At 41.1% G+C, this 142186-nt stretch overlaps 10 protein-coding genes and 2 long non-coding RNA genes across 26 annotated transcripts in view; 5 read left to right on the top strand and 7 right to left on the bottom strand.

Moving 5' to 3' along the window:
- Positions 1-2154, bottom strand: part of LOC109625716 (uncharacterized) — a 2826-nt gene extending 672 nt beyond the window's left edge. The window contains exons 1-2 of the long non-coding RNA XR_002202480.2: positions 735-2154; positions 1-20 (exon numbers count right to left, since the gene is read on the bottom strand). The exon at positions 1-20 is cut by the window's left edge and continues 76 nt beyond it. This is a non-coding gene — a long non-coding RNA (uncharacterized lncRNA). The remainder of the gene's footprint in view (positions 21-734) is intronic.
- LOC109625715 (guanine nucleotide-binding protein subunit alpha-14-like) overlaps positions 1-14060 on the top strand; it is a 14693-nt gene extending 633 nt beyond the window's left edge. The window contains exons 2-7 of the mRNA XM_020081108.2: positions 2170-2354; positions 2975-3129; positions 5164-5292; positions 6215-6344; positions 7162-7315; positions 10981-14060. Coding sequence (XP_019936667.1) covers positions 2170-2354; positions 2975-3129; positions 5164-5292; positions 6215-6344; positions 7162-7315; positions 10981-11186 — 959 coding nt within the window. The 3' untranslated portion in view covers positions 11187-14060. The remainder of the gene's footprint in view (positions 1-2169; positions 2355-2974; positions 3130-5163; positions 5293-6214; positions 6345-7161; positions 7316-10980) is intronic.
- A 37130-nt stretch (positions 14061-51190) lies between these two features.
- On the bottom strand, positions 51191-53772 carry LOC109625333 (C2 calcium-dependent domain-containing protein 4C). The gene is made up of 2 exons (XM_020080545.2): positions 53632-53772; positions 51191-52792 (listed from the first exon to the last, which is right to left on the bottom strand). Exon 2 carries the CDS (start codon positions 52739-52741, stop codon positions 51482-51484), a length of 1260 nt encoding a protein of 419 aa, XP_019936104.1. The 5' UTR covers positions 52742-52792; positions 53632-53772; the 3' UTR covers positions 51191-51481.
- A 4672-nt stretch (positions 53773-58444) lies between these two features.
- LOC138407201 (uncharacterized) lies at positions 58445-59937 on the bottom strand. The gene is made up of 3 exons (XR_011240616.1): positions 59798-59937; positions 59141-59192; positions 58445-58583 (listed from the first exon to the last, which is right to left on the bottom strand). It is a non-coding gene; the product is annotated as an uncharacterized lncRNA (long non-coding RNA).
- Positions 59938-60206: 269 nt separating this feature from the next.
- cdc34a (cell division cycle 34 homolog (S. cerevisiae) a) lies at positions 60207-73352 on the bottom strand. The gene is made up of 5 exons (XM_020080861.2): positions 72858-73352; positions 65079-65165; positions 64766-64863; positions 63188-63322; positions 60207-63079 (listed from the first exon to the last, which is right to left on the bottom strand). The coding sequence occupies exons 1-5, from the start codon at positions 73038-73040 to the stop codon at positions 62851-62853; spliced, it is 732 nt and encodes a 243-aa protein (XP_019936420.1). The 5' UTR covers positions 73041-73352; the 3' UTR covers positions 60207-62850.
- A 764-nt stretch (positions 73353-74116) lies between these two features.
- ap3d1 (adaptor related protein complex 3 subunit delta 1) lies at positions 74117-98427 on the bottom strand. Of its 15 annotated transcripts, none has more exons than XM_069522104.1 (35): positions 98059-98427; positions 95101-95196; positions 94242-94322; positions 93828-93908; positions 93610-93717; positions 93357-93486; positions 92547-92686; positions 92066-92139; positions 91916-91965; positions 91479-91528; positions 91140-91188; positions 89293-89438; positions 88640-88788; positions 88305-88535; positions 87513-87744; positions 87245-87390; positions 86954-87095; positions 86473-86544; positions 86222-86297; positions 85880-86079; positions 85568-85641; positions 85200-85223; positions 83405-83576; positions 83075-83221; positions 82594-82647; positions 81514-81630; positions 81078-81233; positions 80291-80338; positions 79754-79774; positions 79221-79410; positions 78906-78994; positions 78586-78671; positions 78142-78263; positions 77778-77857; positions 74117-77010 (listed from the first exon to the last, which is right to left on the bottom strand). In XM_069522104.1, the coding sequence occupies exons 1-35, from the start codon at positions 98152-98154 to the stop codon at positions 76915-76917; spliced, it is 3825 nt and encodes a 1274-aa protein (XP_069378205.1). In that variant the 5' UTR covers positions 98155-98427; the 3' UTR covers positions 74117-76914. The 15 variants fall into 15 exon arrangements, with proteins under 15 accessions (XP_069378205.1, XP_069378207.1, XP_069378208.1 ...); XM_069522106.1 differs by having other exon boundaries at positions 81078-81230; XM_069522107.1 differs by lacking the exon at positions 79754-79774.
- Positions 98428-99073: 646 nt separating this feature from the next.
- Positions 99074-106092, bottom strand: hdgfl2 (HDGF like 2). Its single transcript, XM_020081375.2, has 16 exons — positions 105821-106092; positions 105259-105335; positions 104273-104414; positions 103565-103771; positions 103180-103299; positions 103020-103088; positions 102729-102909; positions 102510-102594; positions 102114-102411; positions 101891-102009; positions 101718-101785; positions 101492-101562; positions 101293-101394; positions 100801-100957; positions 100556-100667; positions 99074-100286 (listed from the first exon to the last, which is right to left on the bottom strand). Exons 1-16 carry the CDS (start codon positions 105890-105892, stop codon positions 100187-100189), a joined length of 1980 nt encoding a protein of 659 aa, XP_019936934.1. The 5' UTR covers positions 105893-106092; the 3' UTR covers positions 99074-100186.
- A 1114-nt stretch (positions 106093-107206) lies between these two features.
- fh (fumarate hydratase) lies at positions 107207-109617 on the top strand. Its single transcript, XM_020081017.2, has one exon. It carries the CDS (start codon positions 107506-107508, stop codon positions 108991-108993), a length of 1488 nt encoding a protein of 495 aa, XP_019936576.1. The 5' UTR covers positions 107207-107505; the 3' UTR covers positions 108994-109617.
- A 51-nt stretch (positions 109618-109668) lies between these two features.
- On the bottom strand, positions 109669-111975 carry fam32a (family with sequence similarity 32 member A). The gene is made up of 4 exons (XM_020081019.2): positions 111845-111975; positions 110549-110693; positions 110204-110257; positions 109669-109980 (listed from the first exon to the last, which is right to left on the bottom strand). Exons 1-4 carry the CDS (start codon positions 111916-111918, stop codon positions 109912-109914), a joined length of 342 nt encoding a protein of 113 aa, XP_019936578.2. The 5' UTR covers positions 111919-111975; the 3' UTR covers positions 109669-109911.
- Positions 111976-112076: 101 nt separating this feature from the next.
- mrpl54 (mitochondrial ribosomal protein L54) lies at positions 112077-114610 on the top strand. Its single transcript, XM_020081018.2, has 3 exons — positions 112077-112320; positions 113075-113231; positions 113806-114610. The coding sequence occupies exons 1-3, from the start codon at positions 112089-112091 to the stop codon at positions 113936-113938; spliced, it is 522 nt and encodes a 173-aa protein (XP_019936577.1). The 5' UTR covers positions 112077-112088; the 3' UTR covers positions 113939-114610.
- Positions 114611-116073: 1463 nt separating this feature from the next.
- On the top strand, positions 116074-122892 carry malt2 (MALT paracaspase 2). The gene is made up of 16 exons (XM_020080747.2): positions 116074-116210; positions 116750-116916; positions 117327-117457; positions 117630-117786; positions 117880-118067; positions 118426-118522; positions 118650-118700; positions 119066-119158; positions 119284-119487; positions 119666-119843; positions 119948-120022; positions 120128-120255; positions 120946-121095; positions 121236-121393; positions 121584-121721; positions 122010-122892. The coding sequence occupies exons 1-16, from the start codon at positions 116074-116076 to the stop codon at positions 122451-122453; spliced, it is 2496 nt and encodes an 831-aa protein (XP_019936306.2). The 3' UTR covers positions 122454-122892.
- Positions 122893-123194: 302 nt separating this feature from the next.
- On the top strand, positions 123195-132219 carry safb (scaffold attachment factor B). Its single transcript, XM_069522121.1, has 21 exons — positions 123195-123525; positions 123813-123909; positions 124459-124523; positions 124629-124838; positions 124926-124985; positions 125076-125109; positions 125894-126323; positions 126677-126720; positions 126807-126916; positions 127064-127213; positions 127683-127762; positions 128148-128197; positions 128295-128374; positions 128527-128669; positions 129010-129115; positions 129362-129558; positions 129694-129871; positions 129994-130076; positions 130187-130245; positions 130455-130509; positions 131198-132219. Exons 1-21 carry the CDS (start codon positions 123373-123375, stop codon positions 131313-131315), a joined length of 2502 nt encoding a protein of 833 aa, XP_069378222.1. The 5' UTR covers positions 123195-123372; the 3' UTR covers positions 131316-132219.
- The last annotated feature ends 9967 nt before the right edge of the window (positions 132220-142186 follow it).

The following is a 142186-nucleotide window of genomic DNA, read 5'->3' as shown; positions in this document are numbered from 1 at the left end:
CACACAGACCTGTGGTTGAACTGAGAAAAAATGTTTGAAACTACTTTACCACTTAACCAAGTAATTACTGAAAACTTTGGGACATTTTACTTTTTACATGAAACATTATACTTATTTTCTTCTTTTTTTAATAGTTATTTACAATATAATTTATGGTTAAATTGTAAATCATTAAGCCTCAATCACATTTCTTTTTCATGAGGGTTCAGAATGTATATATATATATATATAAATTGGCAATGATCACACCTTGTTCCTATTTTGTTGTTTTGGTTTTAGTGTTCAGTACCATTTAACTGCATAAATAGAAAGATTGCCTTGTTGAAATTCAACTGTTGGTGTCATTAGATGTATTTTCAGAAGAAATCACTGCTACATCTAACCCTATAGACAAGTTGAATTATAATCTCGGAGTTTATCTATCGATTTAAATTTGGCCAAACCTTTTTCACAGTTGGCAGGTGACATGTTGACTTTTGTAGCAGGACATTTACAGAACCAAAAACAATGGTGGTGACTCATTAGTCTCATCAACTATTATTGTATTTTAATGCTGTGATATCTCAAAATGGGCTCTCTTCATTATATTAAAATGAGAAAATGTTTGCTTCTACTGAAAAGCAGCTGTAAACAAGCTGTAAACTTAAAAGGTCCAGTGTATTAAATTATAATATTTAAAATTATGTTTTCAGTAGTGTATAATCACCTTAAACTAAAAGTCGTGTTTTCTTTACCTTAGAATGAGCCATTTATATCTACATCAGGAGCAGCTCCTCTTCCTTTGAGTCTTCCATGTTGCCCCACCATGTTCTACAGCAGCCCAGAAAGGACAAACCACACTCTGGCTCTAGAGAGGGCCTGTCACATGTTAAATATAATTTCTCATACACACTTTGAAGGGGAGGGTCATGCAAGTGATATTTTGTTGGTTGCCATATGCAATTAAATCATACACACTGAAGATTAAACATATTATCACTAACTGTGAGCAGGTTAAGAACTGATTTAGGGACATGTCTCTGGCCACCAGACTTAAAGGGATAGTTCACGCAGAAATGAAAATTCACTCGTCATCTACTCATCACTTTGCAGATGGAGGGGTGGGTGAAGTGTTTGAGTCCACAAAACATTGCTGGAGTCTCAGGGGTAAACAGTGGTAGAGTAAATGGTGACCAAATCTTCAGACATAATAAAACAACAGAAAAAACACAACATGCCTTGTCATATTCATCACACTGGATTCTGCTCTAACACTGTTGGGAACTATCCATTTAGATTCAATATTCAGTCTCCTTTTAGCTCTGTTTTGGTCTTTTCTGGCTACTTATCTGTTAAATGCTTTGCTATGCTCACAAGGTAACACTAATATTGTTTGTCTGCTGTTTAGTGCTGGACAGTTCACATACAAACTGTTCAAACTGCTGAAAACAGGGTTGATGAGAGCATGGAGACAAAATGTTATTGTTGCAGAACATAAAACCAAAATAGTGAGCTGGAAGAGGCTAAAATGTTTTGTAGAGAGTTGAGTAAAAGTTGGTAGTTATCTGTAGGATAGTCACTCTCAGCTACACCTTAGTTTTTTGATCCAATGTTAGCTGAGCAATATTGTTTAGAGCAGATTTTAAGTTAATTACTCAATCTACCAAGCAGGCTCCAGATCAGGGGGCAGACCCAGGGATTTGTTTCACTTTCGTTAACATTGTGCAATAACCAGGCATGTTTAGGGGACTGGTATCTGTGAGTGTGTGAAATTTGGTGCAGCTCGATTTAATTTATTTGATTGTTGGGCATCAGAGGAAGTGCTCAATTTTTTTCAGATCAATTTTTAGAGGCCAGTTAAATCTGGAATATGATATTATTTAGACTCAAAAAAGTAGAATCCAGACGTGAGGTTCCTCTATAGAAAAAACTTAGACTGAGTTTCAGTGATTGTTTTTAAATCCACTGTTATCTGTCCATTTTATAAATCACCTATCCACACAAGGTCCAAGGCAGCAAGACACACACACACACACGTGCACCAAAAGGCACATTGAGTTTTCAGTTCACCTACTCATGTCTTCTTCAGTCAATGTGGACACAAACTGTTTTAGCTGTGCTGCTAACATCTGTTAATAGAATCATAACAATAATATGTGATTTCGGTAATTTCATCTTTTGTTGGTGCAGGAACCGGGGAGAGTGGAAAGACCACCTTCATCCGACAAATGAGGATCATCCACGGACGCGGCTTCTCAGAAGAGGAGAGGAAAACCTTTGCTAAATGTATCTTTCAGAACATCTTCACGGCCATGAAGGCCATGACCAGCGCCATGACCACACTCAGAATCCCCTACTCGAACCCAGAGAACGAGGTGAACACCAGCAGCGTTACCGGCATCACCATGTGTCAAAGAAGCAGACGTAGCAGATGACAAATTTTGTTTAGTGCCTGCATTAAACAAGACACACCAAACACACACACACACTCACTCTCTCTCTCTCTCACACACACACACACACACTTACCATGTTGTTGTTCTTAAGTAGAAATATAACCATTAACACACAAACTGAACTGGTGAGCAAGCAAATAAAGAGGGGCTAATTACACACAAAATTGCTGTTGCCCCAAGGTGCAAATCACATCGACAAATGGGAAAACACAAAACACAGCATATCACATACAGTAAAATCATACTGTATGGCTTATTATCTTTATGTTAAAAAGACGGACAGTGCATTCGTCCAATTAGTGTTGATCCTTGTCAACAGGTAGCAGGAACCTACATTTTTAATGTCATTGTTTTCTTATTTGCCATTGTGATTTTGTGTGGTTGTTGTTTTCTTATTTGGTTATGTGTTTTTGCATCTATCACTGTGATAACTCAGGGCCATCATCGAAATGTAACAGGTGCACTCAGGAGTTCAAAGAGTTGAGAGTCTCTCACACACACATCAGTATGTGATGACATCTTCTCTTGCTGTCTTTCAGATGTTTGCGAAGTGGCTGCAGGATGTAAACACAGTGCAAATCACCCAGCTGGAGCGGGGCTACGTCGAGGCGATTCGCCGCCTCTGGGCAGACCCGGGCATTCGTGTCTGTTACAGCCGCCGCTGCGAGTACCAACTCCTGGACTCCACAGAGTAGTGAGTACAGCTGCTCACGACACCGCACCACACCCTGAGTCAGGGCTGGGAATTTGAGAGTGTCACATGTTGAAACATTGTCATAGCAAGTTGCCAGAGATGATATCACTATACAAGAATCTATGATGGGCAGGAGACAATATCGGCGAGACACCACATAACAATGCCTGTGAAAAAAGAAGAAAACACACCTGTAACACACCTGGCTTAATATACTTGATCAAAAAGCAGAAGTCATATTATTCTGTAGTGCAAAAGAGAATATGGTATACATACTGTATTTTAGTTTGATCTAATTGTTCACAAAATCAACTGGACACTTCACCATGATGATGGTATAGGTCAGGGAAGAGGCCGTCACATTTTGTTGTAGATCCAGGAATTTTATTTAGGGTGTTTATATAAATATGTTAACTGGATCTAACACAAACAGAGATGATCAAAAGAGCAATTAAATAAAATTAATTAACGTGTGCACGGATGCATAATCAGAGAGTAGGTTTTGTTTTGTGTCAGCCAGCGTAGAACCTATTTATTAAATGATTAAACACAAAAGTATCTGTATGGCTAAACAGCACAAGGCATAACAACATGTTTTCATTTTACCGGAATAGAAAACAGGTATAAAACAATAACGACCCAGCACAACACATAAGTAGCTGTGGTAAAGAAACAACACCACTTTGGAAACAATCTGTCCGTTTGATAAAACCTATATATGTGTATTAATAAAAACGTTTTTTTTCTTGCCATTGAATCACAATAGAACATGTGGCAACATATTGCTGCATCGTTACCACATGTGACCTTTGTACCATAACTCAAAAAGTGGAAGTGCAACAAAGAGACTTCGTTGAATTAGCTGTTTTAAGCTCTTGCTCCTCTCACTGCTGCATGTTTACAGTAAGAAAAACTGACCTATTAAGGGATAAATCAGTTTAGAGATTGATTAATCAATCAAGCGACGGACAGAAAACCATTGGTCAACAAGATTTGAAAATCAAATGATCACAAGACAATTATGAACATCATTGGATTCTTGATGGGATTAAACAAGGGCTCTAAGAAATGATGGTTATTTCCACTGTTTTTAGACATTTTATTGACCAAATAACTGTTGAAATAAAGAAGAAAAAAAACCCAGATTAATTGATGATAGAATGATAATAAACGGTAGATAGAAAGATAGATAGATAAATCTCTTTGTTATAGCAGCAACATGTCCTGCTGTAAAATACATAAAATATAAGAACAAAACTGTACAGAATATAAAGAACTAAAAATAAAAAGAATATACATAATATATATTTATAGAATGCAATATACTTTTAATGAATTATTCAAAATAAATTGTGTTTACTATTTTCTTTTTTTACCTGTTTCAATATTTTCTGATACACATAATAAATGTTGTCTTTGTTCAAATCCTTGCTTTGTTACTGTAACACTTATATTCTGTAATCAGACCACAAGAGGGGGCTAACTCTTCACAGACATCACAATAATTATTCATTTCTCTGCCGTGTTGAAACCTGCAGTTGACATATAAGAGTCTTTTGAAGGGGAAATATTAAAAAAATGAGCCAAGAGACAATAATAGTGTCAGTGAGCACCACAGCGTCAGCGGCATGAAAAGATTAAACACAGCGAGGGTCTGAGGTATCAGAGAACAAAGCCTGGGCTCAGCCTTCCTCCTCTGTGTTCTCTCTTTTCCACTGCTGCTCTGTGTTTACCCAGCAGCTCAATCATTGTGGAGTGAGCATGATAAGAGACGTCCAGTCAACATGAACTAATGACAGCTTGTATCAACACGAGCCGTAAGGCTGTCATCTGTCCACAGGTTGATATGGACTCCCCCCACTCCCTCCTTGTATTTTTAATCACTGTTTTTCTTCAGCATCACTAATTCATCGTACTTCATCTCACTTCAGTTTGTTTCACATGGGCCGCGCTGGATGGGACATAATCACAGTTTGTTTTACTCATCTAGGGTCAGTAAAAATATTTTTTCTATCCCACCTCCCTCTCTTTCAGCTACATGAGTAATCTGGACCGCATCGCCGTCCAAGAGTACATCCCCACAGAACAGGATGTGCTGCGAGTTCGATTCCCCACCACGGGCATCCACGACTATTCCTTCACCATCAAGCCCGTCACGCTAAGGTGGCTAATCCTCAGGTCACCAGTCTCTCACAGGGACAAATCTAAAACGATACTATTCATTGCTCTGTGAAAAAAAAAAACTCTATTGACTCTGACAGAGGCCTTGTCTGCTCGCGCCTGTTTGTAGGATCACATTTCTCATCACCTCTGTAAAGAGCTCCTGCCGGGAAGTGAGGTGGCGCTCTGCGTGTTTTACTGGCAGAGCGAAACCAAACTTACTGGAACAATTAGAACTCAAATATACAATAATCTGATACAAACTACCTAAAATGATTTGATGTCTACTTTGACTTTTTACTTTGGTCCATGTCTCATGTGCTAACATGAAGGAAGCAGAGTTTATGACCTATACTACAGCCAGCCACAAGGTGGCTATTGAGACAGTTTGGCATAACTTTTGGGCCTATGTGTTTAAATATTGAATAAGGACATATTGGTTAGGCATACCTCCTCCTAATGTTCATGATATTTCCCCTTGAAAAAAATTAAATCTTAAATTAAGTTTCAATTCAAAAACATTTCCTGGTTTCATAAGTAGTTTTTTATTTGCTTTCACTCAAATTTAAAGAAGAACCTCCATTGCAGTTTTTTATGTTCTTACTTAAGAATATTTCAAGGTTTTTCTGAGACATCAAACAGTGACTGGAATTTCAAAAGGTCTGACATTCAGTTTTAATTTGAATGTGTTTGTATCCATGAAAACTGTGTAATGATCATAGAGTCAAGGCTTCTTGTCAAATCTGAGATACTTCACTAAACCAGTAGAAAATATGTGTCAGTCTAAATAATTAGCTGCTGCTCCGTACAGCTGCTCGGTGTGCTAATTGAAACAGTATCAGTGTAAATATGAAGACTTCTATTGTTTTCACAAACTGCTACTTGCCCTGACACCTACTTATTCCTCTGCTGTGGTCCCTGACAGGATTGTGGACGTGGGCGGTCAGAAGTCAGAGCGTCGGAAGTGGATACACTGCTTTGAAAATGTCATCTCGCTCATCTTCCTGGCCTCCCTAAGCGAGTACGACCAGGTCCTGGAGGAGAGAGATGACATAGTAAGATCCTGTTTGTGTGTGTGGGCTTTTTGTCTGTGTCCCTCTGTCAGTCCACCACTGCAGAATGTGAGCAGATACCTACCCACTTACATACCCTCTACCCACCTACCCACTTACCCGTCTCCCTCTCTACCTACACCTACCTACCTGTCTCCCTACCTACCTACCTACCTACCCATCTCCCTACCTACCTACCTACGTACCCACCTACCTACAAACCTGCATACCACCTACATACCCTCTACCTACCTAGCTACCTACCTACCTACTACCTACTTACCTACATACCCTCTACCTACCTAGCTACCTAGCTACCTACCTACCTACCTACCCGCCTCTCTGTCTCATTCACCAATACTGTAATATACAAATACTAAATTAACATCATTCAAAATTTTGATTTGCAAATGCATTGTCTATCCATCCATCCAACTGCAGTCATTTCATCTGTCCACCAGTAGGTCTCACCCTTGTACAAGTAAACCTCTCTCTCCCTATCTCTCTACTCCCTGTCGTCTCCTGTCCACTTCCTCCCTCCCATCCTGTCGCTTAGCCTTTTATCTCTCCCAGCCACTTTTCAGTCTCACCTCACCTCCCCCAATAAACTCCCCCTTTTCTTACAAAGGACTGCTTCCTCTCTGTGCATCAACCGTGCCATCTGAATCTACCCAGCCACCCTGGGGGCCAAGTTAAACTCAATGTCTCAAACACTTTAAAAACAATAAAATCCCCCCCCAACAATGAGCACAATGCCAAAGTTTAATGACGCATTGATGCTGCCTCCAGTATGATAACTGTCTCCCTCTCTGTCCCTCAGAACCGAATGGAAGAGAGTCTGGCTCTGTTCTACACCACCATCCATTCCCCCTGGTTCCTCAAAACCTCCATTATCCTCTTCCTCAACAAGACTGACATCCTGGCTGACAAAATCCAGACCTCCGACCTGCAGAAATACTTCCCCAACTTCACAGGTAAACTTGTTTCCTATATAGTGAGGTTAAGTAATAAGACTTGTTGAATAAACCAGTTAAGTGGTGAACTAATTAGTCGATTGTTCAGAAGTCTGACTAATGGCTTAGATGTGAAAAATAATGATTTTTTTTGTTCCAGCTTCTTAAATGTGAAGATTTGTTGTTTTCATTGTGAACAGTTGGATTTTCAATTTCAGACTTAACAAACAATTAAGCAACTCATGGGTTGCCATGAAATCTGGTACACGCTCATAACCTTCACAGGATGAATTCCAGTATCTTTCGTGGTTTGTTAGCTTTTCTTCCAGCACAATTTCAGACACTTTACTTTGGTTGGGATATAAAGAACTGTAGCAGAATACGGGTCTGAACACTGACAATAGGGTTTATCACCATTGACTGTATGAACACATGGCAGTTACCCAACAGTAAAGCCAAAGAATCGCGATTGCCCCCTTGTGGTTGGCTGCAGTATTGTTTAATAAACCCTACCTCCTCCTTTTAGATAATGAAACATGTCAAAGTAAAATGCTGGTGTTTGTTCAAAATGTTTGTTGTTGTCTGATAAAACAACGGTTGTGATGTTGCTTTCTCCAGCCAGTTTGGTTTGAGCATGCAGCTTTCTGATCACATCCTATTGCATCCGATGCAAAATAATGCATCATTTCAAAAAGTTTATTTGCGTGATTTCTGTCCTGGAAAACGTTTTCCTCAAATTGGTGTCCTGGTGTCAGGAAATTGATCAATTATTGTTTTTTTATTATTGTTTGTTTGAGTCTTTTCTTTTCTCCCTCTTTCTTGTGAATCTACACACATAAATTGCACAAATGTACACACACACACACACACACACACACACACACAAATGAGTCACTTCCAGGTACTCGGTGTGCTTAATGATGTGGCTGCAGCCTGTAGCCTCTGTGGTGTGAAAGGCTGTTCAGCGGCACCCTAACAGTCCCCACCCCCCAGACCCTCTACCTCCATCCTCTCTTCTTCTGTTACCCATGGCAACTACAGACAGATAACGTGCTTCCTCCAAGCCCTGCAGCCCCTTACCCTCCCACACCTCCCAAACCCCCAGGTGCACGTGTGAATATGTGTGTGCAAGGTGGGACTGCAAGTGATTATTAGTGTGTGTGTGTGTATCTGTAGTGTGCCCACCATGTTTTACCATTATCTTTAGCAGGGTAAAAATAATGACTCATACAGGGTCAAGCTCCTTGATGTCAATTTAACCTTAACACTAGCTCTGAGCCACTCCAACCACTGGCTGCTATTTGTCGCTAGTCTCACCATGTTCCTGTGTGGAGACAGTGTGGCCCTTCTCACTGCTGCTGTAGCTTCACTTGAATGCTCCTGATGTTAATTAGTGAGAAATGTGGTGATTTGGACTGCAGCACAAAACTGATTTGTCAATTCAATGATTGTGTTGACAAAAAGTTGTTTGAGTCGTTTAAGGAAAAAATCCAAATCATAATTTCCAGCTTTTCATATGATGGATTTTCAACTCAGTTAAATTAGTTCCACCATGGAGGCTTTGTTATCTGCATTTGTTTTACTGATAAGGATGCAACTAACAATCAGATCAGATTATGTTAAACTCACCAATGCCCATATAATCTATTCTGATATCTTATTTTATTTACTCACAGTCCAATACATAGAAACATTCTGTTTATGATCATATGTGATGCAAACAATATGACTGCTGAATTGATAATCAAGAATTGATAATCAAGAATTGATAATCAAAATAGTTAACTTTTTTTTCCCCATTCAGTTGAATTTTTCTCTTTGGGTTTGTTGAACTAACATTTATGTGTTTTGGCATCAGATAGATTAATCAATTCATTTAAAGAGTGATAACTTATTAATGCTACATAATTATTTGTTGCAACCATAGACTGTCTTTAATGACGGACGGCTTGACAACTGCAAAAAGTTAAGCCAAAGTGTCTTGGTCTCCACCTAGTGGCTGACTGCAGTATAACTCATAAACCCTTTTTTTTCTCAAAGATGGTTTCTGTCACTTTAGATGGTTCTTATCACGATGTTTCATGAAATACATTCATGTGGCTCGTAAGTTGTGTGAAAAGTCAAGATTGACAGCTGAGACTGACTCACGATTGGTCAGTTTAGTTTATCAGATCCATCCGCCAATAGCTACTACATAGATTCTAGCTCTGAAATGCACAGTGTTTATAGCCGTATATTGAAGCTACATTTCTGGAAAGTGTAAGGGACGTGGAGACACGTCGCTCATCTTTATATACAGTCTATTGTTGCAACACTTACAAATTGGACCCCTACTCTGGCCTCAGTTGCCTTTTCATGATGATGTTTTTATCATCCAAATCAAGTGGACTGTTGTTTTAGTGCCTTGCAGCTTTGGCTTTAACATCGTCACAAGACCCTGATATCATCACAGAGAGGGAGTTGCCTCTCTTGTGATTTGATAAGACTGTTTGTCCAGGATGTATGTTTGTTTCATGTGAAATGCATTATAGTACGAGATGCACACAAAGTGTTGAAAGGATTTTACAATAATTATGACTTTGTGTTGTTGTGGCAATTCTGCAATCCCACTCTGACAGAGAGGAATGAGACAAAATATCTCTTACAGTATTGTCACACTTTAATGCTCAGATATCAGGTCAAGATTCAATCAGTTGCACAGGATTCAGCATGATCAAGTTCACATTGTAAAGATTCAATCATGATCAATCATAGAGGAAATGAACATGAGTACATTCTGCATGATCAACATGTAACATTTCCCTTACAGTGTCTACAGACAGTTTCACCTTATTGAAAATACAGCCATTTAATTTAGGCTGCATCCATACTACTACACGTTAGTTGAAAAGCAGATTTTCAAACTAAAATGATCTATGTCCACATGAGCATGTTGGCTCTGTATCACTTTTAATCCCTGTCCACAATAACATTCCTGAAAATGCATATAACATGACCAATCACGTATACTGGGAATTGCTTGAATAACATCTTGTGTCCTACGCTTGTAAGCAGGTGTATCATTTTAAAATACAGATTTTAAATGAACAACAGCTGTCAGCAAAGACAACAGAGTCAGCAACGCTAAGGCTACTGCCAGAAGGGGGTCATGTGAAAAGAGCCAGACAAATCAGCGAAGGCTACACGGTGACCAAAAACACCTCAAACATCTCAGCTTTTAAACGAAAATTGGACTAGCAGCTTTTCCAAACCTCTCTGTTTTACCAGTTTCAGCATGACACAAGGCGTATCCACAGTAGAGGGGATGGCTTTTCAAATGAAGATGTAGTAGTAGTGATGTAGCCTTAATCTAATCCACATAATTACATAAAAATTCAAAAAAATTCGGATGTCCTCCTCTTAATCTTCATCTGTTGCTGCCAATTTATTCAGGCTGATTTATGGCTGAAACTAACAATTATTTTTACCATAAATGTATCTGTTGATTATTGTGTCATTTCATTGATTTGGTCCGATCATGTCCAAAAATTTGGCCTATTAAAGCTTTTGGGTGATTTACTATCACATAAGACATTGAAAAACTGGATCATGGGGTCATCTCAAACAATAGTAACTGACCCAAATGCATATTTTGCCTTTTTTGTTCTGCACTTTCATCATTCATCTCTTTCTCACCTCTGTAACAGGTAAGAGACAAGACCCTGAGGACGCCAAGAAGTACATCCGCAAAATGTACGAGCAGCAGGCAAGGAAACTTGACCAGACGTTGGAGTGGAAGACTCTTTACCCGCACTTCACCTGCGCCACCGACACCAACAATATCCGCAGGGTCTTCAACGATGTCAAGGACACGGTGCTGCTCAAATCCCTTGAGGAATACGGAATCATGTGAACTTTTACTTTATTTAAATTGTTGGCTTATATGAGCGGAGACTCTGATGGACACCAACGATTCTTTCTAAAGTCCAGACAATCATATCTCCTCCTCCTCTTCACCATTATCACACCTTGATGATGAAGTAGGTGCAGAAAGGGAAGAGATTGTACTCAACGCTGCCACACTCTCTCCTCTCCCTCTCAAGTAGAAAACATGGGAATGTTTTGGAAGGATTTGGCTGGGAGACGCAACAAGTCTGGGTGACTTTTCATCAGGGAGCGAGGATCCAGTCCTTCCTCTCAGCCAACAGCTTTTCTGCCAATTTTGATTTTGTCCTTTTTTGTTTGATTGTTTTGGTTCTTAGTTTTTTTAAGAGTTTAGAATTTGGGTCATGCAGTGACTGAACGAACCCATAATTGAAGCAGGAGCAGAAATGCAATGAAGTGCTGTGCTGCCATTAACAGAGTAATACGTTCTACAAGAGAAGATGATGCCATGCATGGGAACACCACATTTGAAATGCTTTGTTACCATCAAGCACGTGCTTGCACACATACTGCAAAAACACAAATTCTTCCATCATGCCCTGTGTATGGCAATACTGTACATAAGGTCTGTACTACTCCACTCTTTATCCCCACATAGTCCAATGTTTTAGGCCCGGAGTTTGTACACACTGAACACAGTCATCAGGCGCATATACGGCATGGAATGATGGCACTTGGGCGGTCTGCTTCTGTTTGGCGGATCTGGGCCACAAATAATTCATAGCAATACTGTGGGTCAACCAAAGGTGCTAAAATTAGTTTTGTGCTATTAGGGTGATATTCACCATTTACCACATGGGCCCCTGTAGGTTCACATCTAGACTACACCTTTCCGAGGGCATCGCATTTTCGCCAAAAATGCACGTACACATTTGTTTTGGGATGTTTGGGAGAAGGCCAGAGGTCATTGCCTAATGTGACCCACATCCGTATGCTATCTAGCAGGTACCTGTAGATTGCGCAACTGCCACCAATTGAGTCCACTGTCTATCTCCTAACATTCACCTCCAGTCTTTGTAAAAGTTCACACATTCTTTCTGTGTTAAATGGTTTACTCCGTTAAGTGGATGGATAGTATTGTATTGTATAGGTATTGATTGTATGCATAACCTCCAGTTTTGGGGGTTAAGAGATCTACTTGTTCATGGCTCACACCTGCTCTGGTGCTCAAGACACTGATCTGCAGCCTGCAGTTATTTAAATGATGACAGAGGAATGTCCTGAACATCTAATCCATCAACAGTGTTTCATCATTATTGTCTTACTGGTAGGACGGGAAAGATAAGAATTACAAAAGGGTCTAAAAAACGCCAGAAGTTTAAAAAAATTGATTTGAATTTTAATAATTTTAATAAATTTGTATTGCCTATTACTTTTTTAAAGAATGGATTGCATCATGAATTAAGTTGCTCATTGTGACAAACTATGAGAGAAGTATCACCCTGAATCTATCTTCCTTGCAGCTCTATGTTGCATTAAAGCTCCTATTTTTTTTTTTGCTATTTTCTGGCCAGCAACCAATGTTTTGGTACAAGCAGCAGTTCAAAGAGTTCTTTCACCCACTTTACATTGTCTATAACCAAATGTGAGACATACTCCGTTAAAGATAAGCCTGTAAACAGGCTGAGACCAAAATGAGCTAAAAAGAGTTTCCAGAGCTTCAGAACACTCAAGTCACCAAAATAAAACTGTTAAAGTGCTGTAATGTCTATTTTCAGTGTGACAGTGGGTCATTGCCTCTGTAAAAAGCCTGTTCAGTACTTTTCAACACTTTCCCTACAGCAATGAAGCCAAAAGCAGCTTTTTAACAATATGATTGTAATGCTACATCAACTACTGCATTTTCATTTGAAATTGATTGCAGAGCTGCAACAGCTCTGCAACCTAAAACTTCCTGTGTATAGTGGGGCGCATTAAACACCAGCATGCGCATGCACGTGAGGGGTCACTTCGTATGTTACGTTTTCAAGCATGTTATTAAAACTGCAGAGATTGTCTAGTCGACCCTCTGAGCTGAGTCTGAGAGGATTCTGCAACAGTTCCTTTATCTGTCTTTGGCCAATTTTTTCTGCTAGTCCAGAAGACAATTAATACACTTTATTGAAATCAATATCATAAATTCAAGCTCTAATCACACTTGGTGGCTGACAGGTTTTAAAAGGTCACAAATGAAAAAAAGAGACACTGAGAAAACAGCAAGATTCATGCTGCGAGTTCAATCAACAATGGTGGGCCAAAAAAATCTGCTCTGCTGGCTAAAGGGTAAAGAATATTAATATGAGGTGGCAGTGTGATCTCCTTTTGTGTCCTATTTATATCAGCGTGTGGAGAGGGGAATTTTATATTTGTCCAGAGCGTGAGTTCTACCCTTGTGTGCGTCACTGAGGGTTGAGTGTGTGTTGAGTGGAAAATGACATTGAAATTTAGTAAATTAACTGACCTTGATGGGAAGCTAATATTAGTTCACTGTGTCTGTGACGAGGTTCCGCCTGCTGTTTTGTTGATTGTACATAACATGTTTTGATCTCTACATGGCTGCTTCATGTATGAAGATGAATTAGCTATTGTTAAATCTTTATGTTGCCTTCAAACACAAATGTTTGATTTTACTGTACATTAACTAATGACTACTATACTTTTGATTGTTGTTTGCTGTATTTTAAAAATATTGTTAACCAACATCACATAAACTGTGACTAGAGAAGGCGTTTGCTAGTGAACTTTTGCAATGGGAGACCGCTTCTCATACGGTGACAGCAAATATTTGGCTGTAGATTCGGGTGAAGGACGTGGGCAAATATGTATTTTTCTAGCTAATATTAAAAACAAGCATCTGAACATGCATCATCTGCTTGCTTTTGTCTCTTCCTTGGTAGATGTGGCCAGGGAGTCTATCCATCTGTCTGCGTGATGTGTTTTCTCTTTCTCATACGGACAAGTATGATCTCAAAGGCTGTAATCACACGCTCGCTGTGACCCACAGTTTGCAAATAATACACTGACTGACATGTAGGATATTATAACACAAAGCACATGGTGCGGACCGCGAGAGTCCCTCTATAAACAAAGTCATGAAGGAAAAAGCGTCTCACCAGGTGAGGGGAGTCCAAGCTTGACAGGATCACATGAGTGTTGTTTATCTTGTGATATTCCTTCATCAACTACTGGCAAAAGCAAAACAAACTTTCCAGTCATAGTTTTCACAGAGCTCGACTGTGATGATCCACTGACAACAGCCCGACTGTACCGCTGTACACGCCACATATTTACATATTGTATTATACAGAAACATGCCACAGAGGAATTCCACTGTAATACACACAAATGATCATGCACACACACACACAAGCACGCTATGGCTGATAGTGGCTGTCAGAGCACTGCACCCCAGGAGTGTGAGAGTGTGATCCTTTGGCCCTGTTGATTTTCAGACTCATCCAGAAGGCTTAATATAATTAAGTGTGCGTGTGTGTGTGTGTGTGTGTGTGTGTGTGTGCGTGTGTGTGTGTGTGTGCGAGTGTGTGTGTGTATATATGTGCCTGTGCATCTATTCATCTGTGAGTATTGTGAGTACAGTGTATGAGTCAGTATTTTGCAGCTGCATGTACATCTGTGTCAGTCTGTATGAGCATATTTCTCTCTCTCTCTGTGTGTGTGTAAGCCTCAATTTCTTTTGGTCTCTTTGTCTCGTTATTCTTTGTCCGTCTTGCATAGTTTAAAGAATAAAGAAGATAACTTTTGTTTCTACTAAGAGGAAACCACGACGGCTGGTTTGAATCCTCTGCATAAACTGTCAGAATGAGCTCCAGTGTAGGCCAGACTCCCACATTTGATTCCCGCAAAACACGGAGCACCTGTGCTCGGCTCTGATGGGAGCTGAGTGACAGATTACAGGTCTAGCAGCTTGTGTGATCTCTGCAGCCGAGGCAGAGCTGAGATGTGTAACGCAGGTTAGCCGGTGGGCTCTTTAAAAACCCATCTCGGTGCCTGGTGTGTTGCTATGGACTGCCTGTTGCTGATAAGAGCCAGTCAAAGCTTTTCCATTTCACCAATGTTCCTAAAACCAGATACACACCTGCAGGGCACTTATCAAACATAAACCTTGTATACACAGATACACACACAGATTGTCGCGCAACCACAATCACAACAATTACCTGTCAAGATTAGTATATAAAAATAGAACACAATGAAGCCCAACACAAAGCGCTTGCACCGCAAAGCTTATAATATTCACAAAGGTGGCGACGTAAATGTTGTAGTTTGTGATGTTTGGATTGAATCACTACGGATTGTAAGATGCTGCTGTTATTGTGAACCCATCCTTTCCCTTTCACTGTGGAGCTGCACTGTGTTTTACGAAACAGGGCTTTTCAAAGCTCCTGCAGTATTTGGTCACAGAGGGAAAAAAAAGTGCTTATCAGCACATGAAAAGAATCAGTTTGCCAGCATGAATCACCGCTCGCTTTTCCAAAACAACTGCATTTGTCGCAGCGGGTGACCCGTTGTGGGCTGTCTCTGCCTCGCTGTGTGCTGCTCCAAACACATGGCTCAACTTAGCACCTGAACACTGTGCACCGACTATAAAATTATCTATATTCTTGTTATAAAACCAGATGTCATTGGTCCAACTAAAAGTTTGGATGTGTGTGTGTGTGTGTGTGTGTGTGTGTGTGTGTGTGTGTGTGTGTGTGTGTGTGTCCAATTTTCTCAGAGAGCTTTGGCGACAGAATGAGCAGCAACGACACTGAATAATCATGATCAAAACAAACAGTGGTTGGTAAAACAGTCAACAGGCGAAGTGGCTAGCAGCGTATTTTTTTCCTCATCATGGGCAAAGCCACAATAAAGCAGATGAGACCCAATTAAAATGCGACCAAGGTGAAATCTTCCATTAAGCTGAAAATTTCTGCAGTGGATTTCTCTGGGTTGATTATTGTTGGAAACATTTTGGACGATGTGAGAACAGAAGTCAACAAAATAATAGCTGTTTTCATATACTGGAATGAAGAATTGTGACATATTATATCTTTAAAACAAATATGCAAACAAAACCTGCCTATTCTTTCCTCGACAAATCATCCTCCTTCGCGTGTTTTTGTGGAGTCAGTTTTTTAATCCATACAAATAATAAACACTACCAAATGAAGTTATCACACAAATATTATAATCTCATCTAACATCATGGCTCTGATGACAATAATAGTAAAAGTATGAGGATGAATCGGCGTTAAGTAAGAAGATGAAGAGGAGGGAAAGTATCTCCTCTGTTCCTCTGAGTCCTCTGCTCAACAACACTTAGCTTGGACCGCCTTAATGAGTTTTTGAGAATCTGCTGTAGGGCTTTGGTTTATTAATGCGAGCAACACAAAATGTTCCCAGTTAAAATGAAGATGGATTGTAGCACCAGGTTCCTTCACTGTGGCTCTACTTTTGTCTAAGTCTCTGCCATGAAGACATGAAGGTCATTAAGCACAAGAGAGGTTGCTTTAGTCCCCAGGAGGAGGAGCAGGAGGAGGAGCAGGAGGAGCAGAAAGATAGGAGAACGAGGAAGAAGAGAATAAGGGTAAGGAGGGAATGCTGGAGAAGGATCAGGAGAATGAGGAGGAAGAGCAGAGGGAGAAAAAGCAGAAGGAGTAGGTGGAAGAAGACAAGATAGGGGAGGAGGAGAACAAGCAGGAGGAGCTGAGGGAGGAGGAGGAGGCAGTGGAATAAGAGGAGCAGGAGATGGAAGAAGAGGATTTGCAGGAGGAGGAGGAAAAAGAATAGGTGGAGTAGTAGGAGGAAGAGAAGAAAGAGGATAATCAGGAGATGGAGGAACAGAAGGAAAAAGAAAAGCAGGAGGAAGAGGAGGAGAAAGAGTGGGAGATGAAGAGGAAGCAGGAGATAAAAGTCCTCAGGAGGATCTGATGCTCTAGATTAATCAAATTCAAATTAATTAAGTCATGTTGTGTCTTTAAATTCTGCTTCACTGTGAAAGAGCAGCTGCTCTCTTTTCAATCTGTTTCTCAATAAACCAAAGGAGAAGGATTTTCTTAACTTACTAATAAATTAGCCTGAAAGTGAAAGAACTCTAAATCCCCAAAGATCACATTTCTGAAGTTACCGCTGCATCATTTCCTAATGATCTCCAGGACTTCTCCTGAAAGTCTAATTTCATATGAAGGAAAATAGAGGCTTTGTTCAACATAAATCACAAAAGATGCTAAGGTAACTTATATTAGACTATTATATTCAACCTGCTTTTCAACATATATACTGTGTTTATAGATATATTCCAAAAATATATGAGTAATTCATATGAATTCACTTGGATTTTTATTTCACTCTTCTCCCCCCAAAATTTTATTTCTCTATATTTAGTGTAAAATAACATGGTGGGAGGATTCCACAACAACAACAATGTTGTTTTCATTTACAGAGAATAAATAAATAAAGTACATTTTATTCAGAGCCTGAGTGCATCACAATAAAGACAAACAAAAACACAAAACAGACATTGAATCAGCACGACATCCGAAAGGTCTTGTAAAGCTTCACAAAGTGGCAACATAATACCAACAATTATTTATATATAATTATTAATACAAAGAAAAAGCACCTTGATTCACAAAACGCAGACTAATCAAATGAGTCAGGCACAAAAACACAATCTAACACAAAGGCAAAAAAACATTTTTGTGACGTGAATTTTAACAAGCTGATTCAGAGTTGTGGGTGTTTTTTTGCATCATCCCAGTTTGAGTGAACACAACTAGTTCTGAAGGTAGACCATAGCATGATTACTTATAAAACTTTGAAATCTATTCTGAAACCACTGCCACGTCCGTCAACTGAGCAGTTAGCGTTAGAAAGAGTTCATTTCCACTTTCTCCTGAGGGTACTATGTTTGAAAGGTAACCTCCGGACAAAGTCTGGACTCCATTGAGCGGACATTCTTCGGAATTGAGGTCTGATAACGGCCATGCTGATCATGACCATAAACTGTAAATAATGAAGGGCGACAAGTATCCACTCGCCCCCCACTATCCAGACGAACGCTGCCATCTTGCGCCGAAGATGTTGATCTTGATCGAAGATTTGGAGCAAGAGGGATTGTTTTTATAGCTAACTACTAAAACTGAGAACTACCAATGACAAAAAGCATCTTTGACTTAAATTTATTTGAAGTGTATTTAGATTTTTTTGATTCTCCTATCCACTACCATAAAGGAGGTATACTGCAGCCAGCCACCAGGTGGCGATCAAGATGCTCTGGCTTTAATTTTGAGGAGCCTTCATGTTGTCCGTCTAGTCTATGGTCAAGACCAAAAGAGGGGGTTTATTTCTACTGTTTTACCTGAAAGGATTAAAGAAATACAGTCAGTGAGTGTTCTTTACTGCTGCTGTTTTGTCTTTGTGCGTCCCTTTGCGCTTTTTGTTTCACTGTTTTTTTTTCTTTATCTGTTTTTTGTCACTGATCAATTCATCTAATGGAACACAAATCAAAGGGATTAGAGACTCTGCTGATCATCTGCTCTTAGTTCCTTCAGGGCTTAATTTTATCTCATCTCTCACACACACACACGTTTGTGCAGCTATCCTAATGAGGATTTGCATTGACTTCTATTCATTGTGGACAGCCTAACCAAAAACGTACCCAAACCTTAACCAATCATGCCTAAACTTAACCTTACCCTAACCACTATCCTCATCTGACCTCTAACCTTAACCAGGAGCTAAGAAATTACGTTATGCCTCATTAGTACCAGGCTTTGTTCCCCATGAGATCTACTAGTCCTGACAAGGTCAGTGTTTATGCTTGAAAAGGTTGTACAGAGGTAACAAAAACAAGCACACACACACACACACACACACCTTCTCCTCCAATGTGAACATATATCAGCAAAGTTTCCCCAAAACTTTTTTCTCTCTCCAGTGGGCCTCACACTGACTGAGCTACACGTTGTTTACCCCATTATCGTCCCTGACCGCTGACACCAAATCAAATGGAAAAGTACACACTCATACAGTATAGCCTGAGGGAGAGACACTGGCGAGATATGAGATCCTGGAGAGGTTTTGTCTCTGTGGCTCATCCTTCTCCCTGAGGGAATTCATCGTCTGATCTGGTTCAGAGCTGTGTTCAGTCAGTAAAATGCTTTTAAAAGCTCATAATTGTTGAAATCTGAGGGGAGCTACCGGCTTTGTCTGAAAAGATGGTGAAGGAGACAGTGTGAGAGGTGCAAAATATAGGCTTATTGCAAATGAATGTACCAGCACCTGTTTCTTTCATGAGAAGTGTGTAAAGTGCTCTGACATATGGTCTTAACACATACATGATATTATGCTGTAAGTTTCTTTTATGTAAAACTTGAATGGCACTCAGTAGAGTGAATACCGCCGCCAAGGTCCAACAATCCCCTGACAAACCACATTTAAATTCGCAGCATCCAGATTTTTATTTGGATCATCCAATAATAATAATCGTCTGTGTGTGGAAAAAAAATCTCACAAACCATTAGTTGAATCGATGAATTAATTGAGAAGTAAGGCTGGGCTAATATTCAGGTGCAGCTCACTCTAAAACAGATTAACACTGATAATAATCCATTCTTTTTGCACCAATTGGACATGAGGAGAAATCCAAAGTGTGACTTGCTGCACCTCACTGCAGTTGCTAAGCTACAATTTGACAATCGCTGTTGGACAGGACAGGTTTGGCCAAAAGTCAAATAACTTGGCCTGCGTTCCTCTGCAGCAAGCTCAGATTTCAGCTGCAGAAGGATAATTGTGTTACCAGTTTCAAGCTGCTAACAAATCATCACACCTTATACTGCCATGAAGTGAAACCAGCGGCCACTTCGCCAGCGCTAACACTTTGGAACAGGATCAGCAGCATATTGACTAATGTCTATTGTGAGAGAAGATGCAATGGCTCAGTCTGGGATGAATAGTTAGGGAACAAATAATCGACAGTGGACTGCTGTTTCTCGTGCAGAATAAAAACATGCATGCATGTCTTCTTCTAAAGCACATGTGCAATTGTCTTGTGAGGTGTGTGTGTGTGTGTGTGTGTGTGTGTGTGTGTGTGTGTGTGTGTGTGTGTGTGTGTGTGTGTGTGTGTGTGTGATTGAATGGCAAAGCAGTTGGGATGCGAAAGCTCTTCATGTGAGTGCTCCACAGGCTCCTGAAATGTGATAGAAGTAATTATGGCGTTCAGCGGTGCATGTAGAAAACGCAGATAATGCCAGCTCTCAGAGAGAAATACTCAAAAATGGCTTTGCCTGTCTGTCCTGGACAATTACGGGCTGAGGAGGTGAATGCGACATTTCTTGAGTCAACCACTTAGATATAAATAACTACTCCTGGTTCTCCACAGACGCATGTTGTACCTTCATGCTCATCATTTATCAAAAAGGTACAGATAAATATTCCTATGGGGAAATGTGCAAGACATCTAGACACATCTAGACATTTTTGCTTTCAATGATACACTTTTATTTTCAATATTATCAAAACCTAATTTATTCTTCACACCTCTATAAGTCTGTAATTACTGATTTTCTTGCAGTCAGACAGTTTGCATGAAAATTTGTTGTAATTAGATCAATGAGGCCACTGCCATCAGGCTTTTAGATGTTCTTTTCCAGCAACTGATGAAGGTTACATTTTCTTATTACCTCCCAAAATGCTCCCAGACCTTAGATTTTTTTTAATGCTTTTTCGAGTTTGGCTCCAGCTCCCCTGTGCTCCTAAACGGATAAGCGTATAGATGATGAATGGATGGAATAGAGTTTGGTCCACTGGTCACATAATAGCTATTTGGAAATGTGAAAACAGCCAACCATATACAGAGTCCTCTGCAGCGGCCACAGGTTCCACTGCGACTTCATGAATTCTCAACTCAGAAATCAATAATCGTCTAGAATGTCACTCAATGAAGCCACATTAAAATTCATTAGATTTTATATGGAACTGTATCAAATTGCACACACTCATAAATATCACATCTTATATTCTCATAAATCAACAAAAATGTTTTTGCATGATCCTTCCCGAGGCCCCCAAAGTCCCTTCAAACACTCTTGGATAGGACGTTATGACGCTAAAACATGAGCTAAATTTCAATTCGTTTCCTGCAAGATTAACCAGAACAATTTTGATATAAATCCCTCAGGTGTCTCAGGCTGGAAACCAGAACAATCAGCGAGCCAAGATGGCTACCGCTGACTTGAGTTGCTTTCAGACATGCAGTGAACTCCTTACGCAAACAGACCCAAAGGGAGCATCTGGTGATAAGGACAGACAGTGGAGTCAATGTGCTGTGAAGAGACACACTTGATCTGAGGAGATTTTTGTTGTTGGGGGTAATTCTGAACAGAAAATCTCCTGCTGCTTTTTTCATGTGTGATGAGCAAACTTCGAGGAAAGTCTGGATGGAAAAAGATGTCTTTTATACAGCGTAGACAACACAAAAATGTCAACAAAGAGACAGTTGGAACAAGGCAAAGACAGCCAATTACAAACTGGGTTTATTAGTCAGTAGGTCACTTACTCATCCACTGTGTTATTTCTATGAGCCTGACTGCGTATTTAGCCTTGAAGCTGCTGGGTGTTTTGCAGGAGTTCTGCGTTTGCCACCAGAGGGGGTGTACTGAGAATTACAGAGACGAGACAGATGGTGTGTATGTGGTGGCCAATATCTCTAACAGTGTATTTTACACCTGGGAGACAGTCGGAGCCTGAGCGCCACAAACTTGGATCCCCGGGTAACAATCTTCTTGAGCATCACATTATTGCACTGTGCCGTGGCGCAATACTGGGCTCTTCATGCAGCACAAATGAAAGGAGATCATTCAAGGCTTCTCGATTTAAACTGCAGGGATAATGCATGCAGAGCAGAAACTTCATTTAATGAATATTTCATGTGTAAGAGTGTGAGCTGTTTAACATCTTGATTTACTTTTCATTTTGGCTCATTTCTGCTTTTGCTGTCTCTGTTGTCATTTCAAACATTAGAAATACAGCTGAGACACAGTTTCTCACTTCAATGGTAATTTACGTGAGGATGTGGGGGGTGGGGGTGGGGGGATTTATGAAGGGCTTGTAGGAAAAAACGGGCAAATTGTAAAGAATTTTCGATAATGAATTCTAATTTAAACCTTTACATATTAATGGAGACTAATCAACACTATATAAGACTATCTTGGAAATAAGGGATACTTAAAATTGACTTAACATGAATAAAAACATTTAACTTTAAGTGTTTTTCTTGTGATACAGACAAAAGTGAAGGAGGACATTAAAAAGATTTCTCATTTAAAAATAATTTCCTCGCTAATGAAGATGCACATTTACTGTGTTTGTCATAATCGTGGACTAAATGTAACGATGGATGACATGATCACGTCAGTTCTCAGAATTTCAAGTTTCACCCACACACCTGTTTTGTTTTTGTCCTTCTCCACAGCCGCAGGAGCAAGAGGGAACAGGCATTATGGAATAATGGAGCTGGGCCGGTGCAGGAGTACAGCACGCTAAATGATGCATCATTATGGAGATTCAATAATGGCTTTGTAATTGGCCCAGGCAGCACGGCAGCAGCATTTTATGTCAATCATTTCTCTTTCTGGTCCTCTCTCGCTGTCCTTTTTTACTTTACACTCTTTCAGCACCTGTTTATCTCTCTCTGAGTTTTCATTTTTCCCTCTCTCCATCTCTTTTCTCTGCTTTTCTGCCAAATGATGAAGAGATGGGAGAGATACAACAAAACAAGTGACGTGTTTCTCAGATGAACCATTGTGCTTGTAATGGCAGAATCTGAATTGGTACAGTGCCCTGGCAGTGTGGGGAAAGACTCATTCATACTGGCACCTACCAGATGTGATGCAGAGACAAACTTTGCAGCATAGATATAGAAAGATACAGAAAACTATCTGGGTGAGTTGCAGTGAATAAAAAGTTATAAAAATATCATTTTCAACAGACAGAGGCTCATCTGCATCAGTCTGCAGCACCATTGAAACTCTGAGCGCACTGTGAAAACCCAACAGATGTTCAGTGTAATTTCGACAGACATGGTGGCTTTGCTCCTTAATGTGCCTGCTCCTCCTCGGGGGAATTAAACTGGATTTTCTATTAATTTAGTTTTGTTTATACGACCCCCTTCTTTGTCCTCTCAGGGACGGTGGGATCATAATGTTAACTACCATGTTCTTCTGTTTTTTACTCCTTGATATACCGGCTGAAAAGACATTGAAGAGGCTCACAGTGAATGAGAATGTAACAGATCACAGCTTTAACAAAGGTCTGTATATTCTACCATCATCAGTGTCATTAAAGTTCAATCACGAAGACAAAACAATAAGCTAAAAGAAGAGTCTGTGACTGACACCCTCGACGCTGAATTAATGGCTTCATTTCAACCTGCGCTGACACATGCTGAGGCAGGATGTGACAGGGATGTCACGTTGGTTCGAGGAGCTCACACTGACTGAGAGTCAGACACATGTAAGAACAATTAGAGCTGTAGCAGCAGCAACCAGGCAGCACAGTAGGAATAGAGTCACAATGAGGAGAAACATGATCCAAATGTTAAGGCCTTTCTTTTTTAGGATTAATTAATCTAAGGCGATGTTAAGTCAAATCCAAATTCAAAACAACTTTATCTATTTGCCTGTTTGGCCTGTGGTTAAAGCTGATTGTAACCTACAATGGTAACACTTTATATTAGGGAACACATATCAACATTATTTACTTAAATTATTTACTGAACTGCTGTTATGTTTTCATACATTGCATGTGGGCTATTTCAGAGGACTGTCAATCAAAGTTTGCAACTTTTCAAAATAAAAGCTAGTTAATTTTTGTAATTCCATGTCTTTTTAAACAATGCAATGAAAAGGACTTTCATAAGATTTTGCAAACTGGAGATACGTAAAGTTTGCTCTGTCGTGAAGTTTAAACCTTTTTATGCAATTTTAACAAGAACCAGCAGCATTTTTGTTTTGATGCAAGAGAAGAAATGCATCATGAGGGAACTGAAAACATTTCATTCACTGATTCAGTGGCCCTCTGCTCAGTGGTAAAGTGCAGGGGTATCATTTTAGATAGACTTGAATACAAGGGTGCAATTACCTCAAGTGAAAGTTTACAGTGACTGAGCCCTAAAGTGTGCGAGATGTGGATGAATGAAAGGGTTGTGACCTGTGTGCATCAGTAGGTGCAGAGCTGGGTGGCCTATTTACATGTTGTACACTGATTGTGCAATGATTAGATGAGGTTGAGGAGTCTGAGCTTTCCTTTGCGCACGACAGCTGTGAAGAGCCACAGCCATAATGTTTAAAGGCTGAGGCACAGATACACTCAGACATACATATAGAAAGTGATGCAAACACACATTAACAGCGAACGTGACATGCATACAGTTCCTCACAGTATTCAAACCTCTGCTAAATCACACATTTTACAATTATACAGTGGATATAAGTGGATCATCATTGTGGCTAATCATGGACTTTGATTATAACAAGACTACTTGATATACAATATGCCTACTCACATATTCTACCATTACTGGCAATAACTCCTCCATTTGTCATTGCTGTTCCCTTCATCTCTATCAGACAGTTTTATTATGGATAAATACTTTAAACATTGACACACCTTTCCATTATGTTTAAAACTGTTTCTAATGAATGGTGTAAATATTGTAATTTTGTTGATGTGTTGAGCCACACATGGCTTCTCTTGCACTTCTGTCCATCCTTGGAGAGAGATCCCTCTCATGTGACTCTCTCTGAGGTTTCTATGTTTTTCCCCCTGTTAATAGGGTTTTTTTGGAACTTTTGGAATTTCGCACCTTGTTAAGTCTTATGAGACAAATTGTGATTTGTGAATATGGGCAATACAAATAAAATTTGATTGATTGATTGATCCTGGGATCTCTGCAGCAGAGTTAATACGCTACTTTCTGCCTGCGCCCGCTGCACCGCCCTCACCTGAATCCCACAGAGGATTTGTTGTTGAGAACATTTCTAAGCAGAGAATCTCCCACTGAGCGTTGACCATGTGTGAAAGGAAAACTGCAGAGAAAGTCCAGACCCAATACTCTAGAGTTCTTCTGCAGGTCATGTTTGAAAACCTCTTCTTTTGCTTGTGCGTTCACTGTCTTACCTGGTTCTTCCTGATCATTTCCATGCTCTCTGCTGAAAAGCCTCAGCACTTCTTTTCTTGATGGAAAGAACATGGTTATAAAAAATAGACAGAGACGGAGAAACGGAAGACTGGTGTGGGGCGGAACACTGAGATGTTAGATGAGTGTGGAGTAGAGGGGGGTTTTAAATGCAGTGTCGACCTTTCAAAACATTATGGAGCACTTACCTGTGCCAAACAACTCCCTAATAACATTTTCCAGGCAGCTCTGGGTAAATTGCAGGGATGTGCCTGTTGCTTTATTGTGTATTTGTGTTATTGAACTTGAGCACAAGGTTTAACCAACATTCATACATTTTACATTATTGTGGAGGGCCAGTTCAAAATGTGTTTGTCGGTAGGGGATTAAACAACCGTGCATGAAGCTCATACTCGGTGGTTTGAGAGAGAAATCCACAGTACATGCAACATTACACAATGAAAGTACAAAGGGTATAACATGCACAACATAATGTTGCATGCAAATATACCCTTAAATTTTGTGTTGAATTCCTTGAATTTATGAGTGAAACACACTGTATACAATAATATTAATAATAATAATAATACAGTTTATTTATAGGAGCCTTTCACAGCACTCAAAGTCACAAAACAGCAAATCAACAAAACAGAACAAAAAAAAAAACAGTGACAAAAATATGTTGTCATATTGTTTGGCCAAATGGGAAACAATCAGACTGAACATGTCAGTTTTAGAAGACGGGTTTTGAGATTAGGTTTTAAAAATGGAGAGAGAGTCAATGTTACTGAGCTCTGGTGGGAGGGAGTACCAGAGGAGGGGAGCAGAGCGGCTGAAGGCTCTTGATCCCATGGTGGTCAAGCGGACAGGTGGTACAGTGAGGTGGATGGAAGGAGAAGACCTGAGGTGGCACGTGTTGATGTGCAGCTGCCAGGAAATTGTTTGGTTCTTACTCTGCCCTTGTTGCGTAGTTCTGCTACATTCACACCACAAGACTTTGGTCTGAAACTCTGCTGTAGAAATGGCATCCACGGCGGTCCAGATTTTAAGAACTGTTAAAACTGAGAAGTTTGGATATGCTGCTGGCCCCTTTTGGGAGTGTAGTATATGTAGATAATATATATAGATAAATATAGATGTACCTATATTCCCTCTTACCTCAGGGGCTGATGTTTCTCTCCAGAAGTCAGATGATACTGGGGAGTTTGCAATTTCGGCCGAGCGGCTGATTCCATCACTTGATGAGATTTTCGCCATCGAAACATTGCAATTACTGCATCTGTCGAAGCGTGTGAAGATGTGAATCAATGAAAACAGCAGAAAGAGACAACAAGGCTTTCACCGTTTCATACATGAGTCGTCTTCCTCACACATGAAAATCATTCAGACCAAGAGTCACATCTCACTACCAAAGTAAACTTTGTTTTTTCAATAGCTGCATAGCTAATTTTTATCTTGAAAAGTGATGTATGGGAGCTTAATTTACAATAAGACACATTTTTTATATACATGGTGTGAAATCCCTTTTATATCTTCATGAGCACATAATGGCAGTGGAAAATAATTAAGTCCTAGATGTGATCTACTTGGGCTTTGATTAAAATTGATTGAAATAGAAAATATTTGGCCACACAGTTGCTTAAACCTTCAATAATTTCTTCTCAAAGTTGAAAAGGACGGCCCTTTACTGTTATAGCTCAGGTTACTATGGTGATTGAGCTGTCTCACAAAAGGGCATTAACGGAAAACTGCAAAAGCCACAACTCTAAAACAGAAGCCGTGACACGAATGTAAAAGCCACACAACAGAATCACATCCCAACAGAGGTGAGCAACACAGGATGTTGACGATGAGGCGAGCAGAGCTACTCTCTGTGGTCAAGTCATGGATGTATGAGTCAAGTGAGCCATCATTTGTGAAAACCTGGTCAAACCAGTTGCGATTTCGAATGTAATGCTTGTCCCTTGGTGTTATGGAAGTGCTTTTAGTGCCAAAAGATGGAAAACAAACCTGAACCATAACATTTCAATGGAAACTGGTCCTTTTCACAGCTCAATTGACAGCAGATAAATAACTCTACTTGTTCCACTGTCAACATCCATAGATGCTCACTTCTGTTGTGGTTGTGTTGTTTAGCTTCTGCATTCGTGTTTTCTGTTAACATGCCCGTGTGAGACGTCTCGGCCACCGTACTTTACTGTTGTAGTTAAGGTTAGTGGATAATACTTCAGCCTGAATTGTTACTGCTTCGTCAGTATTCTTTTTTTTCATGATCTCTCTAAAAAACGGACACTTTCCTGGTCTAATTCTCACAGTCTTCGGCTGCTGCTCCAAACCAGAATGACATTAGGCTTTTAGAGCTAACATGGTTTCCCCTGCTCTCCTTCATCACCCGAAGTGTAATTAGACAGGCAATGGAGAGATGAGCAGCTCCAGGCCCATTCCTCTTAATCACAAGAGCCATAATGCAAATACTGACCCTTTGTTGACTCGGCTGCCCAAAATACTGATATCATTTTTAATTTTTAAAGCAGGGAAGAGACACCGCTGCCCAGAGCCGGTAAATTCAGGCGATGATATGCACTTCTTAATTCACAGGGGGAGGAAAGTTATGAGTCACCTCGGATGAATAAAATGAAATGGGTAATAAAATTTGGAATGAGGGAGAGAGGGTGCTTATGGCCTCCCTCCCCTCCACCTCCCACCCGCTGCTGCCCACCTCTGTCAAAGCCCATCCGCCCACTCCCTCTTTCACGAAATGGCACAGACTGTCTGCCCTCGTCCGTCTACTCCGTTGTCTTAACTTCTCTCTGTCTTCCTCTTTCATTTTCTTTCACCTGCCCCCCCCCCCCCACCTGTCTCTGTCAGTCTCCCCCTCTCTCCCCCTCATCAGACAGCCAGTGAAGCATGGGGGAGCTGTCTGCGCTGAAAACAACAGCAGGGGAGGGCACGGCCGTGAAATGCAAGGAACTGAGACTTCGGAGACTGAGCTGAGGCTGAGAGACTGAATTATGGGCTTTGGACTGCAATAAAAAAGAATATTTAGACTTAAAGGTGTTAGGGTGTAAATGACTGCTACATTTCTAAGAGGACGCCGTGTGTCTGGAGGTGAAAGATCTGTCTAAGCTGTGTCATAATAGGCTTTTTTTATGTCATGTTTTAAGCTTAAACTTAAAAAGTGCATTGTAAATGTTACAATGTTACAATGTTACTGCAAACAATAGGTCCAGTTGTTTGAAAATGGCCTTAGACACCTTACTGACTGAGACGTGAACTCGGGAAAATGTCCAAACAATTGGAAGGAACTCAGGAGGAGAATTTTTTGGCATTGTATGTATGTTATATATATATATACAGTATATATATATATATTCTAATTGTGATAATGATAATAACAATAACCATGGCAATGGTTGTAGCTTTGACACATTTGGGTCAACCCCATAAAAACTACTCTTTACAACACACCCACTACTTATCAACACTATTTTCCTACAAAGCAGAGAAAGAATTGTTCTCCTATAAATAGATGCTGCAAAGTAGTAGTTTGATGACACCATTTTGAATAATTATAGAGCACGATACTAGAACAAAAAATCAAATGAGAGGTGAGATTGTGTGTGTGTGTCTGTCTCTGTGTGTGTGTGTGTGTGTGTGTGTGTGTGTGTGTGTGTGTGTGTCTGTCTGTCTGTGTGTGTGTGTGTGTGTGTGTCTGTCTGTGTGTGTGTGTGTGTGTGCGTGAACGTGGGAGGTGAAATTAAAGAGGGGATTGGGAGAAGAGATGGAGCGATATAGAGAAAAAAAATATGGTTTACAAAGAATTGAGATAATGCTTCCTCTTGGGGGAAGAGACGGTGAGAGGATGGCAGTGAAAATCTGTGCGATGACTTGGAGAGAGACAAGTATTAGATACTAATGAAAAATCTGCCTGCAGGTATCCGTTATATCTACAGGCTTATCATTGCACAAGCGACAGGGGCGCACTGATGTATTCAACACATTTGTTTCTACCACATTAGCCACCTGTTGTTACTTTAAAGCTACTGAGAACTTGGCCTAAGCATTTATCAGAAAAACAAAAGTACTTGTGGTACTGCTGTTGGGAATAAGATTCTTGGGAAGTGCGGATGAGCCAACTTGTTGTCACATACATATTTTTTTGACTGGTCTAATGCACAGTGGTCAATGATAACGGTTTCTGTTGATTTGCTGTAAAAGTGCTTTACAGACTGTGTAGCCGTCTTATTGCTGACATTGAGTCCTTTTTGGTACAGCTCCATAACCGCAAAGCTGCTATGCGACTTAATGAGTAACTTGGCAGTATTACTTACAAACGTCTCATTACCAACACTCCTTGTGTGTATTTTATCTCCCTGTGCCCACCCTCTCTTGAGACTTGTACTACAATGCAGGATTTGGTACAAGGTATCTTGGGGCCTCCTTTAAATGCTGAAATCCTTTGTGAATCAATCATGGAGAGAGAAAGGAACATGGAGGAAATGACAGGAAATGTCAGAGCATGCAGACATAGCCAATGGCAAAAATCAAGACTGTACAGTTGTCATGACACTTTAATATTAGAACAGACAATATGTCTAACTGATCTTTTGGAAATGTCAAGCAACTGAGAACCAGAGATAAGTTTTTGTTCCTGAGGAAAATGCACAAGTGTACAATGTGCACACTTAGATAGAGATGACATCATATGAATATTTCATACCATTACCCTCTCAGGCCAACGCATCCCAGGATTTATTGTGGACAGGCGCCACCATTAACGAGGGACAAATGGTGATGGTGATGCAGATCGGAAATCGTCCTTTGACTGTCTCATGGTCTACACGGTCAACTTAGTCCACAGAGGCCACACCATAGACTGACTAAGAGCGAAGGATGTGGTCCCTGGATTGGGTCACATTACAAACAAGCTAACACGTGCGGTTATGGCAGTTGACTTGTGGCTTTTTGTAATCGAGCTGTCACTTGTATTCTTGGTTTTCTTTAATGCGCTTGTGTGAGACATCTCAGCCACTGTAGCCATTTCCTCTTTGCTTAGTCTGCAGACAAAGTGACCGTGTTCAATCAAGTTTCCCTCAATACCCAAATAAAACTAAATGTAACCACAATTCAGACTTCTGGCTCATTCAGGCAAAATAACAAAATATAGATGCCTGCAGTTTTTTATTTTACCAACTCCTACAGTCTCTCCTCAAAAGGTTTTGCCACTGTTGAAATTTCTTCCTCACGTCTTATGGTTGTCTCACTTGCATACAGAAGGCTTACGTATCCAGCACTGAGCATAAATGTGCCCTACAAAGATTCCTATGAGGACCCAATGCAAGAGCGAACATCAGATTGGTTTTGTTGTTTTAACTTGAAGAATTCCAAAACCTGCCTCATGCATCAGTTCAACAGGCTGAGTGACGAGACGCCAGCTTTATTTCCGTGAAAGCTTAATTGCTCCACCTTAAACTATTTTTGTTCATTTAAGTCAGAGAATGTAAACACGACTAGTAGCTTGGTTGTAGCTAGATTGTGAGATCGTTCTGACAGTAACTGACACTTAATCGATACCACTCTCACTCTCAATATCACGCTTATCAAGAGAGAACAATGGAGGAACAACATGATTTGAAAAAATCGATTAAAGCTTCATTAGAATTAAGTCAGCAGTACAAAGTGGAGGCTTGTTGATACGGGGGGGGGGGGGGGGGGGGTTATCTGATGTCCTGAGACACTATACACTCACATCCAATTTTTTAGACTTTAATTAGCTGTGTGATTTTGCCACAAAGTGTGATCTTTGAAGATCGGTTTTCACTCACCATGAAAAGACATTTATTTTAAACTTAAAACTTAAAATCCAAAGTGCAGTGCAGCTCCTTACTATGAAGCTCTATATGTCAAATGAAGCAAGTAAAAAGGTCCTGAACATTACATATGTTTGTACATTGTGAATCACCTTAAAACATTAGAATCAGCTCCTGCAGTGAGGTTTGTCTGTGCCAAAGCAGAATAGAAGCGACAGATTCATTACGCCTGCTTGCAAAAGAAATCTACACTCCCTTTTCTGTTTGCGTTTTAGGTGCACTTAGCCCTCAGCTCTGCAGAGAAAAAACAAACCAAATCTTAAGGTTAATCCTCTCATCGCTCTCCTAAATCTTCAGCCACAGACCATGTGACCAGATGAGGCTGAAGCAGACGAGGACAGAGAGAGAAGTCAAAGGAAGAGGTGACTTCATAAAGAAGAGGAGACAAAGCAGAGAAGCAACAGCTGAAGCTATAAAATCATGTATAAAATCTATACATCTCAAAGGTCTTAATTAAAATAGTTGTGGATGAGAAGATAAATACACAATCACTCTGTCTAAATAAATATTTTTCAAGCCAGCAGGTAAAAGCTTCGACATCGAACCTGGCTCTGTCCAACACCCAGCTTCTCGAAGAGACATTATCACATTTTAGTGTAAAACCAACAATATGACATTTTATGGTCAGACTTTAAAACACTGTTTCTGTGCTCAAGACTTTATGAGGCTTTCATAAACAAACACGGAGACAGTGGAGGAGAATGTGATTGTTTAGCACAATAGAGGCAAAGCCAATATAGGACCTTTTTTGCTTGTAATATCACATGTTCTTTTTTGGAGTATTACCACTTTTTTACCTTGTAATATTATAACTTTTTTTAATCCTAATCGTATTACTTTATTCTCAAAGTATCCGATTTTTGTAGAAGAGTTGCCGTAATTCTCAATTTAATATAATTAATATTTTAATATAATATTGAAACTTTTGTTCTCATGAAATTACAACTACTCTCGTAAAAAAATGATGACTCTCTTCTAATATTACAACTCTATTCTTGTTATAAAGTTATTTTCTTTAAACTTAAAACATGCATACTTGTAAAATGACTTTATTCTTTAAATGTCATAGTTAAAAAAATAAGTAACTCAATAAATATATGCAAACATAAATATATATATAAAATCAGGACTGCAGCTTGAGCTAAGCTTTGAGTGAGATTCGTGTCCTCATGGTGTTGTGGGAGTTCCACACATTGCTGTGCTCTCTTTTCTCCTCCAGGTTAATTTCATGCTGCCTGGTGTGCAGAGAGGTCACGGCTGGCTAACTGTAACTGGCTATTAGACCATCTCAGAATATACACTGAATAAATATGCAAACCCAAAACATACACACTGATGAAATCATGCATTAATCCACAGGGTTAAAGAACAGGGAGCCGGTCCATCACAGAAACTGAGGCAGCACTTGAACTATGAAATGCAGTGTTGGGCTCTTGTAATCAAAAAAGAGAATTTAAACACAGCGAGCTGAGACCATCTTCATGAGTACCATCACGCCCAATCTTCCAATACAGCTAGAGGTCTGATTCCTCTCAGAGCCTCTCACAGCTCTGTGACCAATCAATACGTTTAAGCCTCTGTGCCTGCAGCCTGGTGTGAATGAATGAATATTCTCAAACAACGAAGGCTGCTCCTTTACCTCCTGAAAGTCATGAAATAGACCCAGCTGGAAGTAGACCGTGTGTGTGTGTGTGTGTGTGTGTGTGTGTGTGGGTGGGTGGGTATCAGCACCCAGGCTGTTTCATAACTTATTCATAAGTCAATCAACGGAATATACAGAGAAGACATGCAGTTGAAGAGGGATGGGTTTTATTAAGATTTTAACGATACTAATACTCTAACTGACACTGCTTGCTCAATCCAGCACTCCACCAGTGTGTGTGTGTGTGTGATACAAATCTCCATAAAACCTACACTGAGCCTAGTGTCTACAATGGGTCACATGATGCTTTAACCATTTCATATTGAAGTTATCTACACACCTGTAACAGCTGGTTGATGGTTCTCACATACATCCCCTCCAGATAATTTCAGGAGAATGTCAGCAGTTCAGTGAATGTCTGACAGCTCCTCCACAACCCACCTGGGAGAAAGTATCCCTGCACATCATTTTGTGGAGCGACAGCAGTGTTTCCTCTGCCCATAAAGATGGCAGAAAAATCCTCAACGTCACAACTGTCATGTCAACTAATGTTTCTTTGAAGGGCTATTTTAAAGCCTGAGACCCTTTCAACGTGCACAATAGTTACCTGTCAAGAAGCTGCAAAGAAACGCTGTTGGTAGGGGTCATTTCTGATCGCTGCGTCTGTGTGGGTGTTCCTTAAGTGGATAACTACACAGGAAGTGGAGGAAGTTTCTCTTTCTTTCTGCAGTGCATTGCAGGTTGAGCCTTTTATAGCTGATAATAATCACAGAGGGAACAGAGATGAGGGTCGACTGCACTTTATTGATCCACTTTTCATCAAGGCTTGTATCTTGTGATGTTTCCTCTGAGCTTTGTGTATCACAGTGAAGTCAGTCCAGTCTGTTCTCAGGCCAGTGATGTGTTGAAGAAAATAAACAACATTTGATCCACCAAGGAAAATGAGTGAAATTGGCTCCATTGATTGCAGTTTGGTGGTGTCTCCTGAAGTACTGGTGTTAAAACTGTTTTATTGGTATGCTGTATGTGTGGAATCTATTCACAGTGCTGCTTTGTCTCAGTCAGGCAGTTTGATTACGATGGTCCTCATTGGCTGAGGCTGAAAACACTTTATCACTTAATTTGTCGATTACGACGGCAGCTTAAAGGGAAAATAAATCTGAGATTTTCAAATTAAGTCATTTTACAACTCATAACATTACAAGAATGAAGAGATAATTTGGGGTTATATGTCAAATTATCATATTAGAGGGGGCATATCAGAAGATCAGCATGTCAATGTTAAAATGAGGAGCACCTTGTAAGTTATGCCTTAGTATAGGTTTCACATATAATGAAATGCTTCATCTTTTGTCACATCAGCACCACATCATCAGAAGTATCAGGACTCTTGGGAAGATTGTGAAAGAAACTGTGTCTATACTCTGAGGAAAGAATCACACAGACTTGGAGTAAAAGGCCTCTTTTGTGGAGGAGAAGATGTTTGTTTGCTGTCGACTGTGAGGTCATTGTTGGTTACATCTGCATGATATTCAAAAAAAGGTTCTGTGGTTTTTTAAGAAACAATGAGATTGCTTCATGATTTTGGATCCAGAGTGAAAGGAGTGAGCACGGGCTCCTTGCTGCTTATTTCCTTAAAACATATGTTTTTCTTTATTCTGATCATATTATGACTTTATTTGTCAAATGTTACATTTTTCTGGAAATCTCTGCATTATTTTTATTAATATGGCCATAACAAATTCATTTTATTAACAACTTGATCAAATCTAGCTCACAAATTATTTGGAAGCTTAATTGTCAGGCTTCTTTATGTCCTGAAACGCACGTCCTGAAATAAAGACTGGTCTGTACCAGTGGTTAAAATCATCAGTGTGAACAAAGCAACTGCTTTAAATGACTGTTTCAGGAGCTTTGTCTGGATCATATCAAGCTGAGCTTGAGGGTTTCACACCTGCGATTATGTGTCCAAGCAAAAGTAAAGAAAGTGGGCAGAAATGATCAAAAATAGGAGAGTCCTCAGTGGTCCCACTGAGAGCTCTTTGATGGACTGTAAAACATCTGACATAATACTGTGAATACGATTCAGAAAGAAATCTTTAAACTGCTCACAGCTGGCTGGAGAGAAAGTCGTGTTGGAGCAAGCAGAGAGGTTAACTACGCACTTTATGGAGCCAACAGGATCTTGGAATCATTTTTTGAGCTGACTCTTGGTGATGATCTAAGAGGTATTTTGCTTTGCATAATCAACAGAGATTGGTACGTGATAAGAGACATGCACTCTGTCTGTTATCCACTCGTGCTCTGCTTTAAGGCTGTCCTTTCTAATAGAGCATGTGGATTCATTTAGCCAGAGGTCTGCTTTTATCTTTCCAGCTCCAGCCTGAAGAGGAGCAGCGGAGTCTTGGACAGACGAGACTTGTGGAAGAGGTCTATTAATTCATCAGTGTTATAGTGGGAGGAGGATCCAGGAAATGTAAGCTGGGAACTAAAGTCACAATAAAACAGGCTCGGTGTTATGGAGCCACCAAGAAGTCAACGTGTTGGTAGGACAGCAGACACACCCGTCTACACTAACACACCTGAAATCACATATCACATGACCACACGTGTACACCGGTCACTTGCGTGCTGGTGTGAACATTGATTGATTGAATAATAACTTGTCTCCTATGCATGTAAACAGCTTTATCATTGTGAAATGCAGAATTTAACTGTAACACAGCTGTTAGCAAAGACAACAGGCTCAGCAATGCTCAGCAGAGGCCTGACAAATCAGGGAAGACTAACTCGTGATCGAAAAGACCAGACGAAAAGATCAGCAAGTGGTTGTGAGCGTCTACGTCATCGTTTCCAAACATCTCCGTTTCTGCCAGTCCAGAATAAAACGCTGTTCAAGTGTTAATCCTACCTGGTTTATTGACAATGAAAAATATATAGTCATTGTTTTTAATGAAATGAAACTGAAGAATACACATGTGAAGCCAGTAAGATGAACAGTTTACGAGATATGTCTTCACAGACAGACAGAGGTTTGCAGAATTAGTAGGTAGACAAAAGACCTTGCAAACTAAATGTACATAACTCTCTTCCTGTCACACCTTTGTCCTTGTCCCTATCCTCATGTGAGCTCTGCAAACATCACTAGTCTGCACAGCCACTCCCAACCAAACACAACACACTGAGAGCACACACAGCAAGTCAACAGTTAATAACATGTTTCCCAGAACTGTTTGTGGACAGCGGAGACAACTGTTGAATGAGATAACAGGTTGTGTTTGGCTCCGACATAAGAATGGATGAATGTCTTTGTACAACTAACAACCATGAGGATGCATTCTCACTGTGTGGCTGAGGGTTAAAAAGATGTTGCAATGCATTCACTGTGAGATTAGATTTTTTTTTTCTTTGCATAAAATGGCTGATTCCTTCATCGGTTAATAAAAAAAAACCGTTGTTGTCTGAGAACAAACCGCACGCTGAAAATTCAAGCACAGCAAATGCACACTGCATTTGTCTATTTTTATGAGATGAAGGTCTTTTGTTCCGACTGCTTGCTTTGAATCTACTACATCAAACAAAGGTTCAAATCTACAATATAAAGTGAGCTTTCATCTCACTCATTAACCCCAGTGCACTTAGTATGAATACTTTTTGGGGTGAAAATAATCAGACTTAAGTCTTAAAAAACCCTAATTTATATAAATTTGCATCCCCATCTCTCAAAAGATAAAGGTTGCTGTGTATCTCCATGAAAGAAGAGAGAGAAAGAAGAAACCGCTCTATTTACCATAAACTGTCTCATTTAGCATCCTGCACTGTTTCCATGAAAACCTTCTCTGCAGGAGTTTTCTGTCACTTTAAAAACCCTCCTTTATTTGCTCATTAAAATTGTTGATAGGAAGAGGAGGGTGCACCAATCTGACATTTCCTGTAACACTGCACAAGTAATTAATAAGGAAGAGACAATTAGTCTTCTGCTTATCTATAAATCCAGCAGCTCACTTTCATATTTCCACTGACTTTAATCTGTTCCTGTTTGTCTGCAGAAGGTGAAGGACGTCAGACGCAACTGAAAACAACCCCTCACATGTTGACACGGTCAGGATGACACACTGAGGATTTGAGGTCATGTTCCGACACATAAACCTGTAGGCCAGATCAGGAAGATGATTAAATGCTAATAATATGAATGATTAATCATTTCTCATTATTGTGAGATGACACAACAGACATGTATTATGTTTTATTGCTGATAACGCAGTGTGCACAGGTGACAGTCACAGCGCGCTCTCTGAGCAGTCTGGAGCTTTTATGAAAGTGTTGAGAGGAAAGTGTAAAGCCCAGGGATCAGTGGAACAATCAGCAAAGAAGATGAATAAATCAGAAATCCACAAGATGAGCCATTGTAAGTGAAAAGGATAAAGTATGGAAGAAATCCCATTTCACTGTGTGAAAACTAATCAGCAGAGATGAAACTGTTTCACCTGAATGAGATGAATTTGAATGAAACATTTTACCCAGGCTGTTACCTTTCAGCTTGAGTTACTCAAGTCAAGGAAATGAGGCCTTATCAAAGCAAACCGTCTTGATCTGAAACAAGTAGAGACCAGGTTCAGGTGAGACGGAGAGAAGAGAGAGGACAAACATCTCTTTAATAAGATTTCACCAACTGTCAAACAGCCACCTGCCATGTCCAATAATAATGGTAGCTCAGCCAGCATTTGTTTATTTAGGCATAAATAGTAGAACATTGTGTATTTTATGATTAATCTAACAAAAAACATATAATTGCTGGTTCATCACTAGATCATTAAATGGCAATTCTGGTATTTGTTCAACCAGTGCATTATGTATACAAACGTGTGTGAGTAAATGAAAGGTTTTAACAACAAATTCAGGAATTGGTCCAGGAGATTGCCTTTGCCAGCAGTCGTGACATGGAGGCAGAGGCTACAATAAAATCTTATTGGGCAACTGCGACAGGCAACAAAATGTTTACACTTATTTTTCACTAATAAAAGGCTCAAATTGTTATTTTGCCCCTGCACCAAATGCACAAAGTCCGGAAACTCGTGTCTATTGCGTCATTCCATTGACTCTGAATGTACTCTCGACATGTAAAAGGTTTGCGTCACATTCAGTGTGAACGCACCATCACTACAACTAAATTGCAAATCATAATGTATTTAAACAACTGCCTCAACTTACAGCCATAATCTCTGAAAGGCTGATGTTGCCACTGGCATCATCTTTATTCACCAGAAACATGAATAACACAGAAATTAGCAGATATTTAAAAATAATAACAAAAATCTTGTTTGGGAAGCAGCCAGGAGCCTCCATTTTACAGACTTCACCTTTTCAGTCTGCATAAAATACCCTGAGGACCAGGTTACATTTGAACAAACCCGAGTTAAATGTGATAAAAAATGATAAAAAAGCTTACTGACTCGTCACTCCCCTCACACAGTGTCTCTGTCTGACACCTGTTCATTTGAAAGATAATTCTCTTTGAATTTATGGAAGCAGTGTGTTGATAAAGGGCCCGGATAACGCATCGAATCATGCGGCCGTCCTGCTCCTTCCCTACGTTTCTAATTACGATCCCGGTGCTGCAGCGCTGATGTTAATTCACAGGTGTCTGCCGCCTGCCAGTCACCATGGTAACCTCAAGGTATGCCGCCTCATCCGTACCACACACACATTTTCCTCCTTCCTCTTATCGGGACTGATTAATCTGAACAACAAACAATACTTGCTGTGGCGTGGGCAACCTGCCGCTGATTTCAACCTGAGCAGGAAATTGAGGCTGTCTGGTAAAAGTCAGATCTTAAAGTGCATAAAGGCTTGTTCATGAAAGAGCACTGAAGCCCCTTAGCTGCCCAACTGCGCTGGATGTTTATTCAGGCTGTGGAGAACAGATCGCTGTAAATATGAGCATTGATGCAGAGTCTTAGGACAGGCCGCTTTATTGCTCACAAACCTGTTTGCAAGATCGATGAACTGGCCATCATGGGAATTTGAGGTTGATTCATTACACGTCCACATCGCAATGCACCTTTCCTCTCTAAGACGGCTGTAGTCTTTACTAATCATTTTACTTCCAGCTGATATTATTCGTATTGAACTTTGCTAAATTAAAAATGATACACCCTTGGATTTTGGAGAAGTGGAAAGTGCCTCCATTTGTCCATGTATTGAACATCCTGTAATGACTTGAGTGTCTGTCTGCTATTAAAGTCTAAGTCCAACTCTTCTTGTGTGTAGATCAAACATGCTGTATATAGACTGATGACAACTCCCCAAAAGTGAAGCCCAAAAATCTTGATCGCCACCTGAAGATTGGTTGCAGTAGAGGTCAAAAACCATGCCTCCTCGATGTTAGGGGATGGGACATGGACTAAAAAAACATGTTATAGGTATAAACAAATTTACCCAAGATATCTTATGTAAATTAGGTCACACTGATGCATGTTCAGGTGTTGGTAAGTTTGATTTTGACTGTTATTCAACGATATAGAGATGCATATGAAACATCATGATAGACAGTTGAGACTGACTCACGATTGGTCGAGTACATGAATCGGGCGACCTTCATACCTTGACTCCTAGCACGATTACCTGCCAGACTGTAAACACAGGTTTCATCCTGTGAAGTTACCAAACAACCATTAGAGAGTTCAGGATATAGTCCAGGGATGTATTAAAAGAGCTGGATTTAGCTCAATCTCTCAGTCTTGCAGCCAGTTGGTCTCAATGGCCACTTTCAGGACTGGAATAAACAAATTGAAAAAATAATTTTACAGAAATGTAACAAAATATTTTAAAAATAAATATCTGCAATCCTGGGCATCTTTAGAGCTGGGAAACATCTTCCCAAAATGATATCTCAATCTTATTAACACACAATCACAAGGCGAAATGTAATCCAACCTATGGACATTACACGACTTAACTACAATATGGCATTAAAGATACTGTCAGATGTCAGATGTAACCATGGATTCCAGTTGTCCACAGCTCTGAAAGGCACCATATCATTAGCTTGATAGAATCATGCCTCAGTCACCTCTTTGAAATCGGTTTATTGTATTTTTCCAACTGCTCTATTGGGTCATCAAGGATAACTGAGAAACCACAGCCACTCTACTGATGACCATCTCCTCTGTAGTTCATATTGAATTGGTTTTCAAATATGTCACACGTGAAAGGAATGATATAATTTGTCCAAACAGCATAGACATCTAGTGGTGCAGCTTCCTCCCACAGTCCAGATTATAGTTAGGTTGACTCATACCCAAAGAGCTGAAGTCTCTAGTTGACCTTGTTGCACAAATTCTTAAAATTATCCTCTTTGTTGATTCCACAATTTTTTTTTACGGTAACATTTGTCTTTAAAACTTTTTGTGCAATCAAATGAAAACAAGGAGCCTTTTTTACCTCAGCCCGTGGTGATTGCACACAGCTCTTGTTTGAGGTGTCAATCAAAAAGTCTCATGGGATGTTGTCTCTACCTGTGAAGCCGTGAAGAGAGAGAGAAGTGGGTTTAAAAACAGACATGATCCAGTAATGCAGTGATAATACAGTGTGAGAGTGGAGAACATGGGCTTTGGAGTTGAAACGGCGTCATGTACATTTGTTGACATTTGTTCTGCTGGAGGAGATTAAATAATTTGTTGCTCTGTGAGGGAACATCTCAACAAACAGAACAGTACTTCCCCAAAAATATTGTCCTGATATGACAAGAGATTGGGGAGAAAAATAGCCCTCGCCTTGTCAACAGGGTGTTGATGAGTAGTTAATGAAAAACCCTTTCATTTCCTTTATTGCTTTTCGTTGGAAAACGGAAGTTGTGGCAAATTTACCTCCATAATAAAAATCAATACAGGAGTCACTGAGGTGGGTATTTTCCTGTCAGTGACAAATAGGGGAAGATGAACGCTCACAGTTGTTATTCTATGCACCTCCTCCATCAACGCAGTGATGTCTGGTAAATAAGAAAGTGGGTAAATCAAAATGAATATAGATTGTTCTGTCTCAGAAAGCTGTAGCCTAATTCTTAATATATATCAGTAAACATTTCCAGGATGCAATAGATTGTCTTAAACAGTGATTTAGTTTTATGAGAAAAACATGTAAAATTATGTCAATAGTTTTCTCTTGTGAGCTTTATTACTTTCGCCAAGGAGGTGATGTTCTGTTGGTATTTTGGTTTGTTCGTGGTCGGCAGGATATCGCAAAACAAAAAAAATTTTTTTACACAAAACGAAAGAACCTATTCAATTTTTTTGTGGTAAATGGGCAGATTTAGGATGTTTCTTTTCAATTGCAAGATGGAGCGTTAGCCTTGGTCGTTTTATGCATCCTGAGTGCTTCTAGTTCCATCAGTGGTTTTGGTTGAGTAGATGCCATAAACCTTTAATCGTTGAACTGCTGCAAACGATGATTAAACGATTAATCAATCAAGAGAAAAATCATCAGGAAAAACGTTGAAAACTGAAGAGTAGGTTGATTTGTTTTTTAACAAATAATTTTCTGATATGGTTCCCGGTGCGAATCCCAGCAGGTGTCTTTATATGGTGGTTGCATGTTCTACTTCATGGGTTTTATCTGGGTTTCGTCGTGGGGTGTATCGCAGGGCACCTCTCGCTTGATGTCATCTGGGATTAGTACCAGCTCCCCCCGCTACCCTCAAAGGATAAGTGGTATGGATGGATGGATGGATGGATGGTCTGGTATTCCTACTCTTTTGTAAGCTGTAAAAAAGCTGTGATAAAGATAGGCTTTCAAAACTCACCATGGAATCATTTGTTTTTGTGTCCTAATTTATTTAGATGTATATAAACGACACAATGGTCAAGATTAGGAATAAAATGATGAGTTCTTTTTTCCGCTCTGTTAAACACCCTGCCTCTGTTTATACATGAACTGGCCTCTCGCAGTTAATTGCACATTGCCTGCTTCACCAGACTTCAAACGCCTCGAAAATGTCTTTTCTGCAACACTGACCACCTGATGTTCCTCAGAAACCTGTGGCAAATGTCCCCTGTGTTGCTATGGGAACACAGACAGTGGATTTGGTCCACAGTAAGGGCGGTTGATGGTCAGCTATCTTACTGGTTGGGGCCACTGGGAGCAGACCGTCACAAGGTCACTGAAGACCACAAGGCCCACAAAGCAGAAGCCAGCTCATTGTTAATGCAGCTGCTGCGGGCCGCCAGGTGATTGATGCAGTAACTGACTATGACAGGGTTCCATACAGCCATGTGCACAAAGACTGTTTATCTACAGAGTCACTCGCACGTCTGACAAAGGAATAAAATGTGATTGGAACTGACTCTTGGCCAAACCTCATCTCTGTCACTGCTGTTGGTTGTTATGCTTTGAATCTGAGCTCTGGCACAACGATTACAATTATTTGAGGAAAACAACTGATCTTTGGTTTCATTTCTCGCCAGCTGCCTCTGAAAATGACAGTTGCAGATTATTTTACTGGTTAGTAAATTAACACCAATTCCAGGAGTTTATCAACTGGAATTTTTGAAAAAAAGTTGGTAAAGAACTGTGTTAACTTTTAACATTTGGTTGCACACGATATATCACATGATCTCAGCACCACTGTGTGGTTCACAAACTCTGCAACAGGTTTTATGATTCTTTAAAAAATGTATGTGCAGCACTGGTCTGGTTTTCATAGAGTTATAGCACTTTTAATTAGTGTACATGGAAAACACTGAAAATTAGACTGGTCTGATGTATAATAATCTCAAATCAAATTCTTTTGAACCCAGACAAATAGAAAAATCTAGATTTATATGCATTAAATTTTACAAAAATACATTTAACAGAGAACTAAGCTATGACTTTGCAAACACACCTCAACTTTCCCAAAATACTATTTTGCCACTGCAGTAAAATAGTGTTTTTACAGAGCTGAAAAACAAACGTATTTTTAATCTTGACCCTGGCCTCACAGCTATAAATCTAAATGGGTGTTAGGGTTAGAAAATTATTCTTAAGTACTGATTAATGTCTCTTCTTCTACGTCTTATGATAAACTACAGCATTGGTCAGCAACTGGTGGCACACTGGCTAATTCTGACCCGCCAGCAATAAAGTCTGTCCTGCCAGGTCATTTTGATAATTTCATTATTTTTATTTCACTATATATCGGACAGACCGACATTCACAGGAGATTTGGGTGCTGATCTCTGTATTTCCAGCAATATTGTTAAAACGACATCCACTTTAGCAAATTTTCTATGAAGTAAAAGCACAATTTTCGTTTTGTTGCAGTAATGCCTTATATCGTGCCACATTACAGAGCTTTTATTTTGAAATGGTGTGAACTTGTGTGTGAAAATTATATAAATTGCTTGCAAGAATGAATTTACTCTGTATGTGTTCTTTTTCCTCTCTCAACATGAACTAATCAAAATTGGTAATAGAACCTGTTCTTTAAAAAGTAATTTTGTTGTTTTTTATGTTTGATATTTCACACAACAAAATTACACTGCAATTCACAGGCTGATGTTATAAAGCACTACTCAACAAATAGATAATAAGACAAATGTCAATGAGCGAACCAGCAGAAGCCATTCTTTTGGACGTTTATGACCTTAATGCAACTGCATCTATAGTCGGTGTCAGATTGAATCAATCAAATCTGCAACACGTTGCAAACAACGTGAGGGCCACTAATGTCACAAAATGTTGCCTTTTGTTTGAGGATAAATGCTTCAAGAAAAACCACCGCGTGCTACAATTACACTGGATGGTAATTTAAACAGCAATACTCAACCCCCCACTACACGCAAACACACGTGCACACACGTACACATTCATCTCATTCCTTCACTTGGAGAGCACTCTGCTCTGCGGTTGCCATAGTAATCCCAAAGCCTATAACAGCCCTAAACCTTTCCTCCCTGAAGCCACGGAAGCCAGGGCTGGAAATTGCCCCAATCAAATTTGCTCTCCAGAATACAGGTTGTCATTGCTACACCTCTACGTCGCACCCAGACTCTGCACCCAATCCCAGACCCCCCCCCCCCAACATCCCTCCAACCACCACCGCCACCTCAGGAGAGGACAGCATTATAAATCAATTTACAAGCTGTGAGAAACATCTGCCAAGGGATGGAAATGAACAATGGCAGATGAAGGATATTGGAAAATGTTTTCTTGCCGCTACGCCGAGTGGAATGTCGAGGCAGTGGCAGCGTCTCATGTGCAGCTGCTGCAGGAAACCTAATAGTATTTTTGCATGCGTGTGTGGGTGATGAATTAGAGGCGGCAGGGACGAGCAGAGAGAAACAGAATCAGTTTGGGATTGTGCAGGATCCTGAATAATAAATGGTGGAAATGTTCAGTCACAGCGAAGGCGAAGTTGTTTGAGGTAACTCGACTGTTGAATGACGTGGTCTGAGGAGAAGGACAGAAAGTGTCTCTGATGAACCATTGGTCAAATATCCCTCCACTGTCATGAGTGAATTTGTGACGTAGATTGGATTTGTTGAGCTGATTGATTTCAAGATTATCGCCTCTTTCAACCATTCCAAATTCAAAAGCTGAATAAATTCATCTGTCAGGTCAGTGTAGAGTTTCAGTCGTGCGTCTGTCTCACAGGATCAGACCATGAGCACCAGGACAAGCTGCTGACTTTCCAACCTGTGAGAGAGTTTCAGCTGCTTTGTCTCTGTTATTAGCACAATAAAATTATATTATTCTGGTTTTTCATCCGTCCCATTGTTGTGAACACAATATCTCAAGAACGTCTTGAGGGAGTTTGTTTACATTTGGTGCAAACATTCACTTGGACTCAAGGATGAACTCATTAGATTTTGGTGGTCAAACATCAAAAGTCAATGTCATGGTGGCCTCACAAAATGTGTTTTTGGCCTCTTGAATGCGATATCTGAAGGCCACCTTGGGGAATTTCATCTACATTGGATCAGTTGATCACTTGGACTCAAAGATTAGATTTAGTGTTCAAAGTTCAAAGGTGACCTTAGATGAGTCACAGACAGAAAACTACACTGGCTGACAAACCTTTAGTCTAAAGTTGTATTATGAACCATCTGCTGTACATCTCCTTTTTATTTCTTCATTTATCAGGATTCATAGTGTGTATTTGCATCTGAGTGAATCTGAGGGTTATTGTAGTTAATTTGCTTTGTCTTTAGTAAGTGTACTAGTGAGTAAGAGTCACACTGACATGCACTTCTGACTTAAAGCTCACCAACCAGACCCTATACACTATACCACTGTTGCAAGAGCAGGCGATTTTCCTTCCAATTGTATATAATTATATAATTTTTAAAACTGTAAATTGTTCTGGGTAGATTGTGATTATTTGGCTACATTTTGTTTTTTCTGAAGTTTCCTTCAATAAAAAGTTAGTGAGGAGCCACTCACTGGCCAAATGAGTGTTACATTAGTAGAGTCAAATGATGAACTTAATGAACTAAATCTTTCAAATATGAGGTCCTGTAAAAACAAAATGAGCTGAAAGACACTAAAACAGCTCACACAGTTTACAAACATAACTGGTTAAAACTGTCAAATTATGTGCAGTAGAATAAAAAAGTGACAGTGGCAGCAGTTAATATCAGTGTTTCCCTGGCTCGTATTGGTTCCTGTCTCCTCCTACGCACGGCCCTTCCAAACTGATTGACTCCTCTCTGAGGCTAATGGCGATGGTGTGGTATTTTTTTCGTTATGCTTAATGTGTGTGCTGTGAGTGTTAATTTGGGGGAGACAGGGAACGAGGAGGACCACAGGCATGAAAACTCTGCTGGATATGGGATTTTAAGTGGGAGCACGACGTTAACAAGGCCAGGGATTAGTCCGAAGAAGTGTGTGTCACATTACTGTGGTGAATCAGATCATTATGAAGATGGACAGGACTGAGGCTGAGCCGCCATGGGATCAGAAGAGGAGGGAGGAAGTGGCGGTGGTGATGCTCTCCTGACCAAAAATGTCAGACAAGCCTGGGCGGCCACATTGATGTCTTTGTCCTGTCAGTCACATGCATACTTTTCTCTGTGGGTGTATCTCACTCAAACTCAAATCTCACTCAAACGCTATGATGAAGCTGTAAACCACTGTCCTAGAATATTCTATCTTGTTGCTGATAAGATTAGAAATCTACACTTCTAGACATTTTAGTTGAACATTAAAAAATCTAAATTATCCCAAATTGTCAGTCATAACTACCACTAGTTAAATAATGAGTTTGAACTGAGTCCCAGGGTACAGATATTAAATCCCTGGGTGAAATCGTTCATATCACGAGTAAACTATCAGCAAAACTGCCACTATCTGTGTTTTTCTTCTGTTTATGGGTGTTTTGCCTGTTTCAGTTGTGCTGAAATCCAGATTTAAGAGGGAATTAAAAGAAATCCTTATTGGCTTCAATATCACTGTTTCATGTCAAATTCAACAGTTTTTTAAATTAAAACTTGAAATGTACCCAAATAATTCAAATTATCAGAAAGGTTTTTTGTATTTATGGTGAGAGACTTGTCGACATTATTAGTTCCATAGATAAAGCTCTCACAGTAACACCATCATTTCCAGTGGGAGTGTAACATTATGGCTACTAATCCAACTTGATGGGAACAAAAACAACTGCACTTATCAATTGTGAATCAATGACGACATGAGCAGAGATGCTGTGGAACGTTTTCTTTTAATTATTTAATTAATGTATGTCACACCCAATAACACAGCAACCACAGAGCAGCTATCATTGGCTGAATAGCGTCACAGAATAAAAGGAGCCAGAAACACAAGAACAGCAGCAGCACATGTAAATCAGCCTCCACTGTTTATATACTACTGAGGAGAGATTAGAGATTTCAATGTCAAGTAACGGACCGGCACTTTGCAGCTTCATTTTTTAGAAAGAACCTGTCAAGACAGGAAGACTTCAGAGACACTTCAGTTTATATACAGTAGATATATAAAATAAACACAACATCAAACTTATCAGTACTCTCTCTCTCTCTCTCACAGACATTAATGCTTTACTCGATACTCATTTGAAATGTCTTCGTCCAAGCTTCTCCTCGCAGAATCTAATCAAACAGCTATTGAGTGCAGGGATAGAAGAGCTGAATTTCAGGCCGGATAAAAATTAATTCCGGTAATAGCTCTGTCGATTTAAATAAAGGTTAGAATTTGTCACATCTGGTGCATATTCATGGTCTTCAGAGGATGAATCCTTATACTGAAAAACGCATATTTTATCCAGAAGTCAAAAATGTCTACTACAAACACAAAGGTAATTGACTGCACTGGTCCCTAATTATCACATTTTAATTTGAGTTAGTGCAGATTAAACAAACACAACGAAGAGTGTTAATCATTCAGCTTGATTATTTTAGTCTGTTTCCTGCCACTTTTGGCCTGATTGCTGAGCTAATGCTAAAGTAGCTCAGTAGTAACATGCAAACACGACAGAAGTATCAATCTTCTCGTCTAACTCTCAGTAAGAAAACAAAGAAATAACCCCAAAGAGAAAGCCGTATCCTATAACACTGCAGCATTCTAACATGCTAAAGATAGCAGGAAAGTGAACAATACTTTTCTCTCAAAACCACAGGTCGTCTATGTCGGCTGTTTGAGTTACGATAAAGTTAGGCTGCTTGTAGAGGCCGTAGTAATTATTATTAGTATGAGAAGAAAGGAGGAAGTCAATGTATTTTAATGGTCGATCAGTTGGACTGTTGGACTGAGGCAAGTAGAACAAAGTCTGAAATGTTGATTGTACATTGTAAAGTCTGTAAAACCCAATGTTCAATATGTCTCATTTTAAATTCATCCCAATTATCTGACAGTTCCTCACAAACAAACATTATATAATATTTAACAAATCAATTGAGTAAGTCCTCTGTTTATAGCAGCAAAAATAAGACGCATCTTTGTGCTGATATATTTATCACAAGTAAAATGTCAAGTCCACATTTTTGTTTTAAGTGTCTGCCTTTTTATGTCAGAGTAGTCAAGGAACATTATGACAAAATGATGTCGAAAGGATTTTTAAAAACAATGGAAGCTTTTACTAAAGAAAAAAAGACCAAAAAAAGTTCAGTTGTTTCAACTCCTGTCAAGTTTAAGTATTATATTTTGACAATTTCTTTAAGCTACGTTAAACATTCTTCAGATATGTATATTGATAAGGTTGTTCTGCTCAGATGTGGCCTTTCTGTTTTTACCATTTGCAGAATGTGAAACTGTTCAGTGGACTCAGCCAGACTGGGGAGAGCACCCCCCCCCCCCCCCCCCCCCCAAAGCAATTAGTTGTCAAAACAGAACATGTTACCCATATTCTCAGTGTATCATTATTTTATCCCAATATCCCCACCTAGAGTCAGAGAACAAGGCAACCCACCACAGCACAATAAGAATCCACTGAAATTCAGCATTGACACTACTGAGGTCATGCAAGAAGAACCCACCCCCCTCAACAAGAGGTTTGATAACAAGACGGGTGAATATAGTTCAGGTTCACGTTAAAGTACAAAATACAATAACTGCTACCGAGCAGGCACTGTATGTTTGCAACAGGGATTCCAACAGGTTTCACACTAAGCCGAGCAGCAGCGTCGCTGTACAGAAATGATATGATATGAGCGTATCGAAAGCAGTGCTACAAGTGTGCTACAAACACCAGGTGAGAGTCAATCCTCCCAGGATTTAAACTGCAGCTTTAGGGGCAGTGTGTGGGATTCATCAGTCTGATGTCTCCGATTCCTTTTCTCTCCTCTGCCGAGCACTTGAGGCTGCAATCCTGCAAAAAAATCCTGAAATCTATTTCTTTCTGTCAGCCTGTCCTTTTGATTTCTCGACAACCGCTCCCGCCATCGACTTCAAACTCTGCAGGCATCTCTCTGAGGAACCCTGGCAAGTGTACCAACAGGCTGATTTTGAAAGGCCCTATAAATTCTTCTGACTGCTGCAGGAGGATTACTGTTCACTTGTTTTTCTGTTTTTCTTGACATGCTCGGTCCAGTGGGCTTCATTAGAGTTGAAACACACATAATTCAAATGCCTCTCATCAGCATTTCTCAATCACTATAGTGCATGATTGGCACTTCACTGACAATAGTAGAAACCAGGACGTACGTAGTTATATTCAGTACAAATCCAGAACACGTGTTTACAGTCTTTTCAAATCATTTTTACAAAATACTACATAGAAAATTAACAACTTTGGACAAAATGTCATGCTAAACAAACACTATACCTGTTTATCACTCACTCACACACACAGACACACACGCACATACGATAAGGCTTTAGGGTTTCGTTTAACTTCGAGCACGTCGTGCAGACACCAGTGTGTTATTGACATGTCCATGTGCCATGCAACTGGTACTTTGCACTTTGACTACAGTGCTCTATTATTCTCTTATGAGACATTTACTACATGTACATGCACACAAGTACTGTACCTGTCCACTGCCAACACTGTAACTAAGGCAACAACCTGTTTGCATAAAATGTTACATGAATGATTATTTATTTAATTTAATTACACAGTTAAAAGTGTGACTAATTGTTTGTGTCCGATTGCAATTAGTATTAACTAAAAAGCAGTAAAGCACTAAGTCACAGCCACAGAGTTGAGACGAGTCAAATAAAATGATGCAAAGAAGAATTTTAGGTGATGAATTGAAGCATAGTGACTTTTTAAGATATCGTTAAAGATTATTGTGATCATGAGGGAATTTTAAACATGCGGCTGTGTGACCGTCTGCTCTTGTACTCCTGGTGTTAAGAATCTGCAACAGCACTGACGTGATGTCAACCAGTCAGAATGCAGAGTGGAGATGTTGGTGCACACATTTGGTAAAAGTCTGTTGTGAAGCAAGATGCACAGCGGTCCTTTATAAAGTCAAGAAAGTTCACCAATGAGAAATATACATTGTAAAATACATGAAGGAACTTGATATACTGTGTGAACGCCTTTGCTCCTTTCCCCACATTCATTGACTCAGTGGATACATGTAGTTACTACATGTATTTAAGACATAACTGGTGGCTGTTTAAGATGAGACAGTCCTTGCATCCCATTGACACATCGTAAGTCGATATTTCTCCCCATTTCCAAAATTAAAGGAAAAAACATGTCTGACCCCTATAAGCTTTAGATTCTCTCTATAGCCCTGTTATAGAGCTGTTCCGATAGTGATAGCATCAGAAGGGTTGAAAATGCCGGTTGGGTATCGGTGAGCAGTACAAGAATTTATGCATCAATTTGATACCATGTCTTTGAAGTATTTTCCCCCAGATAAAATGTTCTTCACCTGGAAATCCCTTCTTTTTCACAACTCCCAAAACAGCAGTTGCCCTGTACTACCACTGACAAGTATCGTTTTTAGAGCAGTGAAGAAGAAGTGTTTTTCAATAGTGTAGCGTTGGCCAGAGTTAGCTGTCAGCAATTTGGCAAATATTTAATAAGTAAAATGGCAACGCGTACCATCTGCAAGACTTTCAACCAACACACTGATGCAATCATCACTTCCATAAAAAGTCAGGAGCATACAGCTCTTAAGTATTTTTTTTAAATGCACTCGTATTGGGTCGGTACTCAGTATGAGCTGATAGACAAAGTCCAGGTATTTAGAATGGGGAAGGAAAAAATTGAATTGCAGCATTTGTAATTTCAAACCATATTTTGACTGATCTTTGACCAATTAGCTCCAAAAGTTAATCGATTGAGATACCTTCCCAAGTAATATTCCCAACTAGAATAATGAAAATCCATCCATGCATTAAGTTATTTTGTCCACACGCACACACAGAGGGATGAAAACAATACTCGCTGGGCAATGCTGGCGTGCAGGGAAGTAATCACATTATGGCAATCTTCAGCTTGCATTATCAATTGGATTCTAATTATATTTTTCATGTGTGCGTGAATGTGATTATCGTGACTGCTCTGTTTGTCCTCGCCCTCCCCCCCTGCAGGAGGTGGACCATGGTAACTGGTATCAAAGGATCATTTGCACATGGGGATGTAGTACCACTTCAAAGCTCACGCTGATTCACAAAGGCATCTTTGTGCTGTACACATGGTGCAGCTAATGTAGAATCCCTGTGTCCTGTGCTGTTGTGGATTTATGCCACATTACAATATTAAAAACCATGCAACACAAGACCACGGTGCACGCAAGGACATCGACACAGGCTGATGCACAGGTGTTCTCACACCTTTGAACCAGACCTGGCCGAGGAAGAAGGCTGGGAGACATGTCTGGAAAAAACTACTTTCATCTGTCAAATTCATCTGTCGCTGTCGAGCCCAGCTGGTTTAATGAGCTTTCATGTTTGGAAGAAGGAGCCAGGCAAAAATCAGACTTGATAAATCCTTCATGTGGACGACGGTTATCAAGAGACTCATTTTTTTTAGATCTCTCTTCTAAGAATCTCTGACCTCTTCATTTTCCTCTCCCTTTGTGTCCAGTGATTTAATCTATCTGAATAAAAAGAGCAGATTGTATAGAAACCAGTGCAAACATCTAATTTAAGTTTCAGTCAACATCCTTGGTTTGTGCCTCCTCTGACCTCCAGCTCCTGCAGCTTTAAAGTCCTGACAGCAGCTTCGTTAGCTGCACCTCTCGCTCCCCCAGCAGCGTGTCCCTCTTGAGGCTAGTACCTTTGTTCACCACCTTGAATTTCACCGACAGATTCTTCACCTGAACCGAGCTGATGGAGTCAAAGAAGAAGTCCTCGTTGAAGACCGGGTTGCGGCTGTTCTTGATGATGTTGCTCCTCTGCTTCTGCAGCTTGCCTGGGTTCAGGTAGACGGAGACGCAGCAGTTGATGCTCTTGATGTCAACGTGCTTGTCGTAAAGACTCCCCGTCCCCAGGATGCGAATCAGCAGGCGCGATGTGCTGGAATCATAGTTGGCACTGATCCTCATCGTGCCGCCCTTGTGCAGGTTGATGGTGTGCTCTTGTTGGAGGCCGTGGTCGGACGCTCCGGCACCGCCATGGAGGGAAGGGACGTGGAGCCGCCGCTGGATATTGGGGCTAGGCTCAGCCGAGCTGCACTCATCGGTGGAGAGGGAGCTGTGGCGAGCGAAGGTCCGCTTGGCTTTCACGACCTTGGCCTGAGTCTCGTGGGTGAAGATCTTGAGCAGAGACGCAGAGCGGGACAGCAGAGGAGAGCTGAAGGGTGAGGACTCGGCCGAGGAGCAGGTGTCACTTTCCCCACCGCTGAAGTAACGGTAAGGATTCATGTGACAGGTGTTGAGGTCAGCTGGATTCAGGTGGTTCCCTGATTCACTGCTTTTCCCAGGGGTCTTCCTCTGGGTGTTCGGGGAGGTGATGGGACTGGTGAGCTCACAGTGAAACAGGGACTCCTTTCGGCGGGTGTGGGGGCTTTCCTTCAAGGTGGCAAAGCCATAAGATGTCTGAGTCTTGGGAACATAAGGCAGGGACATAGCTGTCTGTGACCCGGGGTCTGCATTGGTGTCTCCAGCCACAACGTCATCAGCGCTCTCTATCTGTATGATGTGGCGGTTTGCTGCTCTCAGCAAGTTCTTGGTGTCTCCTGCGATCTTGGCCACCAGACGAGGACTCCTCGGGCTGCTGATCTTCTTCCCACTGCCGATAGTGTGCTCTGATGTAGACGGCTGCAGACTCTCCTTTGGCTTCACGTGAGGGAACTCGGGCTCTGGGGGGCAGCTGATCAGCTTTGGGGGAATGAAGAAGTCTGGGATCTTGTCTGGAGTGAGGACGTTGCTGTAAGCCGGGACTATGCCTTTCTTGTCCCCGTTCTCTCCCTGTCGCAATACGCCTGTCTCCACCGACCCGCGGATCTTATCCAGAACCCACATGGTCCCACCAGACAGTGGGATGTGGCGGTGTGTGAGGGCAGTCAAGTGCGTCTGCAATTAGTAACACACAAGGGGGAGATGTAAATGATCAGAGCAGAGGGATAAAAATAACAGCCAGGTGTCATAGCTCTGATATGTGAAAACAGTCTGAGTATTTCAGCTTAAGACTGAATAAACAAGGAAATAATACAAACCCAGGATATTGAACTTGAGCTTAAAGAACGGAGATATTAACTACAGAGTAAAATCAGATAGAGAGTAAAATCTCAGGTTATATGCTGCAGCGTCTTCTGCAGGGAGTGAAGTTAATTTAATAGCCTCATTACATTTTAGGAGCCAAAGTCGTTAAACTGACAAATGATTTAAAATATTGACCTGAACTCAACAACATTACAACAAATGAAACGGAGTCTGCAGATTGATTTGCAGATAGAGTCAATAGGAATAGATGAACAAATACAAAGAGGCTCCTTCACTATTGTCTTCTTGATATTGATTGAGAGTCTTCATTTCACTATTCCACACTGTATTACACTGAAAAATTGACTCTTTATGTGCATTTTATTCTTTAAACTTCACATTTATATAAAAAATAATAAAGTAGAAAATATCTTCCCCACGTTTTAGTCAAATTATACAATAGCCCAGTAAAATTCCTAATGGTAATAATCCAACATCTTCATGCTTCTTGAGAACATATTAACTTTTGAGTTTTAACTTAATATTCTGTGTAAAAGTTGGAAACTAAAATGCAGCAGCTACGGGAAGGTTTCCTCTCTTTACGCGACACTCCGTTTTCCAACATCTCCAAAACTTTACATCGCCTTGAAATCTGGGACAAGTAAACAAACAGATGTGAGCAACATAAACCTGAAGATAAAAATACTCACAGAAGCAAAGAAAACACTTCTCCTCCTGCTCCGTCTCTAACAGGTGGCTCCTCTCCCCGGATGAACTGTGCGCTGCGCGGCGCGGCTCTGCGCCCTCAGACCGTCTCTACTCCGGAGGCTCCGCGCTGCGCTTTATACGCGACACGCGGCGGCGGCTGACCAATAAGATCCAACTGTTGCGTTTCGTGTATCACAGCAGATGCAGGAACAAACACAGTGAGAGGGAGCAGGGATCTTACAGGTCTATCGTGCACAGCCAATGGCATCATCCAACACTCAGTACTGCGCAAAACTGAACACACATTTTGGTGTTGTTTTCATTCCAGCTGCAAACAAAGCTTCATTTAGACAGCACGTCACAGCTAACTTGTGTGGCTGCAGGTGATTTAAGTGTGAACAGCACATTGGAGTGGTCCACTTCAGTGATTCTCAACCTGGGGTCACAAGAACATTTCTGGAGGTCACGAGATGGTTGTGGAGGGAAACAAAATTGAATATAATTAAATAAATGCACACTTAGACTGGTAATTGCTTTTACATTAAATTGTCTGTACCAGTGATAAGATCCGCTTTAGAATATAATGTGTTTGTGAGAGTTAAAGTCAGGTTTTCATCGTCTTCCTGGGATAAAATATCAGTGTCTTAGCAATATTTCTCATATAATAACAAATAGTTGTAGCTATTCGCTGCTAATGTGGCTGTGAGGAGAGAGGTCAGCATCCAGGTATTGTTTTTCATATATATCTGGGCGTAAAAATGTCACACATGCTCTGTTGTATCTCAAACATTCAGAGTTAAAATCAAACTTGAACGTGATCATGAAAAACACAGAGAGACCTGACTCTTTGTTCATCACCATGCTCCATTCAGATTTGTCCACCACACACGGCACGGCGCTTGTGTCAGTAACCCATTATATCTAATAAGGCTGTGTCTCGGAAAAGCACATGCAGCTGAGCAGACAATGCAATGTGGAGAAGATGCACCTGTGTGCTCTAATTCAATTTACATTTTAAAAAAAAATGGTCTCTCCTTCTTCGGGTTTAAAGTGACCCTGGAAACTTTGCTATGGCAACAAGTACATCTGTGTGTCTGAAATAGAAAGGGCCCTACTGACTTCATTGATCTGCTGCACAAAAAGCACTTTGTTTCTCCGTCACACAGCATCAACCTGCCCAGTTCATTTCCAATCTATAACCTCTCTCCATCACTTAATGTCCCCTCTGTTTGCATATCCTCAGGCAGCCTGCTCCTGAGAGATTGATACACTAAACCTGTATTATTGAGACGGATTGGTTTTACGTCAAGTGTCACTGCTTTATCACAGATCAGCTGCATATGGAGCCGATGGCAGCGCTGCATTGACTTGACAGGAAGGAACTTAGAAACGTAGGTTTCAGCGAGTGTGAGGGTCGATGCCTGGTGACAGTGAGAGACTGAGGCTCCACAAACAGCAGATTAACAAACATTTAATGTGAGCAGCCCTGCAGGAGGTGTCAGCTCCGTCTGCCTCGGCCTCCAGAAGGAACATGAGATGAGCTTTATTGCTCTGGATGCAGCTGCCCTTCGTGCCAACAGCTAATTGGGAGCAAAACAAGCAGAGCTTTACAGTAAATGAGCCGATTCGACCTTCATTTGAATTTCAGCCTCCAATAAAAGCCTGTAAAATCCCTGTGCGTCAAATCCTAAACATTAGGTGTTTATATGAGCAACAATCAAAGATAAGATTAGAAAAAGAAAACAAGATTAAGAGTCTGCAGTCATGCTCGAATTATTACATGGTCACAGAGGACAAATTTGAGAATCAACAAAATCCGTGTGCTGTCCTCTGGAAACCATGGATGTCTGTAACCAATCACATGGATCCATCTGATAGTTGTTGACGCTGCTATCTCTGGAGTCATTGATGCTTCAGATCCTTACAGAAGTTTACCAAACCTGCTGCTGCACGAAATGTGACTGACTGACCTGGAAGAAGAATCCAACAGCCCCCAAACTATACTTATACTACTACTACTACTACTACTACTACTACTACTATATACTATCCTGATCGATGCACAGAAGTATGTGACAGTCCAGTTTAGTACCACTTCAACCCGGTGAAAAAACCAAGAACAAACCAAGAGAAACATCGAAATGAAATAGTATTTATATAAGTATAATTCATTTTCTTTCAGTGTGCTTTGTAAAAAGTGGCTATACAGGTGATAAATGTGCTTATACAGCTAAATCTGGCTCATTTACAGTTTTCGAATAATGAGCACTGTCCATATAAAATAAATAAACCAAAATAATGCGAGATAGACATAAAGAACTTTCATATTCAATTACAATATTCTTAGCAATGTATAAAAATTTGATATCATTGAAAAGATGTTCTGAAGAAAAGTCACAGAAAGATCAACCAACAACCAAGAGCATCGGATATGTTCTTTCAGACATAAATCATATGACTTAACCATATCCATTTGATTTGACACAATAATCTTTTGACCCTGAATGACCTTCTTGGTGCAACCTGGGTTCAGCCAACAGACCTGAGAACAGCAGCCACCACCTGAGCCACAGTTCCCTTTCACACATGAAGCCAAATTGGTTGTTGGGTTTTATAATCTGACATTGATCCTGACTGTCAACACGGGCACGAGTTTATGACATTTACCAACCCACACGCAGGCCCATGTCTGTTTGCACATGACCAAATACACAGACTCATAAACCACAGTCTTCACCAGAACCCAACATTACATGGTTCATCCTGTAGTGACACAGACACGAGAACGTGGCATTAAAACCACATCATCTGTTTTTAAAACTCAGATTGGAGATAATGACACACGTTTCTTGAAGAGGTCCACACAGAGGACACCGTGGGATGTAATCAACACATGAAAGGAGCCACTTGCCTTATTGACTGCAGACGAACATGTGAACTCTCACTTACTCACTCATCCTGCGGAAACTCGACCTGTTACACTCGTCAAGAAAAACAAATCAGTTGAATCTAAATAGTTTACTAGAGGTGCAAAGCAATGATATTTTAAGAGATATGTTATCATATCTTTTATTTACTGCACCATAAGATAAGCTGTATTTTTACATCTTCTTTGGCTTCTTCAAATATACTGTATTATAATGCACATATTTTTGTCTTGTTCTGTATATATTTCCAACCATCATAAGAAAGATGAAGAGAAATTTGAACCAGTGAATGTTTGAGGATCCATTAATTCTGTGTTCTCTCCATTTTATTACAGGAGAAAGAGCAAGGAAAGATAAATTATTGAAATCCAATGAAAGTGAAAGTTTATTAAAATGGAAATAATATCTCCTGGGGAAAATATTTGAATGTCACAGTGATCTGTGAACAGCTGCAGGTTCACACTGTTATCAACTTCCTCTGCAAAATAATGACATCGATTCACGAGCGTCTGAGAGGCTTCAGTGGCGAAGAGACAAGTGCAGACTACAGCCTGTGAAAGGTTAATGTGTCTGTTCTGCTCTCATTAAGAGGAAGGACCTTGGATCTCTGTCCGTCCCAAAATGTGTGAGGAACACGAGAAAATACAGAAGTGAAGCTGGTAATTGAATAACACAGATCTGACTCAGTGTGGCTGTGCTTGGCTTGTTCTCTGCTGTCATCCGGATAGACAGATGTACCGAGTGATGGGGGGGATTACATATCAATAAAGGAGCTGAAGGAGTCAATCCAGTGTGTGTTTCATCACTGTGGTGTAGCATCTTCCCCTACTGACATCCGACCGGCTTCCTGGAAGGACGGGAGGGAGGAGACGGGGCCGGTACGTGGAAACGAGGACGTCAGACTGAACTGGAGCTGCACAAAAGCTCTGCAGGAGGTCCACTGCCCCTCCAGGTTCGTTCTCTTGTTCCTGCGACTGTGTGTCTGCATTGACTTGCAGCACTGTATGGTCACTCAATAGGCCTGACACGTCATGAGGTTCCATTTTTACCCCACTGCCTCCTGACAACCTGCTTCCACTTTCCACTTAAATTCTGTTGCCTTGGAGACATGTATTCTGACATATGGATCAATCCACCACCCCATCTCACATTTTTCCGCCACTCGGGCCTGTTACAGTTCACCCGGTTCCTGCAGCTATCCACAGGTCAGCGACGGTCTCTCCTGGAGGAGATCAATGACAAACTTTCAGCCGGAGTAAGGGGGCTACGCAGTGACACGTGACCCTCGCTCACAGCGTCAGAGGGCCGCAGGTTGTAACATCTGGCCCCTCTGATCTGGCAGTCGCTTTCCTTTCCCAGACAATAACACACGGTGTGAAGAATGAAAGAAGCCGCAGAGGGAGAGGAGCAAATCCGCAAATGCCAGGGACCATTTCAGCATCCTGCTTGTTCTGCTCCGCTGAAATGGCATTTGGATTGGACACACGCAGGGCAAAAGGTCAGACCTGTTGTGGGAAACAAATTTGATGGACTCGGCTGCAGGGATGGTAAATATTTGTGGGGGAAACGAATATGATGACTGTGGAGTTAAAGGGAGTGTGGGTAAAATGATGCAAGTGAAAAAAGATAATTGTCAGACGTGGCCTGAAACACATCAAGCCTCTTGTAGTGTTAAACTTTCACGATGTCACGCAGATTGATGATTTTCATTTTTCAAGCACCACATTACAATCATTCCTCAGCTTTAAAGGGAAGAAATGAGACAATGGAAATAATAAACCATACAAGTATAAATCATGGAGTGCATAGAGCATGTGAGTGGTACTGACAGTCTACTCACAGAGTCACAGTGGGCGATGAGAATAGGTGGAAATGGCCCTTAGACACTTTGATTGGAGACAATGACAACACATAACCATGATGACTCTATGTGAGTGGATGGCAGCGCCCCCGACTGGAGGATGAAGGCAGGGAAACACTGCAGGCCTCTGGTTGTGCAGCAGTTTGCAGAATCACAGAAGTTTGAACTGAGAAAGGAAAGAAACACACAAACTTTAATAAGCTAAAACTATAAAATACAAAATAACTAAATCATAGTAATGCCAGAAATGGAATGTTATTACTATGAATATGTTATATCTTTCAGACAGGCTGGTACAAACACCTGACAAGGTAACTAGAATAATGCTGTTGCTGCCCTCTAGAGGTATAAAGCAGTCATTGAACAAATACTTATGCATGTAGTGTGATGGAGAGCATCAGGGAATCCTTCCAACCTCCACCACTCTGATCATCATGTGACTGCGTCCACTCTCCTCACACACTGACTTTACCAACACATAAGAGAAAACTAATACATGCTTTAAGTTCAAATGTCCCTAAAGCAGTCGTCAATGTGGGCCCCTATAGGAATTGACGATAAACTGTAAAGTTGTTGAAATGATGACAGATCAGAAAAAGCGCTGTAATTCACCAGTTCTCTGATCAAAGTTTGAGGATTTGAGAGGTAATAACATAGAAACAAACTCCAGTGAAAGCTGTTACTGTATGAGCCTGTGTCTCAATCAAGAACAAACACACTCACCTATTGTCTCTCCTCATTCTTCTTCCAGGATCACATGCGTTCTTTAAAACATCTGTACAAAAAGACACAGTGACAGGATCCTTGGTAATTAGTTTCCTATTAGTAGAACCTACTAAAATATACTCATTTCCAGTTGAGGTTTACAGACACAGAAAATGTTTCATTTAGAAAAGAGATTTCTGTCACTGCAGAGCACTTTGCATTTATAAAGCACTGATTTGTAAGTGTGGTCACTTCCATTCTTTTTATTTGAAACTCATCCATCAATCATTTTGTTTATTAGAACGTTAATTTAGTTTAAACAAGCTAGTCTCAAGTCTGAAGTCCAAAACTCAGATACATTCAGTTAAATCACTGACAAATATCGATGGAATGATTTCTTGTTTCAGTTGGATTTTCATATCTCAGTCCCTTGATTAGCCCGGCTGCATGTACTGTACATTAAAGGGATAGTGCCACTATGCCAATGGAGGGGTGAACTACACTAATACAATGTTATTTATAATATTATGAGTGAATTTTCCTTTTTGGGTGAACTATCCATTTAATGCATTGCAGCACACATGCTGAAAAGGAAACAGCACAGACAAATGATCTAGATTTATTTCATGCAAAGCGAGTGAAAGTAACAACCTCACAAAACATAGTGAATCTTACCGCCGTTTCCTCCCAGACTTCAGTTTACCAAGGGTGAAGAAAAGAGCAGGAGACAAAAGAGAAGAAAACATTGTCATGAGGAGGTTTCTTTCAGTTCTCACTTTTAACATAAAACATGGGAGGCATCAGGAAATCCTTTAAAGTCTCCACCACCCTCTGAGCTTAGCAGGGTGACTCCTGAGTACACGTCTCATCATGCACTTTCCTCTGTCCAGTGAAAGGTTTATAAAACCATCAAGCGCAAGGGAAGAATACGAATCTTACCTTTCGGAGCTAGACTCAAGAGTTTCACTCAAATCGCATTCACTTGCATTTCTGCATCTATAAGAGAACACAGAGAAATGTATAAATCCCTCAAATAAAGCAAATGAAACCCACCTTCCAGAAAAAATGTAATCAGAAGTCAATATCTAATAAAGATCTTTATTTCAGAGTTTAAATAGATTTACAAACCATAAGAAAAAAAGAAATAAACAAGAAAAAAAAATACATCAAGTGATCGTCAAAATATCCACATGTGCATATCAAGGGATTGTAAACAGTCCTGTGAAGCCAAAAAGTGAGACTCCCCAGGGTCAGGTTCACTCAGCGGAGAAAAGGATTTGTTTGTTTTGTTGGTTGTTTTGTTTTTTCCTGAGGTTCTTGTTGTTTTCTGTAATTAACTGCTGGGGTTTTTTTTCCCTCAGTGATGCTGCCACCAATCAGAGCTCAGAGAACTGGGGAGGAGGTGATAAAAACAACAGTGGTTTGACAAAAAGGAAGCAAAAAGAAAAAATGAAATCCCATTCACCCTAAAAACATCGTAACTGAGGGGGAGAATCATTCATAGGCTGTGTATCGGACATCAGTCAGTTATGGAATATTGATCACTCATTGCTGAGCGTTCAGAGCTGAGCCGGGCTGGAGAGAGTTAATGTTAAATGTGCTGTGGCAATTTGGTTCTGTGTAACTTTTCAGATTTTCGTGAAATCAAATCGGCCGGTACATTTTATTTTGCTCTCCTGCAAACAATCCTGTTTTTTTTTTTCTTCAAACAATCAGGTCAATATTCTTAGCACTTAATACTTATAAGACAGAAAACATTGCAGCTCGCACCACAATTTGAAATTAAAAAGATTACATCAAAAAAACTGAAAAAGAAGCCCCCCAAAAATAAACGGACAACCCTCAGGCCATTCACAATGCAACAGTTTTAGATTAATAATTGAGAACCTTAGTCCCTGGACACAATCCCGACCCTTATAGCAGATCTAAAACCACAAACACATCATTAACAGCATGCTAGTGAAGAACCACATTCTCCTGTTCATGCTCAGAGATCAACCCTATCCCCCCCATGCCTTCCCCCTTTCTGTGCTTCTTCTTCACAACATCTCAGCATCTCATTAACGTTCTGCGAAATATTCACTCACTCATTCACTCACTCGCTCAAACATAACGGATACATTGTTACAGCAATGTTGATCAGAAATACTGCTGGATGGTGGTACTGTGTCTTGTGCAACAGAGGACTCCTGACAGAGAGGCTCTCTAACGGTAGACAGAAAACAAAAACCCTCCCTCAGACCAATTTTGAAATCACTTGCACTGTGACCTGATCTCTCAGGCAGCAGGGGTCATTGATTCAGGTGAGTCAAGATGGCTGTGGCCCAGTGGAACACGTCAGAGTAGAAAAAAAAACACACTGCCTGTGCACAGAGCCACCACTAGGGGGATGTGCTCTGTGACGTCTTGTGTAGAACCTCACTCTTGTTTCTTCTTCCTCTTGAGACATGTACTCCTCTGGTTTAGAATACCAAACCACTGACAAACATAAAACAGGTATGTAGGCTGGCTTGTAAAACTCAAGCTGGAGTCTGCCACGCTTTAAAGCACTGCATAAAAAGTGAGTTCAAGCACTGACTGCATAGGTTTCTTTTAAATACAGTACATTGGATTTCATGAGCAGCAGCAGGCTCAGATAGCTGTTTGTTAATGCATCCAGGCCACAAGTAGCACGTGCTTGAGGGATGAAGGCTGCGTGGCAGTCGGTTGAGGACGATCCTGATCTACATTCCATACTTCAGTTCAGCTGTTGGATCTCACCTTTCTTACTCACAACCCTGGACAAAATCCGACAGGAGCAGTTATTAATAACTTGTTCCGTTGGTTTTTCAACACCTGAGACCTTGCGAGCCTGAATCTCTCCCCCTGCCACCTTTGTTTGTCTGGCCGCTAGGTTTTTTTTTTTTTTTTTTGCTGTGACCCGTCTGCCCCATGAGTCGTTCAGACCTGCGGTATCAGGGAGCGAGGGAAGGCACAAGGCAGAGTGAGTGGCTTCCCTTTTTTGGAGCAGCACGAGCCCAGGGGCTCTAAAAATGTCAGAGGTGAGGCATGACAGGCCTTCAAACAGCCTGGTAACTGGAGGTCACACACATGGCTCAGAGACGGACACGACTCAGCTTTTCAAGACGCACGCACGCACGCACGCACACAAACACACAGTATAATTTTTCTAACTTAGGTTACTTTGCAAATGCTCTACGCTCTGATCTGACCTGTGATATTACATTCCTCTCTGCTGCTGCTGATCATGATGATGACAGTGACCACATAAAAACACAGCACACAACTTATTGTTGTTCCCCTCAAAACCAGAGGAAGAAATATGTTGTGTAGCTCAAAACACTTCTGTGGGAATTTGCACAAAGTTACCGGAGCAGAAGAGCCGAAGCAGACGAGGAAGTACTGTTGCCATAGGTTTTCTTGCTGTGTGTAACCTCTACTCAGACAAAAAATCTGAAAGAATAAAAGAAAACATGTAGGAAACCAAAAAAAACAACTCTGTAGCCTTCTTTTCTTCGATGCATCAGGTTTTAGTGTGCAACTGTGACAGGAGGGGACAGTGGGGCCTGTGCTAAGTGAGGATGATGATGAGGGGTTGAGGAGAGAAGAAGAAGGGCAGGGGGGACGGGGAGTTAAAGTTCAGTCCATGGTAGAGGAGGGAGGTGTGGGTGGGGGTAGGAGGCAGGGACTGGTCAGGGGTGAGGGGCTGGCGTCACAGGGAGGCAAGGTCAGGAGTCCTCGGTGCCCGAGTCGTCCTCATCATAGCAACAGTCCTCGTTGTCATCCTCATCGTCGTCATCGTCCTCCAGCTCCTCGTCATCGTAGTAGTCGTCGTATAGAAGGTTTGAGCCGTCGTCTGTGGGCGGGACTTGAGTGCGGACGCAGTACTCGTCTAATGTGATGGGAACCTTGACGCCGTCCCGCTCTGCCTCAGCTTTGGTAGCCAACACCTGCTTCCTGTGAAAGGGAAAGAAAATGGAAAATGAGGACACATTTTTAAATAAATCGCTTGTACTGTCATTACCTTCTACAGACAAACTCGCTAGTGTATGAGGAGTACTGCACCTGATGATCTCGATGTATTCTCTGTCCTTGCCCTTGCTATCCCTCCACTTGCGGTACATGACGGAAGCGTCCACATTGGCCGGGGAGAAGGTGTTGGGCTCGTTCAGAAGGGAGATTACGCTGAGCAGGATGGTCCTGCAGAAGAGACATCAACAGATAGAGGTATGTGAAGAGGGAGATTTAAATAGGAGAAAGAAATACAGAGAGGGGAAAGGTAAACAGAGCAAGAAGGGGGAGTAAAGATGGAGGTAAGACGAGACAAGAGACATTGAGAGCACAAGACAAAGATGTGCACAGGGATGGAAAGAAAGATGGACGTGTGGACAAAGAGAGGGGGAGGGGCAGGGGGAGACGAGAAGGTTACATTCAGACAAGCAGCCTGCAACACATCCATTTGTCTCTTTTAGTACTCAGCTCTTATAGAGATACTAATAGACAATACTACCATTTATTATTTATACTTGAATCAACTAGTTGGACTGAACAAGTGATGGATCACCATACAGGGGGAGTGAAACGATTGACTGTTAGAAGTAAACCTCGTCCCTTGAACTGTTTTCACACCTGTGATCTCCCACCTGCTTCCTCAACTCATTTTCTTCCATTTTTGTTGTTGTTCAGCTTGGGGCCTACAAAGGAGCCATTATTGTGGTACACGGCTTTATTCAACTGTGAGAGTTTATGCATAAACATAATGCTTAAGGGAAAAGTTAGGGAGAGGGAGACAGAATGGGGAAGCTGCACGGGTTGAATAAATGTGTGTCATGTACATATCTGAAATAAAGGGTTATGAATTATACATCATGTTTGGATGTTTGCTGCATTTACACTGCAGCAAGTCGGCTGGGAGTCGAGGGACGATCTCAAGTAACTGTCTAGTGTTGTGTTAGACTCTTGGCTTATTAGCACGGTTGCTCCTACATCCTGTGTGATGCAAGACTGTAACAAAACTGAGTTGGGAATTAGTCAGTCCAAAACAACATTAGTGGTAGTTCTAGTGCTAGTTTTACTGGCATATTGACATTTGTCTCTGTCCAGTTGCTTTAATTTTACTGGTTAACTCTAGAATATACCAGCCACTGTGCAGACCCACAATAGAAGCATCTGTGAACAGCTGCTGCTAACAGCAGCATTAGCATAAAAAAGATATTTGACACACCTAAAGAAAGGAAACTGTGGAGCATTTTAAGACTATGACTGTCAAATCACAACAAAGTGAGGTGCAGCTGCACAAAGTCAAGAAAAATGCATCAACAAAAATCTTGTTAGGAATGTAGGAAAATCAGTCAAAAGACCCAGAAATGGTAAAGAAAGCTTTAAGTCCAGACCAGACTACATTAAAAGGGCAATTTCTCCCACACTGTTCTTCTATATTAATGTAAACGTGAAGCACAGATGTGTAACTGTATGCACTAATGTTTACTTCCAGCTTTGTACCTCATAATAATAATAATTCAAATCATTTTATGACACAAAGAGTTACAAAGAGTAACTCTGCTGATCTGGTTTTGTGTGTTGCCCTTTAACAACAGAATCTAGATGTGGAGAAACCTAGAGGATTGTTGGAGTGTTGTGTACCTGACGTTCTGTGTTGGGTTCCACCTCTCTGATGGCAGCTCTCCGCTCTGTGGGTCATCCACTGGTGGGTGCAGGATAGAGATACACACATCCCCATTCTAGGAACGCATGAGAAAATATTAGGCATTGGACCTAACATTTCTAATCTGGAAGCACATGACAAGCATATATTGTTCAATCATATACAGTATTTTTACCCTACGCATACAAGCAGTGGATTGCAGGTTTAAGAACAAATGCAGAGAAGCGATGACTAATTTCAACCAGCATTCAGTGTACAGTTTTAACCTGGATTTACACTGGTCAGAGTTACCTCATAAATGTTGGGATGCCACATTTTAGTGAGGAAGCGGAACGCAGGTGGAGAGTACGGGTAGTCAACGGGGAACTTGATCCTTGCCTGAGTGTGAAAGAAGAGAAATAACAGCAATATGAATGGCAGGCGGTTTATACACTTCTCCCTCGCTAACAAAAGTCCTGTTATGTCACATCATGGTTACTTCCCTCTAAACTGTGACTGATAGGTGAGAATGATTTCCACCGATCAGAACAACAAAGACTTACTGGCTCAGACTATATTAGGAAAGTAACCATGATGCTTTTAACCATGCTGCTGAAACATTTAGTCCACTGGTGTTGCGGATCCACTATCCTGCTGGTGGACATAGTCTCTCTGAGTTCACTCACACACAATTTTATACATTGTACATACATTTTATGGCTTTGATGTCAACAAACCGCAGCTCAATCGTCTATACAATCAGACTTATCAGCTTTAATAGTGACTCATAGAAACCTATAAATAGTAGCATTAGAGTTGTGGCAAACCCTAGTGAGGGGGAGCTGATGTGGAGGAGCTAATGACAGTGTAATGTAATATGGTGTGGAGGGAGGGAGCGATGCATTCAGCTGCTGAGTGTGTGTGGAGCTTAGAGAAACGCCAGGAGGGTGGGTCGTTGGGTGGAGTCGGGTGGGGGATAGGGACATCATGGTGGGGGTTTGTCCTCTCCAGCTGTCACTGCAAACCCAAAACAATCCACTACTCATACCCCATGTTCTGCTATTATATAGACCCCTGACACTGAAGCTACACACACACATCCCACTATCTGCACAGGCCACCAACTACACTGACTACACACACACCCGCACACACACACACACACACAGACGCTCACATTTGCTGATTCGGCATGGTCAGCTGGTCCTCGCCACAGAGAACCATCAAGCGGAGGGGGGTGAAGGGGGGCTTGACGGCTACATGGGAGCAGGGAGGTTGGTGGTGGAGTGGTAGTGGGAGGAGGAGGGGGGATTCCAGTTGGAATAATGGAGGTTTTGCTCTGTACAATACTTTAAGCCTTTAGTGCTCTTTGCACTGTAGCATTTTACCCAGGCTGTGTGAAGCAGAAACACAGTGTTTATCAAAGGTTCAGTGCAAAATGCTACAAATGTGATGTGTTAATGTTCCCTCACTGTGCTGCTGCCGGTTGTGTCACTGTGTCAGTATGTCCTGACCTCCAGTGCAAGATCAACATTTGTTGGTACTGGATGTATTCCCTGATACCGATTCCTGATTTGACAGAATAAACCTGTTCTCAGACCACAGAAGAAACTGACTCAGCCCTGAGAGAATGCTGCCTGTGTGAGAGAAAAGAACAAAATCCCAGGGTCTGACTGACTTGGCCAAAAACTGGCAGCCTTTCAGAGTGCAGGGTTCAAGCCAACATTGTACAGATTACAGGCTGGCAACAGTACAAGACATAGCAGCCAGCCAAGCGGGACAGGGACGTGGAGAAGAGACCAAGGCCACAACACAGAGAGCTCGGTTTGTCTTCTCAAACAATATCAGCATCCAGCTCATCTCTGTCCACAGCCTGACAACTGGGAGAGAAAACCTTTGCTTGTGCTTTTGGGAAGACTCCCTCTCCATCATGTCATGTGCGACTGACTGTTCAAATGAGTGTTGACCTCAATAAGAAGAGCTGAGAACTGCAACATCTGCCAGTGAGGATGTTTTAAATAAGATACAGTTGCTCTCATCAGCATTAATTTGTAAAACCATTTAATCCAATTCAAAAAGAGATGGAAATGGTGCAAAAAAGAACTAGAGGGCATTCAGCAGAGCACAAACTTATGCCAGCACTTCAACAGCAAAGCAGTTTGTTTGTCTTCCATATATGATTTTTCTAACAATACACATCGTGAATGAAAATCTCTTCAGCAGCTTGAAATCTGAAAAACCCAGATCACTTCAGATGGATTAAAAAAATCCCAAAAGACCACCAAAATTAAATTCACTCATCTTCTGGCAAAGATTTTTCTTTGAGCCATCTTGGAAACAAAAGGAGGGTGAGGCATGGAAGACAACCAACACTCCATCCAACAGTGGAAAGTAAAAACAGAACCAACCACCTCTTTGGTCAGACACAGAAAAATTATACCTCTCATAATATAAAACATTTAACTTAAGTGTCTGTTTGTATGAATAAAAATAAAACCATGTCTCACTGTGGCCTGTTGTTTAGGGATTTACGCATCAACATTTGCCATAAAATAGCTCTATTTAATGTGAATACAATCACCAAGTAAAGCAGCAAGGTGGGAATATGCATTAAGGAAAGCATGCACACTAATCCCAGTAAGAAAACGTCACAATGCATCTGACCAGGAGTAATTATCCAAGCAACACAATATCACAAACTGAAGGCAAACAAACAGCAATGCATGCAGTTACCATTAAAAGCGTTGGATACAAAATACACTGACAAAGTGAGGAGACCCCTTGTGGTTTGATTGATTTAAAAACAATTGGGAATAGGTGCAGAGCAATTTGTCCCCAATGTTATAAAACTTACATGAGACAATAAATAAGGACAATGTGGTGTAAAACTTCACTAGAGTGAAGATGAGTGCTGTAACTCTTGACCTGCCCACCCGACAATGAGCTGACACCAAACCCTTGGTGGATAGAGGGAGGAAGGGATGGAGGGAGGAGAAGATGGATGCATTGGTTTTAGAGAAGAGTGGCAGAGCAGAGCTGTACTTGACAAAGACAGGCTTGTTGGTTGGCTCATTTGCTCTGTAGCAGCAAGCAGCTCGTCTCCTGTCTCATCAGCACCGAGAAGACAGAAGCAAAGATAACGCGAGGAGGAGGAGGAGGAAGGGAATAACAGACTAGGGTTTATGAGTCCAGCATCAGATCAAAAGATTTGAGATTTTCCAGAAATCACCCACTTTATACGAGTCATATTTTACCGTGATCATTGTAACACTCACTTTCTCCTCACTCTGCATCCACAACCCTTTTGGACCAAGGAGTAGTTGGTGATGGAAATAAGGTTCTGCTTCACAAGCTCAAACAAGATCTCTGCCCATCACAAAGAGTTAACCTCTGTACATTTGTTGCAACATGCCACCACCAGATTTCCTGTCATGCTTCATAATCCGATTGCGTACTAAATTAATACCGCCCATGGTCAGAAGGTAGTTTACTCTGAAAAGCTCAATTAAATAGTGTACATTAAGTGCACACAATTTCCTGACCAGAGACCCTGGAAGGGCTTTTTAACAAGGATATAAGAATAAAAGATCAATCTGCTTGGTCTAAGAAATTCTTTCTTGGATTGCAACATATAAAAGCTGAGATGCTAATGACAATAGGAGTGAACGTGCCCACCCTGTGGAAAAAGACAGGAAGGTGAAGTAAACCAGGTCAAAAACCCTGAACAGGAAAAAAAATATTATGTTCTCCCTACACCTCTTTCTCTCTCTCTCTCTGCTCCACTTACACACATATACATAAAGGTCCCAGAGATTATCATTAAGGCCACTTAGAAGGAGGAAGTAAAAGAAAGGAAAGCATCAAACGGTGGTGTTATGTTACACAGCGATTCTTTGGTGACCGTGTCACGTGGAAAATTAAAAACCACCAGCCAACATTTGCTTCATGTTTCAAGGGTGGGATTACCACACTCGAGGCCCATATAGTATGAGACAAGGAGTACATGGCCAGGTCTTTAGGAGACGGACATAGTGGACTTCTGGGGCCTCACCCTTACCTCCGCTCGCAGCAGGCTCTCCTTTCAAGGAGGCACCACAGCGAGGAAGGGCTCCGTCTGCTCCTGATCTGACTGTTTCTGTGTTCCTTCTTTTTTCCGTCTGCCCTGCTCTTGTTTCTCTGTGACACCGCCAGAGGGGGGGAAACATGACTCCAACGGCTCAGCCAGGCCCGGCCCAGACACGTCCTGTGCAGCCTGGTTGGGTCCTCTTGCCCGTAACCTCCCCCTACACTAGCAAGGCTAACACAGAGCTCACACAAATTATGCAGCACACACGTGAGGAGGAAAGAAAGCAGGCACAAACACAGAGTCAGCTGCTCGACACAACCCCCGGTCTGTCAGAGGCTAAAAAAGATACAGAGAGGCCCTGGCCAAAACTGAAGGGCAACACCTCCTGTCCTCTGAAGAGGTGGTCAGTCGGGTAAAGCACCTCACTGAGATATGCAAGAGACCCTATTTAGATAATTACACGCAACCAAAATTCAAATGAACGCTGCTTAGTGCTGAGGCAGCAGAGTTTCATAGAGCACTTTCACAGCTATACAGTTCAGTTCCATGTCACTACGCACACAGCATAGTTTCACCTGTACGTCTTTGTGAAACACAGATATGAGGTCACAGATGACCTTGTGTTAAGGATGACAGGCATCAATCTCTGCTGTTGTGTTGCATGATACAGAACAGAGCAGGAAAAGGTTGTATCTGTGAACCATCAGAAAAGGCGATGTCACAGTACCACAGTTGATTATATGGGTTTGGTGTTTATGTTAATAAACCACATAGATGGTAACAGCAATAAAGGGAATAATAGCAAGTAAGTAAGTTATGTGTGGTAGAGTGTGATTGTGTTATTCAATGAATTATCGCATCTTAAAATGTTCCTTGTTATGAAAATGTGCTAAAAGGTGAAGTGGGAGAGTGTCAAAAAATTAGACTAGAGATCAACGAAAAAAACATGGATGCAAGTCATAATGTCATATAATTGATCATGATTATGCGATGTGTACAGCTCACATTTCATACAGATCATAAAACTACTATAAAACTACAAAGCCTCCCCATTAACTTTAATTGTAGAGCTGTATAAAAACTCTAAAATCTTATCCCTATTTCAAGGTTTTTATTTTAAAGGCTAAGATGTGTTAAATAAATTAAAGTTTAAACCTCATAGTCACTGTATCATCAGAACAATCAAACTAAATGCATACATAAACACAAAACACAGTAACGGGGGTGTCACTGTCTCAGCCTCCTTTGAAATTGTTGTGTTACACGTCACGCTGGCATGTAATCTATTAAACATGAAAAAAACACAACATATTAGCTTGTGAAGTATAGTGTAAACATGGAAAGGTGGCAGAATGAAGAGTCTTTTTAATGGGAATTTCGTAGGGTTACTGACTCATGCCCTAAAACCCCTTCAAGTGTGTACTTCTCAGATCATACACGACCCAGGAGCACGGCTGAGTGAGGGACTGACGAGCGCTCGACGTACTTTACTACGTAGCAGGAATTGCGGTTATCGTGGCAGAGTCAAGGTTAAGTCTGGTTTTTCTGTCCCATGAAGCTGGTTCACTTCTTCTTTAGCACTCCCAATGTTAGGCTGAGTGAAGCCAGACAATGAGTATGTTAAACTTGAACTTTGTAGTAAAGGCCGGGACTCTGAAGGATAACTTCACATGACAAAGTAGAAAGTGTACAAACACACACACACACACATCCAGAGGATCTAAAGCTTGAAAGTATCTCAGAACCAGCAATTAATATCAGCACAGGGCCTATTGTGAGACCCTCAGGTCAATGGTCAGTTGGTTATGATAAGGTAGTGTTTACTAATGTGTTGTGGATCCATGACAGTTATCTAACACTGTCTGAATGACATTTCAGTATGTCTCAGCACAGTGTGTCTGCAGTCATGATATATTAATCATGGTGTGACTCTTTCTGGGAGCAACACCCATGTAAAATAAATACCTGACTCAGCCAGGTTTCATGTGACGTCACGACCCTCCCCGTTTCTGATGAACAGGCAGCTGTGGAGTGTCATAACTGCTGGTTTGTTTGGGTAACCTGGTCATAACATTGTGCCACTTTTGTTTTTCTTTCTTCTTAGAATACGCATGGCAAACAGGTTGGATGGAAACCCAGCACAGAACAATGAGTCACAACCATGCGGTGGATTTCACAGCTAGCCTGTGCATTCCTGGCCCGACAAAGGAATCCTGTACACAGCACCCACAGAGAACAGAGAACGCTGTCTACGGTAGCCCGGCCGGGGCGGCCCACTGCCTGCGTTTACAGGCTTGAAAAAAGACCAGAGGCTAAATGAACAGGCTTCTCAAGAACCAGAATCACAAAGCACTGTATGGCTTAACTGATGCAATAGGCTGTACACAGTGGGAGCCATTACTGAAACTTCAACTGTAGTTGTTATATGAAAACCACTGTGAATAATGTCGGGCGTAGCAATATGAGCCTATGACAAAAATCCCTTGTAAAGAGACCATGTAAAATTTGAGTATTGTGTTATATTCATTAGAAACATTTTTAACCTTTCATGGTCGTTAAATGTATTAACCTTATGTTTTTCTCAAAAAGACAGGATGGTTGAGGGACAATAATAAAAGCTCATGATGTCTGAGAAAGTAATAAATCAAAGTGGATTAAAGGGTGAATACCCACATTAGTATAGGACTGAACATGTGGGTGAACAACAATCTGTTCTTTGTTTTGCAACATCTGAAGTTGATTTTCACACACACTCATTTAGGTTTGAGACAAATCAACTCTGGGCTCCCTGCTGTGCCAACAAATGCAAAGCTATCCTATATTTACAATGTAGGTGGGACTCCAAGTGAGGCTGTTTGTGTGTCTTCAGATATTTTGCCTAAAACATGATAAACAACCAGTAGTTAACAGTAGGTCAGAGGTCAGAGTCATGGCTGTAATGAAGAGAAGAGCTGATAAGCCTGAATCTTTGAATAAGATAACAAATAGAAAGTAAGAGCCAGAGAAGAACAAATTAGACATTCAGGCCTTTAAAACTGCAGGGGCAGATCCAGGAGGAACTGGCCTCAGTTGAAATCGGTGTAGTCAGTAGTACTAATACTACCAATAAGCATGACTATTTGTTAGAAATTTGAAGAGTTTTTTTTTATAACAGGTACAACAGGTACAATTTTCAAAATATATTCAATGGTGTGTGGCTCGAAGCTATAGAGCTTTAAACAAGGAATGTGCCTTATGTGCACCTTACTGAATTAGAAATAATGCATGGATGTTGAATATGAACAGGCCCCTCTGTGTAAATTGTGGCCCGTTTATGGCCCCCAATATAGAAAAATACTAGATCCGCCACTGTCTAAACTGCCACTAGCACAAACACTCGCCAACAAAAACAAGACATGTGTGAAAGCCACACATCTTCAATCACAAGGGAGGAAGTTTGCCAGAAAACAGATTAAATGGCTCATGAGTCTCCCTGTGTTAGACACGCTGAGTGTCCACAGCTCAACCAGCAACACGTTTGAGTACACAGGGCTGGAAAAGGGGCCTTTAACCTGGGGCTGTTGGTTTGAAATAACAAAACACAAAGTTGGATAATGAGCTTGTCTGATTAGATGAACCTTGAGGCGGCCAACGCTAACAACCCTTTTGTTTCAACACACATATGACAGTCAAACGCCAACCGTCGCTATGACGGATCTCAGCTAGCTTGTTTAAAAAAAATGGGCTTGGGGCAGAAAGTTTCAGCGTCTTTTAGCTTGTACTAACACAATCTAATAGTCCGGACTGAGTGGAGTTGATTGAAAGTTGAACAAAGAAGGGGAGACTGGTTTATCGCTGTAAACAGGAAACAACTGTCAATTAGCCGAGTTAACGTGATCAACGATTACCTGCTGTTAATAAAGACGTTGACTGAGAAGCTAATGTTAGCCGCTGGACTGTCCTCTGTGAGTGAACTACTTTAATACAAGCTAAATCAAGCAGCTACAGAACAATAGATCGCCTGCTAGCTAACATTAGCTACTCACCTTAAAATAACCACCCTCGTAGTGTGTGTTCGGGGGTCCGAATATCGCTACTTCCCAGTTGTACATGTCCGACTCGTCCACCAAAGTTATCTTGAAGCCTTCCACCGGCTCGTCTTGGAGACTCTTCATCTCCAGCATCAGTGCTTTCTGGGAACTGGCTACATGGTGCCCATGCTGAGCCATGTTCCACAACGACTCGTATCAGATGTATCAGCCGACACCACCACCACCGCTGTGCCTGCGGAGGAGGAGGAGGACAAGGCGAGCTCGGAGCAAACAATAACCGCCAAGTCAAACACAAGCGGAGCCCTGTCGCACGAGTGACGCTGGTTTCCGTTGGTTTTTGTTCCGAAGCAGTTTTTTATTTTTAAAAATCGCGACCGTGCTTCCTTCGGTCAGAAGTGGAGCGTCTTCTTCTTCTGTTGTTGTGAACAGTCCAGTGAAGCTCCAGTTAGTCACAACTGCCGTCAATTCACAGTGGGACACACAGATTGCACTTCCGGTTGCAGCTTTTCGAAATTAAGCTCCCGTTGATGTTTGAGCCACATGGTTCCACAGTAAACAACTCACAACTTCACAATGGAGTTAACCTTCTTCACAAGACAGAGTCGAATCGAAAACATCTTTTTATTTAAGTGATTTTAGCTTATAATGCATTTGTCTTAGTTTTGATCTGCTAGCTCGATATCAATGCTACCTCAACTTAGATTGACTTAACAATATGGATGTTTTTTAATACATATGATGGGCTTTGAATTTTGCATTTTAAATTAGTAGCGTAGCGGGTGTTCGTCGTGTCTTTTTCACGTAGGTTTTCAAGTACATACTATAAGTTTAGTTTGAATGCTTTTATACTGAAAATACACACAGGTCATTTTACTCGTTAGCTTTGTGTTGATGCTAACGAAAGCTAGCCTGTCTGCTCCTTTCTATCAAAATAAAAGTGACATTTGCTTTCAAAAAATTAGTTTTGCTTGATATAAAGAAATCCACGATCAGCGGATAAGTCAGTTGAACTTTACTCAACTCAGCTACTCGCTGTCTGTTAATAATAATTTCACTTACTTCCGCTGTCATGCAATGCTTTCTGGGAATTGAAGTTCAAAGCGATACATCTACAGTACATCTAATAATTCAAATGTGGAAAATAGAAATGAACACACACACTTCTGTTAAACACTTGCAGTCTTTCAGTCACATACACAGACAGGCGTGTGTGTTTGTATATTTATTCACTGTAACACAAAAAGACTACAGCAGCTTCTTACAGCCTTTATTTTTAATTTGGGTTGGACTTTCTTTAAAGGGAATGTGGATCATTGATGTTGCCCCCTTTAACACATTTTACATTACACAGCTGGAGAATCAATGGAGAAATGAAAAGACAGGACCTTCAGAAGTCAGTCATATAGGAATATATTTCAATCTCACAAGCCAACGTTGGTCAAATAACTCACTACAACTGAACCAATAGAGATTTAAGACAAGAGTGGGTTGTCTCTCAGTACACCGCTTCACATCGTGAGCCCCAAGTCCTGTGTCTCCTGACAGCAAACAGAGCCCCCTTCCTTCCCCTGTGTATAATAATTTAAAACATTCAACAATATCTTTTTTTTTGTTGTCTTCAAATGAATGATTTTAGAATAGATAAAAACAAAATACCATCAAAAACAGAGAATGGGCAAGTAAACTTTATAAAAAAAAAAGACTATGAAGAAAGGACAAGATGGAATGACAATGTTTTTGTTAGTGTAAGCATGTCCGATGAACAGGAAATAAAAAGTGTACATTCCTAATCATGCATTATACAAATTTTAATCAAACATTATGCACAAGAAAATACTCAGAATTAGGACAATGTATGATTAGGGTAGTTGTATTTTTTTCCACTTCCACTGATATCGGTCATTTTCAGGAACATACAGGGAATACATAAATACTTGTTTCCTATTGACATTCCTGATGTACAGCTGATCACCTCTGTATTCAGACACTATAACTGGACAGAAGATCTTGTGGAATGGCTGATCTGACCCTCAGGTCACAGACATCATTATCATATAGTTGTTATCTACAAAAGCAGACAGATGTGAAGGGGCCTTATCAGGCTATATGAACAGAGACGCTACCAAGTTGAATTTTATCTTGCTACTACTAGGATTAAGTCGTGCTGCACTAGGTAGTGACATGAATGACGCAAACAAAAACATCCAAGTACCTCTGTGAGACTTCTGAAAGGAGGCAGTTTCTTTTAAAGATCAGCCTTTCACGTTCATCATAACATGTCGATGCAAAAAACAGTGGCAAGGCAGTTTCTAACAAGGGAGTAGAGACATCAGGGAGTTATCTGGATGCACACCAGCGACCAGAGTGTCAGGCAGCCTGAGTGCAGCTACCGTGATGTGAAAGTGGCACAGACACATATGTTTCACATGATTTCGCATGGAGACAGACAAAACTCTGTTCTGCTGTTGACAGAGCGTGGAAGCCACGTTGCCTTGCTAATTTAGGAGAACCTAAAACCACAGACCACTTCACAGTCTCTGCTTACAGAGAGAACAACTACAGCAACCCGATATGCAGTTTTAAAAAATGCAGAGAGGTTGACAGTGTAACAACGTCATCCTTCAGCAAGTCATAGTTTGACTTTTTCAGTGAGAGGCAGGACAGTGATGTAACATCAGCAGCTCTCTTCATTTTCAGATTATTCTGTCAGTAATGTATGAGGGCCGTCAGCACCACGGTAGCTTCTTCAAAAATAAGACAATGCTTCTGTATAATTACAATATAATATCTTCTTTATAACTAACAACTCCAGCCTGAAGTTGAAGCGGAGGCTGAGGAAGGCGCCATTGGCCTGACAGTGAACTGAAACAGAAATCTCACATCACACGTCTGATAGGTTGACAGTTTCTTTCCATTCATTTTACATTCTTCCAAATTCTTCATTGATTTGTGACAGGAATGATATGTCGGACGTTCTTGTGGTGCTGGGAAAGGAGGAGGGTGGGGGCAAACTGCAGCGTGGCACAGTTGGATGAGGGAGCGAATATGCAGGAGAGAGGTTGGGCTCTATGAGACTCCTGAAGCGCTGGAGAAGGTCAGACAGGATGACTAAAGGCACAGAGCAAAACCACTGATCTGCTGCACAAGTCATCCCTAGTACCAAGCATTCAATTACACTGGCCGATCTGTGCCGAGCCTCGCCAAAAAGACAAAACAAGGGGAACAGCTGTGATACTAGATCAAGACCCAGGCCTTGTATGTAGCTTTGGATTCATCTCTGCACTATCCTCACCGCAGTCACCCAGTGTCTGGTCTCCTCTAGGCACCTTATCAGAGGCGGGTGAGCAGGTTACACTGCCCCTTTTTTTCCAGCTAGGACCAATCAGAGAAGGATTCGGTCACATAGTTGTTCCAGGCCTACATAGATGGTTTAGTGAGCAGACAGACGGGGCTGAGACAAAGGCGCAGGAAGGCTTTAGACAAATAAAATGAACAGAAATAAACAAACAAAGAAACAAACAAAAACTTCAAAACGGTAAAAACACAATTCAACCATCAACAGCAAAAGTCCAGTTTTCAACATTACATTACATGACTGTCATAGACTGAATTGCCGACAGAGTAGAGGGCGCATAGGTATACAGGAAAGAGCAGAGTACGCGGGGCGTCCAGAAACAGGAGCAAGAGTACAGAGTAGAGGGGGTAGAAACAGGGCAGCTGTTAGGAGCTGATAAAACCAGGAGGGAAGATGAAAGTGCATTGCTGAGAAGATGGAACGTGGACACAGCGAGTCTGTAAAACAACATCGAGAGTTGGGAGAGCGACCACAGAGCTCAGAGTGCAGAGGAAAAAACAGACTGTAAGATGCTTAGAGGAAGGTAAGGAGGAAAGAAATGTGAAAAATCTCAGGACCAGTGGGACGGTGATGGAAGTGCCAGCCTCAGTTTCATAACATGATTATGCTGTGTTTCAGCAAGGGAGAGGTGGGGGGGGGGGGGGGGCGCAGGTTGATGTGGCTGGGTTGGGGGCACCCCGGGGCTGTCAGACACAATCAGCACTGAGAGAAGGTCTGCTTGATCTCATCCAGCACATTCCCAAGCAGCGTCGGCTCGTCACATTTAGCGTCGATGGAAACTGTCTGAGCAGACTGTGGGAAAAGAGAGAGCGAGAAAATCAAGGTCACTATTCGAAAATTTTAAAACAAATTTTATTTGAAGCTGGTGCAACGAAAACTACTGAATAGCTCAAAATGGGCGGTGTTACAATTCTAAAACATACAAAGTCACAATACAATACACATCTTGCACAATTACAATCATTACTGAAGTTTAAGAAAGCTCCATATTTTGTAAAATTATAAATTATTTTTACCACATTTGATTTCATGAGATTGTTTATTAAGTCAGTATATTTCATTGATACATTAAATTATCACTTTTCAATTTTTTTTAAACTTTGACATTTTTCTTCAATTGTTATTCTTCACCCGTATTAAAACACAGAGAAAAGGGGAAAAAAAACATAAGACTTCCCAACTTTATTTCCTACAACCTTTACATTCTTAATCATTTCTTATTCATTACTCACCTTTTCCACCTCATGCATGTCTCTTCCCGCTATTTGCCTTTGGGAGGTTCTAATTTTTTCCAACCTCTTGTTATTTACTCGATTGCTGTAATTCATGCGCGATTGTTTTGGTCCAAACATGGTTTAGTGATCGCGCGCGTGTTAAAAGTAAGTCTAATTTAATTAGTTAAAGATTAATAATAACACTGAGACTGCTGATGCCCCAGACACATTCAAGTCAGGAGTGTGGGAACATTTTGTCAAATAAAGAGAAAGAAATCAAACAAACTAGAGACTGGAATCATTGGTAAACAGAGGTTATGGAAGGAATATGACTGGTCCACTTACAGTTTTGACCAGCAGACAGACGTGGTGACCCTGGATAGTCCTGCTGTACATGGAGGCACAGGAGTCGATCCTCTCCACAACTGATCAAAGAAGACACAAACTGTCAGCAATGTCCAACTGCATGAAGTTATGGTCATTTTATAACACATTAACAATAACACCAACACGCCATCCAAGTTAAGTTTAACCGAATAGAAAAGTATTTTAGTCACCTGTAAAATCATCCCTGTGTTTTAACTGGTTTTAACTTCCTGAAATGCAGCGTATTGTTATATTTATGTGGAACACCTGACCAACTGATACCTTCATGTTTGGGGACAAAAATCTGACACAAATGAATAGTACGTCCTGGTGAGCTATGTACCTGAGAAGTGGTGGTGGAAGCAGATCCTGGCTAGTAGGTGGTGGAAGGGCATAATGACCCCCTCCAGTCTGACAGAGCTGCCCTTCAGGTCCCCTGACTCCAGCAGCTTTGCAAACGCATCACTGGAAAAAACAACAACTCTTATTTGTAGTTGTAGCCTTTAATTCATGTGATAAATTAGGTATCTGATCACTCTGACCACCTTTGATCAACAAGATCATTGTCCATCTGCACAAACCTAGCAGGTTTTAGTATTTTAAGCATAATCAATTCGTAAAAAATTAGATAAAACACAGTAAACAATGTTTACCATAAGAGTGTACAATATTATTGTTATTTTTCACACTTTCAATAGATATCGTGATTACATAATTATCATAAATTATCTTGGACCCTGTAACCAGTCAGAAATCCTTCTCATCTTCTGACTGGCCTATCACCAACCTGTAGCAAGGAGTAGAGATTAGGTAGGAGGTGCAGGTAAAGTGCAGTTTAAAGTCCAGTTTCTCATGAGTGGAGGAGTCATCATTCTGTGGGAACACACCACAATAACAAACAGTTGAGGAAAAAAAAATCTTACTTTCACAATATCCAACCTCTCTGATTTATATTTGACATACTGGGATGGGTAACAGCAAATTGTGTGGCAACGATGTTGTGGAAACTATAATTAGTTTTAAAGGCCAAAATCAAGTGTTGGTGTGGAGAGTGGATTTTGAAATGCGTTTCCTGTGTGGATGTACACTACAGGGGTTTCTCCTAACCTTGACAATGAAGGTGAGTGTTCCCTTCAGTTTCTGTGGCATCACGATGCTCTGCATGGTGAAGACAAATCGCGCCTCATTGGACACCCCTGGAACACAAGAGAGATTCAAAGATTCAAAGATTTTTATTGTCAAATACACAGAGAACACACGTTTCCCTATGAACTGAAATTCTTGTGCTGTCCTTTCTGGAATACTGACCAAATCTTACATAAGATGCTAAGAGTTAGGTAATCAGACTTAACCAAACTGCCCAAAATGAGGATTTAAATCCCATTACTTATATTAAAGTGTATTCTGCAGATAACCTCTGACCTGGTGGAAGCTGGAAGGGGACGGTGAGGCCATCATGTGGACCCGAGCCCTCTGGCCTCTGCAGCTTGGAGTTGAGAGAGTCCAGGACGTTGAACTCCATGGATTTGAGGAAGCTGTCACACTTGTTTTCAAATATAACAGACACCACGACCTGACTGCCATCCTGAAGGTTCCCCTGGATGTCATAAACCTTAGAGGGTGAGGGGAAAAGGAAAATTATTCTTATTAGATCAATTGTTTAAAGCTGGAATTACTGATCAAACTTTCTCTAATCCTTCATTGTATTTTTAACAAGTGAAAGATTACTTAGAGAAGAAACATAATAAACACAGGAAGTCCAACACCAAAGCACACGTCACTTTTTTCAAGAAACCAGTCTGAGCACAAGGAGGAGCACACCACAGAAACATTTTCAGAAAGTTGAGCAATTCTGCTTTGTTTTAGTCTCAGAGGCCAGGTTGTAAAGAGCACAAGAAAACAGAGAAACGTCTAAAAGAAGATTTTTCTGTCACTGACAGAACTTTAACCAGTACCTGATCAGCATCTTCCATCATCTTTAAAGAGAAGGAGAGAAATTAGAAATCTACACGTTTAACTACTTATGTTGCCTTAGATAACTGTTACATTTAAATCACCAACCTAAACAGGAACATTTGCATTTTGCCTATGGTCAGTGTTGAGGGTATTTCCACAATCTTGATCTTATAATTGGTTACAACATTTTACTTATTAATTTTATTGCAAAAATGGGGAAATGAAGAGACACAGCGATGCAAGATAAGAACTGGGTCAACTGAGTGCAAACGTCACATGAGGCCGATCAGATGTTTCTCCTTTTTAGTGACTACACAAAAGTGTGTGTTGTCATCTAACGAGAAAATCCATTTCTAGTGCAAGAATCTTCTTCCCTTTATATTTTAAAGTGAATGACAGGATATAAATATATTAAATCCAGCAGATACGGAATGCATTACAATCTGACATCAACATCAGTGATTCTGATGATATTATGATTAAATGTTATGATCAAAAATGAGGCAAAAAAATGATATTATAATGCTATCACTCACCATCTTGATGTAGGAGTTCTCTGCCAGCAGGCAGTAATTGGACATGGACTGAAATGAGATAAGAGCTCAGGTCAGATCCGGCATTCTCTGTCACACAGTATGCTAACTAGGCAACAGGAGCTGCTTCTACCTGGCCGATGTATAACAAGCAGAGTGTGTGTGTGTGTGTGTGTGTGTGTGTGTGTATACTCAAACTTATATATTTGTGAGGACTATTTTGAGCACAGACCTTACAGAGAGGACAATTTGGCCAGCACTCACTTTTTCAAAGGGCTGTTTAAGGGATAACACTTGGTTTTAGGGTTAGAATTAGGTTCAGGTTAGGGTTAGGCATTTAGGGTGAGGGGCTGGCAAAATTCATTATTCCTATGAGTGTCCTCAATAAGACAGAAGTACAAAAATGTGTGTGTGTGTGTGTGCCAGTCAGCAGGTTTGAACTGTGGGAGCTACAAGATCAGATATGGGCGATGACAAATTCTCCGGCCTACATGCAGCATCAAGTTATTTGTGGCTTTTCGGTCAGTAACTTGTTTTTCCACCACAACAGAAATATTAAATCAAGATGAAAATACAGAATGACGCAAAGATGTTGCTTAACTTATTTAAAAAGAATTATTTCTTTATCAAAACAATTAATTGGGTTATAGACATCTTGATGTTTATCACACTGACCCAAGTGGACCAACATGACATTAAGACAATGACAAAAAAGCTTGTTTTTACTTTATGAGCGCAGAAAATAAAAATGTGAGTATGAGTGCTGAAGTTTAAGATAATAAATACAGACCGGCAGAGGCTCTTCATCCTCCACAGTGCCATTCTGCACAGATTCCTCTCCACCTGCATCACTGTGGCGATGATGGTGATGATGCTTCTTCTTCTTTTTCTTCTCCTTCTCTTCCTTCTCCTTCTTCTGCTTCTTCTTCTTGTGTTTGGAGGACTTCTTATCATTGAAAACCCAGACAGAAAAAAGACGGAGACAATTTATTAGAAATTCCACACACTGAAAACTGAATTGGTAATCATACCTGGCAGCTGGGAGAAATATTCCTCTAGAGACCATTAGAAGTGTCAGGTCTCTGGTACATCATTTACACAGACTTGTGAGAAAAAGAGGAGCTGCCAGTGTGCTGTGTGCTGTCAGGTCACAGTGAACTGGGATCTCCAGCACCACGGCCAAACTTTCTACTTTGTAATTATCGTCATCATCGGCAGTGACTCACAGTCTCCTCCATCTCGGCATCTTTGGGCTCATCAGGCTCAGAGTCTGGCGCTGTGCCTGAGACCGCCTCGGGCACAGAGGCTGCTTCTGCTGCTGCTTCTGCTACTGTTGCTGCTTCCTGTTCACACACACATATACACATTAGCATTAGCGAGAGCAACCACAGCATAAACACCCACAGATTTGTGCCATTTCTGTATTGATAGGGGTAAGTGAAGTTAGTGAGTTCTCTCATTCATAGAAAGTCATTCAAAACCACCTGCAACCTACTCAGATCTGTGACACCACAAACACAAACTGGATTTGCTGAATCAAAAGTGTTGCATGCAGCAACATCATCTGGGCAAATGGACTAAACCAAAAACGAGCCTGTCTGAGAAACCAACAAGTATATTACAAAAATAATACAAATATTGCATGATCACATTTAAGAACAGACAGGTTTATATACTCTGATGTTATTCTGTAATATCACAGGACTGGCTATTGTGTCATCTGTGAGTACTTTCTTTCTTTAAGTGTGATTTCTGTTTCTATGTGTCAGTTGTGACGCTAAAAAGGGAAAACAAAGACAAGTACGACTCCATGTGACCACAGTGGAAGCAGTCCGAGAACACGCCACGCACACACGTGACGCAGTAGTGACAGGAACTGAAGGAAATGACTCCAGGTCAGTTTCCAGGGAAGCTCAGGCAACCTGCACTCACTGATCACCACCGACATAACAACAACCACTTTCACTTCAAGACCGACACGACATCCAGCGAGCAAAACAACAGCTGAGGAAGAGAACCACTGACATTGTGAGACCAACACGCACATGCTAGAAAACAGAGGGAGGCTGGAGGATGAAAGAGGAAAGTGTTATGTGATCATCAAAAGAGAGAAAGCTGTGTGAAAAAGTGGAAGATGAGCAAAAAAAAATATCATCAATATCAAGAAAAAAGAGAGGGAGATCGGGTGGCAAAGACCAACGTATGAGATAGATCAATAAAACATGGAGTGGTGAAGGATGGAATTTGGTGACTGAGGAGATGAGGGGATGGGAAGAGGGGGGAGGGGGGAGGGGGGGCGACTCCACCTGGGTGTTAGAGGGCACTGGAGCGTTTGAGAGCCAGAAATCCAGATCCGAAACCTAGAAGAGGAAGGGAAGGAGAGGAATGCAAGGAGGTGAGAGGGGTGAGGGCCAAAAAGGTTCTGTATTTTACTTCTTATGCCAATGGAGAATACTCAGGCCTATATCATGAATACTTCAAGTATTTGGTAAAAGATGAGGAAACAGATACTTGATCACTTAAGCTGATTGAAAGAGACGCTGGGAAGAAGTGTTGAGTCAATAAAAATGATTAGACATATCTGTTTGAACGTAACCTTTCAGCAGAGAATGTTAATTCAATATAATGTTTTTTTTATTTTAAATATATAATGGTATTTTTATTTGTCAAAGTTTTTGATCCGAATATTCGATGGAATCATGTTTCAGCGTTAATTCAAATTTTCGTCACACAAACTCTGTTGCTAGGTAGGAAGCAGCTTTACTCCACCCTTCTACAGGAGCATACCTCAGCGCTGGTCGATGTGGGCGGCGCCGCCGCCACCTGACTGCTTTCTTCTGATTGGACCACAGACTCTTCTGCTTGACCGCTGAGGAGATCCTCCTCCTTTTCTTCGTGTTTGTGTTTTTTCTTCTTCTTCTCTTCTTTGCTCTTCTGCAAATAACAGGAGGATAAATTCAGCTCCATGTCACAGTGAGGTGCAGCAAGTCATCATGTTATGATCACGGCTCCAAATCACCCCATAAATCTGGTTTACTGGTTCGAAGAGGCAGTCTCATCAGCTTGAGAGAATGAGGCTTCCTAGTAACAAAAGAGGACGAAACATTTTAAGCTCACCTTCCTATCTCCATCTTTATCCTTCTTCTTCTCCTCCCTCTTATCTTTGCTTCTCTTCTTCCTGGGCTCCTGTGTGGCGGCACTCTCTGCGTCTCCATCCTCTCCGGGGCTTTTTGGAGCCTCTGCTGCACGGTGCGACCTGACAGGTAGTTTCTCACTGTCTGCAAGAGGCCTGGACAAACAAAACTGCACAGTTATACGTCTGCGCTTTGCTTAGATGAGGATTTGTGAGGTGACTGGGGTCCATCTGGAGTTGAAGCCATCATCTGGAAAACATCTTCAATCTTTCTTCACTCTTTTTAGTAAGCATTCGGTTGTTAGAAAAGGGGAAAAAGGCTTGCAGGGTGCAGCAACCCACTGAATTCAGGCACATATTCTGTCACATTCAAGGTGTTGAGTTAAGCCATTCCTGTGGCAGAGCAGGAAGCAGCGAGAAACTACACGAATAAATTCCTCCATATCCAACTGAAACAAGTTGTCAAGTTTATTTGACCCGAGCCTGGACCTTGTAAGCAGAGAGCACATTCACTACAGCCCCCTACTGGCTCTTCTCTGTAAAGACATACTATTCAGCCCTGACTGTATAACATACATTATGTAAATTTTCAATTGTAGCGTTTATCAGTTTTAAAGATGAGAATATTCAAAGTGTGTTTTCTTAGAAAGATTTTTGACAAATGATTTATGTAATTAATGCATTTCTGCACACACAGTGACTTGTAACTGACTGAAGACAACAGGAACTCAGAATGTGTGCGTTTGTCTGTAATTATCATGAGTTCTAATAGAAAGAGATGTCAGAATTATACACTCCGGACTGACCACAGGAGTCCAAAGTTACCCTAACAATAAACCAGCAGACACATATCTGAAACAGCTGGAAAAAAACAGGATTGAGTCATTGCTATTGAGGCCAATTTTGTGTAAAATGAGGTCACTAGTATGGACATAAATGTACAGTATGTTCTACAGACAGTCTCTTTCAGGTGTTTCCAATTACTCCAGCACAATCACTACTCTTCTTCATTGCCTAATCTAAAATTTAACCCATATTATAAATCTGTGTAAATCATTTAAAATGATTTAAACTACAGCATTGGGCTAAGGGCACATGTGCTTGTGATTTCCACCAAGGCCAGGCAGGGAGTATCCACTTGAAAAACTAAAAAAACCTGCTTGCTAGAACTTGAAACCGAGGAGGATCTGGGAACTCAGATCGAAAAAATTATAGGACCTGACCCTCAGGACAGCTTTCCTAAAAGCATGTTGATGCCAATTATCTTTTCCAAGGAAAACAAGGGCCAAAAAGCTTTCAGGAGCCTATTCCAGGAGGACAGGTGGTGCAAGATTAAGACCTGAGAAGATCAGCAGCAGCCTCTTAAAAACCTTTTTTTCTATAAAACTATGTCTCTTTATCAAAGAGATAACTTGTTTAAGGGTAACTTGTCTTTTCTTAAGATGAGAGAAATTATAAAACAGATTGTTTAGGAACAGCTGCTGATATTGTCAGGATTATTCAAATTTAAAAAAATGGGAAGAAATGGGTAAAGAAAGGGAATACTGGATGGTTTTCTAATTGAAAAGCTAGTTGAATAACATAATAGATACTGAAAGTACGAGGAAAGACGAGTAAAAAAAGCGGAAGCAGGTACTGCAAACTCCAAATGAGTCAAGAAATGACAGCTATGTTAATAAGAGGAGCAAGACAGCTATTTGTAGAGAGGGAAAGAAAAAGACAGGGAGGCGGTCCCTGTACGCGTTGGAGGCCAGGTCCCGTTGCTGCGGTGCGACTCACCTGCGCCCAGCCATCTCCAACAAGCTGCCCACACAGAGAGGCAGTAGTGGGTGTGTGTAGGCATAGAAAAGAGGAAGCAGAAAGCAGAACGCCATGAGAGGGAATCAGATGAGGGAAAGGGCCAAGTCACCCTGGTTGTGAAGCTGTCACCATGAAGCCCAAGATATAATTAGGAATAAATTATCAACTTTAACTAGGAAATATTCAGATTAGATTAGAAATGATTAACACAAGCTTTAGTTTTCCTCAGCTTTGGAATGTTTCAATGATTGATTGGCTTAAACATTAAAGTATTCAAACAAAAATTAACTATAGATTTGCACAAATATCTGTGAATATGTAGATAAAGGATCTCTGTGCAGACTCACTTGTCCAGGTCGATGTCCAGCGCTTTGTGAGGGTCATTGGGGTCTTTGTCATCATCATCACTGGGTAAGGCATTCTGGAACAACATGAAGGGTAATCTATTACTATTTTCCACAGCTTCTCAAAAGTGGAATTACTGTGCCTTAAACAAAGTTCAGACATGTGTAAAAAGCACACTTATTTAAGATTAGATTGTCAATCAATTTAGGAGAACTGACATGTCCTTCAACTGTTTTTACACATCTCCCTATTCTATGATCTAATGGTTCTGTGTAAACATGTTGTGATGTTTGCTCAGCTCCAGCCCACTGTACCTCTGGCATCTCCTCAGTAACTATGTCGACCATATGCGCAGGGGTGATGTCCTCCTCGCTCTCTGGGCCGGAGTCATGTTTCTTCCCTCGTCCACTGCGCTTTTCTTTCCTCTTCTCCTTCTTCTTCTTCTTCTTTTCTGCCCTCTCCTTCTGTCGGCGCTCCTCCTCCAACTTGACGTACTGGTCAGACATAGGCAGACCTGGGGGACAAGAGAAAGCCACAGGTGTATTAAAGAAGACAGACACTAAGAACAAGCATGTAATTTATTAATAATTATCCAAATTCAACAAGAATACAGAAATGAATGAGTGTGACACTGGTGTGTTGTGGTGGTGTCCCACCTGGGACTTTGAGAGGCACACTGAGGTCAATCTGCACAACTGGGATGTGCTCCACTCCAGGGGTGTCCTGATAAACCTGCAGACAAAACATTACTTGAAATACACTCAGCACACACTGGCTAGCACATACATTTCATAAACAAATCTAACTACGTTTAATGCAAGATCTACTGCAGTTATGCCTTACGTTCAGGCTTTTGAAACGGACTGGATAACATAAATAAAATAAAGTACTCTACTGCTAAACAAACCTTCTGAGAGGACGGGGAGGCCTTGATGTAGAACGGGTTGTTGGCTTGCTCCTGCTTTCTAGCTTCTCTCCTCTGGGAGTGGAGGAAAACAACAACATGAATTAAAATCAATGAAGAAAAGTGTGCCTCCATGCATTTAAGGGAACCACATTGGAAAACAGATGTAGTAATGACTACAACACTGAGAAGGTCAATATAGCTAGTATTGTTAGTATTAGAGATAGAATACATATGGTTACAGCCACATTAACATTGCTTTTGGCAAATTTTTGCATCTTAGTGTGAATGTTGTGATTATTTCTACTTGTAAGTGGGATTTGAGTGAAATAATATTTGCAAATGGGTGAAAAAAAAGATAAGGTCTAGACAATAAACTTATAAAAGGTTTTAAAACTTCTTTTACATACAGAAGTGTAGCTCAGCACTGTTAATTGAAATTCATCCTTGTATTGAGCAAAGCTCCTATCATCAACCAGCTCACCCTCGCCAGTTCCTTCTCATCCACCTCTGTGTGACGGGGGCGGGAGTGTTTGGGCTCCTCCTTGGTGAAAATAGCCTTGGGCTGCTCATCCTCAGACTCGCTCTCAGATGGAGGCTCGTTGATCCAGGCGTCCAGGTCCAGACTGCAGAGACAAACTCAGTTACACGGATCAAGACTTGAACATAAACATGCAAATATTCTGTGATTATTGTTGGTTCATCACAATAGTAACTTAAAATGCCTTGGATTTTACTGAACTAGATCTCACATGTAAAATCATAGCAAACATACCCTTCAGGAACAGGCACTTTCTTCTGTGCCTTGGGGGCCACAGGGTTGAGTTCTCCAGCAAACAGAGCACTGACCTCCTCCGCTACTTCTACATCCTTCTGCTGCAGTTTCTGGATGTACTTGACAAGTTGCAGGATGCAAGATGCCTGCGAACATGACAGCTCGTCAGACAGAATTTATCACAGGTATTTCATCAGATTTCTGGTGAGTCAACTTGTTTAAAGAGAGAAACAGACATGACTCATTCTTCTCAAACTTCCTTTCTTACCCTCTCCTGCACCTCCAGGTTGGCGCTCTGGACGAACAGCGGTAGCCTCTCAATCATCAGCTGGCTGGTTTCCTGCGCGGCTGTGCTTTCAGTGTTCCCCTCCTGGCTCTTCAGCACAGTGGCAAACAGCTTGGCTGCATTCTGCACGTAAACTGCCTGTATGTGGCCGGGGAGGGTGGCCACCTTTGGCCGCAGCATGGCCTCCAGCGTCTGCATTGGGTTCTCCAGGTGTCTACAGAGAGGAGGAGTACCTTCCTTAGTCCTGTTTATTACTCTCTACTCTCAGAAAAGGGCTACATATGTTTGCTTGCTGTAGAGACTTAAGATTAATGGTGCAAAATAACCAGTACATTAACTTAGTTGGAAAATGTCTCCATTACCTACGATGATATTCCAGAGATTTTATCACCAATAGAATTTCTACTATTCATGTAAAATAGGATATGAAAGATGGTTTAGCTTTACTGAATGAGCAAAAAAACAACAGTCTAAGATCAGGCTGCCAGGGTTAGCTTGAACTTCATAAGAGAGCAACAACACACAGGGGATGCAGCACAAGATCTGAACTCAGCTGTCTGGCATTTCCCTGTAGATTCATTGTAACAGATGACTGAGGTAATGGGATATCCCATTACTGTCATTTTACACTCTGCTGCTTAAATACAGGTTCATAGTCTTTATTGTGCATAAACTCAAGTGAGTTTGAGTGTTTTCACAGCCTTTCTTATTTTACTTATGCCTTCTTATACCAGTGTTAATATGAATGCATCCCAATGGGAGAAATAAACATACTCTGAGAACTCGCCGCAGATCCACGCTGCAGCGTATAACACTTCACAGATGCCGTTTCGCTGCATGTTGCCGGTCAGCAGGTGGGCGTTGTCCAGCAGAGTAGCCATCTGGGCCACAGCGAAGACCCTAATGGCTTTGACCCGAATAGCAACATCCAACATTTGAGAGGCAATGAGGTGGCCGTGCCGTGTGCCCTCTAACCGGGTCAGCTCCACCAGGATACTGATGTACCTGTCAGTGCAGGCAGATGTGGATAATACGATTCAGTAACATGTAGAATTTGGGGTGAAACTTTAAAACTAAGCTGGTGTGGAGTTATTGGGTGAGAGACAGACCATTCAAAGTTGGTGATGTATTGGTAGTTGCTCTGGCTGCAGATGTCAATGATCTTGGTGAGAAGCTCGTCTCTGTAGGTGGTTCCTTCTGCTTTGTCCACGTGCAGCATCAGCTTCTTTACGATCTCCATTAAGTTTTTCTTAGAAACCTACAGAGAAGAGTTTCAACGATTTAATTTAAACGCATACATTAAAATTACATTTCCAAAAAATTACCTCAGAACTACAAGTGCACAACTGTAGTATATTCAAGCATGCTTTAGTTTCTATAATTCATAATTTCATTCATTTGCCCAAATGGCATTCATTATTTCATATCACTTGCTGTAGCATGAACTCAGTAATTGAAAAATGATGATGACAATGATAATCAATTATCACACGACCATAAACTGATATTAAGAAGTCACCAGCTAGTTGGTCCGTCTATTCTATGAGCCACTTCGACTACTGTGACTACTGTGTCACTGTCTATTTAATCCATTTTACCTTGTGGTACAAATCAAGTCAGCTTTTAAAATGGAACAAGCAGCAACAAGTTCTTTACTGTCAGAGATTATTTGCTAAAAACTGACAATGAAGCTTCTAATATCTTTAACAATATAATTGCACAATTAGTAGTGATGCATTAGTGAAAGTTCTTTGGTCCATACCATGCCATAGAGCAGGTCCAGAGCTCGAAGGCGAATGGACTCATCCTTGTCGTCCAGACACTGGAGAATGAGGTCCTTGTGAGACTGCACTGACTTGGGATGCGTCTTCAGGATCTTTGACATGGCCAGCAGGCCCAGGTACTTCACTACATAAGTGCAGACACACATGGTCTTAGCAAAACACATATACACTCTCAGTTTACCCGTCCGATGGAAACTTCTGTGTACTTCTTACTTCTATTACTAGACATAATCATTCTCTAAAGTTATAACAAAGCTTGTCAAATTTATTTATTAGACATGACATCTTTACTAACCTTACTGACTATCCTGCATTTACCAACCAAAAATACAATATGTGCTTACAGGAGAGGTCCATGGTTTACAAAAGATCAATGAAGTGGTTTGGACTGGACTAGTTATTCAAAAATGTTACTTCATACTACATTTACCTACATGTAGTCTCAATAAAGTCTAGTGTGGACAAGCTACTTCTATGTTATATTCAACTGTAATAAAGAATAATAATGTGCAAAGGACAGGAGAGGAGCAACAAACACACAAAACAATGGAAAGGACATACAAACACATACACGGGACAACACACACCTACACTGGACGCAGTAGTTTTGTTTTGCTTTATCCTCTGTTGATTCCCTGACAACTCACCATTAAGTATTTTAAGAATTCAGAAATGTGCTGAATCACGACATTGTGTTGATCATCTAATCTGGCAGAGACAAACGCCTCTCAGTTCCTCGATCAATGAGTGCATGTCTGGTAGTGACCTTGCAGTGAGGTGAGGCTGGTCACTGCAGTGAATACATTGCAGAAATGACCTGGAACATGACACAGGAATCTCTTCTGAATCTACCTTAGCTATCAAAAAAAAATTACAGGGGCAGTTCAGCAAAAATGTTTTTGGACTGTGTGCAAATTTTGCATTTGTGTTTCAGTACCAACTGCTGAGTGAAATGTGAGAAGTAAGCAAATATTTCAAAACGCCTTCTATCGATTCATTCCCAGGGTTTGTGCTGTTCATTAAAATGCTTCTAGCACAAGTGCACAAAATCTATAAAATCTAAATAGAACAAATCTAAGATATCTGGTGTTTTTAGCAACATAAAACACTAACTTAATAGTGATTGATTTTCCTACTTTAGTCGACTGTAATACATCTAATGCATTTAGAGTAATGCTGCATATATGCCAGCTGACTATCTTTTGGTGATCTTTATTTAACTTAAAAAATCATTCTGAAAAAAGCTTAAAAACATGGCCTCTTACTTCTTTACTAAAGGCTTTTAAATTGGCTCTGACGCCCTTTGTTTGTTATTCAACTCAATTGATTTTATCGGTTCAGAATCTAGAGTAGGTCTGCTCCCTCGCTCATTTACTCATCAATGTTAAGCCTTGAAGTGGATAAAGAAAACTATAAACCACAGGTTCACAGTCTGCTCTATTAACACCAGATCCCTATAATCTACTCCAAATGTTACTATCTATCTAAGGGGGATGCAGATAACTCGAATGGCTGGATGCAGTAATCTCAGCTCTGACTGGGAGCGGGTGAGGGAGTGAAATTGGCGATTTACATCACATCAATCAATCAATTCAGATTGATGCAAGACAGTGAGGAAAAACAAGCTGGAGTTTGTTTTCTGTGCCATAAATGGGTTATGAGTAGATGTGACTTAAGTAAAATGGAATCCCAAGGTAAAAATGTTCGAGTTATCCAGAGTCAGGGCGTCTACGTTGTCGTGGTCTAAATGGGTGGACTGTTCCACAGTCAGAAACACACAGACAATGAGAAAATGACACACTGCAGGCATTGACAGAGGGCTCACAGTTCTGGTCCGAGTCTTCGATCAGGATTCGCAGTTTCTGCACACAGAGCTGAGGAAGAGGGAGGAAAACAGAAAGGGAGAAGTGGAGAGCCATTAACATCACATACAGGCACAATTCAAAAAAACTATGAAACAAACTAAAGTGGGCGAAATGGTGAAATATATCTGGTCATGCAAAACAGCCTTTTTAAAAGAAAGAAAACTCTCTACTAGCCTGTTTGACATTTGCTTTGCACTTGAACTACGTTTGGACAGTCAGATGAGTGAATAGAAAGAAAATGGTGAAAGCATGCAGAGTGATTCAACTGGATTAACATGGACATATAACCAATACCTTACCTGGATACTAGCACTGTGGTTAGGCATCCCAGAGGACAAAGAAATCAACACTGTAGTGAAGGAAAAGAATAAATTAGATTTGAATTTGAACTTAATATTTTGTGAGAAGAAAATCTTAACTGGATATTTGTATGTAGGAAAAAAGAGTGAGAGTTAAAGGGTCCTTTTTTTTAAATTAACTAGTAACTTGAACTGAGGAAAGCAGAGTTGACTAAATGATGGTGTCATCATTTAGCAGGATTGAAAACCCTACTGCTACAGAATACTATAATCTTGTAAATAAGTATATTTGAGCGTATTCCTGCACATGGTCACAAATAAATGATGTGCATTTAAAAGTCTGCCTTAAAAAATAAAAAACACACATTTTAAAAGAGTTGTGTTCTTCACATTACCAAACCCATATTTAGCTAAGCCAACAGAACAACGGTACTGACCTGCAATCACGGTGTTGACACATTCATACAGCAGAGACATGGCGGAGGTACTGTGAGACACAAGGATGAGGTAAGAAATAGAGAGAGAGCACAGATTATTATTGTTGTTTTCATTACATCAGATTAATATTACAATCTGTTTTAGCTCACCTGTGGATTAAGTTAGTCAGAGGTTCGATCAGCTTCTTCCCCAATCTTGGCTCGAGTGGTGTGAGCGCACCAAACTGTAAACAAACACAAAGACACATATAGGTGAAATGAAAGGGATGAATATTAATTTACTGTCATGAAGCTACTGTAAATAATATTCTACCTTCAATAATATACAGCCCTCAGTGCATTACATTTTTAATTTTGCAAACATTTTGTTTAAATTATTTGCTACATATTTATAATAAATGTAAAAAAAGGAGCATGAACCGAAACTTTAAAACAAGGTGGTTCTATTACAAAGAGAGAGATCATTACAAACAGTAATAATTCAACTGCTATGTGTTCTGAGACCAACGCTGCAGGAGAACTATGATCAATTCCTCTTTTCCAATCAATATATCCCTGTATGATTGGTGCAGTATTGGGAGTTACAAAACACAACTTGGCAACAATGAAACCCTTTGTGCTTTTGACTGACCAGCTTGATGATCTTGATGAGAACCCAGTTATTAGTAGAGGAGGTCATGAGTTTGAAGAAGAGCGGGGCCAGAGAAAGGTAGTTCTTGGGATTTCTGCGGGCCAGCTCACAGATGACATTTACTGCTGCTGACTGGACGCCTTAAGAGGAAATAGAGTAGAGAGGAAGTTAGAAAGAAAATAGAGGACCACATGTTTATTTTCACACAACTAAAAATGTTGAACTGCTTATTGCATGCAGTTTGACAAAAGCATTTATTTAGATCTGTTAATTTTCCTAAATCTGTGTAACCAGCCTTTGTGCCATCAAAACTGTTAAACATATTGTTTTAAAATAGAAGGGAAGCTAGATTTCTTTAAACCATAAAAACTACTGAATTATCTTGTTGACAACAATTGGAAGCAGCTTTTATTCTTAAGATAAAGCAGAATTTAAGATGAGATAATAATTGAGACATCATATGCACAATCCTTGTGTCAAATGTCCTGAGAGATGTTTTTATCTGTGCAACCAAAATAGTTGTGAGCTGTGGAGTGTTCCCACACATCCCCGACAGAATCACAAATGAGCCGTTCTTGATCTCATATTCTTAGCTGCTGAATAATTCACCGGGTTCAGGTGACAGCGAATGCTGGGCACCAGCCGTACCAGCACTGTCTATGATTTAGCTACCTGTGAGTACAAAGAGAATATCTTGCCTAAACCCAGGAGCCACACCCAATAAACTGACAAAAAAAAAATTCTTCACATCAATTAATTACTTGAGTATAAGCTTTGCAGTTACGGAGAATATTGTTTGTTCTGTAATACCTGGGTCTGGATCTTCCAGTTTCTCCTTAAGCCTGGGGAAAGCAGGGCGCAGGGACTCTGGGTACTTGAGAAACACTTTGTACATGATCAACACAGCTTTCTTCCTGATGTAGGGTTTAGTGTGCGACATCTAGGGAGAGAAAAACAACAAACACCATGGAGAAAGTGAGTTCAGCTTGTAGCTAAGAGAAAAATAAAACTAAAGATGGTAAGCTCTGTGTGTAAACCTCTTGACATTCTGTCCATGACTCACCAGTGTCATGATGTCATTGGCCAGGTCCCGAGCGAGGTCAGGGGTCACAAAACATGAGAGGCCAGTGAGGGCAACGCCTGTGTCATACTGGTTGGGACTGCTGAGATCCTGGAAGAGGGTAGATCAAAAAATAGAAAGGCCATGAGACAGAAAAGGTTGGTTGAGGGATAAAGAAGAATCCAGGGATGTTCAAAGAGCGCACAGAGAATATTACTGACCTTTCGGATCTGATTGGTTGTCAGCATGATGACATCGGTGCTCTCGTGAAAGCATTGTGAAGCCGCCAGGTAGCCAATCCTCTGTAGGAAAGACGATCAGCAGAGAGAATCACTCACTGTGCAGCATAATGAGTAATATTTATTTCATTTAGCATATGTGACCCTGCAGCAGTTCCATAGAGATTTACCTGTACAGTGCATTTCATTTTCTGTGCCTACTCATCGTGCTATTTTTGGATTGAGAAGAGATCTTAATTAAGTCTCACAAACTGTATATTTCTTACGCATACGTGGTTGTAAGAGACTTGGGCTTCCTCTCTAAAGAGCCCAAGTGTCCTTATGACAGGTTTCCGGAATATCTACATATACACGTGTTTCTGAGCAATTACAAAACTCTTTGTGTATCAGTCATACCTTGTATGTGAACTTAGAGGAGCTCATGACTTCAACAATGTTGAATGCGGCCCAGCTGACGTCATAGCCCAGCATCTGAAGCTGTAACACAGAAAACAGCGGTGACAAAGTGAGGGATGAGTGAATAAGAGGAGGATCGATGGGATGTTAACTGTCCCTTTGGTGCGCATGGAGGCTAAATGATTTGAGCAAAAAGCTCCCAAATAGAGCGCTGATGCTAATCGCAACAAGCCATCAAAACCTAAATGCAAGCTGAGGCTATTAATAGAAAGGGTACTTTGATTTAAACAGAAACTGTGCACTGTTCTCAATAAGTGCAGGCTGTAGGGTATCTGGATCTGAATTGACTAATCTTAAGCTATAAAACAACCGTAGCTCTGTAATTTCTACTAATGTGTGAGGTGGTTAGATATTTAGACCCTGGTGAAGGCTTGGGTTGAAACAATGTGTTTTGATTCAGCATGAAGCTGTTTGAATAGAGGAGATAACATACAAAGATAGTGTGTTGTTCCCTACCACAATCATCGCAGACAGAATTTTCCATTGCGTGCGTTTGTGTGAGTGTGTGTGTATAAACTCAATATACCACACATACAGAATATAACATTGTATCAACATATTGGGAAGCATCAACTTCAATGTCAAAAATTACATTGTTGATTTTAATGTTTTGAAATGTTGCCTGCACAAAATCAAAACCACATAAACGGCATAGGAATCAAATCTTGTGTGCATTTATTTGAAGGAAAACAGGTGGGTCTACACTGAGAGCCATGTGCAGACCTGTTTGTAAGTTTATCAAATAGAATGTCCAATAGGAAGACTAGGTTAGTTAGTTGATGATGTTGACAGATCTTACATAGGTGAGCTTGCACACAGCATTGGCTTTGACGGCGATGTTGTCCTGCTTGAGCTCCTGTTTGATCTCATCGATGCACGTGGAGATGTACTTGGCCTGTGGGCAGACAAACAAGAGGACAAACAAGAGGACAACAAATCAGTTGAGGTGAAATCAAGTGCTCGTCTGGTAACAAGCACCAGGACACCAGGACACAGAGAATCCTGGTCTGCTTCTGCTTGCTACTCAAGACACTAGCCCGCAGAAGTGGAGCTGAATTATTATTTGGCAAGTCCCAAGTCAAGTCAGGAAAGTCCTAAACTTTTTCCTAGACTTTATGAGGTAATAAGCTGCTTTCAGATATGCATTGAAGTCTGGACATTTTCCTGAAATATACACGAATAGGACACTGACGAAGGTGTCAACTTAGAGAGGACCTGTGGTGGCCCTCATTTGCCATAAAAACTCAAAAGGTGTTGAGTTCATCCAGTCTGGGCAACTATAAAAAACATGGCGGCCTCTGTAGAGAGGACCCGCTCCTAATGTAAATATAAACGATTTAAATATAAAGGGCCCGTTCTAGGGTAAAAAAGATGATCACACTAGTGAAAACATCACTAGGATTATTCTATATTCAGTTTATAGTCAATAGATCCCTTTCACCTAAATCTTACACACTGAACCTTTAACCCCACTCTAGGGTTAAGGAAAGCATGAGCTCTTTAAGCCATTAGTCACACTCAAGTCACTGGTTTTGGTTTTGAAAGCTTACACCTTATGTTACACCTAATGTCATCAAATGTAGGACTTTTGTCCATGTAAGCTCTTTAAACACACATGAAAACATTATCATCAGCACATGCTGAATCTGTTTCACTCTCATTACATAGTCGCTTACCACAGGTTATTTATGTGGATTTAACAGGTGATGGGTGATTGAACAGCTTTTAAATCCAATAATGCCTTTTTACAATTGAATCAAAAATGAGTAGGAAAAAGCCATGTTTATCTAAGCCCTTCTATAAATAGACACAGCATCCTGAAACCAATTAAGCAGGAAAGATAAAGCAGGTAAATTTAATTTGAATGGTGGACGACAGGCTCAGTGAAACCTGTAGGTAAGGCAATCAGTAAACCATTGTTGAGAGGAGCAACCTTGCAAAACAAACACATATATACGTATGGCTGTGTGTGTGAGTGTGCTGGTCATGTGTGCTGGTCATGAGACTGAAATGATGGTGGGGGGGTGCTGCTGCTCCTGCAGAAACTGTGGTTAGCAGGGCAGACAGGGATGAATTCAACACAGCATCACGTGATCCGCCTCACTCTTCTTCAATGACCAGCTCAGAACCCATTGAAATAGTTTAAATATTTGTCCCAGGGCCAAAACAGACAAACCTTTCTGCCTGTACTGCAAGCTGAGCTGGAGATACACTAGACGGCTGAGACTTTCCAAGTAAAGAAGGGTTCAGTGTTAGCTCATAGTGCTCTACTTTGTTTTTATAAGAACAATTACAAATAGGCCTAAAATTCTTGCGAGTGATCTCCCTGAATCAAACGAGGACATCCTCACACCTTTCTTCAACATGCCCGCTGTTCCAAAGGCGTGGGAGTGAATGAATGAGCCGTGCAGAGACTCAGCACACACGTGAAAGACAAATAGTGAGCATGAGAAACTGTGGGCCGGCCTGGAAAAAGTCAACACACATTCAGGTGCAGACACACACAACACACACTGTATGAATATTTCAGCAAACTGTCCAACATTGACGGGGGGGACTGCCACCTTATCCGGGCTTCCTCGATCGGGTTACCAATGGCGAACAGCTTAGACCATATACTCAATCAAGAGATCAAGGATCTGATGGCCTGGTGCAGAATCACTCATCTAGCTGCTTAATCTCTAAAAGCAATATCGTCACGCAACACAGACGGCCTTGTTTTTATTATGACATTGAAAATGTTTATATCTCTGGTTCTGACTGCTATGAGCCTCTACATGTAAATCACTTTCCTGATAAGAGGGTAGGCAGGACAAACCTGCTGCCGGCCCACCTTGTAGTTCTACCTGACATAGCAATTTAACAACATGATTACAGACACAGCTCCGATCTCTTCAGAGGAGGAGACTGGGGCTGAAGATGGAAACGTGGCTGCCCCAAAACAGTGCCCTCTAAAGGCCCATCCCACCCTCCTCCTCCTCCTCCTCCCACTCAGGTCTGGAGCTGTGATGGAGCCAGAAACTGTCCTCACCCACAGACAAGAGCTGTGACAGGGATGACATCACCTTCAGTCACCGATGTGTGCTCATTGTATTCTCTAGTTGACATAAAGAAAAAGATGCATTCAATCATCAGCATCCTGGGTGGTGATACGTAAAGTCTACAAGTAGAAGGAATCTGAGCGTCACTGGATCCAATCTAAACACTCTGGTGTCCTCAATTCAAAATAGTGATAAATATAAGAAAGCTAAAACCTGTGGATGTTTCTCCCACATGAAGCTGAAGGCCACACATCGACAAGGTTAGCGACAGATGCTAAATAGATGTTGACAGCAGCAATACCCTCGGGTGTGTTGCAAAGGAGTAATCTGCTAATTTGCCATCAACTATCAAGCTGCTTCCTTAAACTGGCTCCCTGTTAGCTAGGTTAGCTAGCGGTCAGCAGCGACCCAACAACCGGTTCGCCTGCTTCAACCTGACAGGTAGAAGGTTAGTAGGCGTGTGTGTGTGTGTGTGTGTGTGTGTGTGTGTGTGTGTGTGTGTGTCAAGTTGTTATTTAGCTAGCGTTGAATTAGCTTTCAGGCTAACGAAATGGGTGTTTCGTGTAGCTGGAAGCTAGCGGGTGAAATGACTGAGCGGGCGCTAACGTTAGCTGGCTGGGTAACGGTGTGAGCGGTGCCCACTGTGACTTAAATCCCGTGTTAATGGGGAGTTCAACATGTAAACAGAGACAGCGGCAGCTGGCGGGTCGTTTTACCTCATCCTCCTTGTGGTTCCTGATGCCACGTACTAAATCCTGGAGATTTTTATCGAACATCCGATCGATGCTCCCCTTGACAATCTTCAGAGCCATGTCTGTGTCTGGGACTTGTGCCGCTCCGGTGCTGAGTGTCCTGCCGGGGCCGAGCGCCTTGCAGAGGTCTGGTGGGAGCCGAGCGACCCGCTACACCGTCTCTCATCAACCCGGGTACCGAGCGTGCAGGGGAGGGGGGGGTCCGCTGCTGTTGACCAAGCCCGGGGCAGGAGAAGCTGACTGAGGCCAAATGGGGCGTCCCGTGCCGTGCAGGAGACTCTGCCAATGGATCAGTGTAGGAAATGGCTGACAAAATGGCGTCGAAAGTCAGCTGACTGGAGTATTATGCGAGAATCTCATATGGCAATCAGCGGAATTAAAGGTCCAGTCCCCAAACACAGGAACTGTCGTTACCTCACTGTTCATTTCAAATATAAAACATCTAACATCGTCCACTCATATGAATAAAACATCAGATCTACGTATGAATGGTTGATATCTGTAATTATCGCCATAGTATACATGTCAAACTATTATTTACTTTTAGCTCGAAGAGTAATTTCTCCTCAGCTGAGTTAAAGGTTTTAATCAGAAAATTGTTATCTCACTGTTCATTTCAAATGTAGTAATACAATATACAATTTATAGTTATAAAACATAAAATCTCACAGGTAGTCTGGCAGGTAAATACTAGGGCTGAATGATGTGGCCAAAATCACATCAAGATAAACACGTTCCTATCAGTCGAAATCACAGTTCGTTATATTGCTATTGATTTGTGTGATGACAATTATTTATTTTGTTTTATAGCCCAGCCCATGTGCCATTAAATTTCAAGTGGAGTAGGTAAAAGCATTATACTACATTGCACAAAACCACAAACCAACAAATAATCACTATACGTGATGCTGCAGTTGGAAAAGCAAAGTCATTAAAAGCAGTTTTTCTTAAACACCAAGAAATGAGATAGAAACAAAAGCCATGCTGAGATTTTTATTCAAGTCTCAACTAAGTGATAGAAATGCTTTACCAATTTATATAGCACTAAAAACACCTGTTTTATGCATATGATGGGGAAATGTCAAAATAAACGGCAGCTACATGAGATCTCCACTGCTTAAAAAGGCAGTTTTCGACCTGTACATTTATTCCGATTATTATTATTATGCAAGTTACTGAACGCAGATACTACAGGGAGATGTGAGTGCAAGGTGTGTAACTCCACAGCAGTTATTATTTTAGACAAAAGTGTAGATGCAAGTATCTGAAAATGAGGCATTTAAAAAAAAAAAAGTAGGTGGACCTCAGTCGGAAAACAGATTTAAGAGACTCAGCTCATGGCTTCAGGTTCAGTATCACGTGACAGAACTCGTCAAGACTGGATTAACTGGAACAAAACCAGATAATTAAAAAAATACTGAAAAAACATAATAAAAAGATTCACAAGTAGTTCTTCACCACTCTTACAATGTCATACACACAGACAGGAGGCGTTCGTGATGTTTCGTAGGCTTTATAAAAAAAAAAAATGAAGCCAATAAATTTAAGGGCTGCACAAAATCTTCAAAGCATGGCTCCATTTCCACCCAATGTCCCCGCAAAGAATCATTTAAAGTCTGATCTCACACTACCCCAGCCTAAATTCTGGTTACAAGTGCTAAAAATGTAATCATTCAATATACATACGGTATGAAAGACCAAAGTAAGAGTTCATGTGGTACAAAGAATGAAGTAGCCAGGAGAGCAGGGGTTCAGGTTTTAAGGATCCAGGACGGGCCAAGTGTCGTATAAAAAGAAACGTACATTTCAGAAACAAAAAGGGGTTTCACACCGCGCCACAAACTATCACACAAGTAAGCTTTCCTGCTGTGCTGGGATAAATAATGGACCAAAGGGAGCAACAGGGTGTTCTAGCTTGATTTCATTATAGTACAAAATGTCCAACATATCAACGTTGATGTAACAGATACTGTCGGAGATGCTGGGTGTGTGTTTTCGATGTTGTTGGGCTAGGAGCACTGTACGATGCCATACAAAGGGACCACTGCCATCTTTTAGTGCTTGGTCCCCTGCAGTGGTGGTTCAGGCCCTTTCAGCTTTCGACAGCAGGTGGTTCTGCGTCTGCGGTGATGGAGTTGTCTGCTTCTTCATAGGTGTGTGTCTGGTGGTCAGCAGGGCTGCTTGGGCTCCGTCTACAGATGAAGCGCAGTCAGTCAACTACAACTGTGCTTAGATCACATTTACCATCTATCTAATCTAATCATTCTAGAAATCTCAATCAAATTGCCGATCATGACAACAGCGAGTTCACAACAACAACAACTGATTCTCCTGTTCGGGGTTCTATGTAGTGAGTCAAGCTTCAGTCCAGCAGCGGATCCTAATTTGCAGCAGCTCAATTACTGCATGTCACTTTTACAGTTTCATAAAGAAACAGCATTATTTCAACCTTGATATTCACCTGTTAGGACTTGAAGCATCATCATTCTCTTCCTGGGTGGGTGATTTCGGTTTTTCCTCGACCTCCATATCATCATTTTTCTGCTCAGATTCCCCGTTCACTGGAATGGAGTCTAGAAAAAACAAATCGATACAAATTGATATAAATATGCAGAGTAAACCAAAACAAGAATATCAAGCCTGGTGGGAAAACATCCACATAATGTAGAACCCAATAGATCCATAACTGGGCAGAATTTGTTTTACCTGCTTCTTGTGTCTCCTTGTCATTATCTTCTGGGTCCTTGTCGTCTGTTTGAGGTTTGACTGGCACATCTGACTTGCCCACAAAGCGAAGTTTTAACTTGTTGTACACGTCACTGGCTTTTTCCATGACTGCAGCGCTGGCTTTATACCGCCGGATCTGTTATTAATGAAAACCATGACTATTAAAATGGGGAGGATAATTGAAATGAGAACCATACTGCAGTGGCCTGAATATAGGATGGCCCTGATCATTAGAGCACCCATATTACAATATCTGTTTTTGAATGAACACAGACAGAGCAAAGAGAAGGTGCATTAAAGATGGATTCATGTACAATCCATCATCATTAACACTGGGAAACAACTGGTAACACACAGTACAGTATATGGTACATTTATGACATCAAGTGAACTATTTTCCATCATTTTAAATGTGGATTAACCTGCCTTAATGCAACATGAGTCTGCAAACAAAAAGACAGTAAACTGCACCTTCTTTAACGTGGCAATAACTTCAGCGTTCTTATGGAGGATCTGGCTGGTGACGGGCACAGCCTCAAGTTCTTCCAGGGCTTGTAGACACCGATCTATGTCCTGGAAAACACACAAAACACATCAATGTTTCATTTCAAACTGAAATTTACAAAATTAAAAAACACAGAAAATAGAACAACTCATAGATGTAACTTACTGGGTTGTCAACTTTGAGTGCAAACTTTATGTCTGTGTGGAGTTTCTGTAGCCTTTCTTCTGGTGATGGCTCTGCATATGAAAACACAAAGTCACAGTCAGGGAATAAGTACTTTTGGTGGAGTATTGCATGGTTCCCAGGTTTCCCAGGAAATAAATGTGCTTGTCAGCTGCAACAAATAAAAACAGTACATGTGAAACTGAGTAAGCATGTATGAGACACTTACCTTTTTTCTTTTCTACTTTCTTCTCTGGCAACCTCTCTGGTTTGCGTTTGGGTTTTTCAGGCTTAGCTCTAATAGAAAGAGAAGGAACTCTGAGGTCTGTGTATGTATAATGTTTTAAAGAAGTTCATCTAAAGTCAGACCGCACACTCGCCTTTTCTTCATTGAGCACTCACCTTGCTCTGGACTTTTCCTCTAATCGTCTGGCTTTCTTCTCTTTCCTTTCTTTTCTCTCCTTATCTTTCTTTATTCTTGCCTTCTTCTGGTTGTCTGGCTTTTTATTTGCTCTCTTCACCTTTTGATGAGAAAAGCACAAGAAGTTGCATACGTCAATAGCACAAGACTTAATCTCTAATTCTATTATTGTGTTAAAACCGTATTTTCACTAAGCAACTGCACCTCAGCTGGAGGTGGAGAATCTGAGTCGGAGGGTGCAGGAATCGGAGGTGGAGGGGGTTTCTTGGACTTCTTCAATGGGTGCTCATCTACACCCTCATCTGAGCTATTGCTGCTGTCACTGCCGCCCTCCTTTTTACCCTTATCTTTGTCTTTTTTCTTTTTCTCATCTTCCTCTTTCTCCCTCTCACGTAGACGGCGGAGCTCCTCTGCCTCCTCCTTTTTCCGGCGCTCCTCCAGCTCTCGCCTGCGTTCCTCATCTCTTTTCTTCCATTCACTGATGCGGTCGGGTTCACTGTCGCTGTGACAAAACAGGGAATCATTTACACACGGCTAAAACACACAGTAGAATTCATATAAGTCAATTACTCTGTGGTGCGTGAGTGGGTAAAACCTGACCTGTCGCTGTTGGATGACGATGATGGTGCTCGTTTTGCCGGCGGGGGTTTGGGTTTCCGTGCACGAGGCTTTGGTGCAGGCTTCTCTGTGGGACAGGAATTCAACCATTGTTAATGTAAGCAAAAAGCATGAAATCTTTCTTTTACTATTTAATGACAAATATGCCTGCGATTTTGCATTAAACTGTAATTTATTGATAATCCATTAACCAGACTAAACCTTTCTTCCGTGCTTGTGGGCCTTTCCGAGGAGGTGGATCTGAGTCTGACTCAGACTTTGAACCGGACCGGGATTCTGAGCCAGACAGAGCTGGTCGAGGTTTCTCGTCCTCCGAGTCACTGTCCACCACTTTCTTCTCTGAGCCTGATCCTGAGTCTGAATCTGAGTCAGATGATCCCTTCTGCAACGTCACAGAAGAAAAGGTGGAATCAGAAGGAGAAAGGGCAAGAAATCAACAACTTCCATCACAAAAGGTGAACGATGCTTTTATTATATTAAAAAGTGGGTCACCTTTTTCTTCCCTCTCCCTCCTGCTTTTTTCCCACCTCGTCCACCTGCTTTCTTCTCTGGCGTAAAATCCTATTGGAAAGATAAATGTGTAACATTCATGGGCTGTTACGTTTCTGAGAACACAAAAACTATCCTATATAGTGTGTGTGTAATTACTTACCTGGTCACTGTTCTTTCCAGAGTCTGACTCTGAGGGCGTTGGTTCTGATTCAGAGGGGGATCCACTCTCTACATCTCGGTCACTGGACGAACCTCGAGCCTTCTTCGGAGGAGGGGGCCGCTGTAACAGAAAACACAAGCAATAGAACAACATAAATTAATTGAATCTATTTTTTTTTTTCATTGTGATCACAACTCCTGATACAAAATACGAAGCCAATTCGTCTTTTTGTTATCTCCCGTTTTAATTTTCATATTAATAGACTGATTCCAAGTCAGGGTTCTGCTGATAGGACTCGACATGCTAACTGCATCTCTTTTGTTACACAACCTGTGTTACCACTGCGTGTTAATCGTTAATGACACCGAAATATCTGAAGAACTACCTTGGGAGCTGGTGGCTTTCTTTTCACTGCTGCTCCTCCTCCTCCACCTCCTCCTCTTCCTCCCCTTCCACGGTCTTCACTCCCAGAGTCTGAGTCAACCTCACTTCCTGACTCAGCTTTCTGAGGAACCAGGGCCTCTTCATCCTCCTCATCTTCATCACTTCCTCCTCCAGCGTTGTTGCCATCACTGTCAGATGAGCTGGCTGGCTGCAGAAAAAACACAATAAGGATATTAATACAGATGCTTAACTGAAATGAAAAGCACCCGACCAAGCTTGTCAAGATGACATCTTGCTTTTCCCAGATAGTTTGCACTACAACTGTCAAGGACAAAACATGGAGACAGGGAAAAGAGAGCGGTGACAAAAGTTTCATCCATTATCTATACCACTTATCCTTTGAGGGTCGCCGATAAGCAGGATTCAATCCCAGCTGACATTGAGCGAGAGGGATGTACACCCTGGACAGGTCGCCAGCATATCACAGGGCCAACATAAAGAGACAACAATCATTCACACCTATGGTCAATTTAGAGTTTCCAATTAATCAAACCCCAATCTTCAGGAGCATTTGCAAACTCCACGCAAAAAGGATTCCAACCAAAAGCCATGTTGCAGAGAGGTGACAGCGCTGACCACCATACTGCCCTTGAAATAAAATGAACAAATGGATAATGGATGGAAGATTGTTGGTATCAGGGTGACTTACCACAGGTGGGGCACTGTAGGAGGCGTGTGGATTGTTCTGGATTTCCCATAAACCTTCATTGAATCCCTTTCTTTTGTTGGGCTTTCCGTAGCGTTCTTTGTACTTCTCATATGAAAAAAGGTCCTTCGCTGCAAGGAATGCTCTGTGAGAAAAAGAGATGAAGTAAGGGTGAAAAAACTGATCAACTAAAAACCAATGTGATCTTAAAATAAAAAGGTTCTTGACATCCAAGTTTTACTTGACTTGAGACTTTATAAGAGTGGACTGTGCCACCTAGTGATAGATTAATATACTGCAGGTGCCATCTTGTGTCAAAGAGATGTTGTTTGATGATGAATGAAACATGAGAAATCATCCCTCAGAAACAAACTGCTCCTGTACTCATACCAACACCAGTCAATAGTAAACAGTGACACCTTCAGAGAAGTGTAAAGCTCATGAGAGGCGACTAACAGGCAGCGATGTGAGACGAAACAAGAGACTTATGTTATCATCTCTCGAAGACGATATCGAGATGAGTCAGTGCGTGAATTAAAAACTGGCACAGAAAATTCAACTATAAGTTATGAAATAAATCAATCAAATGTACTATAGATAATGGATTTCAAACAACGTCATTATTTCCATTCAGCCAATTGTAGTCATCTAGGTTGTATTAGCTCGACAAATCCAATTAACTTTACTTTATGATGATACCTTGTTGTGTTTAGGGCTATGCAATAAAACAATATCAATAATTATCACTAAATAATGTCATCAATACCAATATTACAAAAGCCCAATAGATATTACAATACAATATATACAATTCACAATCAATCTGACAGTGCTCTTGTGACTACACAACTGTTTTGGTTGCTCTCTCTATAATAATAATAATAATAATAATAATAATGTGATATTTATAATGATTATTAGCCACATCGTTTGATATGAACATTTTTTGTTTTAACCATATCGCCTAGCCAGAGTTGTGTTGCACTCACGTCTCATGTGTCCCAAAGAAGAAAATAGGAATTTTATTGGGAGGAGGTTTCACTGCTCCATCAGCCACGTCTTCAATCTGTAAACAAACCAGACCTTCAGGTGAACAACAAACGACAGAGAGGAAACGATGCACAACTCTTCTGTGGACCTGGTGGTCTCATGTACTGATGACATGTAGTAAACAAAACACCACATATTCATATTAACTCATGTACAAATACTACAGATCTGTGGTGCGCGATTAACAAGTGTGGACCTGGAGCAGATCACTCTCATCAGGGGGAAATTGTCATGAACGTAATTTCCAGATTATCTCAGTTGGCTTTGCTGCTGTACGTCTCCACACTGAAGAGGCCGACAGCATCTGATGCAGAAGCCGCTGCTGATGCTCTGGCTGCGGGCCTGCGTCGCAGCCTGTCAGCCTGTTGTGGTATGAACTTCAGTATGTTTTCTGATGGGTGTCCATGTTAGACACACAGATACACAGAGAAGCTTCTCCAGCAGCAACAGCCCACCCCCCCTCTGCCCCTCCGGCTGCTGCTGCTAACGCTACTCGCTCACCCTGGCTGGCCAGTGGGGGTATCCCTTCATTTTAGCGAAGACCAGGTCTCCGGGCTGGAAGTCGTGCGGCATCGTCCCGCTCCTCGGTGCAGCCTGCGGCTCTGGGCAGTGTTCGGCTGCGCGGGCCTGTCGGTGTCTCTCCGCCGTCTGCTGTTCTCAGGTCGACACGGAACCTGGAGACGATGGGGTTAGCTCGCAGGCTAACTGTGTGCTAACGTTAGCGCGAGAAGAGGCGGCGACGTGAGCACGGCGGCAGCGTATAGGACACTTCCGGTGGAGGCTCAGCTCGCGCTTCAAAATAAATGTCTCTACTGGAAACTAAAATATCGTGACATGGAAGTCTTGTAATTCAGAGTCAATGAAACGGCTCAATGTATTGGAAATCTATTCAAATCATATATCAGGGGGAGCAGACCTATGGTAACTGTCACGTGACTTTTATCTCCTATTTATTTATACTTTTATGCTGTTTTACAGATATATCATTTTATCGTTTAGTTTTTTCTGGTTTTGAAATGTGTTCTTTTATTGTCATGCATTTTTTAAATCACTTTGTAACCCCATTAAGATGTGCTATATAAATTAAGGATTGTTATCATATTACTATTCTATTTTATTTATTTATTCAATTATTTACTCGTTATTTTCTGAGGTGTTCTCACTTAAGCACCCTGCTTCTGTGTCCCTCTTGTACCACTTTTACTTACTCCTCCTAGCATTTTAATTATTATTTCTTTACTTTATAATTTATCATCTCTCTCAGTATTATTTTATCTGTATTTTTTCGTCATCTAATTTAATATTGTTTCTTTATCCTTTTATTTTATCTCTTTTAATATTTTGTTTATTCATATTTAATTATATTTTTCTTTGTTTAGTTAATTTAAGAGATGGACAATAACGTTTCCTCACTTTCTGTTCATTTTGCCATGTGTATGGATTGAGGTGGGTGGAGGGATATTTTATTTTTATTGCTTTTATTCTGTAAAGCTCTTCATGTTCCGTAGTTTGTTTGACACGTGCTAAACAAATAAAGTCTGACTGATTGATGTAATGATTGGTTGGCTGGTATTATACTGCACACCTTCAGTCAGAAGTTTAGGTTTAAACTTTAAAGTTTAGTTTATTCGGTACAATCCAACCAAACCCAAATGCAGTCTAATACATCAGCTCTGAAACAGGGCTCTGTGTAAAACTTAGCTTTAAAAGGGAAAACCTTTTTTTTTTTGTCCACTTTACTTTTTGTTAATTAGTAAATTCACCACATGTGAAACATCAGGTCTCATACACATTCACACATTGATCAATACATACAGTACATCAGTGATACTAATAGGTTTCTGAGTCAATATCAGAAAATCCACATGTCAGAACTCTGTATTTCTTTAAAAGTTTATTTTTCGGGTAAATCAGAAATTACGTAAAGTTATCGACTCTTACTTTACAAAGAAGACTGAACCCTGTTCTCAAGGCGGATATGAAGTCATGATATGTTACATGAAGCTTCACGGATCCGGATGAACCAGCATGATCGTCTCCACGCGATTCGCCAACACGAGCGGAAGTCCCGCCTCTTCCCCTTCCCCATTGGCTGAGCTGTGATCAGTTTCCTCCTCGTCCAATGACAGCTGACAATGTGTTCGGCTGCGTTGACCTCCCCCTGCATTCACCTCTAATGAGAAGCCATGTTTCGGTCTTTGAGAAGCGTCCAGCAGTTTAACTGCAAGCTCCAGGCTTTACACAGACTCAGAATCCCCCTCTGCACGTCCAGGATGAGCTGCTCACAGTTCAGGATCGAGCGGGACACGTTCGGTGAGCTGAAGGTCCCAGCCGACAAGTACTACGGAGCCCAGACTGTCAGATCCACCATGAACTTCAAGATCGGGGGACCGAGTGAGAGAATGCCCCTCCAAGTGATCAAGGCCTTTGGGATCCTGAAGAAAGCTGCTGCTGAGGTGAACAAGGACTACGGCCTCAACCCACAGGTGGCAGATGCGATCATCCAGGCTGCAGACGAGGTGTCCGCGGGTAAGCTGGACGACCACTTCCCTCTGGTGGTGTGGCAGACAGGATCTGGAACTCAGACCAACATGAACGTCAACGAGGTGATCAGCAACAGGGCCATTGAGATCATGGGAGGGAAGCTGGGCTCCAAGGATCCCGTCCACCCCAACGACCACGTCAACAAGAGCCAGAGCTCCAACGACACCTTCCCCACCGCCATGCACATAGCTGCGGCCACAGAGGTCCACCAGGTCCTGCTCCCCGGCCTGCAGACCCTCCACGATGCTCTGGCTGCCAAAGCTGAAGAGTTCAAAGATATCATCAAGATAGGACGCACACACACTCAGGACGCTGTGCCGCTCTCACTGGGACAAGAGTTCAGTGGTTATGTCCAACAGGTCAAGTACAGCATAGCGAGAGTGAAGGCCGCCATGCCCAGAGTGTATGAGCTGGCCGCAGGAGGCACAGCAGTAGGAACAGGACTCAACACCCGAATTGGCTTTGCTGAGAAAGTGGCCTCCACCGTTGCCTCTCTCACAGGCCTTCCTTTCGTGACAGCTCCCAACAAGTTTGAAGCCCTGGCGGCCCACGATGCCCTGGTGGAGCTGAGCGGAGCCCTGAACACTGTGGCTGTCAGCATGATGAAGATCGCCAACGACATCCGCTTCCTGGGGTCAGGACCCCGCTCCGGCCTCGGGGAGCTCATCTTACCAGAGAACGAGCCGGGAAGCAGCATCATGCCTGGCAAGGTGAACCCCACCCAGTGCGAGGCCATGACCATGGTCGCGGCCCAGGTGATTGGGAACCATGTGGCGGTCACCGTCGGAGGCAGCAATGGACACTTTGAGCTCAATGTCTTCAAACCCATGATCATCAAGAACGTGCTGAACTCTGCACAGCTACTGGGCGACGCGTCTGTCTCCTTCACCAAAAACTGCGTGTCAGGGATCGAGGCCAACACAGAGAGGATCAACAAGCTCATGAACGAGTCCCTCATGTTAGTCACAGCGCTCAACCCACACATCGGCTACGATAAAGCGGCCGCCATCGCCAAGACGGCTCATAAGAAAGGCACCACGCTGAAGGCTATGGCCATTGAGCTGGGATACCTGACCGAGGAGCAGTTTGACCAGTGGGTGAAGCCGAGTGAAATGCTGGGGCCAAAGTAAACTCTGGAAAGCCAGAGACACCCCTACACACAAGAATACCTTTTCGACTGTAAGAACTGTCTGCACAAAACCTGAACATCTCATACTTCTTAATAAAAACTGAGAATCCTCTGCTGTTGTGTGATGCAGCTTCTTACCGGTGTAATTTAAATTAATGTGGTTCAACTACAACATTTTCTTACATCCATAATAGACCTGAGCTAAATAAGTTTTATTGAATTGGCCAAAAACTTATAATGCAAAGACAGACAAAATGTTAATCAATTAGTACTCCAGATATTTATGAAGGATTTGTCACACAAAGCTGTATGTCTTAAATTTAGTTATCATTTAGCAAAGCCTTACTTTTGCACTTTTGCAGACAGACACCCGACTCTGCTCACAGATACAACTGTTTCTGTAGTAAAATATGAATACACACTATTCGGTTCTTGTATTCAAAGTTTCACTTTTTGACTTTTGTTTTAGTTTGTACCCTCAACTCAGTTCCCATATTGACTCTGTGCCATCCCAAATAATTCAACATGGACTTCTGTACTGCACGTGTTCTGGTTTACAGTATCTGTGTCGATTGTGCAATGTTTCAGTTCAAATGAAAATGTATATAAAAAAATATTTTCTGGCTTTGACACTTTTCTTGCATTGTTCACACACACAATAAAACATTAGGCGATATGCTTGGTCATCAAGGATATATTGTCCAGTATGTAACATAAGGAAGAACTCAACAAATTGTATCTTTACTCAAATCCTATTGTATACACCAGGGACAGCAACAAAAAATACACAATTAAAATCCAATTTTAATTGTATATTTATAAAATTAGTAAATAACAAACATAAGTTTCAAAAAGGGTTGTGTGAGATTTTTGTGCAAGTTTAAAAAAACAAAAAATGGAGAGAACATTTTCTCCTCTTCTACTTGGTCCAGCTGACCTTGGGAATATCGTAATGCTCTGTCAAGGCATCCAGGTGGCGATTGAAATCCTGCAGACGAATGAAACAATAGAAGATGCATTCATTTAAACTTTACATTTACTTAGGTGGTCATATATATAAGAGCATTTTGTGCGCATCTTGTGACATAAATATTACATAAATAATATATATATAGCTGTATGTTAATCACTCAAATTAATTTACTTGTAGAATTGAGCTGTTTTGCCAGACGGACTGAATACAGCTCTGCAATGTCTGATGTGTGACTTACCTCCACTCTGTGTTTATGAGTCTTAGACGCCTTGTTCAAAATTCTCTCCATTTGCTGTAAGGAAAGAGAGAGAGACAGAGGCCAAATGAATGATTTGAAAAATGCACATCACAACAGTCAGTTTACATCATCACAACTACAACATTAAAACACCCCAAACTCAAGAAACTATCTGTAACTGGTGGATTTGTCATTATTTGTGTCTATGGCAACAGAAAGGATCATCTCATCACAATTAATCACATGTTAAATTTGTATAGTGTTATTAAAATATTTATAGTGCTATTTGCCTATGCCTTCTGCCTAAAACAACTATGTCTCTAATGCTAGACAACAATAACTCACCCTCTTCTCCTGCGTCTTGTCAAAGGCCATTTGTGCCGGTGTCCTTTTGTCAACAAAAGCTTTCTTGGTTTTCACCTCCTCGTCGTTGTGACTGTTCGCGGCCTGCTCCAGACGATGTTTACTCTCTTTATCCTTCTTCTTCTTCCTAAATGAAGACACGAAAGATGACATTTAATGACAGTTAATACGTGGCTTGAGACGCCATAGCTAATGAAACATGTCCACACAAACCGTCTGTGGCCAAGATAGTGGAAGCTACTTACTAAAGAGAGTTATTGAGAGTTCCACATTCGAGAATGTGTTGTGTAAAGTGGCTGTGCTTGAGAATATTTTGTATTACTGAGTTTTTCTGTCCAGTTGAGATTGAGCCTAGTTCCTTGATCTCTAATGTGGTTTTGTTGATTGTCATGTAGCTAATATTCACTCTGGTTACCATACTCCAATCATCATCTTATACCTAAAATAACTGTATTGTCAACATCCCCATTAGCACACACTTCTTTACATTGAGTTTTTAGTAGTTCTGGTGGCTAGACTATAATTTCACTGCAGATTATGTGTACTTATTCTTGACTTTTTATTATTCTTATGCCCTTGAGTTGATAAGTGTGCTACTGAATGTGGATCCCTCAGGATCAATAAAGCATCTATGAATCTATCAATAGTTGCTGACTACCTCAAACATGCCCCTGGGAGATAATAAGAGGACCCACAACGACCCACTTCCTTCCCAATGGACTCCTCACGGTTCCTCTTGTTTGCACAGACCCAAATGGTGACCCCCCAATATTTTGTCTCGATTGACCTTAAGAGAATCATTAAGATTAACTTTTCTTAAATGTGTATTTTCAACATCCCCTGTCGTACTGCAGTATTACCGAGTTAAACGTGTAGTCCTGATCACAGATGTTGCCTCATGTATCGTTTCCCCTCCTCTGCTTTGTTTAAGTATGAAAGGAGGCTGCACCGGACACAGGTGAATTGTCTCATCAGGAGCCACACCAACATCAGCTTCACGTGGTCAGCCATGTCTGTTTACGTTTGACGTCACTGAAAGGCTTCGTTAAAACGATATCACGGGTTCCACGTGTTGCTGCGATGGTGAATTAACGCTAACAATATTCACCCAATGTCATTAAATGCAATATCTATGTTATGTTCTGTTAGCAAACAAGCTAACGTTAGCTTCGTCGACACCGGGGGTTTTAATCAGTCGGAGTGGGTGTTGAAGTATTGCTGTCAGTTTAAACATGTCCTCCTTCGCTAACAAAACCCGCCAAATGCCTCGAAACTCACTTTTTCCCGGCTGAAATGTTTCCACTGCCTTTAAACTTCAGGACGCTCTTCTGGGTCGCTGCGTACTCCGACATCTTCGAGCAGCTGTTGTTCCGTTTCCGCTTCTGCTTGTGGGTTGAGATGCGTCTGTCTCTCTGCAGCGCCCCCCGGCGGCTCTAAGCTGCAAGCACCTGTCTTCATATACAGTCTATGGTCTGATGCCGCCATGTTGCAGTGCATCATCCCGTCCTGAGAGGGGCGGTAGATGTTCTCCCTCACGCAGACGGAGCAGAAACCGGAAGTTGAGAGCAGCTATGAAAGTCAAACTGTAGCATGGTGGGCTGGGGCGTGCGGTGAGGTGAAATTAAAAATGTCAGGTTACAGTTTGTTTAGAATAGCAGCGTTCACACAATGCGCCACAACCCATGCTGCAGCGGCGGCCTGCAGGGCCAGCGTGCTACCCAGAACAGAGACGCGGGGATATGCGAAGAAAGTGGGTGAGTAAAGAGGACATGTCTGTTTCTGTGTTCAACATTCACCTGCTGTTCAGCTCCATGATCCTCAGTACAAGTTTTAAATAGCATCTGGTGATGAAATGCATGTGTGGAAGCTGACTGGTTTTCACTCCACTGTTTTCCATCTTAGATTTAATAATAATAATACATAGTAGTAATACATAGTAGCTGTTGTGATTTATGTCTGTGGAGATTCTCAGTCATCCAGGTCTTGGTATATCCAAGTGCTTAAAACAGGTCAATCCTGAATATTCAGCTGAATGTACTACACTGCTCTGCTTTTCGTCTTTGGTTGGACCAGTTTCTGCCTCAGTGTACTTGTAGGTTTTTAAATGGGATGGTGTGTTTTTCAGATACTCCAGCAACATAAGGATCACAACGTTGTTCTGTTGATCTTTCTTTTCCTCCTTTTATGTTCTGTTTCTCCTTTTTGTGGTTTTGGCAAAGGCCCACTTGGGAAAACCACGTTTTTCAAGAAACTCACTCCAGTCGACCTGTTTTCAGCCCTTGGATATTCGGTTGTTATTTAGCAGTGATACCCAAATAATGATTTTCTTCACGGTCATCCACCTGTGTGATTCGCCTGGCTGTGCCTACATATGCAATTAAATCATAATGTGTTAGATACCGAAGCACTGGTAGCGTGCTTGGAGTCAATACATGTAGATTCTCCATAAACGCATCCATGTGTTGATATGGACAAGATGACACTTGACTCTTTTCCTCTGGCTTCCAGCGGCCAAAGGAAAAGGTAAAGGCATGGCGAAGGAAGAGCTGAAAGGCCCAGAAGTGTGTAAAGACCCCGTCAGACTTACTTCTCATGCAGTCGGGGTCAATATCTTTAAACAGGGAGATGACCCCACACTGAAGGCTCCTGAGGAGTATCCAGAGTGGTGAGAGCACATACACATACACACTCATACATACATTTCAGCTACATTTGTCACCACTTTTAATCAGTTAAAACTATACAGTTTCTGTCATTTCATTTCCCACTTTTTTTTGAAGAGGTTTGACAAAAAACATAAGAGATAACACCAATCCTAAGGTTTAAAACATAACACAGAACACCTCAGCACTGGTAATCAAGGAAATGGTCATCTGTCAGTCAAGCTATCACAGTATTACAAGCATCCTGGTTGGCCCTTAGAATCCCTCATGCTTTATACAAATGCTCTTGCTAGAATGGAAGACATATTCACATTTATGTATTCAAGGGTTGATTTCCCAACTTTTATGAAGTAAGCAGTCTGAGTGTAGTGGACAGATTCTGAGGTCCAGCTGGATATGCTCCATTATTATCCTCGTCCATCCAGAGATTGTGGGGCCTACAGGAAGTCCACTGAAGTAAACTGTGCAGGAGTGGGTTTCAAGAGCATATTTTTATTGTTTTTTTTGTCAATTCACTGTAACTGTGTTATGAAGCACATTTAATCAATTTTCTGATTCCCCTCCTCTTTTACTCAGGTTGTACCAGTTGAACTTGGGAGAACCCAAGAAGCTGCATGAGCTGGAGTCAGACAACTTGGAATACTGGAAGCGACTGAGGAAGGAAAACATTTGGCGTTTCAACAGACTCCATAAGGGGAAGAAGTTTTGAGCTGTCATTTGACAGTGGACAGAGGACAGATCTACTGTACAGTGATGTGCTTCAGACTCTTATGAACTGAATTACCACGACTTTTACATGTTCAGATCACATTGCAAGTTTCTGGGGGAAATATGACACCAACTCTTCAGCACTTGCCATTCATCTCATAGGTTATCTGAAGTCACTCAGCATATTCAGTCATTTAGCTGCATTGGCTCCTCTGGGAACTTTGCATGAAAGATGATTGCTCGAAGTTTTCCTGATTTACTCTTCAGTACAGTATATGATGTCAGGAAGTGTATGACGGGTTATGTTGAATACAGTGAGGCCTCTCACTGAAATGCAGTGTGTATAATGCAGTGTAATTCAACATGAAACCCCAGTCTCATCAAAAACTTAATACCAGAAGCAGAATAAATGATGGATCATGCATTTTGTCCTTGGACACAATTCCACCAAAACTTCCACGTGGCACAATCAGAGCTCCCGAACAGCCACTAAATGGACTCAATGGTCTTTTAAAAAAACAGTGTGTTCTGTATTTGATGCAGGGGATCACATGGGATTTAATTCTTTCATGTAAAGGTTATGGTCAGATGATATTTCCACAAATCAATTTCACCTTTTTTTTCTATCACTTTTTTTTGCAGACGTATTATAAATAAATATAAATCCAACAAACGATGTCTTCATTTTTTGCAACAGCTTTATAAAAGGTTTATAAACTAACTAATGATCGATAACAGCAGCCTTTTGATAAATTACAAATAGGTTTTTTTAATAATCGAAGATAGGAGTGTATTATAATTTCCTATATCCTCTGATAACAGATTATAAAATAACTTAAAAACGACATAAGTATATCTTAAAACTGTCTGAAATATTGCACAAAACCAAAAATATCTTGAATCAAGATGCATTCCATATACTGTATTGTTAGCTCATTGGTCAATACATTAACTATGCATATATATATTTTTTTCTTTAGATTTCATTGTAAATGCCTGAATCATTGCTGAATAAGTCATTTCTTCCTCTATTTTTTCTTGATGCTTATTACTTTGTGTTTTATAGCAAATGTATGTTTAGTTTAGTTCACTGCACTAACATACTTGTTCACATTCCAAGAACGAAAAAAGGAGCAAGAACAAGAAAAATGTCACCTGCACCTTTCATATAGGAAAAACCAACATAAAACCCTTTTTGATTTTCTTTTGATTTCACAAATCACATAACAAATCAAAGTATATGTACATGAACAATATTCACCATCATAACATCAATACTCATGCTGCTGCATTATTATTCGTAAAATGACTCATATTTGTGCCACGTTTTAAATCCCTGTCCAGGAAATTCCACAGCATCACTCCATACACAGAAACTATACATCCCTTCTCCTCATTCGATATTGATGTAAACACTGAGGGTTTTCAGGAAGTCGTCCATTTCTGTCTGTAAACATAAACAACAATATGTTTAAATCGATAAACAAAACTGGAAACACACGTGGCTTGATAAAAAAAGTCTTCTTGTGTAAATCCGTTCGTGAATGGATGAAATAGAGCAATAAACAGCGTTGCCCTGACAACCCTTTATGCAAATGACGGAGTTACTGATGACAAATATGAGGAACCGAGAGAAGAGAAGTGAGTAATGTGGGGAACAAGACTATGCCACAGTGAGTGATCCACAGCAGACATCTCCTTTTATTCAGCAGCCGCTCGGTCCTCGGTTCCACTGGTGAGTCCGAACTTTTCTCTGACACCTGGATGGAGCCTTTAATGGCGGAAGTGGCGCTGAGCTGCTGTGTTGGGTGTTGTGCTGAAGACAACGTGTAGTTTCACTTTCTTGTGTGTGTGTGTGTGTGTGTGTGTGTGTGTGTGTGTGTGTGTGTGTGTGTGTGTGTGTGCGTGTGTGTGATTCACCTGAAAACAAAGCTGATCGAGAGAACCCTGCGATGATGAGTACAACCTGTTACTGAACCAGCCGTGTGGGCGACCGACAGGGGGACTCGTCCCACAGTAACCCCACTGCACCCGGAGGAAACCCCCCCCCCCCTTTACACGCAGGTTCAGCGTGTAAAGTTTCGGTGTTGATGTCGCCTGTGCTTTTCCTCTGGGTTTGTTAGTGCTGAAAAGAAGATGGAGGAGAGGAAGATGGTGGTCGGTACTATGAGTGAAGAAGTCCTGAACAGACTGTCTGTGATGTTGGACAACTCCACCTGCGGATGGAGGCAGCTGGCCAGAGCTGTGTCCGAGCAGCCGCAATTCCGCTGCAGGTGAGACACGTGAGGGCGGATCAGAGGAAGCATAGCTCCACGCATGGTTACTGCAGTGTACACGTTTTTATGTTAGTGAAAATAATAATACACTTTATTCATACAGCACTTTTCAATACAAAGCGACAAGGTGCTTTACAAGAGAGACGTTAGAAGTTGAAGGCAAACAATTAGAAACCATTACAAAGCAATTTGAAGATCAGGCATTTATAGATCACAGATACACAATGTTAAAATCAAAATGAAGCATCGTAAAATGATTAAAATAGACGGTGAGATGAGAAGTAGGAGACAGCAGCACCTGTTCCAATGTGTCTGTGAGAGAGATTTAAAAGAGGATCAGGTTTGTCGGATGGATTCTCCTCAGGGAGATTGTTCTGAAGACTGGGAGCCCTGACACCTCTGCTCCAATTTATCTTTTGTCACCACAACAATTCATTTCAACACCAAGTTTTGTTTGTCATCTCCTTTAAGTTTTCTGGGTGTCCATAAGACTCTCACCACCTTTTAAATTGTGACCTCTGACCCCCCCCCTGCAGTGAGAGTCAGCTGACCAACTGCTCGCTCCAGGTGCTGAGCGCTGCAGGTAGCCCTGCTCGCACCCTCTTGGCTCAGCTGGCCGATCGCTCCTGCTCCCTGGACTTCTTGCTCGACTGCCTGAGGAAGGTGGACCACCAGGAAGCCGTGCAGTACCTCACCAGCACAGGTAGTAAAGACGGAGATGTGGTTCCACATATGAGAATGTATACATCAACTGTTACTCCAAAAAACATCCAGGGACCAGAGATACACTTTGGTTTGTTTCCCAGAAGGGGCTTCCCATTCCAGTTTGGACATTGCTTCTGTTAAAACTACAGGGTAATTCTCAAGAAGCTCTATTGAGTCATAAACTCTGCTCCTTAAAGTGGCAAAGACACTTTAATTTGTCAAATGCAACCATTAGTATTACACAGTGATTTGCATAGGTGGAAATCAGGAAGTACTTGAGCACAGAGTAAATTTTTTTAGCCCTGACACTTTCTCATCTGGGACAGTCTGAATTGTCATGGCTGTGAAATCTTAAAGATTTAACTGTGGTGTCTGTTACGTGTGTGTGTGTGTGTGTGTGTGTGGCAGTGGAAGAGATGATTCAGATCACAGTGCAGCCCCAGTGTCAGCAGGCCACAGTGGGGGGCAGGGTGGTGTTGACCTGCAGAGCCACTGGTCCTCCTGGGCTCAGCTACCAGTGGTTCAGAGGCAAAGAAGAGGTCGGTCCAACACATGATCGTGATGTGTTCTGTATTTATGTTACTTTTTGATTAAATCCTCACCTTTACGTCATATTGATTTTACTTGGTGATTTTAATGAGACAAGTAAATCGTTCTGTAGATGGATATTATCAATTGTCTGGAAATAGCCCACTGATAATTTTGTTGTAGGTTTTGGATAAAACCGGGTGCACACCAGAGTTGGTTCTGTGTCCTTTATCCCCGGTCCACGAGGGTCACTATATCTGCAGAGTCAACTATGGAGAAAAGTGCATCTTCTCTCAGTGGGCTCATACTCGCTTGGTTTCCTCTGCAGGTTCCAGTCCAGGTACCCCTCCTCTCCTCCTTCTATTCTCCTTTTTTCCCTTGTTTCATCCATCTCATGATGATGTATTGTTCTGGTGGATCTCATCATCTGCAGGCTGCAGCAGCAGTCTGTTTCAGGGCTCAGTGAGTGGGCTGTGTATCATCCACCAGCCTCAGCCCCAAATGTTGTCTGAAGGCGACACTCTGCTCCTGGAGTGCAAAGCAGAGGCCAACCCTCCCGCCCAGTACGAGTGGTACCACAACAGGGTTCTCATGCCACAACACAAGACGAGTTCACTCAAAGTAAGCATGTCAACAGAGTCTGGTGAGCGCTGAATATAACAGTCGTTATTTTAAAGCTATACAACCAAGACAACAAATATAAAGCCACAGTGTTGGTCATGAATAATGTTCGAAGAAACAAAAAGGGTCTTTTTAGCATTTAAGATGTTGGATTTAAATCTGTATTTTGAAGAGACTAATTGCGAAAGTTGAATGAGTGTAAAGATGATCAGATCTGGTTGATGCGAGCATGTCTTTAACTGCCTGACTAAATGTGGACTGAACTGTTTCTATTGTTTTTTTAACATATATTTAAAAGAAGATTGCCTTTTCTGTATAAGTATTTGACGTATTTGACGTCGTGTATCATTTTCTGTAGATCCCGTGTGTGACCACAGCACACAGAGGAATGTACAGATGTAAAGTGTTCAATGTTTATCATGAGACATGGAGCGACACAGCAGGAGTCACAATTGGTGAGACCCAGAGACATTTTTTATATTCAGAGCGTAGATGTATTGTTGAGAAAAGATCTCAGTGAACAACTGAAGGAATATGCAAATACTCATACATGACCATGATCATTTTGTATTTCTTTTGCAGGCCCCAGTTCCATTACTGATGCATCCTGGGTAGAATATGATCGTAGTCAAGGTATGTTTTTTTAATAATTCACAGTGAATAAAGGAACTTGAGTTGTAGTTTAGTTCCCTTAGTTATTTTCTGAAACATTTCATCACACTTTAATTCCTGTTTTGCGTAAACACGAGTGAAACGTAAAACAGTATCATATAGTTTTACTTTGAATGAGTCACAGCAGTTAATCTTCAGTGAATGAGATTTATGTGTTCACACAAGTGTTGACTCAGTTCAGGTTAGTTTCTCCAAACTGATCAAAAGAAAGCAATGGATATGTGACATCAGTAGAAAAGAAGATGAGAAGTCAAGAAATTCTAATATAATATCAAACAATGTGGGACATATAAATATAAATATATTTTCTATATGGGTATTGCCAGGCTCACAGGAACGTCACAGGTCAACTAATGGACCGGGAATAAATCCACTACAACCAATGGCCAGTCATCCGCCGCCATCAAAACAATTACATGGTAATTTTTGTCCAAACAAATACTGACGTTGCAATACAGCATTTGTAGATCACTGATAATAGTTACGGTGTGTCATTTATCAGGTTAGTGTCTCTTAATTGATGTCCTGTCTTTCCCCTTCACAGCAACAGACAAAGTCGCTCTGCTGATCGGCAACATGAACTACCTCCACCACTCTCAGCTGTGTGCTCCCATCGCTGACGTGCACGAGTTGACCAACCTCCTCAGACAAATGGACTTCAAGGTGGTTTCACTGCTGGACCTCAACTGGCAGGAGATGAACAGCGCTGTGACAGAGTTCCTCCTGCTTCTAGACAAGGGAGTCTATGGTTTGTTTCTCGTCCATCAAGATAATATGCTTGAAACTTGCTTTGTGTCAGTTCTTTTGAAGAATACTATAAACTGCTCTGAGCTCTCAAGTCATTGGGATATTTTGGTTTACAGGAGAATATGCAGTAAAAATGTGGATACAAATACAATGCTTCTTCTTTGTGCTTCTTACCCCAGGCTTACTGTACTTTGCTGGTCATGGTTATGAGAATTACGGCAACAGTTTCATGATTCCCATCGATGCTCCGACCTCCAACACATCAGAGCATTGCTTGTGTGTGCAGAACATCCTCACCAGGATGCAGGAGAAAGAGACCGGGCTCAATGTATTCCTGCTGGACATGTGTCGCAAAAGGTGTCAATATTTTTTCAAATCATTGTATTGATGCAGATGCTTGTTTTGTTCCTATAATTCATTTCGAGATTATCTGCCTGTGCATCATGTTCTCCCCTTTTTAGAAACCCACACGATGATGTCATTGTACAACCAGGACTTCTGAAGGTCACAGCAAATACAGTGTTTGGTTACGCCACGTGAGTTGCTGATCCTCATGTTTGTTATAGTCTTTTAATGAAATCACTGTTTATTTTATACATGTATGAAATATTTGACTCTCTTCCACACTTGCTTGTGTTTAGATGTGCAGATGCAGAGGCCTATGAAGTGAAGAGAGAAAACGTGTCCAACGGCATCTTCATAAACTTCCTCAAACAGAGAATTTGTGAAGATGAGAAGGTCACAGTCATGCTGGACAGAGTCGCTGAAGGTATGTGGAGCAACACACTGCTTTTGGCCCATAACAGATTTGCACCAACTGGCCAATCAGTTAGCTTTTTGTATTTTGATACATGATTACACCTGATGTTTCACCTGATGATAGTGGGTTGAGCGTTCTGTGCATTCAAACCCCTCACATCATCCCTGAATCTTTCACCGTAGTTTGATTTCCTTTTTCACTTTCAGAGTTGTTGTGCGTGTTCAGCTCACTGACATGATTTCCTGAATAGAGCCTTCGTCACCATCATTAGACCCACCTGAGATGTTCCTGCTAAGACTGTCTAAATGTCTGTTGTAAAAGAAAGCTGCTAGAATGTTCCAGTTGCAAAGCATTTGTTACTAAACTGAAAACCAGAGAGATGCTTGTAAAACATTTCAACATTGAATGCACCTCCAATGTGACTGTTTGGACAGGATGATGTCGCAGCTTTGAGTTGAAAAACATTCTGCAGCAAACTAAACTAAAGATCACAATGGGACAAAAAAGGCGATTGTTCCTCTTAGCTGGTTAAAAAATGTGAGCTTTTTGCAGATCTGGATAAATACCAGTCGGCTATGTTAAACCACTGACACTTTTTTATTTTGAAAATTTCAACCTAGCCGCTTGTTCCCCTAAAAAAATGTAGTGTTGAATTTGTTGAATCCATTCCGTGCATTAAAACTTCTTTACTCTGCTCAGACATGGGTCGCTGTGTGATTACACGAGGGAGGCAGGCTCTGGAGATGCGCAGCAATCTGTCTGAGCGACGCTCCCTCACCGACCAGATACAAACGTCTGAATGCTCTGCATCCTTCTCAGCTCGCAACCTGCAGTGGGCCGTCGCTCATGGTACAATTGACACAAAGATTTACTGACATTATCAGATAAAGCAAGAGCTATTGTCATATCTGTTGTTTATTTTATTTCATGTTGGCATGAAATAAAAACAATTCTCCTCTTTCTCTACCTAATTCTCTCTACCACCATAGTCCTACCAGTGAGCAAGTACCTGCATTTTGACTGTGGGGTGACTGTTCAGCTTGGGTTTGCTGCAGAGTTCTCCAACATCATGGTCATCTACACTCGGATACTTGACAAGCCCAAAGAAATTGTTTCCTGCTCTGCTCAGCTCACTGACTTCCCCGAGGTTTGTTGGTTGATTTTATTTATGTAGATTTAACACAAAATGTCTGGCTCCTAATCACATATCATGCATGGGATCTGGAATCATTCAGTGTCTCTCAATATATTCGAAGCAGGAAATCAGCAGTTATTCTTGATATTTGAACTACACACACACTGATCTTACTGATCTTTACAATGTGTTTGTTTGGCAGGATGTGGATGTCGATCTGAAGAAGAGTAACCAGGAAACTCTCCTTGAAGCTGGCAGTTTATTATTGATCAAGGATGACCTTCTTTCACCAGAGGTCCCCGGTCTTTACACCCGCATCCGCAGCCTGCAGAGACTCAGGGTCAGACACTGGCTGTTCTTTTCATAAATACTTCTCTTATTTCTGACCTAGGAGAAATTAAATCTTTCTAGGCCCCATGGAAGCCTTTTTAAAATATTATAATCAAAGCTTATGTTGTAAAAGATTATGTTGCTGAGTCAACAATAAGAGTAGAATTTAAGTATGATATTTTTTACCTACTTTGAGCAACATTTTGTGTTTTTGTGGAGGAGGTCAGATCCTCTCAACCCTTTTTATATTTCCTTCTCTAAAGCTAAAAACACATTCTGTTCTTTTATGTCTAAACAGAGGGAGCTCACGTTCACCATCTGTCTTCATTACACCTATTCAAACATGGATGGCGAAGTACAGGAAAGGCAGTCAGTAACAGTTGGCAAACCACTAGTCTCCAAACTCAACCTCCATGAGCCGCGACCACCTCGTGCCTGCTCTGCGTCCTCGACCTACAGCCTCGACTCCTTCAGCCTCGACTCTTTCAACTTCCCTGATAGCTCCTCCTTTGCCAATGGAATTACCTCTGTTGGAGAAGCCTCAGATACATGGCCTTATTATGGCAGAGAATCTTCCACCACTGACTCTCTGACTTCATCCAGGAGTGCCAATATCCCAGAGGAGACGGACAGCCCCGAAATATGCGAAGACCCCAAACCTCTTGTTTCCAGCAAAAGCTTGCCCTACAGCCAAGTTAATGACAAGAACTACAAATATAGTGACTATTTCCACTCGCACTAGTAATCATGAGCCTGATTTGTCCTGAGAATAGAGAGTGCACATAAACAAAAAGATAAGTCAAAAGATAGGGAAAATCTCAGTAAACCTGACCCTGGACTCAGGTCATAGTTTTACATATTTATTTTTTTAAAGACATGGATATATTATACTAGATACAGTTTGTTTTGTGTTTGTAAGAGGGAGGAAATAAAATACTGGTTTCGGCTTTTTGAAACATTTATTAAACTTCATGTACAAAGTACAAACAAAAAAAAGCTACCCATGTTAATAATAATGATAATAATAATAAACTTTATTTATGTAGCACTTTTCAAAACACAGTTACACAGTGTTTCACAGTAAGCAAGACAACAAATCAATAAATGGACAGAAGCAACGGACAGATAGATACATGTATGTACCATCAATTAAATGATTAAAATAAACTCGGATAAAAATATTTATTGTTCTTGCTGTTAAAAGTGTGTTTATTGTGCATTTAATTTTCCAAACAGTTACAAAGTGTTTCACAATAAGAGAGACAACGAGTCAATAAATGGACAGAAATAATGGAATGTTGGATGATGGAGGGATAGACAGACAGATAGATAAATAGAGTTGGCTATATTTTATATATGTGCATGTAGAGATCGAATAAATGATTAAAATAAACAACTCAGATAACATCTTTGTTGGTCTTGCTGTTAAAGTGTTCATCGTGTATTTCAGGAGTAAACAACTCACACATGTCTGAGCTGCTCCTTTTTTTTTGCGCTACATCCGCACTGCGCCTGCGCGGTGACGTCACCGGCTCTGCCTCGGCCTCCATTTTGCAGTCGTTTTGCAACCCCGGCTTCTTCCACTGGAGCTGCGGCTGCATGAGAACATAACGTGCACCCTTAGCGTCGTTCCTCAGGCACATCATTTGACGGAAGACAGCATGGCTGACCCGGTGGCGGACGTGGAGGTTCCGGAGGGCGCGGAGCTTCGCAGGCTGTCCGAGCTGAGAGTCATCGACCTGAAGGCCGAGCTGAAGAAGCGAAACCTGGACACCACGGGCGTCAAGAGCGTGTTGTCGGAGCGTCTGAAGAAGGTGCGCTGACAGCTCCCCGGTTCAACCGGTGCTCACACAGTTACCTCGCCGACCGCATGCTAGCACTCAGTTACCCGTTGAACCAAGAGAAACTCGAAGCTAACTCACGAGCCCCACTCACCCCATACTGTATGCTAACGCTAACCGTTAGCTAATGTCTGCGCCAAACGGCTACACGCTCCAGTTCTCATGGCGTGTGGCAGCTTCCATCCTGCTTCCGTTTCAAACTCTCCCTTATAAGTACACTGCATTTACCCAGTAATTCAAGCATTGCTCTCCATAAACAGGCCATCGAGGAGGAGGGTGGAAATCCCGATGAGATTATTGTGGTTCCTGATTCTGCACCGAAGAAGAGCAACGTTACACCCAAGCGAGCTGCCAGAGGTGAAGTCTGCTAATGCTGCACGAACATGTCTCCAAGCTACATTAATAATGTGAACATATGTGACACAAGTCTGATGGTTGCCTCTGTGCATGGACAGTCGTCTGTCTGCCACATGATACTAGATCTCGTGGTGTTTCATGCATGTGCACGTTGCATTCGTGTGACTCACCTGACGCTTGTAGCTAGTATATAATCATAGTCATCTAATTTACATTTCGGGTGTAACAGCTTCCACTTGTTGGATTAAGTGGATGTGATACTTTTGTTGTTAAGGGCTGGTCAATAAAACTATATCAATAATTATCGCTGTATATGTATTGCCTATGCAAAGCACAAGCACAGTGAGGAGGAATAACACACAATTGATCCACCTCAGATTTGTAAAACGTTTTGCTATGTATCAAATGTTTTCATTGTAAAACCTCAACCATCACTCCGGAGGATAACTGAGACTTTCAACGTCAACGATATGAAAATGTGACAGTTAAACACTGACCTGTAAGAAACCAGATGAAGAGTTTGCTTAGACTAAAATATTTTTTTTCCAGACACAAGACCAGAGAATGATGAACCTGAGGACAGCCCTGTTGAGGAGGACTCTCATGATGGACATGTACGTTTTTGCACTATAAGTACCACTCTTAACAAACGGCAGAGTTGTTAGGGTCTCAGTATTGATTTTACATTGTTTCTAACAAAGTCCCATTGTCTTTGTCAGGAGGATATACAAGATGATCACGAGAACATGCAGGAAATGGACATCCTCGACATGAACGTTCTGGATGAGACGGAGAACGACAATGGAATACCGGCTGAGGATGATGAAAATGATGCAGAATATTTGCAAGGAGATGATGATGATGAGGTGATGAATGAGGAACATGACATCCCGACTTTAGAGTCCGAGGATGAATCGAGAGCTCAAGAGGTAAAATGAGATGAGCAACTCATCCACTCATTTTTATTTTATAGATGGAAAGTTTTAATGTTGCTGTGCTTATGCAAATTTTAACAGATGGACGAGTCGGAGGTCTTGGACAAGGATGAATATATGACATGCTCATCAGTCAATGTGGTATGTTCCCTCATAACCATTTGAAACTTGTGGTATGGTAGAACTAAGTGTCACAAACAGTCGGTTTCATATAGACTTCTTTTTTCTCAGGATCCAGATGCAGACGACGTGATAGAAGACACAGGTACTGTAGAGATTGGTTGATGAAAAGATGGAGACATCTTTGCACAGTGTTGAGCTTGGAATGCAAACACTTAGACTAGGAAGAGAGACTGGAAACCCAAAGGAAGTTGCTGGCTTTGTGCTGAAATTGATTATCCATGATTAATAATTTCACCACAATATTGGTCAAGTTACCAGTGATGTTCTTCAATTAGTAAAACAGCAGTGGTTAACAAGTTGATGCACATCGACAGCAATTACTTTTCATCGTCAGGGAGGTTTGAGCTCTTGCAGGTGAATGCAGTGTTTCTAGGTTGCCACACGAAGACCAAGACTAAGAAGATTTATCAAGACTCATCGGCTATTGCATCTTTTTAAAGACACTGACTCAGAAATCAGCTGGACGTGAATATGCTGGACTTGAGCTGAAGTTCTGGTTAATATGAATGGACACTTGGAAAGTCAAAGGCCGAAAGAAGATGGACTACAGTGAGCCTCTATCGCTGCACTGCTGATCTTGTGGCTCTCCTCAGCACTGAACTCTTTATCTGCTTTGGATCAGGTGAACAAAGTGAAGTGGTTCAACTTGAGTGTCAGTCGCACTTGTTGCTTGGTTGTCCCCCAGCCTTTGGGTTCTCTTCCAGTCTCTCGTTAGGGTCTACATCATGGTTTTAATACATAGTTCTAAGAGCACAGGACAGTGGTCATGACGTTCCTAATCCAGGCCTTGCCAGTTCCTCGTTAACCATTGCTGTGTTTCAGAAGTGATTAAACTCTGTGCCATTCTATTCCTGTTAAATCCGTAGAAAATGACAAAGTAGCCGGGTCTTGTTTATCTGAGCCGCTTATCGAAGATCGCCACCAGAGCGACGAGACGAGCCCTGAAGAAGTGCAAGCCGCGATCGCCGGAGGGGAAGACAGTGTGTCCGACACTGGTTCCAAGTCCGACAAAGCCGCCCCTGGAGATGTGGAGAGCGACCGGGATGTTGTGGAGACTGACACCAAAGAGGTTGGGGACGCCCCAAATGTCCCAGAAGAGACCGTAGACGCTGAAAACAAAAGCTCGCAGGCTGTTAGTGTAAGCGAACAGGGCGCTCTGGGTGAAACTGTTGATTCAGAAATTGGGTCTAAGAAGGGTGAGGAGGATGAGAAGACAGAAGAAGAGAAAGCAGCTGCGGACTCAGCCTCGACAGTGAAAGAGTCCTCTTCTGTAGAGGGCGATGATCAGAAAAAGAGGTTTGTTGCTTTCTGTCTACTAGAAACCAAAATGGCTATCTCTGTTGCATTGGCTCCTTTGTGCTAGAAACAATTGGATGATCTTTTGGAGGTAAAAATGTTCTTTGCATTTTGTCTTGTTTTCATTTGTCGTGCCTCACACTCACCTGTTACCACTTTATTACCCTTTACGAGCAATGAATCGGGATTTTCATAAGGTATATCTATTCACTGTTAAATCACGCACTAAGGTACATAATGGGCTGATCACTGTCAATTATTGTTATAAATCATTAAACACAGTACATTTTTGAGAGGAGATCCCAGGTGTCCTCACTGCTGCATTTTCATGTTTTTTGTTTCTTTGTCTTTAGCTCTGAGGAAAAAGATGGAAAGACCGAGTCAAAAGATGAAAATGGTGAGAGTGTGAAGCGGTTTCTTCCTTATTCTGGTCTTTCATATTTAATGGACATGTGCTTATTTACTTATTGTGTATATGTGTAGCTGCTGGAAGTGGTGCTGCAGCAAGCAGCAGTAGAAATCTGTGGGTCAGCGGTCTCTCTTCCACTACCAGAGCAACTGATCTGAAGACCCTCTTCAGCAAATATGGAAAGGTTGGTCTATACAAATTATCTAACCATTGTCACCAGGCCTAGAATTTGTAAATGTCCTATATGTAAACTAAATTTATTTCTCTCCATTCCATGTCAACCTCTTCTCCTCTGCCATTGCATTCCCTCTCATATCTCTCTAACTTGTAGGTTGTTGGAGCTAAGGTGGTGACCAACGCCAAAAGCCCCGGGGCTCGCTGCTATGGCTTCGTCACCATGTCCTCCACAGAGGAGGCCACCAAGTGTATCAGCAACCTTCACAGAAATGAGTTGCACGGCAGGATGATCTCTGTGGAGCAGGTGAGTGTTGAGGCAGGACGTTTCCTTTTGCAGCTGTTTTTCTAATAACTCAAGTTCTATTTGCCTTGATCACAACACATATGAGACAAAGATTGTAGACAAAAATAAAATAATCTTAAAACGTTAAAAATAATTCAGATTTAGAGACGAATGCATCGCAAAACAATCAATAATATAAAAGGCAACAATACAAAAAAGTGAATATGATAAAGTATATTTTATCAACACTAAACGTTTGGTTCAACAAAGCAGAATAAGATGAATATAATATTTGGAACAACTAATATCAGAACACAACTTTCCATCATTTTTTAAATTTATTTTGAATCTTAAAACAACATTTTCTTATTAATCTGATACCTATAAAATGGTCATTATTTTCGTTTTCTTTGTTTGGTTTGATCAGTGTGTGAGATTAACTGTTGATTTGGCTCTTATGATTGAACATGTTTCTATTTAAACACTGAAGGCTAAAAATGAGCCAGCGGGGAAAAAGCCAGCAGACAAGAATGATGCCAAGAAAGACAGGAGACACTCCACCGACTCCAAGTAAGACCCTTCCCAACAGGCTGTTACTAAAAATGTTTGTTTGTTTGATTGCTTGAGCGTTTATGAGGCATATTTAAACACATTGTAAAAAAAGCCCAACATTTTGTGTGCAAATAAAATAATTATTAATTAATTTATTAATCATAATTAACGTTTGAAATTGAAAGTTTGAAATTATAATGATATTGATTTGAAGTTATATTGACCAGCCCTACCCTGCTGTAACCTTAGCAATTAAGAGTTCCTGAGCTTTTATAAATCAGGAGTGAATGTGCTGTCAACTGTAGTGACAAAAATAAACCAGTCACTGAACTCCAAATTATTGTTTTCATAATGTTTGTCATTGTAATAGTGAAAGAGCCTATACTTTAAATATATTTTGTAGGTCTGATGGAAAGGATGAGAAATCTGAAGGAGAAGGAAAAGATGGCAAAGGTGAGAACAGTTGATGCTGGAAAAAGTTGCCTCTCAAATCCATTAACTTTTTTAAACATTTATTCTTAATGATACTAATTCCATTTGTTTTTCACAGGGCGAAATGAGAGGACTGTAGTTATGGACAAGTCCAAGGGAGAACCCGTCATCAGTGTCAAAACCAAAAGCAAAGAGCGAGTAAGTGAAAATATAAACCCATCACTGCTACACTTGAGTTACCACAGATGATATGCTTAGTGAAATATACAATAGGTAACAGTGGGCTTTTGTCATCAGCTTTTAATTAACAGTTTTCTTCCATCCTCTGTTTCCCTTTTTTCTTTCTCCAGAGCTCAAAGAGTCGGGACCGCAAGTCACCCAGTAAAGAAAAGAAAGACATCCTGTCATTTGACCAGATCAAGGAGCAGAGGGAGAGGGAGCGGCAGAGACAGCGTGAGAGGGAGATCAGGGAGGTGGAGAGACGCAGATTCACGTAAGGATCAAACAATTGATCTAGAAACGATAATCTCATCCTACTCTAATCTGGTCTAACGCAACATGATCAAAATTAAGGAAGGATTGTTTTTCACTTCTTGAAATTGTTATCTCGAGGATGCCCTGTGAAATATTGTTTTTACAGAAGTGGCTTATTTTTCTGTAGAATAGAAATAAATGCTTTTACAGAATTTTTTTGGAGTATGGTTTGATCAGTACAATTCTATACTAGACTGTATGTATATTAACTCACCTTTCCTTTTAATTCAGTACATATTTGAAACATTTGGTTGTAGTTACTCACTGAACAGACATTATTCTTCGCTGTTGTCTTTCAGTGACCGTGATCGTGACAACCGCCCCGATCGTGAGCGTGAGCGAATCCGTCTGTTCAGGGAGAGAGAGGAGAGAAAACACCTGCTGCGGAAGAGACACTGGCTTGAGGTAATAAATAAAAATAAAATACCGTTACATTTTCTTGCAAATTTCTCTTTCTCTGACTGCATAGCTGTTGCATTATACCCTTTGATTTGAATCTGAGTTATCAAATATAATTTTGTTTTACAATTATTAGGATAAAATAATTAAAATTTTCCAATTTGTCAAAATTCTTATTCTCCCAGATTTCGTTTTTTAATGCATATATGATATAATATCTGTTGATATTAATGATGCATGTCTTATTCCCAGGCTGAGCGACAGCGTCTTGATGCGGATCGTATGGAGCGTCAGTTCCTGGAGCGCGAAAGGCTTCGTATAGAATATGAGCGGCGGCGTGAGCAGGAAAGGATTCTCAGGGAGCGAGAGGAGCTGAAACGGCAGCAGGACCAGTTGCGTTATGAGCAGGACCGACGCCCCGTCAAGAGGCCGTATGACATGGACAACAGGTAAATATGAACCGACGGTGTGGTTTGAGCGTATAATTGACCAATGAACTTATTGCTTTAACTGAGTTTCATTTCACTTAACTTCTTAATCAATGTTAAGATATCACCAATATTGATTTTACTTCTATATTTCAGGAAAGACGATTGGCCTGAAAAGCGCATGGCCTTGGATGACCGATGCGGCCGCTCAGACTTTGGAAGACAGGAACGTTACCAGGACTTTGACCACAGAGACCGTGGCCGATATCAGGATGACATGATGATGGACAGGCGAGATAACACTCGTGGCATTGGTGCAGACAGAGATGGTCAGGTAAGAGAAGCTGTAATTAAGCTCTAAGCTTAGTGTGTTTCTGACACAAACATGGTGTGCAGCTGCTCGCAACAGTAAAACACGAATCTTTGACGCCTTGAATTCCATCTCATCTCTTACAGCACTTCTCAGATAGGTCAGACAGACATGGCAGAGACGGCCGAGAGCCCTGGAGCGGAGGATACGACAAGCGCATGAACCCCAGGTGAGCTGACCTTCTTCAGTTTAAGCCATATGTAAATTTAAGAGGCAGATGTAGAAATATTTGTTAAGAGTGAAAAAAAATTTCCAAGATATTTTTCAATCTTTTTTTAGGGAAGGAGGTCGAGACTGGGACTCTGGACGGAAGATGGAAGGAGACAGAACATGGCAAGGTATGAATGCTTGTGCTATATTGTGTCTTTAATGACGATACCGCTAATTACACTGACTACTTTGTATAATACTATGATTTACATTTTAAAGTGCACTTATATTGAAGTGCAGATGAAATGCAGAACAATTATGAATAGTTTTTATCCTGCTTAGTGACAGTCGTCATGTTTAACTGCTGGGGTCCTGATGGTTTGCTTTTCAATTCCAGGTAGAGACGGTGCTATTCCAGGCCAGAGCCACATTGCACGTGGAGGGATGGCGGGGTGTGTAGTGATTATCTGCTTACTCATTGTTGATAGAAGAGATGTTGCGATACCACTTTCCCTTCCTGGTACCTAATCTGATCCCAGGTCTTTGCTTATTGGCCGAAACTGAGCATTGATCTGCTTCCAGTGCATTTAAAAAAATATCAACCTATATAATGTATATTAACAGTACCGCTACTGTTCGGGTCTGTAAGTGATGATTGAGATCATCCTTGTATGGCCTATTGCTCGTGTTGTAATATGCAACACTAGTTTAATTCCTTGAAACACAAGGCAGACGGTACAAGTTGCTGTTTTACTCGTTGGACTTTGCTAGCTTGAAATGTTTCCAAATTGCTGATAACTGGCTACGCTACATTTCTGGAATCACTTCTTCACTGCTCTCAAACAGAACATGACAGTGGCAGTACAGCAGTTTTGGAGCAATGAAGAAGAAGAAGTGATTTCCAGGAAAAGAAAAATGCAGTTTTATCTGCCTGAAACTAATATACTTAACAGACATGGTAACAGATCCGTGCATGGATTCACATACTTGCCAACGCCCGCCGTGGCATTTTAGGCACTAATGCGGTATCGTAACATCTGTTGTTGATATGAGCTTGTTGGTCTTTAAAGGCATCACAGAATTAGCCAGCACTGTGTGTTAGACCGATGTTGATCATTGCCTCTGTTTTTTCCTCACCAGCCGTGGAGGTTACATGAACACAGGGACGTCTCAGTCCCTCTCTGGAGCTCTGAACAGACAGAACCAGCTGATGCAGGGCAGCGGGCTGCAGGGTGGAGCTTTTGGTCGACGCTACTGATGTGTCCATCTAAAGACAGTAGTGGGACACTTTCATGAGATCACATCATAGAGGATGTGGCCATCTTGTTTTTGTACATTTTTTTTGTCTTAAATGTGATTTTTCTTTTTTTTGTCACAATTCCAATTCGTTTTTGATGAAAACCTTTCTCTTTCTTGTTGCTACTCCATTTTTTTGTGACTTAGTGATTTTCTGCTTTGTATTTATGGTTCAGTCCATCCTGTCGGTTCACATCAGAGCTACATTTTAAATGCAGATGTTTAATAGACACCTACATCACATAGCGTCAATGGACCTCATCAGTTTTCCATCTTTATCCCAGTTTACATCTGGAACATTTTGAGATTTTCATTCTCATTAAATGAATATTTGTTGCAGTTAACGTGTTCAGAGCTTAGGTCTCATTTAGACATTTTTGTCTTTTTAAAACAAATGGAAGCTATGATCTCCCTGCTGAAGAAAAGGTTTTTACATTAAATGACACACTCTGATTATCCAAGCTTGTTACTTTTATATATTTCAATCAGTGCATTTTTGTACATAGTGTTTGATTTGTGTGATTATCAGATAATGGTAGTACATCCCCTTGGACTGTGTATGTGCACAGGTCTGTGATTAAAATCTCAAATTAACTGAATTGTGGTGTTGCAGCACAAGTTTTCTGTAACTAAAATCTGTTTTTAGATTTTGTTCATAAAGTTTAGTTTTCTTGTCCTTCTGTTGTTGGGTTTATTACAATGTCAGGGTTAAATTCACAGGTTGAAATAGGCTACAAGCTTTTAACAGTTACAGGTTGTTCATATATTTGTTGTGTTCCTATTGAAAGAAATGCATTTCAAAGCACATTTGCAGAGTTAACTTCCAGGTGCTCATATTTATAAAATAAATTCTGACATCACAGGAAGTTTGATGAACTGAAGCATCTGTTTGAATTTCTACCCTTTTACCAATATACTGCATCAGCTGGTTACAAGAAATTCTTAGGTCATGCAACCAACGTCGCTCTTTTAACTCAAAAATGTTAAGTTATTGGACACAACTATTGTGAGTCTAGTTCTAGTATCACATACTGTATCTCTAATCATACTTCTGTTTGATTCTTTTAAAATGACAGAGGCAGGATCACCCAGTGAAAATTAATTACACATAACTTCTCAACCTCCAGCCCAGACTGAAGAAATTAGCTGAGAAGCTGTTTGTTGCATTAATTAAATCAGTAGATGACCTAGTTAGTATCCAGTCATTCCATATTTCTGGGGAAGTGCTCATCATCAGGCCATGTATAATCATCCAACCATCATAATAGCCACAAGTGAAAGTTTCATTTTCACTAAAGAAGACTTATTCAGTATTATTAAAACAGTTTGGAGTTGTTTATCCATTTTATATTATGTTGAACATATATATATTTGGTTTAAGCTGCAGCTCTATGCAACTATGTTACACAACATATGTTTACACATCTTGTACCTATAGTTCTGAACTAACTTGCAAACTAGCCTCCTGTCATCATAAAAAACCAATGTTTGCATTCTTCAGTTTGTTATGTTGCCATCATCGCTGGAGTCTTCCCCACCTATCAGTCTGTTTAATATGAAAAAGTTATTTTCTTATATCCACTAGAGGGTGTCATATCATCATGAATACAAGTTGAAACTGATCCTTTTATTCATTTGTTCCCATTAAATTGACCCAGTTGAGCAGATTAACTGACTTTGAGTGAGTGCAACTGTAGAATGAACATTAAGAGCAAACAGAATATTACAAGCCAGTGTGATGACGTGGTTGAAAGAAAGTCCGTGAATGTGCAGATAAACATTCTTGCTTCCCTGTGGACACGAATAACAAAACCCCCAAAGCAAAACATGACACATCAAACATGAGTTGTGGGGCAGAGGATGTTGAGGAATAAAATCAGGACATCAACAAGGATCCCTGCAGCTGGTTTGCCTTTTTCCTCCTCTCACCCCAAATTACTTTGAATGCTTCTTAAATAGCCAGATGTAGAAGAAACCGCTTAAATCAACATGATGTGAACTACCGGGGAGACGACCACAAAGGGTCTGAGGTGAAGAAACACACACCACTGAACCTCCATGTCACGCCCACGCTGTGCAACATCATTTACCCACATTCTGGGACAGATTCCTCCACAAAACCTGCATTGACTTCTCTGATGTCCTTCACATCTGTGTATGAGAAGTGTCTCTCTCCTCTTTCTTACTTCCTGCATATCTTCATCTATTAGAAACAAAGCAGCTCAGATGTTTTATTATAGGAAACATAATCTCAGGTTTTACTTGCCCTGAGTTTATTGTAGTTGTGTGTTGCTGCATGTGATCTGTTTTTAATTGTGTTTGGCTTGTTTGATTAGCTGAGGATATTTTCTTTACAAGCTTTGCAGACCTGGATCTGAGCAGTTTATCAGATTCTTCCTGACAGATCCTCTCAGCCTTGGTTTGACTTCTTCAAATCTCCCCACTCATCTTGTTTGGGGCTATTAATGTGGGCTTTGACTTGACTATACTCCACTCTTGGCTGGACGCTTTGGGTCACCGTCGTGCTGAGAGACGAACCGCCCCCCACAGTCCCAGGTCACGTGGCCTCTGGTCCAGGTTTTCTTCAAGGAATTTTCTGCATTAAGAGAAACACAAATGGTGGAAAACACAAAATTTGTACATTAATGTATAGATGGATTGTGGGATTATTGAAATGGCTTCAATTAAATCTGCAACACATTACATTGTGAAGGGGCCTGAATACTTCCTTAATTCATGTATATCACACAAAGTTAGTATGCATTTTAAAATCAGACTGAATCAGCAGAATGCATCATCATAATGTCACTTATCAGTAATCAATTTCATTTTATGAAAATATGAGTCGTGAGTTTAATCTGATGTTTGGGTTGAATCTATTTTTATTGGCTCCTGACTTTGCTGTAATCTGCATTTGTTTTATTTTACAAATGAGGTTCTCTCTTTTTTCATGATGATACTGTGTTTAAACACAGTTGATGTGTGCAGGGGCCAGAGACGCACCTCTATCCAACACGTGAGAAACAGTGGAATTCACTTGCAGCCACTTTTCATTGCTTTGCTTGTTTTCTGAATATAGTGGCTGCAAAAGGACTCAGAGGGAGTCATAAATTTGTGTTTCAATGTTTGCATTTGAGGGTGCATTCATGTGCTAGAGCTCAGAGACCACCACAGGTGAATCCACCAGGAGCCTCCTCACCCGGAGCTGAGAGAAAACAAAGCTGAGACAACATCCTTTTTATGTTTCGACAGAGGTGAAGCTCAGAGCAGCAGCTTGGCCTGCAGCAGAGAGAAGGTCTGCAGTGTCATGGGTCATAGGCAGAGACAGAGGTAGATCAACATAGACAGTGAGAACAGATAGATGTGTTGTTTTCATGCACTTTTCCCTGTTAAAGAAAAGTACAACAATAACAACTCTGTCTTCAAGTGTAATCTGTTGGTTCTCTTCAAAGCTCCAGTGATTTAAGGATCTGTCAGTAGAAATATTTTTTTTTATTGATGATTCACCTGAAACTATGAATTGTTATGTTTTTATGTACTTGAACCTGTATTATCCACTGAGTAGGACCAATTCCATGGAGGCTGCCATGTTGCACCCCCATATTTCTACAGTAGCTCAGAATGGACACACATTGGTCACACACATGGAAGAGGGGAGTGAGGTGAGATGTTTCCACCTACTTCTGATATGCAGCTTCGCCACTAGATGTCACTAAATCCCACACATTGAACCTTTAAAGAATTCTCCACTGGTTTTGCAATGTGATGCTGTAACACTGTCAGAATCAATAGATACATTTGAAACACAACTCATTTTGAAGCAACAGACCCAGAGATGTTGTCTGTTTTTTAAATCTCACACAGCACCTATGTCACCCACAATGCAACTTGACAGGTGGGAGTTTTGTCAGAGGTTCAGGTGTGTTGTGCTACAGGCTAGCACCTTTAACCTCAAGTGGAGATGAGAAGCAGATTACAGAAATATGGCAAGTTCACTCCTTTCAATCCCACTAGAACATTTCTTTCATCTTCACATTTATAGACTGATACAGTCTGTGGCTCTTTAATGGGTCTAATAATGTAGAAGGTAGGTATTTTAGATGTGAGATATTTTTGAGTTTGTTAAATCAGATTTCAGTTCAGGCTTTCTAAAGAATTTGGGCAAAAATAAACAGATTTAAAGAATAGGAAAACATGGACAATGAGGCAAATCCTTCATCCCTTATTTCCTTCCCTGCTGGGTGCAGTCTAGTGTAATGAAGAAGGGCGCTGTTGTAAGAACAGGTTTGTCACAATCACATCCACAGAACAACGTGATGCAAACCAAGTCTCAAAAACATTTCACCCAGACAGTAAAAAGAGAGCAAAGATCCGGTCCGATCCGGACTGAGTCTGCACAGTCCAAGATCCTTTCAGGGAGAGAGACAAATATCAGACTTTTTTAATAATAACTTAGTTTGATGTATTAATAGTAATAATAAAGAAATTATAAACTTTATGAAGCACCTTTCAAAACATAGTTAAATTGTGCTTTACAAAATTAAAAACCTGAAGGCAAACAACAGGAAATTGTTAAAAAGCAATTTGAAGATCACATAGAATTAGAAATAAAAGGTAAAATAATAGATTTAGAAGAGGACAAGGAGTCTCTCCTCAGGGAGACTGTTCTGACTGAAAAGGCCTGTTCACCTCTGGTCTGCATCCTTGACTGTGGAATTGTGAGCAGGGCTGTTAAAAGATCTGAAAGGTACTTATGTGCAAGTCCAGAATGGGCCTTGAAAGTCAGTAATAAAATCTTAAAATCTTGAATTTAGAGGAATCCAAATAAGAGAAGAGAAAATTGGAGTAGTATTCTCTCTTTTAGCAGATTTGTTGAGAAGTCCGGCTGCCGCGGTTTGGACGAGTTTTAATTTCTGTCAACTCTTGGTCAAGGTGAGGAGGGAATTGCAATAATCCAAACGAGGGGTAATGAAGGCATGATAATGTATATGTGCATTTTGCAGTTTATTCTCAAACAATAACAGGGTGCACAATGATTGAAATAATTTAAACAGGAAAGTGGACAGGGATCTGACTCAACATTATAAGAAGGACATGGTTAGTTCTACATGTGCAGCCTTTTCTCCCGCTGCCCCTCTGACGTCTCCTGGGGCAGTAACAATGCAGCAGTTATGAAATGTCTTCTTTTTTCTGAGTGGGGATATGAGTGAGTTGAGAAAGTCTGATCAGACTGTTGCTGCTGACTGCTGCACAGTGACCTGAGCCTCCATTTAACACCAGCATGACCATCTGTCTTCATGGCCTGAACATAGGACTCATTCATGCTTCTGCTCTGATGCATTCCACTCATAACATACAGATAAACCATGACCACATGTGAGTGCTGCATAAGTGCTTATGTAATATTAATGCATGAAATTATGGCTTCCAGCGAGCAAAGAAAACCTGTGGAAAAGGGACTGAGCAGACAGAAAAATCTGACTTAGCAGATATCAAATTCAGGCAAAAGGCAAAAATAACACAGAGGATCGGAGGTCATACATGTTGGAACTATTACTTAACAAAGTTCTGGGAGGCTGAACTTAAAGTTGTCAAGACAAACTAACAAAGCTAAAGAGAAACTCAGAGTCGAAATACTAAAAGAGGAGGGGAGACATTGAGACACAGGTGTGACACATTAGAGCAGGAGTGGGTCACCAAGACAGAGGGAAACACAGGAGGATCTGGAAACAAGACAAGATGTGAGTATCAAAATAAAACCAGAAGCAAGGCAACATGCAGAATAAACAAGTAATTTGACTACAGCAGAAATGAGACAGAATCTGTAGGCGAGGGACAAGAATTCAGAGCTGGAAATCTTCTGGTTTCCTTTTCTGGTTTGACCAGTTATGTTTGAGGCTTCTGTTGCCTGCAGGCAAACAGAGGACAAGAGGAGGAACACTTCAACAGCTTTTCTAATTTACCTGCATTCATATGCAGATAGCTGTTAATAGGGATTGGCCAAAATGTCACCTGGACCCAAACTACCTGCCAAAAGAAATCACTGTGAGAAACCTTCGACTCGTGTGATAAAAGAAATCTAGTAAACAGTGTACGGTGAAAAGAAGAAGGAGTCTTGGCCCGGATATCCGCTCATTCCGCTGTCTACGCTAAGACCCAAAATATGGACTGTTGCCTCCAGAGGCTAATTCATCATCAGACAAAATCCAATGGGCTCTGAGATTGAGCCGCACCATGCTGCCACCAACATTCCCATCAATGCACAACCAATCCTGTGGACCCCCCTCACTGCAGGGGCAAAGAGTTCAGACCTGTACTGCTCTCTTGATGTAAACACCACACATGCACTTGTGATCACTACTGAACTCTAGGCTGTGCATTCATCTTGTAGAGAGTTCATGCATTGTAAACCTATGGTAAAATCTTCCTATGCACATTTTTAAAAAGATTGTTTACACAGTCTGATCACGTGCAGCATTGAAACTGTCAGTCACCTGAGGAGGAGAACCTACTAAGTAATGCACAAGCTCAAACGTGCAGACGTCACATCAGCCACTGTTCCTCTTGAAACACCAGCCAGTCCAGTTTTTGTACCTGATGCTGCATCTGTGCCGCAGCAAAGAACGCTCTTATAAAGCCACTTGGATTTTTTTCTTCCTGCCATCTTGATACAAAATCAGACTCAGCTGCTCGGTGCCACACAGCATGACTGGATGAGACCTGAATTGTGCCATACATCGTGCCTGAGTGCATTTGTCTTTTAATCTCGCACCCATTTGAATATGCACGCTACCATGTGTGCATGTATCTGTGGCTCTGGACGACCTGATTTATAGAGCACATACTCTACAACAGATGTACGGCCTCCAGCCCATACATTCCTCTGTGTGTGTGTGTGTGTGTGTGTGTGTGTGTGTGTGTTAATGTACATAAAACCCATATAAATGGTGAACTAGTTGAACTAGTGGCTGAACATACTCATTCCTCTTGACATAAAGTGCAGTACATGCACACTCACAGGCTTATTTAACTGGCAGAATTTCATAATGAGCTGCTGCATGTAAGAGTGACACAGATTTGACATCTGCTCCTGGACTTAGGCTTTATATGTCTCTATATATATTTTTATGTATATGTCAAACGTGATATAGGAGAAGGCTGCTGGTTCTAATCTCCTGCTGATCTCATGAGGTCTCACACACACACACAAACACACAAAAGGCTCTACAAAAGGGGAATGACCCACAGTGGAGCCATCGAAGTGATTTTATCTGCATTCAAGGCAATAAAACATAATAACTGTTAGTTTTCACGTCTCTGTGCATACTGTGTTCTGCTGGCCTTGCTGATAATCTGCAGAAAAAAATATTTTAGCTCCTTAATTCTACATTTTCACCCAACTTCTTGTCGGAAGAATTGTGAGGACTGAAAGGGGGCACACAGCACACAGGGCAAAAGCCAGAGCCACAGGCCCTCTGCAACATAGCAAACACACACTCACATACTGTACAATTCATGGATTCAATTAGCTTCCTCTTTAAGCTGCCAGCACAAGTGGTTAACACAACCTCTTGATGTCACCCCTGAATGGAGGGATAAAATACTGCCCTCCTCACAAGCACACGTCTCCTCCTCCTCGAGTCTTTTTGCGGCACTTTTATGATCTCACTGTGTAGTAAGAGACTTGTAAAAGACTGGACTCCCAGAGACGCCCTTTCTTTCCCTCTGTCATGCATGTCTTTTTTTCTCTCTAATGGATTTGTGAATGGGCAATTACAGCACAAAACCAAGTCAGATTGATTTCAAGAAGTAAATCTCATGAGAGGTTAAACCGTAGCTGCTTTCTGACACGCACTGAACTCCGGAGATTCTCCGCACTTTCTCCAGGGGAGGTGCATGTGTGGAGGCAAATGTTCAAGTGAGGGCCTCTGGATTATCTGCGGACTTTCTCCACTTGCCCCCCTAGATTAAAGTCAGAAAGCAAGTCAGCACAATCAAACTGTGGATGAAGTCCGGACACAATTGTCTGGACTTTATCCGCAGGTCATGTTTCACCAGCTGGTTTCAAGGTTCCTGTTTCTGGAAGGTCTTTTCACCCCGTGATGTGTTTCGACTGAGATGACAATGAGCGGCGGTGCAAACATCTAGATAAAGGAAGAACACACTATGATCTGTGTCAAGGAGGTGATGAAAAACAACAAGAGGACGACCTTGCATAGGCAGCAGTTTGCAAGAACTAGGAAGAAAAAGAGCAACTCCAGATCAAGATGAATTAAAGTGTCATTAGATTTCAAAGTTAACAGGAAACACCCAGTAAACAGAAGGATCAGATGTCAGATCTCCCGTCTCCTGGCTGTGGATCAGGCCTCTTCAGAGCAGAAGCTTCTCACATGCTGCGGCATAAGGGCCCCCTGCAAATACACTCCCCAAGAATATTTATGCTACATGTTACTGTTGAACCAGATGCTCACTTTCCGTTTTTCCTAGAAGTAGCCCTCTCAATGAGTTTACGGAATAAACATTTGTGTTGAGGATTTCATCATTTTGGGAGGCTTGCGAGCGTATGTTTGCACGGCTGTTCAAACACACATGTTCGTAAAAGTCTACGTCTCACTTTCTTGGATTTGTATTTGCACCGCTGACTGTAATGTTGTCATGAGTGCGGCTTGAGTTACAGTGGTTTGCTCTTTTAAATCCTGTAAACACGTATAAATCCCTGGAGGAAAGTGAGGCAGATACCAGAGTGTATTTATCACTAATTCAAATATTTGCAATTAGTTCCAAAAACCCCTGAGCTCAAACACCCAGTGGGTCGGGGAAGTGCAGCCTGGGTGAGTTAAGACAGGTTACAGCCCGATGTAATCTGTCAGAGGTGCAAACCGAGGAATGTGATTATTCTTGGTTTGCAGAGCTCCAGAGGAAAAAAGCAGCGACAGGAAAGTGAAGGAATTCCTCCACTGCAGGAGATCTCACTTCTCTCTGCAGTGATCTTTTGATTTCCTCAGGAGGGATCGTGGTCAGAGCCAAACAAATTGGTTCAGACAAAAACACCAGTGGCTGCTTTTCTTCTGTCCATCTTCAAACTCCTCTCGTTCTTTCTCTCTCTCTTATTTTAACAGCTCATCTTCCATGAAGCCAAACATCATTCTGGAGCCTGGGTGTGTCACATACACAAGACGTAAAAATAAAGCTCAAACATTTTTGCTTTGTCGCTTATCACCGTGCGTCTCCCTTGGGGGTCAAGCGCAGTAACTGCAGAGATCGAGACTCAGATCACAGGGAGAGAGATAGGGCGTCGGCCTTCTATCTAATGGCTGGGTTGGGCCTTCTGCTGTGACCATAAGCATCACCTTCCCAACAATCCCTGGCACACACACCTAAACACATACACACAGATATATCAGATGAAAAGAAACACAAGTCTGTATTTAGAAAAACAAATATAGCTCAATCATTCAGAAAACGTGAGTCTTTAATGAAGCAGTTACTTCTAATTTCTTTTTTATTTATCCAATCTTTTTTAAAATGAATGTTTGGTCTGAGGCTGTGGAGACGATGGGCCCTTTTTAATAATAAAAATCAAAAAAACATGATTAACATGGTAATGACACTTTGACACGTCATGACTTTTTTTTAATTTAAAGGAATTGCTAATCATTTTAAGTCTTTAGTGTTTCAGAGGAGTTTAAATGAAATCCATTTCTATATCTGTAAGTGGTGTTAGTGGTACTTTCTACACACTAACCCAATATCCCCAAATCCAAATAAGTTTATTTTGATTTCTTTTGTTGAAGTTTATAACAGTTTAAATTCACAAAGGAGTAAGATCTCTGTGGGGATGCTTGATTTTGTAAAAAGATAAGATGAGATAACATTATTCTTTATTAGTCCCACTATGGGGAAATATCCATTATTATTGTGTTATATATTTTTTTCATCTACACATCGAGAAAGTAAAACTAATGTCAACAGAAAACACATATTAGATGACAGTTTTTTCTAATGCTGGATGTATATCACATTTTAAAAACATGGAAACCTGATCCTTTAAAATCAAACTCCAAGCTGTGAGTGGGTGTTGAAATGGTGACAATAATATTATGGTGTCTGTTGAAATACTCAGATTAATCTGTAGCCTAACAACACAGTGACAAGAGCTTTAACCTCTTTCTTGATTTCTGTGACAGGGTCATTTTTACAGATGGGGGTCATCAGCCTCAAACTCAACCCATGTCCTTTTGTAACTGGTCCTGAGTCCATCCCTGACCAGATAACAGAGACGTCCACATGTCTTTGATTTCTCTGGAGTTTCTGAGCTTCCTGACTGACCCCAAATTCCACAACAGGGTGCCACCATGAAGTATGCTCTGTCTGTTTACACATCTTGTTTTTATTGTGAATGACACATTACATTGATGCCAGGAATGTATTTTTTAATTGATTTTTTTATGATTTGAGCCGCGGGACAAGACATTGATCCTGTTGTTGTGAAAGTCACACATTTAAATGAACATCAACTCCTTTTCAGAACACATCATCAATAAAATCAACTCAGACCGTTTATTATACACATTTAACAGGATCGGCACTTTTCTTATTTATTCTTTGTAACTGTGTTAAGCAAAGTGCTAGACATACAGCCTTTATTGTTACTTTTATATTAAGAATTCGAAAAAAAAGTTAAATCCATCATGCATGTGAACATAAAAAACTCTCACATTAAACCGTTTGTTATATAAAACGGATTATTCAAATATTTCTCCCATTAAGTCCAACTTCTTTGTTCTTTGTACTTTAAGTCATGGAAAAACAAATCAGATTAACTTTTCCTGA

This window comes from Paralichthys olivaceus, chromosome 3 (assembly GCF_024713975.1).
Source record: "Paralichthys olivaceus isolate ysfri-2021 chromosome 3, ASM2471397v2, whole genome shotgun sequence".
NCBI lineage: Eukaryota > Metazoa > Chordata > Actinopteri > Pleuronectiformes > Paralichthyidae > Paralichthys > Paralichthys olivaceus.
Note: the sequence above shows the minus strand (reverse complement) of the source record. Positions and strands in the feature narration are given on the sequence as shown.

Bases quoted from the DNA above. Each gene is read 5' to 3' on its own strand.
- fh (XM_020081017.2), top strand. From the start codon at position 107,506: ATGTTTCGGTCTTTGAGAAGCGTCCAGCAGTTTAACTGCAAGCTCCAG.
- LOC109625333 (XM_020080545.2), bottom strand. From the start codon at position 52,741: ATGTGGGTTCTGGATAAGATCCGCGGGTCGGTGGAGACAGGCGTATTG.
- cdc34a (XM_020080861.2), bottom strand. From the start codon at position 73,040: ATGGCTCAGCATGGGCACCATGTAGCCAGTTCCCAGAAAGCACTGATG. The intron at 65,166-72,857 runs GTGAGTAGCTAA...TTTCACACTCAG, and splicing joins ACGAGGGTGGTTATTTTAAG to GCAAGGATCAAGTTCCCCGT. The intron at 63,080-63,187 runs GTGCAGTACTCC...TCCCTTTCACAG, and splicing joins GAATACATCGAGATCATCAG to GAAGCAGGTGTTGGCTACCA.
- hdgfl2 (XM_020081375.2), bottom strand. From the start codon at position 105,892: ATGCCGCACGACTTCCAGCCCGGAGACCTGGTCTTCGCTAAAATGAAG. The intron at 105,336-105,820 runs GTGAGCGAGTAG...GTTTGTTTACAG, and splicing joins ACCCCCACTGGCCAGCCAGG to ATTGAAGACGTGGCTGATGG. The intron at 100,958-101,292 runs GTGCAGTTTACT...CATTAATAACAG, and splicing joins TTATTGCCACGTTAAAGAAG to ATCCGGCGGTATAAAGCCAG.
- ap3d1 (XM_069522104.1), bottom strand. From the start codon at position 98,154: ATGGCTCTGAAGATTGTCAAGGGGAGCATCGATCGGATGTTCGATAAA. The intron at 88,536-88,639 runs GTCTGTCTCTCA...CTGCACTGACAG, and splicing joins TACATCACCAACTTTGAATG to GTACATCAGTATCCTGGTGG. The intron at 79,775-80,290 runs GTGAGTGATAGC...TTCTCTTTAAAG, and splicing joins AGAACTCCTACATCAAGATG to ATGATGGAAGATGCTGATCA.
- malt2 (XM_020080747.2), top strand. From the start codon at position 116,074: ATGGAGGAGAGGAAGATGGTGGTCGGTACTATGAGTGAAGAAGTCCTG. The intron at 116,211-116,749 runs GTGAGACACGTG...CCCCCCCTGCAG, and splicing joins CAGCCGCAATTCCGCTGCAG to TGAGAGTCAGCTGACCAACT. The intron at 120,256-120,945 runs GTATGTGGAGCA...TACTCTGCTCAG, and splicing joins GCTGGACAGAGTCGCTGAAG to ACATGGGTCGCTGTGTGATT.
- safb (XM_069522121.1), top strand. From the start codon at position 123,373: ATGGCTGACCCGGTGGCGGACGTGGAGGTTCCGGAGGGCGCGGAGCTT. The intron at 123,910-124,458 runs GTGAAGTCTGCT...TTTTTTTTCCAG, and splicing joins ACCCAAGCGAGCTGCCAGAG to ACACAAGACCAGAGAATGAT. The intron at 130,246-130,454 runs GTATGAATGCTT...TTTCAATTCCAG, and splicing joins AGGAGACAGAACATGGCAAG to GTAGAGACGGTGCTATTCCA.
- mrpl54 (XM_020081018.2), top strand. From the start codon at position 112,089: ATGTTCTCCCTCACGCAGACGGAGCAGAAACCGGAAGTTGAGAGCAGC. The intron at 112,321-113,074 runs GTGAGTAAAGAG...TCTGGCTTCCAG, and splicing joins GGGATATGCGAAGAAAGTGG to CGGCCAAAGGAAAAGGTAAA. The intron at 113,232-113,805 runs GTGAGAGCACAT...TCTTTTACTCAG, and splicing joins CCTGAGGAGTATCCAGAGTG to GTTGTACCAGTTGAACTTGG.
- fam32a (XM_020081019.2), bottom strand. From the start codon at position 111,918: ATGTCGGAGTACGCAGCGACCCAGAAGAGCGTCCTGAAGTTTAAAGGC. The intron at 110,694-111,844 runs GTGAGTTTCGAG...GTCTTCATTTAG, and splicing joins AACATTTCAGCCGGGAAAAA to GAAGAAGAAGAAGGATAAAG. The intron at 109,981-110,203 runs GTAAGTCACACA...ATTCGTCTGCAG, and splicing joins CTCATAAACACAGAGTGGAG to GATTTCAATCGCCACCTGGA.